This window comes from Colius striatus, chromosome 1 (assembly GCF_028858725.1).
Source record: "Colius striatus isolate bColStr4 chromosome 1, bColStr4.1.hap1, whole genome shotgun sequence".
Taxonomy (NCBI): Eukaryota; Metazoa; Chordata; class Aves; order Coliiformes; family Coliidae; genus Colius; species Colius striatus.
In genome coordinates this window covers 88,065,508-88,209,686 of record NC_084759.1, presented here as the reverse complement: position 1 = coordinate 88,209,686, position 144,179 = coordinate 88,065,508, and the positions used below count along the sequence as shown (strand labels likewise).

The window sequence follows — 144,179 nt, the reverse complement described above, 5'->3', positions numbered from 1 at the left end:
TGGTCTATTTGGTTTCTAAGCTGGATGCACAAACTGCCCTGGCTGTAGCCTCCAGGGATGTTGTCACCAAACAAATGCTGCCATTAAAGTGTTGGCAGGAGGTCCATCAGGAAATGTAGAGAGAAAAACGGGGTTAGTTTTGTTGGGTTGTTGTTTGGTGGGGGTTTTTTTGGGGGGGATGGGGGGGGGTAGGAAAAGCAACTAGTAACTAAATCTGGAAGTACAGCTGGGTGCTCTTAAATTAGAAATCTTTAGGAGGTCTCCCACACATCACTGTGGGATTGCAAGTTTGCTACAGAGTTTTTGAGCTGTGCGTTGCTGCAGATATGCTTCCCCTCCTCCAGCTTTTCTATCCTTTTCTTGCTAAGCTTCTCTAAGGCTGTAAGCCTCTATCAGTTAACTCCCCAGCATCTCTCTGGGCAGTGTCTCACCACGGCTCTTTTGCCTCTCTGTTCAGCTCTCTTAGTTCCTCCATACGGCTGCAATTCCACATCTCAGCTGCTTAAGAGGAAAGAAAATGAGTTCAGTGGATTTCTCCCTTTCTCCATCATCTGCCTCTGTTACTTATATAAGAAAATAAGCTGTTGTAGATGAAAAACTAAAACAATATGTTTTTTCTCAGACATTTTCTTTCATTTTCTATCACTGTTCTCTGCAGGTAGGTTTTTTGTTGTTTTGCCATACAGACGGTAGCTTTCCCACACACAGCGTTGTTTGGCTCTGAATCTGGTGGGCTGCCAATTTTTCCCCTGTTCTCAGCTGAAAACAATTTTTCAGAAAACACGGTCATACTCCAAGTTTAGAGGGACTAGCTCACAGTATTTGCTCACTCCCTTGCACAGACTAGTCCACAAAGGCTGTGTTCTGCAAAGACACCTTAACTCCTGCAGCTTAAGCACATGTAATTTACATGCATGTAAGCAATCCGAGTACCTCACCGGAGAGGTGGGCAGCTTTTCCAGGATCAGCAATTAGCTGCATATATCTTTAGGGGTAATGAAGAAAGGCAAGTAGTTCCTTTCTTACCTGCCAATGAGCAAAGCAAATTTCTTGCAAAACAGGAATCCCCAGAATGTCTACAGCACTTACCATGCAGACATTGAGGCTGCTGCACACGGGGAATTAGTATTACCATGTTTAGTGGGAGGAAAAGAAAGACTAGCCATCAATTACTATTACTCAATACCTTCCCCGTTAAGACTAAAATTAATCTTGGTTTGAAACTAACATAAGGCAGAGCTCCTGTCGTCTTCATTGTTCCAGAATAGGAGAGATCCTCAAAAATCGGGAGCTTTGGGGGCCTCTAGAGGTCACCAGAACCTAAGTAATAAGCATTGCTAAACCCATCAGTGAAGTGTAAATCGCTTTGTTTTGATTGGGACTTTTCACCTCTGCAGCTCCGGGTTTCCCCTCTCCCCAGGAATCCAGACTGGCTTTAGATGGTGAACTACTGAAAATGCTTACAAATTAAGCAAGCAGAGTCACCCAATTGGCATCTTTTCCTCTGCAAGAAGTTCCAATCTTACCTGCCTGCATGCTTCTGTGAAACACCCTGCCCCGGCACAGCTGGAGACTCTTGTGCCCCAGGGGTAAAGTCTTTGACACAGCTTTGTGAGGCCAGAGAACGCCGTGAGTATTGGCAAAGTGAGATGGATGCCAGGTCTTTCTCGTGTGCTGATGCATGAAAGCAATAACTCAAAAAGGAGCACAAGCTGAGCATACAGATTAGGTAACTGGCAGAGATTTTTCTTTGTACATATTTGCCTTGAAAATTATGACCTTCAAACACAGGAAATGCTGTAAAGTCTCCTTCCAGGTCACTCAGGGCTAGATCTACGGGGAAGGTTCAGAGAAAAGCTACCATTTAATTACAATCAAGTGCTTGTGGTGAGGCCAGAGACCTCATCTGCTTTGTGCAAGAGCCAAAGGGAAGGGAAAGCTTGCGTAATTTTCCAGGAGAGTTCTCCAGGGTTTATGGATGAGACAGGCTGGGGACGAGGAATCTGGGTATAGCTGAGGGGGAATATTTGATAAGGAGCTAATGATGGAAAACATCCTGTTTTTCACAATGTCTGTTCCTCTTTTTTGAACTAAAAACGGTTAGAACTAGTATCGCGACTCAGCAAGATTGGCCGAGGGGTCACAAGTTGTAACGTGAGGAAGACTTGCAGCCTTCCTCCGAGAGCCCACCGCCCACACTATGTAGACCCCCGCCCAGCTCCGATTCCACCTTGTGCGCAAGCGCCAAGGAGACAAGGACTAATTAACATACTAGGCGAGGGGAGGCGGGAAGATGATAATATACTTGTTGAATATTCATAAGTGGGATGTATAAACATGAGCATGGATCCACGGGGGGTATGCACGATGGGCGGAGGGATCCCCCGCGCATCCGGCGCCGCAATAAAGAATATCCTGCTACTAAAGAAAACGACACTACTCATCCCTTGAATCAATTTGGCGCCCCAGATGGGATTCCTCTCTGCCAGGCTGTAGGACCCGCTGGGAATAGGGCTCCCTAGGGTACCCCCGGGATTTCCCGGAGGGACTCCTTGACTCAACGGATCACTGCGGAGGCAGACAAGGACCCCGTCGTTGTAAGTAGCAATATTCTTTATTATTGGGTTTCTTTTTCTTTTGGTAAGGCCGGCCGTTTGTATTGGTAACTACCGCTAAGGCGAGTTGTGAAATGTAGATCCTCACAAGGTAGTGTATGCATGTGGAGCTAGGAACACAACGTGCCTTCGTTTCTGGTAGCGACAACCTTCGGTTGCCAGTTGGAGCCCGGGACATCAGGGCTTCTTGTATACGTTATATTTATTTTGGAATTCGGATTTTGGATGTGGAACTTGACTTCCATAGTTGTTATTGCGACATTGGTGTTTGTTACAATTTTAACGGTGGGTTTTTGTTGCAAAAAGGCACCTGTGGGGTGTATTGTCTAATTACAAGGGCAAGTAAAAAGTCAAAAAGTGATAATGGGGGGGCGACAAAGTGGTGTGATTTTGAGGAAAAGTCCTTTGGGGTGTATTTTGAGTCACTGGAAAGACATTGGGGGTCCGGTGGGTGGAGAGGTTAAGAAGGAAACCTTAATTAAGTATTGTAATCAGTGGTGGCCCCTCTGTGGATTGGATGATGGGGAAAAATGGCCTTTTAATGGCTCTCTTGCAACTAATGTTGTTTTTAAGAAGGGAAGGAAAATGGGATGAAGTACTATATGCTGATATGTTCTTTACTTTGAGAAAACATCCAGAGTGGCAAAAGAAATGTGGAATTAATTTAGCCCCCCCAGGACTCCTTGGTGTTAGCACTAGAGGGGGATGTAAAAAAGACTGAAAGAGGAAAGTTGAAGAGATGTTGTTTGGTGTGTAGTATCGGACAGAAATGTATACAATTAAATGAACCAGAGGAGAGAATGGAGAACTGTGCATCACCCACCTTGCCCGTAAGGGAAAGGGCAGGTGAGGAATCGGAAGCCACAAAAGCAGAGGGTATTATGGGGTCACAGGAACTTACCCTGATAACGGCCCGCACATGGAGCAAGGCGGGACCTGTGATTCAAGCCCCTTTATGGGAAGCCATGGGGGCGAATGGTCCTGCCAGAATTAAAGTACCTTTCACAACTAATGAACTTGATTCCTGGATAAAGTACCTTTCACAACTAATGAGCTTGATTCCTGGAAGGAGGCTGTACAGGGGTACTGGGATGACCCAGAGGCAGTAGCTAGGAGATTTGAATTAATTGTTAAGAATTTGGATCTGGACTGGAAAGATATAGAAATAATGCTAGATGAAGGGGGCTTTGTCTTTGATATCAGATGGTAAAATCCAGACTGTCAGTGTAGATCGGGAGCCAAGTTATTCGAAAGAAGACTTGAAATTAATTCAGGACATGAATGGTAAAATAGGGACAAATAAGTGGGCCTATTTAACCGACAGTCGCATAATAATGCCAATTAACCTGATATGGGCCGCAGTCATGGCCAGGCACAGAAAGACCCACTGGGGTGCTGATGCATTATGCCAGAACCTGAGTCAAAAACTGGTTGGGCGAAATTTATACACTAGAGTGAAACAAGTAACAAAACAGTGTGAGGTATGTCAATGTAATAATCCTAGTGTTGCCAATAGAATAAAATTAGGGAATATTGGTAGGGGCAATTATCCTGGGCAACAGTGGCAAATTGATTTTTCTGAACTCCCAAGAAAAGGGGGGTTCCGATATCTGTTGGTGATGACTGATACATTTTCAAGTTGGCCAGAGGCTGCTCCATGCCAGACCAATAACGCAAAAGAGGTGACTAAGGAATTATTAAATGAGGTTATACCTCAGTTTGAGGTCCCAAGTACCATTTCTTCTGACAGGGGAACACACTTCTGTGCTAAGGTAGTACAACAAGTGAGTAAGGCGTTAGGGGTAGACTGGCAATTGCATACACCATATAGACTCCAGGCAAGCGGACAAGTGGAGAAGATGAACCATTTGATTAAGCAGCAATTAGTAAAGTTGGGACAGGAAGCAAATCTGGCATGGCCACAAGCTCTCCCCTTAGCTTTGCTAAGAATATGAACCAAACCAAGAACAAAGGAAAATTTAAGTCTCTTCGAGATACTGTACGGAAGACCGTACCAGTTACAATTTGTTGGGGAAGATTTGGGACAAGTGGGTGAGGGCTATTTATGGGATTATGTAAGGGCTCTTCAACAACAACTGAATCTAGTAAATAAACAAGTGCTAGGGACCAGAGCCAGAGGACTAGATCAGCCAGTCCATCCTTCCCAGCCTGGTGACTATGTGTATATAAAGACTTTTTCAGGGAAACCTTTGGACGAGAAGTGGGAAGGACCCTACCAGGTGTTGCTGACAACTTTCACTGCTGTTAAGATCAGAGAGCAAGCTCCTTGGATCCACTACTCAGGAGTAAAACAAGCTCCGGCGATACGATGGGAATCTGCTTCTATGGGTCCCCTGAAGTTGCATCTCTGACGATGGAAATGAATTGTGAACTAATCCCTGTAGTCTAACTTTTGTAAATAGAGGTTGAAATTTGTTTTGTCTGTAACACTGAACACAGAAAAATATTATCATGAATGCTAACAGGGGAATTATGCTCCTAATAGCTTGTATGCTCCTAGTACAGAATGCTATTTCTTTTGACATTGAGACACACCGCATAACGAACACCCCTAACATATGGGTAACTTGGGCTAACCGATCAGAAGTGGAGGATTTTTGTTTAAGTCTAGCTTCTGTAACTGATCCCTTTCAAACCTGCTTAATTGGAGTACCCTTGAATTTAAGTTCAGTGACGTTTGAATCAAAAGGCCCATTTGAAGGGTACGTTGCATTTACAAATCATCACAGGCCATTGCATATTTGCAGTAGGAATAGTGAAAGGAAGCCCTTTGGAAGCTGTAAATTGAAAAATATATGTATGGCCTTGAGCAAAAACTCAACTCGACCCCCAACGGAATTAGACTTGTTATTATCACTACCACCTGGAGATCTGGATGAAGGCGAAGTGAATCGGAAATATAAGGACACGGGTGTAGTGACTTTTGTGGGTAATCCTAACCCACACACACCACTGAAACCGCCAGACCGACCACCATGGGAACAATATACAAATATTTCCGGTCAGTATGGCTTATGGAACATTACTGTAGAATCTGAGGGGGTAGAAAAGGTAATGGAACAGGGGACCCCAAGGGAGCTTCCACCTGGAATATTTTTGATATGTGGAGAACGGGCTTTTTCCACGTTACCCTGGAAACCAATAGGGGGACCTTGCTATTTAGGGAAGCTCTTGCCCCTGGTGTCATGGCTGCTTGGAATTCAGCCAACGTAAGGAAACTGGCCTGTTGGGCCATGAAGGAATTTAATGTCACCTCTAATATTATATCTGACCTGGCAGCTGATGTAAGTGGGGTTAGACACGCAGTTTTACAGAATAGGGCTGCAATTGATTTTTTTTATTGCTGGCTCATGGTCACGGATGTCAGGACTTCGAAGGGATGTGTTGCTTCAGTCTCTCTGACCACAGTAAGTCAATACATTCACAACTTGAGGTGTTGAGGGAGAACTTTAAGAAACTATAAATTGATTCAGATCCCGTGAGTGATTGGTTACAATCGTTAGGTGTGTCTCAATGGCTGGTAAGATGGCTTAAACCATTTATAGTAATAATTATTGTTGTATTGTTAGGAATTTTGTTAGTGCCTTGCTTTTGTATTTGTATTCAAAGTATGGTGAGTAGTATGATAGAATCTTTGTTTGCTAGGTGAGAAAGAAACACCATCCATGCTTATTCTCTTGTAGGACCTAGGAATGGATGGGGAGAAAGAAGGGCTTTGTTTAACAGAGGAAGAGAAAACATTGTGATGGGTTGTGATCAATAATGTTATTCTAAGCTGATTTAATTTATCTGACTCTTGACAAATGCAAAAGAATTTGCATGGATAAAGAAAAGGGGGGAATGATAAGGAGCTAATGATGGAAAATTCCACTTTGTCTTCTTGTAAATAGCTGTAAATTATTGCTTGCTCAGGACTTCCTGCTCAAGGTGGATACTTAAACATCCTGTTTTTCACAATATCTGTTCCTCTTAGTTTAACTAAAAGCGGTTAGAACTAGTATGGTGGGCTTGGAAGAATGCCAGGGCTGCCCGCTCAGCAAGATTGGCCGAGGGGTGAAAAGTTGTAACGTGAGGAAGACTTGCAGCCTTCCTCCGAGAGACCGCTGCCCACACTATGTAGACCCCCACCCAGCTCCGATTCCACCTTCTGTGCAGGCGCCAAGGAGATAAGGACTAATTAACATACTAGGTGAGGGGAGTTGGGAAGATGATAATCTACTTGTTGAATATTCACAATTGGGATGTATAAAAATGAGCATGTAGCCACGTGGGGTATGCACGATGAGCGGAAGGATCCCCCGTGCATCCCGTGCCGCAATAAAGAATATCCTGCTACTAAAGAAAACTATACTACTCATTCCTTGAATTGTATTTATTTCAATACAGCAAACAGAAGCAGGTCATTTCAGGAGAAATTCCTCTGAAGAGAGCAAAGGTATTTATGTTGGGAGCAGCCACTTGTATGGAGGCCTGTGGTGTCTCAGCAGAGGCATTTTTGTCTCCTGTGAAAAGCCAGATGAGCGGCCTGCATCTTGCCAGGATGCTGAGAGTGTTGGCGGAGAGTGCTGCTGTGCCTTCACAAATATGCAGCACCTCACAAAGGGTTCCTTTGCTTTTAGACAGAGGATGCTGCAGGCCCAGGACATTTCCTCACGTTTCAGGGAGTTTTTCTGGATGCACGTGGGAGGTGAGGCTTCGCCTCTCCAAGAGTCTGTGTGGTAGCTCCTTTCCTCCATGGCCTTTCCTCTGCCCTTGGTGGTAGCAGGTGACTTGCACCTCTTGTGCCCTGCTCAGGGAACAGCAGCTCGTGGTGAGAGGATTGCCTTGAGCGTGCTTGCCAGGGATTAGCAGGTATGTTATTTTTGCAAACTGGAACTGTGACACTGCAGCCTGGCTGGAGTCCACGGGTCAGCTCCTGATCCCATGCAAAGCCTCAGGGAGGTCAGCAAGGTGATAAACAGCAGCATGTGCCCACCAGAAGGAGGTCAACATCATTTTTGTTATAGCACATCACCCCCAGAGAGGAAACATGTAAATGATATAGCTCTTCTTTATTTGCTTCCCCTTGAAAAGACACAGAGATAAGATTTAGGGACTTCCCTTCTTCTCAGTTCCATTCTAAAGGTGGGGTCCTAAAGAAACCTTGCTGCTGCTTCTCCCTCTCCAAACAGCAATCTCATCAAAATTTCTCAGTGGCTGCCATCTGTTGCAAGCAGAACACCACCCTTTTTGCTATTTACAGTGTAATTAACCTTTACCAAATTAGCCTATGACTGTCATGAAAGGATTAATGAAGGCAACACACCTTTGATTTGTTCCCACCGTGTAGTGTGCTGTGCTTGCACCAGCATACCCACGCCTCCATCAAAAACCACCCAGAATCACAGGGGTAGTTTTGTATCCTTTCTGCATTATCCCAGCCAATCTGCCAGCCACTGCAAGATGCTTGAGGAATGGCTCAGACAGAAACAGTCCCGTGGAAGTAGTTACAGTGATATAAGACCCGGCCTTCCACAGCAGCGCCGGGGCAGGAGTTACTCACTGCTGAATGTTACTGCCCCGGTAGCAAGGACATGGGGCCATGCCTCAGCCACCTTGGCCGAGTGTTGCAGTTTAAGCAGCCAAAGAAGGAAGCTGCTGCCAAAATACCAACGTGCAGCAGCTGTGCTTTGGAAACAGACCCTATTTTGCCTAGCAGCGTCAGACTTCTGTCCAGATTCCTGTGAGTGTGTCTCAGAGGTATAACGCCTGCATGCCGCGGCTGGGGCTTCCCTGGAGCCTTCAGCCTCGGCCCTCATACAGAGGAGTTGATCCCTGCAGATGTGCAGGATGTGCATGGGTTATCTGAACATCCCCATGCTGGCTGCTGGCTTGAAAACCCTCAGGCACATGAGCCAGTTCCCCTAGCTCTGGGACAGCCTGAGTTCTAGTGGGAAAAGAAGACTTGGCCAAGTAGATCCATCACACCCACCCTGCCTCTGCTGCTCTTCCCATGCAGCTGTAGCTCCTGGCAGAGAGGCGGGGCAGTAACATCTTAAGCCAAAGCAGCTGCAGTCGTCAGAGAGAATGTCCTGAAGGCCAAAATCCCAGGACTTAAAGCTGCACCAGAGAACAGCCCTGCACTGCACAGCAGTGCTGTCGGCAGGCAATGCCAAGGACTGCCTGTCTCGGTGGGTGATGCTTTTGTTGTACTATCCATAGCCCTGTGTCTCATGCTGTGTTTTCCAGCGTGGGCTTGTCCTGCTCTACCTCTGCCACTGCCACATCCTCATGCATTGAAACCCTCTGCTTGTGTGCTCTGGGGAAACCAATCTCAGCCCAGGGAATGTGGACTTGCAAGGAGGGAAACAGCCTCATTTCAAGCCATGGCACAGCCTCCACCTCCTAAAACTTCAACACAATAGTGATCACAGGCAGTGCCCAATGCTCCTATTTCTTCAGCAGCAAGATTCAAGAGGCAGGATCCACAGCAACACTATTTTGACAAACCCTGAACAGCATTTTTAATTGCAATCAACTGTAAATGTCTTCAGAGGATCACAGAATCTTAAAGGTTGGAAGGGACCTTGAAAGACCATCTAGTCCATTTCTTTGCATCCATGAAATTTTGAGGGCACAGCAAAACAGCATACTGAACCTTATTGTGAGTCTGATGCACGCTTGGCTTGGTCAGGTAACGCAATGCTGTTATTCCTTGATAACTTTCATTCTTTGAACCATTCAGCATCACTTGAAGGGAAAGACTGAAACAGCATCTGTTGTAAAGGTGAACTCAGAACATATTGTTATGGTACGGACATTTCTAACAATATTTGGAGCATCCAACAAGCTGATAGGGAGAAGCAAGATTATTATTCTGGTTTCAGACTTAGTACCTCCGTGTTGCAGCAGTAGCTTAGCAGTGAGGGGGCTGGCTGAGCCCACAGTATAACTGAAAGGTTGAAGCTTCACGGGTGATGACAGCAGTATGCAAGATTGCACCATGAATTAAATAGAAATAAAATTAATACAAAGTATAGTTGATAGAGGATAATAACATGAATGAGCGCATTAAATCATTACACAGCTACTTATCTTCTTATGTAATTGATTACTAAGTCTGTACTAAGAACATGAAAGAGGAGTGACTGATGTAATTTGCTGGTCACATGGGCGTTATTTGGAAATGTAGATGGTTCCTTAAAGCTCTGATTCTTGTCAGATTTAGTAGCAAAAACTAACAATGCTCCCACCCCCACAACTGAAGCCAGCAGGGACTCAAAGTCCCTCACACTCAGTGTAAATCAAAGTTAAGTGGCAGTTTGTCATGATACATCAAGCTGAACGTGCCACAGGAAGCTCAGGCTGAGAAGCTGACACACTGGCTGTTTGATGGAGGGACAGTAACCTCAGTCAGATGGGCAGAGGGTACAACTACGCTCCCTTCTTTACCCGTGGTGGCTGAATCTGATGAGGCTTGTGGCTCAGAGCCCTTAGTGTTAGGATATTTTTTACTGTAAAAGTTTTTGCCTGAGGGGTGTGATTTCTATTTTTTCTGGGCAGGCTGAAGTGGGAAAGTCTATCTACTAAGAAGCGGTGGATGCTTAGCTGCTTCTCCCTTCAAGGCAAGGAGAACAACTGCATATATGAGCCTACACCGAGGAACTTATTCCTAATTTCCAATGAGTCAGTCTGAAGTCAAACAGTCCATCTCTAGTGAACTGGGTCATCAAAGGGCCTCTCATGCTGAAAACCTAGGAGGCTGTTAAAGAAGTTAAGGCAATTATCATTTCCCCTTCCAAGGCGTAGCACAAATGGATTTGGAACGTTAAGACGATTAGCTCTGCTTTGCAGCATCTCTCAATCGTGGCCTAATTAATGCAGATAAAAATCTGGCAAAGGCAGCTTAAAGCAGCTGCAGGGTTTTTATCGTCAGACGCTTCTTAGTCTGAAATCTGTGGCTGTTAAACTGCACAATACAGAAATATTATTAAGAAATCCCAAAAGTCATCAGTGGAGGAGGCTCTTCCCGCAAACAGCGACTTCGATGTGGCTAGTTAGGGCAGGCTGTGGCGTGAGGGGCTCACGTCAGGGATGCCTCGTGGCTGGGGGAACCTGGTTGTGTTTGTGAGGTCTCTCCAGGCGACGGGATATCAGCTCAGCGGCCTTTTAAACAGCATTTACTTCAAAAGGACGCCAAACCCCAAGGAAGTGAACCAGCCACCCCTGAGCGCCATCCTCCCCGCTCCCCCCGCCCCTGGCTCGGCTGCCCCGCCGTGACGTCACTGGCGGGGCGGGGCCGCTTCCCCGCCGCACCCGCGACGGCGCGTTCGCGTGGCAGCGGCGCGGCGCGCCGTGACGTCACGGCGGTGCGACGGCCGCCTGCCCTGCTCTGCCCTCCCCTCCCCGCGCCGGAAGGGCCTTGGCGCTGCAGTGACGTCGGCGCTTCCTTCTTTCCCAGCGACAGCGCAGCGGAGGTAGGAGCGCGGGCGGCGCGGCCCTCATCCATCTGCCACCATCCACCCCTCACCCGCGGTGTCGGCGCCGCCGCTGCCCGCCATGGCTCTGTCCCAGCTCTGCCCCCCGCCTTCCCCCTGCCTCCTTCCTGCTCGGCGGTGGCCGGGCCGGAGTGTGCGGGCCGCGGCCTGCGGGCACCGGGCCGGGCGTTAATGGGCGCGGGGGTTCTAGAGGAGGGGAAGGGGTTAACGTTGGGTGCCCGCTCGCTGCCCTCTGCCTGCAGGACGCCATGGGTCGCGTCATCCGGGGCCAGAGAAAGGGTGCGGGCTCCGTCTTCCGCGCCCACGTGAAACACAGGAAAGGCCCGGCCAAGCTCCGCGCCGTCGACTTCGCCGAGAGACATGGCTACATCAAGGGCATCGTCAAGGTAAGGGCGGGCTCGGCGTGGCGGGTATGGGGCTCCCGCGGGTCTGCGGCCTGGCTCGGGCCCCGCGGGGGAGGGGGATGCGCTGCTGAAGGGCTCTCGACGGCCTCATCAAGGCCTGCACCTCGCTAGTGTAAGGGATGGGAAGCCCTGTCAGCTGTGCTGAAAGGCATTTAGCTGTTCCTTGTTCAGGCATCACATGATCATAAGTCACTCGTGTTCCTTGAAACATTTAAAACTACTTGGAGTTTATGACAGCTTTTGAATTAATAAGCTGGCAGCATATAAACAGTAGTACAAGCTTCTGTCAGAGCTTGATTAGTGTAGGAATGTGAGCCTGCTTTTGTATTGTCTAAGATCTCCCTATACCTCATGAAACATGGGCGGGGAGAGTTTTCCAGCATAGTCATTTGCATCTTAAAAGTAGCATCCATGATCTTAGTCCTAAGCAATAGAGGCAATGCAGGGCTTTGATATGGGGTATAGTATAGCTTTTCAGGGGTGCTATGAGTATTTTTTTGGAGTGTCAGTGGCTTGGACTACAGGCAAGTTGCATTAGGTACACAGCTGCCATGACCTGTCTCTTCAGCCTTTTAGAGCAAGGTCATCCTCAGTCTGTGGTGGAAGTGCTTTCTTCACACCCTCTGTAACTGATTTTGATGATAAAACGTAGGCAGGTAGCTTTGACTTATGTAATAATGGGGGAGGGGGGTGTGAAAAGAGCAGAAGTGATGTTAGTACAGGACATCAACAACATCTGTTTCTCTAGGTAATAAACACATCTTAAAGAGCTTCAGTTACTTGAGTGTACTCTAAAGGGAGGGGTGAAGTACACTCTCAGTGTACTTCAGGAACAGAAGTGACATTATTTTTTGTAAGAGAAAAAGAAATGGTCTCTGGTCCCTCATTTAGAGGCTCACAGAATTTCAGTGTACTTAATGTCAGAAGGTTAGAAACTCTTACATTCTTAAGAAAACACTTGGAGAAACTGCTGCTTTTCCCCCAGCTTTGCTGCTGCTCAAAGGTGACTGATGAGCTAGTGAAAGGGAACCTCTTAGTATGAAGGGATTCTGGTGTCTGCAGAGTATCGGGAATAAAGCCATTCAGATGTGGCTAGTTCCAAGCAGTACGCTTCACCACAGTCATTATTCTGTGATACGGGTTGTTTTCTTACAAACGTGAACCTTCAGCATCAGGAGAAATCCCAGACTGCTCTGAGAAGGGGGGAGCCTAGTTAGAACTGCCATGGTAGTCATCACCTCCAGTTTTTCTAGCTGTTTGGTTCCTGCAGAGCCCATGCCAAATGCTGTAACCCGCTCTAAAGCACATTTCCTTTCCCCCAGGACATCATCCACGATCCCGGCCGAGGCGCTCCCCTGGCCAAGATCGCCTTCCGTGACCCCTACAGGTTTAAGAAGAGGACCGAGTTGTTCATTGCTGCCGAGGGGATTCACACCGGCCAGTTCGTTTACTGTGGCAAGAAGGGTGAGTGAAGATGGGGAGAAGGTGGTGTTGCCTGGGCGGGTTCAGAGGGGCTAAAGCTGATGTCATCTGGATAGGTGAAGTTTGGGATGTTGAAGCGTGGTTGTGAGTCATCACAGAGCAGTAGCTTCCAGGAGCTTGAAGCAAACCTGGATTTCCTTCCCAGAGATGCTGATCTCCCCATGCAGCCTGTTTTGATTAACAAGCCTAACAGCAGTTCTTGTGAGGTACATTGTTTTGTTTAGGGTCCCATTTTGAGTCAGAAATAGTGTGACCAGCAGGACCAGGGAAAAGTGATTGTCTGGGGAGGCCTTACCTTGAATACTGTGTTCCGTTTTGGGCCCCTCACTACAAGACGGTCATTGTGTCCAGAGATGTTGCATGTTCCAGCAGCATGTCCCAGATGGAGTGTATTCCAGCGACAAAGCTGATGGAGGATCTGGAGAACAAGTCTTAGGCAGAGCAGCTGAGGATGTTCAGCCTAGAGGAGGCTGAGAGGAGACATGATCACTCTACCGCTACTTGAAAGGGAGTTGTAGTGAGGTGGGGGTCAATCTCTTTTCCCCAGTAGTGAGATAGGACACGAGGAAATGGGCTCAAGTTGCAGCAGGGGAGGTTTAGATTGGAGATTAGGAAAAACTTTTTACCGAGAGGGTTGTTAAGCATTAGAACAGGCTGCCCAGGGAAATGGTGGAGTCACCATTCCTGGGGATATTTAAAAGACACATAGACCCTGCTCTGGCAGGGGGGTTGGACTAGATGAATTTTCAAGGTCCTTTCCAACCCTTAAGATTCTGTGATTCTGTGTTAAGTTGCTGATGGACATGGTTTAGTTTAGTGATGGGATTGGCAGCGTGAGGTGAGTGGTTGGACTCGGTGAACATAAAGGTCTTTTCCAACTGTGATGATTCTATGACGTTACCTGCCTTTCTATTACATGGGAAGTGAAACGTGTGTTTCAAGTTGAACAAAAAAGATGCCCCAGCCACTCACTAGTGAGGCATTTAAGCAGTGCCCTCCTGTGCATTAGGCCTGTGTCAAATAGTCCTAAATCAGACAATAAAGTTGTTGGTGCTCGGATTGCTTTTTGCAGCTCAGCTGAACATTGGCAATGTCCTGCCTGTTGGCACCATGCCAGAAGGCACCATCGTCTGCTGCCTGGAGGAGAAGCCTGGTGACCGTGGGAAGCTGGCCCGTGCCTCTGGGAACTATGCCACCGTTATCTCCCATAACCCTGAAACAAAGAAAACCAGAGTGAAGTTGCCCTCTGGCTCCAAGAAAGTGATTTCTTCTGCAAACAGAGCTGTTGTTGGTAAGGAGTGACAGCTGTGAACTTGTCACTAAGTGTGTGTAGTGCTAAGCAAGCTTTCAAGCAGGGCCCATGTTTCCAGTCGCATCATTTGCAGGCTGGACCCAGGATTGCTGTGCACAGGCCATGCACAAGTCCCCAACCTGTGTGTCATGCCTGCTTTGCTTTTTGTTAATGGTGCCTTAAATCTGAAAATAGTTTGACCCAGTGAGAGGACAAAAGTAGATGCTCGTTGTCCTCGAGCTGTAATGGGATTTCACAGCCTGTAAAATCTGCCTTCTTTGGGGCAGAACTCCTGCAGAAAGCGGCAGTGGTTGCTCCCCACCTTGACTACAGCAACCCAGTCTCTAGGGGTAGTGCTGGGGGCAGGTGGGCCCTGTGAGTGTCCTTGGGTGGGTGAAGTATTCTGGAGGGTCTGACAAGGAAACAGCAACTTCAGCAGGTTTGTTGTACACTTGGCTGACAGGTGGGGTGTGGCTGCTCTGCTCAGTTAGCAAGTGACGCCTCTGAATAGAAGACACCAAAGGGAGTAATCTATGCTATGTGAAACTGATTGGATAAATCATGAGATAACTAGTTACTAAACCTCAAAGTCCTGGCAGGTCCCCATTGCTCTTCCCATTTATACTTGGCTTTAGCTGAAAAACTGCTGTTAGAGCTGCTGTTCTTACGTGAGAAATTTTAGCAATAAAACTGGTGTTAAAGTCAACCCTGTATGTATGGATTGAAAAAATGGGAGTTAAAGCACATTTCCTTCCCCTTGCAGACCACTGAATGTGTGTCTTGGAGCTTCAGTCTAATCTCACTGTGACACATTGGCTGGAAAAAATGATTTGAATACCCAGCTGGGATTGTTTGAGATTGGCCTTTAGAAGCTTGTTGTTCAAACTGGAGTGCTATTAGGAACTCGTCTTGGATTTAAACACTGCTCCTGGCTGCTCTGTTTGCACATTCTCATTCCTGCACTTTTCTTTCAGGGATTGTTGCTGGTGGTGGTCGCATTGACAAGCCCATCCTGAAGGCCGGCCGTGCCTACCACAAATACAAGGCAAAGAGAAACTGCTGGCCACGTGTCCGTGGTGTGGCCATGAACGTGAGTCTACTCACCACTGGGGTCTTCCCTTTTTTGTGGTTTGGAAAGGGTTTGTTTGCTGTGGGGAGGAGGCTGGCATGTATTTGGAAAGCCAGCTTCACAGATGACGCTGTAATTGCACACTCCCTTAGGGCGGTTGGCAGCACTCAGTAGTTACTGCACTGTGAAAAATGAAGCAGGTTAAAAGTTCCCTTAATTTATTGCTCTTAAATATTTGTTGTTAATTGTGCTGCCTTGTTTTCCCTCTCCCCAGCCTGTAGAACATCCCTTCGGTGGTGGTAACCATCAGCACATCGGCAAGCCTTCAACCATCAGGAGAGACGCTCCAGCTGGGCGCAAAGTTGGGCTCATCGCTGCGCGGCGCACAGGCAGGCTGCGGGGGACAAAGACTGTGCAGGAGAAGGAGAACTGAAGACCCAGCCTGGAGTTTACAGAATAAATTTTTAAAACACAGCTTGTGTGAAGTTTGAGTTACCTGTTGCTCAAGTGTGGCTGAAAGAGGGATAATATTCCACAGGGAAAGCTGTGAGGGGAGAGAAGTCTCTTCTTGCCTTGAAGAGACAATGCTTTCTGCCAGCTCGTGCCCCAGCCTGGAGTAACGCTGTGTAGATGCCCCTGTGCCCAGGGGTGATGGCACTGGCCTAGTGACTGGGTTGCTTAGTCCCAACAAAGCATGGCAGGCTGATTGAGTAGTTTCTTGGTCATCTGGTTCAGCCAACATAGTTAAAGAGTGCTTGGTTTTCTTAAGTTCACACATTCCAACATCACTGCTTTCCATTTTTAGCTGTTGTGTTTCTCTGGAGGAAAAGCTTGTAGAACTCCTTACAGAGGCCAGGTGCTAGTGCTGACCAGTTTGGGCTCCTTGAACCACCAAGCTTCAGCCAAATCAAAGATAGCTCTCTCTGAGCAGCAACTTGGAAGTATTACCCAGCCTCCCACCTTTAAACAGCAATGTTTGGAAAAGGCAAACGGCTTCCAAATTCTCTCCAAGTTCTGCAGCAGTGTGGGGTCCAGTTTTCCATGGCTGAGTATTCCGGGGTAGTGTAATGGCAGGGGTAAGGGCACTAATGCCTCACACCACAGAGCTGTATTCACCTCTAAGGATGGCAAGTCTTGTGAAAAGCCTGCTTTCTGGAGGGTGGGCAATGAGGGAAAATGGGGCTGCAATGGGCCAGCACAGCATCCAGTCTTGGGCAGCTGCCTCATTTCAGCCGGTATCAGCCCTGCAGGAACAGAAGGGGTCATGTCCAGGATCCCAGTGCTGAGCTGATCTGATAATTTGCAGGCTTCCTTTAGTCATATTATTCAGTTTGTTGTGAGTAGCTCCTCCATGGGTTACATGTTCCCAGGTGTACTAGAGCAACAATCTGTTTGGAAAATGTGACAAGGTAGAGGGAATGCTAAAATACTTTTGCTCCTCAGAGCAAATGATGACACTTTCCCTTAAGGTCCCCAGAGTAGTTCACATACAGCAATCAAAACAGTTGCTGATCCTGAGATGCCTGTGCCAGGCAGCCCTCCACCTGTGAGTATGACCTTATCTTGATAGTCCAGTGGGAGGGAAGGAGATGAAGGAAGTTATTCTCTATATCCACCTACAAAAATAATTACAACTGGCTATACGTGTCCAGAGAGGAAAAGGTGACCATAAACCCCATGCACCATCAAGAAAGAGACAAGAGTAGATACTTGGGAAAATCTAAAAAGCAATTTGACAAGATTTCTTTTCTTTTTATATCCTCCTAATGAACCCTCACAAATTTTGATGCTATTGTCTCATCCTTCTGCTGCAAGGTCAGTAGCTCCTGCATATGGATGCCTATTCTGACATGGATCCAAATTAAACAACGCTCTTTCTCCCAAACAATATCCAGAAGAAGAAAAACAGTTACAAGTATTTAATGTTGGCAACAGCCAAGTCAAGAAAGGTGTCACAAATACATCAGGTGTCACAAATACATACCTCACAAGAGTTGTTCTCAGTCCGTTGGTGCAAAAAGCTTCTGGAACAATTTGCTGGCAATGCACCTAAAGGCCTGGCAGAAACCACGGCTTCCAGCCACCCTGGGATGTGTTGACTCCATATATTTTCAAGGCAAGGGAGAGGTTCTTCCTGACAATGCTTCTCACCTTTGTTGCTGATGCCAGGCTCTGGCAGAGGCCCGCAGACTGTCAGGTGTTCACAGCCAACAGCTGGAGTATATGTAGGTACGGAATAATGGCACAGATAAATATGTACCCTGCTGCAGCCACAAACACCCCTAATGCAAATACACAGGAGGCAATGCTAAAGGCCTCTTTGAACTCACACAGTAGCATGAGGACTTTGAAGAATTTAGTCCATTCTCCAAACTTAGGAACAACTGCTCTTGTTGCAAGGAACTAGTATTAAATATAAATAAAGTTGCCTGTTAGGAAGTTTGCTACAAACTGAAGGCTTATCTTTAATGTTTGCATGCCACAGGCCTGAACCTACCTGACTCATTCTGACTGCTCCTTTGGAAAGACAACCTGGAAACCCAAGCTAGGCTTGTGAAAAACTCAGAAGAGTATGTTCCAAACGTTGCCCCACAAGTGTGCCCAGCGGGGAAGGTCACACCAGTCAGCTCTCCACAGATGAATGCTTTAAGCACAGGAAGAGGTAAATAAAGTGCAGTATCCCTGGAGCAACGCACATTTCAGGGCAGTAGGACAGGACTACTCAGGCAAACTGAACTGGAGGAGCAGATGAAGCCAGAGGAGGAATTTAATGCCAGACGATGCTTGAAAAGAGTGCGAGGAGCCTATGTGTGTGTTGTACATGCAAAACAGAAGATCTGATTTCAAGTATCAGACTGCAGGAACCCCCTGTGCTGGTGGAACTGCACCATGAACATGTTGAAGGTGGGACAAAGGCCATGGACACCTCCGGCGGTCCTCGACCTCAGTGGCGTTGAGTCAAGACCCTTGGTGCACTATGGAGAGGTGTGAAAGGAGCATATTCTTAGTGCAACGGTGGGTACCTACAGCCAGGCTGACAGCTAGCTGACAGGACAAAATACACAAGAGCAGCAGCAGAATGTAATTCTTTTGGAGGAGAAATTAGTGTCTTTAAGTCCAGCAACACTTAGCTTAAATTAAAAAAACCCCACAGTGATATTAGCAAGCAACCACAGCACTAGACATTCTCCAGGGGCTAAATGCTCCCCTACAGCCCTGGCACCATGGGTGCTCAAAATTTATGAAAAGAAATGGGATGGAAGGGGGAATTAAATAAACTGAATGACTAAAAACTCAGATACTCTAAAGAAATCAACCTAACATGAAAATTTTCAATGAACTGTGTTTTCCAAACTGAAGGTCTAACTTAAGAAAGGCTATAAAACAGTGGAACTCCAGCAGGTTACACGATCTGGGAAACTCAGAAAACTAACAATGTGACAAGGAATGAACAAAAAACAATACCTGTGAAAATAACCCACTGAGTTACTAACAAGCTTCCTTCAAGCCTGGGAGGATCTGTGAAAGCACTGAATGGGAAATGGAAATGGGACCAAAGTTGATGTCAGTCAGTGGCCTCTGCATGGGCAGTATGGAGCGTCAGCCACCCGTGGCAGGCAGGAGTTTCAGCTGAACAGAGCAGCAGCTCCTTCTGAATTTATGCTGTAGAAATCAGAAATCAAACAAGACAGGGACATTGCAAAGAACCAGAGCACCTTCCTTTACCATCCTGTCCAGAAAGATACTCGCTGTAGGCTTACTGCTTTCAAACGAAAACGTGGTGCAAACATAGTGGTATCAAGTGAGACAGACAGCATCCAGACAATTGATAAAGAGCATTTTGTCACTGGGACCTGGTGCATTTAACCACCACCTATGGCTAGTCCCGGGCTTCATGAGTGAGAGATTCACCACACAGTGAAGTAAACTGACTGGAAATAGCCCCTCTTCTTTCCAGCCTCAGTTGGCATCACCTCCATCACACAGTACATGCATCTCTGCTGCACTCTGGCCTTATGCAGTTTGGGTACCACTAAAGCCATAAAATGCCAACAGAGGAAATAAAGCTCAAGCACCCTCCTTTCCCTGTAAGAGGTACCAGTTCTGCACCCAGCAGCCAGCAGGGTGGCCCTAATGGATTTAAAACATAATCACAGTTGGCAACCTCTTGCTCAAACCAGCTACTCTTATCAGCACGACAGACTACACAGTTGATTTGCTTCCATAGTTTATATCCAGGACGCTTGTTTGTGAATGAATGTCTCAATTCCCAGCCCTAATACTGCACAGAGAACATGAGCTACTAGACACGTAGTCAACCTTCAAAAACTACAGCCATACATGTTATTAAAATCATAATAATTTTTTAAAAGTCTCTCATACAGATCAGCATGGTGACAAAGACATCAAAAACATGGAAATGAAGCCCATTCTGTTTTAAAGAAAGACGTTAAACGTTCTTGCAGGGATTTGGGTATTTATTTCCGGTATAAGGCTTTATTTGGGGAAAAAAATGGTTAAAAGAGATACGTACCAGTGAAGCACTGAATAGTCTTCCTTTGGAACAGCTCCAAATTTCCACCTACTGAAAGACCAAACAGCATTTTCCTTATACTTTCTTAAGAGTGTTTTGAGAAACACCAAGTCCTACATAAGCATCGATGTGTAGCACAAAGTCTTCCATCGTTAACATACCACCCTCATTAACATCATTATTATCCCTTATCTGCCGTTCCACCGATGCCTCAGCAGCCTCGTGGCTGTTTCACAGCCAGCACGTGGTTCTAACATAGGCTGAGCCGCACACAGCAGAAAGAAGTGATCATCCAGAGATGGGCAAGACTCACCTCTCCAGAGCTTTCCACACCACGGTCTCCCAATCCTACCAGGACACCACAAACTAACTGCCTACCATTCGTACATCAGAGGGGAGGACCCACAGTCTGCTACCCACCAGTGCAGGGAGAGGCAAAATACAAAGGGAGATGCAAGGAAATTGTGACAGGTAGTAAAAGATCAGAGCAAGTGCATCCAGAGAGTTTTTGCAAAAAGAATAGAGGGAAACAAGCGTTGGCAACCAAATCATACTGCTGACATCATGTGCTAAAGCTACCAGGTGAGTATGAAAACAAGAGAAATGCTTTTGGATATATTTTCAGCTAATGCAAAAACCACAGGTGCCCAAATTCTAAGAGGTTTCAGGGCGCTGGGTGATCAGTAAATCGTTGCATATTTCACAGTCCCCACAGAAGTTAAACTAAGAATTGGCCTTTTTGTCCTGTGGCATCAACAACTCTCAGAGAGAAATGTGAGGACAGACTATATTCACGGAAGTCACTTTACATTTGACATCTTGATCAAAAGCTTTCTTCTCCCACTTCATGGCACCTCCTAACTGGTAACAATCTCCTGGGATGCATCCAAAATTTATCTCGAATTCTTATATTCACCAACTTGTCACTGCCCAGAGAACTGACACACACACCCATTCACATGGGTTACATCAACGGGACGGGGCTACCTTCAAACTCGGGCGGCACTGGCTCCCATGGATGTTTTGTTTACCTTGGGTTGTTCATTGAATGTCAACACTACAAATTCCCAGTAACTCACCAGAGTTTTGCATTTTCGTCTACAGGTATCTAAAGGCAGTGCTGAGAGCAACCACAGTAAACCAGAGCCTTCCATTAGCTCTGTTACTCCTAATTCAAATTCCTTGTACTTAATGGCCCCTGCTCCAGCAGAGCAAAGCAACTGGGTAACAGGAGCGCTGAGGAAAGACAGGTAAGGGCAGCTCTCCAGCAGCCTGCCTCAGCTTCTGGAATGTGAAAGGAGACCTCTCCCCAGAACCAACCACTCAGTAGTGAGGACAGGCACGTGCAAGTCACAGAATCACAGAATAGCTGAGGTTGGAAGGGACCTCTAAAGAGATCCCCTCATCCAGTCCAACCCCCCTGCTCAAGCAGGTTGACCTAGATCAGGTCGCACAGGAACACATTCAGTTGGATTTTGAAAACCTCTGGAGAAGGAGACTCCTCATTCTCCCTGGGCAGCCTGTGCCAGGGCTCCCTCTCTCTTAAAGTAGTTTTTCCCTTAAGTGGAACTTTTTGTGTCTCAGCTTTGGCCCTCAGCAGGCACAAAGCTGGAGTGACCCCCAGCAATGATCCCCTCGTGTTTTTTCCAGTGACGACAGTGCAATCAAGTTGGACCATAGATGCTGCAATAGATTCAAAGGCAACAGTAAACCTGGCCACTTTCCCAAGTTGAGGACACCCCAGCTTCATTTCCCTGTCTTCACCACAGTGAGTCTCTTCCGTAGGCAACTCTGTTGTATTTTAATGAATTCAACACAAGAGTCCTCCACTAGCCCATTCTTCAGTTAAGTCCACATTTTATTTACGGTTTGCTGTTGGTACTTCAGTCAGATTTATATATACATAATCTAAAACCTACATCAAAATTATGTTGACTGCTCTGAAGACCGAGAGAAGTGACACGATTGAAGTTTTCTTCCACAGCTATATGGTAAGTCTACATTCCCACCGCAGCTTTTTTTGGTTCAGGTCGCAGAAGTGTTCAGAAAGCCAATGCCAGGTTTCTCAGACTCGGAGTGGGAGGGTTACACAGTTCTCTTTCAGCATTTCAGTGTCAGACACAACCACAGTAGCAATCACAAACATTTCCTTCTAGATAAAACACCTTGGTTGGCCTGCAGATTACTGGCTTGTCACATTCCAGCAGCTCTCCCTTTCTGCACCCTCACCGTGAACGACATCACTAGTAACCCACACATCTCCCTGCACTTAGAATACTTGGACAGTGTCAGTTGCAAGAAGATTTTATGCTACTTCACATGGATAAGGAGGTAGCACGAGAGACTGAGCAGAAGCATCTGTGAGTCCCCGCGGTGCCACCTGAAAAACGCCAGCTCCTTCACTGTGACACCAACACAGGTACCTGCCGGTGGAGGCCTGTTGCAAATAGTTTTACACGTGCCCATGGGGAGGCAGGGACGGCCTTGTGCCTGCCCACGTATTTCTGCACCCATATTAGCCTGACCCAGAAGAAACTGCCCTGCTGCTAAAGCCACTTCTTGGAATCTGGGCCTGCAGCGGCCTGGAAATTAATATCAAGAGGTAGAAAATATTAACAGCACAGCTTACAAAGCTGCTCACTCAGCCCACTCCTTCTCTTCCTTTGCTCAGGGGATTCAGCTTGGTGCACATCTCAAGAGAATTAAAAAAAAGAAAAAGGCTTTATACGCTACTTTGTTAACTCCTTGCTAGAAACCCCTTTTTTGGTGCTGGGGGAAGGCTGTGGCTCAGAAGAGCTCGGGGGGTGGGGGGGGGGAAGGGCTCACACTCAGCTCCTCCACACATAGTGGTGCGTGTGAGCCCTGGCAAAGCACACACCACATTTCCATTTCCTCTCTCCCTTCAGGGAAGTATTTCTGCTAGAACTTATAATTGAGTATAATCGAGTCTTCAAAACCTTGCTCTGTGTATCAAAGCTTTTGAATTTTACTTTCTAAGGACTCTAAAGCACCTACCAGATATTTAGACACAACCAAGTATATTAAGAAGCATCCAGGTTTTCCACTAGTCTTCTTTTCCAAAATAGATTCCAGAGAGACCTACTATTTTTATTCACCTGTAGAAACCAACTGTTCAAGACAGAAAACAAAGCAAAAAACTCCAACTCAACCCAAACCCAGCACACTGCAAGCTATTTGAATTCAAGACTGTCATCGGCAGCGTGGAGCTTTCATAATCCACGTAGATTCTGAGAAGATTTTAAAGAAGACAAAGCCCACCTAGTCCAGGATGTGGCTTTTGCTACTGCACTGTAAGAGACTCTGGTTCAGAGAGCCAAGCTGCCTGGCAAATGTGGTTCTTTTGCAGTAGTTACAGCAAACAGCAGGTGTAGGTTGAAAAGGAGGTACAAACCATCATGGCAAATGAAGGGATTTGATTCCAAGAAAATAGAGAAATATCAAATAGAAAATGGTCCTGGCAATCCAGGGTGAGAAACTTGGTATAAGGAATTACAAGAAATGATGGGCAGGAGTTGAGGAGTGATGGGCAAGAACTAAGCAGCTTTTCAATAAATAAAGCTACAAAGAAAGAGGCCAGTATCTTTAAAAGCTGCATCCATGGAGGTATCATTACAGAAGAGGAATGTAACTTCTTGCTTAACGGCTCAGGTGAAACCACCTTTGGACAGGATTTATCCAGTCACAGTCATTGTATGAAAACAGAAAGAGCATGTTGGGACAATGAAGATGGAAATGTGCAGCAGGGAACCAGCTTGTACGAGAAAAACAAACATTAAAGATTTTTCTCTGGTAAAGGCTACAGGGGACAGAACTGCAAATGCATTGGGAAGCTGCAAACTCTGCAGCTGACGCTGCTTAGGGCAACATCCAGCAAGTCACTACAACAACAGTTGCAAATCAAAAGTCAAAATTAACATTTTAAATAGTATGTAAGTAGAAAAGGAGGGAACGATCTTATTTTCTTGCGCTGGATGTTTTTCTAGGGTTTAGATTTGGGATGAATTCATAGAACCTGTTTTCCTTTTTTCTCCTCATAATTCAAGGTTAGCTCATTGTTAAAAAACATTTGCATGTTATTTTATCACTGAAGAATGACACTGTCGCTTCAGAATTGTGCTGATTGTAATTAAGGCTACATTAACATTCCTTCCAAAGAAAAAGCCTGTAGGTCAGTTTTATTATCAAAAAGTGGCTTTAAGGAATTCTAAAGCTTAAAAAATACAGAATCAGTTATCTAAAATTTGATGAAAAGTTAGCCCTTATTTAGGAGAGTAGTCTCCTTCAGAAACTGTTTCTCCCGTGCTTGTTTTGATTCCACTGTCTGCAAATCGACATCAGTAAATCCAGTATGATAGCTGTCTTGTGCCACCCGCTGACTTATCTGCCTTGATCCCTGCAGCACATCACCAACTCCAGGTCCTACAGTGCTGGAGTCACCAGGACTTGTATACGAGTGCCATTGAATTCCATGGATCTACCACAGCTTGCACTGGGAAAAAAAAAATATGACAAGCATCTCTGAATTTAGGTGCTGGAATCTATGTCAACACACTCTGTGAACAGCCCACAGTAGCAGATGCTGCAGGGGCAAGACTGAATGCTTGCTCTAGTAAAAAAAGGAGAAAAGAATGGCTATTTGACATCTTGAAACAGTTTAAGGGAAAATTTTTATACCTTCAAAATAAAAGGACATTTATAGTACCAACCCTAAGAAGTGTAAAAAGTGCTGGTGCTCAGCTTGGGTTAAAGCCCCTCTAGAGCTGTCTGATCTGTGAGGCAAGGCTCAGCATAAATGAATGTATTACCACCATAAACCCTAAAGACCAACAGAAGGCAGGTGTAAAGGATGCCCTGAGACAGTATGGGGGGGCACCCATCGGGTGTCTTCCCTGTGCTGCTGCCACGGCTGCACAGCCATCTGTACCACGCTCCTGAAGGCTGAAAACCAGAAAGAAAATACACTGAGCTTTACGGAGGCATTTGCTGTCATCTTCCTCACGAGACCACTTACAAGATGGACAGAAATCGTGCAGAAGGATGTATCTGGCTTTCTTTCACCTTCCTGTTTATTTTAGCACCACTGTGCAGTATGTACAAGATGGCTCCTCAGAAAGCCTCTCATTGCTTTAGATAAAACACAGGTTTACACTTTATTCCCAAGACCTCACGACTGTGAGAAAAGCGACATCATGAACATGAGGGGGTGCACAGGAGTTAAGAAGACAGAGCGCCAAAACTCCTGATCACACTGTGCTGGAGCAGGGCTACAAAATGGGAAACTCCATCTGTCTTCAGAAATGTGTGGTCAGCATCAGCATCTCACCCTCCCACAAATTAAGGTGTCTTTCACCACAGGGGAGAATTTGGCTTCCATGTGGATTTTGCCAGTAGGGATTAACAGAGGGTTTAACTAAGGGGTTTAAACACTTAACCGGTTACTCTGCACATTTCTTAACACGCTACTTCTTTCTGTAATTTACACAGCCAGTCTTTAACTTTCATTTGAAGCTAAATTCATTGCACTGAAAGCATCACTGCAATGTCTACACAACACAACAAAATCGTTGACAAAACTTGGCCTTGACACAGGGTATCAGCCTATTCCTTTCTGGCAAGTGACTCAGAGGTAGACAAAATTTATTGAAACCAAAACTGAAGTGAACTGCTACAGCTGCTGATTTTTGCCCATTTTAGCTTTGGCAGAATGGCTGGTGTCATTCTCTCCTGGAACTTAGGAAATATTTATAAAGTTTTGAAACTGTAAGTGCTTTCTCATGATACATATGCTAAAACACACAAACTAGGCAGAACAAAGTGTCTGAGAAGGCATAACTGCAAGTAACACCACCATTTTTTCACGTCATCTGAAGTTTCACCCTGAAAAAAAAAACCCACTGTGGAATTTAATTTCTTTCTGTCTCAATTTCAGCGAGATACAATGGCTTTAAAAAAAGCTGGTAGTTAGCAGGGAAATTAATCCAAAAAAACATCCCAAGCCAAGCAGAGTCCCTTTCTGCTTGTGCATCCCCACAAAAATCAGGTTCTGTGTGGCAAATGAGCTTTGACTGAACCCTGTGCAACTTTATGACTGAAACTTTGTACATTTATTGATATACAAATAGTAATAAATTACTTTTATATATGGCTGTACTGTCGTTTTTTTTTTTTAAACACTTGCTACTGTTAGTGTTAAAAGCTCATTTTAATCACCAAACCACCACAATCCAAATGTACATGAGGGAGAAATTCTGAGGACCGAAGTGATGGGTTTGCCTCAGGCCAAACAACCCATTAACCACCCTATAACATCACCTGTGAATTTTCAGTTTCTGTGCATTTGAAGTTACCTTGTCAGGAAGATGAGCAATTACTCTATTTACTGGCTCATTTTACGGAAGACCAGAGATTCCCTAGCCACTGTTTTGAACAGAAAATGGGATTGAATTAGTGATGGAGGAACTAAATCTTTAGGCACTTTGAGGACTATTTTGAAGTGTGCCACTGCCTGAAAATGACCACTGCCAAAACGCCGTGACAGTAACATGCACATGAAACTTTCTGCTTGCACAGCAGCTATTAAGTACAATTCAAAACTATTTTGCCCAGAGTGAAGATGAAAACATTGCACCTTTTACCGTAGCTATCCACTGAGGAGCAGCAGCTGCAAACAAACAACACAGGCTTCCCTTCCTCAAAGACACACAATATTCTCAACGTGATGCCTGGGAAACAACTGTCAGAGCAGTCATTCTCAACCCAGGGACAGGGGTGTGTGTGACTCAACAGAATCACAGCCTTTAAGTGTGACAGGTTAGACACGTCCCTACAATCACTTAACTATTAAAAACACACACATTTGGCAAGGCTGAACTAGCGCATTGTATATTTCACATAGTAAAAAAATAGGTACTGCCTCTGAGAAGATTGCTCATTTAACAACTACTGGTCCAAATAAATATGAACTATTTAAACTTGAGTGCTCAGGGCAGAATATTCAGTTAAAACCTCCAACAAGCATTCCCAAAGATAAATGAGGGCACTTCATCCAAATTTATTAAGTCCAAGTAAAGTGGTGCTACTAAAAATCCATGAAAAAATCTGAACTGACTTGAGCACGAGGGAAAAACGTGGAAGCATAAAAGTGACCATCACTCTACAGAACGTTCAAAAATCTTCTGTGCCCCTTTCTTATTATACTAAATGAGTAAGAATGCGCTTGTGACCGAATTTTCCTTCGTTCATTTCAAAACTACAGACCTTTAATTTGATAAGCAGCTTTGTTTCTATCAACTAATTTGTAAAAAACACCATCAAGCTTGTGCTCATTAAATATATATATGTATATATAAAAACATACAAAAAGTACAAGATAAATCACATTAAGAAACTTTTACAGTGTAATTGTCCTGATTATTTTATTCTTAAGGGCCAAATTAGGGGTTTTTTTTGTGCACAGAATCTCAATGTGACTGTTGTTCCAGAATTCAGCATAGTGCCACTGCACAGAATTCGCCTCTCTGTGCAGTCCATTTAAAAAAACAAAACAAAACAAAAAAACCACCCAAAAAACAACACACACCACAGGACAAAACATTCTTCTTAAATCAAATTCTATTTGTGAATTCAGCAAAATAATTTCTATAAAATAAAACAGCAAAATATTTAAATAGTATAGGGTGGGCTGTATCTGTTTTTGCAGGGGTATTTGGTTTTTAGACAGGTTCCAAAAAAAATTACACACATTCAAGTTACCAATTTTCATTTAAATACAGTATTTACTGATGCGTTTCTCGAAGTCTTTAAACAAATGTTTATTCTGGAATAGAGATACCTCAGAATTGTATTTGACTAACCAGTAGTTTCTTTTATAATTAAACCCTGCTTCTAATGTTAAGATCTCCTGTATAATGGATGAAGAGCTATGACGATTCTCGCTTTCAAGTAGAACTGTGAACGAGCATAAAACCAGCAAGTTAACTTGGTGCAGTGGCACTCACAAGTACTGTGTGATTTTGTTGACTTCCACTTCACTGGGATGCAGTAGAAGGAAAGTGTTAGAAGTTTATCTAATAAGCTCTACCAAAGAAACAAAACAAGCACACCAAATACAGTCTATTATGCTCCAGGCATCCTGGCATAGCAAATTTTTGCATATTTGTTTTTAATCTTTTAAATTTCTATTACTGAAAACTAAGTGTTCTTTATCCCACCCAGAGACAGAACTGTCAAACATCAGATGTGAGGAACATACGTGAAACTGAAAACCACTTGTTTGTCACATTTTCCCTCCCCATTTTATAGTCTAGGTGTAAGAAGAAAAGGTACTGAGCAAGACAGTTGTCACATTGGGACAACTGCTGTCGTCACATGTCAGGGTTTTTGTTGTTGTTGTTGTTGCTTTCCCCCTCATTGGCTACACTAACCTGGTGTGAAGCCATGCTAAATGTTACAGCATAACTATAGCTTCAAAGTGATTAACCTAATACCAGAATGAAAAAGGCAATGAGAAAAAGATCTAGAAACAATGTTACATCACCAATTTTCCACATCAACCAAATAATTAAAAGGTTATCAGCCATTACGTTGCTCATAGTAAAATCGACTCCAGTGGCAAAGAATTAACATGAAACTATTTTCGTGGTTGACATGGATAGGCTTTTTCGTAAAGGAGTTGATCCGGCTGCCCCGAGGCAGGCGACACTGGTTGCAGAGCGCAGCAGATATATCAAGAAATTATTTTTTTTGTTTTTTTTTGTAGATCTGTGAGTCTCATCAAGACAAAAAAAAATGTTTCTTGCTCAAGAATTAACAGTCAAACATTAATATACTATATACACCTTTGCCATTTACACATTAGCATCAGGCCATTTATTACAAAACACTATACACTTTCCACTGCAGGCGGGTTATATATTGACAGCAATTTTCTGCAGATAAGACAGTGAATAGACTCTCCACTCCATGTTGATTAGGAATAGTTTTTTCTAGTTTTAAATATTAGCCAGACACAGAGAAAGGTTGGACTGTAAGGCCTGGGTGCACAGTCTTGATGGAGCAAGTTAATCGATTATGTGCATTTCACTAATCTTTTGTCTGAGGCGGGGAAACTTCTTCACTGCCTTCATAGTTTTCTTGTGCTCGTTGGCCAGTTCGCTGAGGGTTGTTCATATGATGTGCTGCCGGGCCTGTATATGGCTGTCCATGCACGTGGTTATTCTGTAACAAAGCATAAACATTTCAAAGGGACATTAAACTCCTGGGCGGCTTCACAATGAGTTACTTGCTTTTCCCCTTCCACGTTCACACTACTGAAAAATATCCTTCAAGCGTGTTGAGCTTCTGGTGTGCTTGAGCACACCGAGAGCTCTATGGACACACATCACAGGTTCTTCATTCCTCTGAATCGCATCTTTCACTTACCTTGTTCATTTGCACAGAAGACACACAAACTTTCAACTTGTAAAGGTAAAAGGATTAGTTAAAACAGCCATCTCAGCTTTTGAGTAACAAACAGTTACATGCAAAGCAAAAGCAGCAAGAAAGAAGACAGAGAGATGAAAAATGGCTGCCTATCTGTTGCAGACATGAAACTGCACACGTGTTTTAGCACCAGATTCAACCAGTTGGAATTTTTTTCCTAGGACAATGGAAAAATCATACATGTATTTATGCAGCATACTTTCTTTTTTAAGAGGGAAAACGTTACTCTTACAGAACTGAATGAAATCTGGACCAGTACTTTTCTACAGATGCTCTACCTCAATTTAAAAAGTCATACACATATCTGATAAATGAAAACATCTTATCTATCTACCGTTTTGCAGAGTTTAACCAACTGTAGAGAAACCAAGAATATGAGAGTTGTGTGTGTTAGTGAGAAATGCCATCTCTTGCAAGAAAGTGAACACATCACATGGGTAACGGTGAGGTTATGGTAGGTGTCTGAACTCCGGAGCTCAGAAAGGAGGGGAAAATCTGCATGACTTACCAACTGCTCTGCTGAGAACATCAAGTAAGGAAAGCAAGACGGAGGGAAAATGGGTTTGGGCAGGAAAGGAAATTAAATTAGCAGATTTGGAATATATAAAACAAATCGGAACAAAAAAATGGCAACTAAGCGGGGGATCTACTAAATAGTTTTAATTCAGTAGGAAACGCTGGTTATGATTTCTTTCAGATCTGGCTTTCCACTGAAAGATGTTAACAAAGCAGCCATTTAACACAAAATGATTTAGATTCTGTACATATTTGTAAGACTTATAGATCAGTGTTCATCGCACAAGTTGTTTGTACCACAGTCATCTGCATTTTTCTGAAAGTCTTCCAATTATCCAAACAGAAATGCAGAGGCCCTGAGGCTTGATTTTGTATTTAAATACAAGAAAGCAACTCACAAAATATTGTTGATGGCAACAAATACAACAGAACCAAATTCAGCATGCACTAGACTGTGATGACATCTGTCTCCCTGCTCCTTCCATGGATAATTAACTCCTGGTCTGGTAACATTAAAATTCTCACCCGAAACTCTGATGGTTGAAACTGTTACTGGAGAAATGGAGGTGTATCTTTAACTTTGTTCCTCCAAGTGTGATATCTGACAACAACATGCTTCTGACTAAACGCTTAGAATTTAAGCTATCATAAATGCTAAAACCAGCTAACGTAGAAGTCTGAATAAATGGTTTGGCTCTGAGCTTTTACCTGCTGATACTGGGAACCAGGTGAATGGGGATACAGTGGGGCATCTTCAGGTGGAGAAGACTCGTGTTCATCTGGGGCATCAGGATCATCTGGTTCCTGAAGTTTGAAAAAATGTTTTCATTTATCTGGGTAAAACATATTACGATCGTTCTATCCAGAACCAATCCTACGTGTAAACGATTGTTTCAGACACAATCAGAGAAAAATTCTACTCCACTGTGTCACTGAGAGCTTGTATTGTACTACATAGAAGTTCCCACTATCGACGTATTATTGGAGAAACAGACCCACCCACAATCTACTTTAAACAGTCAAAGGTACCGCAATGTGTAACTGAAGCCAACCAAACCAGAAATGTTGATTTATAAAATACTTACAAAATGTGTTAACGCTGTAATGACTGAAGAGTGTTGCTAAGGTTAATTACTTACAGAAGCACTTCAGTTTACCAGATTTCAAATTAATTCTTTACCTCCTCTGGACAGAGTTCACAAGCTTTTGCAAGAGTCATCCTAGCACTGTGTGATCTCTCTAGGAAGTAGCCATTTGATGTTTCATTGCTCTGTATTGGTGGAGACCAATTGTTGTAGGTGTACTGGGGATTGCCAGTGTATGGTCTACGCTCAAGCTCATCTCCAAGCCATTCTACTGCCCAGGTCCATTTTCTCTTCAGATCTCCGTTGCTCTGCAGATGGAAAATTGACAATTCCGAATTATTTTCTCTATTCTCAAAACAGATCTGCTTTTCCCTTCCTACACATCAGCGATCAGACAACAGACCACCAAGACATATGCTGCTGTTGACAAAAAATTCTCTCAAATGCCCTTTTTTGCAAAAAGAAAACTTCAAAATTGAAATCAAGTCTGCAGATGTGAAGCTGCATCACAGAACCATGAATGCAAATGTAACTGAACTGCTCCCAAACCCATTTATTGATATTCTGATATAGGAAGGCTCAAGTGAGTTGTATTTGGAAGTTCTAATTTCGTCGAGGTGATGGAAATTGAGTAACAGTGGCGGTTGTTGCTGTGTGTGGTGGTTTGTTATTTGGGCTTTTGGTTTGTGATTTTTCATTTTTTTAACACAGGACTAGAAAAAAGCATCAAGAAACAGAACAAAAAAGGCATCACCTGAAGGATCTGGTAGGCTACAGGACAGTTGCTGAAGAGAGCTACCATGCACTTTATACACTGGTAAGCTCTTTTCTGATAATGATTCTTTGAGCGCTGAATGGTGTCAAATAGTCCATCCCTGTCGTCTGGGATTCCCTTAAGTGCATTGTGGATCCTAAAAAAAACCAAAACATCAAACACCAAAACCTCAAGTGTTACAGAGTTTTTCAATTAACTTATAATGTAATTATAAAGGAATAGCTTGTATTCTGACCTCTGGTTTTAGTAAAGAGGTTTGTTTTTTTTTTTAAATCAGAAAACTAACTTGACCCATCACATACGTAGCTTGAAGTGTAGCATGTGGTAATATTTACATTTTTAATGAGATACATGTAAGTAGGTTTAATTTTAATCCCAGCAGTCAACTTAACTGGATAATTATGACTTAAATTTTTAAAACTCAATTTCACTTACAAAATAGATCTGTTAATGCACGAGGCGCTTACAGAATTGGGAAGAGTTAAATCCTCAGTAGAACGGTTACTTGTATTATAGTTATGCTTCTCAAAGGTACACACTCAAAGGTTAGATGCAAGTCCTCTTAAGAGGAATGAATGGTATATTTTTGCCTGGGGATAAAGGACTTGGACACTCTCCAGAACTACGTCCATTTTCTGTGCCTTCTGCTCTCAAACAAAGGGGAATTAATTGCCACACTGAAACTGTGCAAGAATCAACATACTTTAGATTTGAAAAAAAAGTCAGGAGGGCACAGAACCTACACTGACATCCTCAAGAACTATGCTCATTGTAGGAAAAGCAATTGCTCTCTTTCCTTGTAGCTGTGGCAACAATCAGCAAACAGACTCCAGACAACCAGCAACTTAGGCTCCATCTGTAAAATGATGATGCTCCTTACTTCAGCTGATTTATCTTAATGGTACTTGTAACACTATTATCTCAAACCTGGTGCTTGAACTTGTCAAGACATTATAAGAGGGGGTCTCATGCCAAAACAGAGCAGCTGCCACCTTGCAGTATAAGGATACAAGGAGCACTAAAGGATGTACCTTGTCTAAGATCAGATGACGTTAGTTTTCTAAGAGTGAGAAGATACTATCATTTACTATGGAAAGTTATGCTATTAGGGGTTTTCTTTGAAAGAAAAGACAAAGGTGATTACAATTCTGTGATTACTGCAGCAAAACCAGGATCAGAGCAGAGTCCAGAACCTCAAGCTACTGCCAGACGTGGCAACAAGCAATTAGAGGATCACTGCAGCTTGCCACTTGATACCCTTTTGCTGAAGACCAACACAGTTCTAACAGACACTGCTGTGACTGCAATCTTGAATACAAAGTGATCCAAGTATAGTGTAAGCCATACTGTTAACATCCAACCTCCTTCACAACCTGTTATTTCAAATGCAGCACTACCTCAAATAACAACTTTCATGGTTTCTCACCTGTGTTTCCACCCTAATATATATTATTTTACTTCACGTCTACGAAAGTATGTCCAGTCTCCAGCTGAAAGACCATGGATTTAAAAGACATCTTATGGAAGTGTTTGTTTACCGTGATGAAAATATTAACAAACTGCTTTATATGTGCATTACATCTACATATATATGCAAATTTGAAAAGCCTACGTATAAAGGGCATTCTCATCCCTTGCCTAAACTTGAATTCCTAAAGAAAACGAAGAATCCTCTCTAAGTTGGTCTTCGTATCTTCGACTGTGGTAAGTCAGACTATCACCTCGTCGCAGAGCATCTTCTGAAGTAAGGCTAGGCAAGTGCAGTCTGCTTCTACAGGTTAAGTACATGAGTTCAGTCCAATATCCTTATTGCACATGGCAGGTGGATCCTTACTCAAAGTATTTTGAATGTCATATAACAACTGCCAACAACTTCATAGATCTGGTACTACTCCTATTAACTTATTATGTAACAGTGATATTTAGAAAGACATGGGTGGAATGTTGATGACATAAATTTTCTGATACCTCACCTACAACTTCCACAGAAAACTTCTGAAAAATTTACTACTCCGTCAAACTGTCAGTATTTGCAGTAATTATATTTTTTAACTCTTGATTTTCAAAAGCCTTACTCTGTAAACACACAGAAGTTAAGTTTGAACTGGATGAATATTTATATATTGAAAATTGTCTTGAAATCTGATCACATATCTATGTATGAAATATACTTTTCTCCCAAGTTCACACTTCATGTATGTCTTGGTATCACTACTACTACTGATGTGCTTCTTATTAAGACCAGGCTATCATTGGATCCTCTTGAATGAGATGTTTCTAAGTCACCTAAGCACCTCATAGTAAACATCAATGAGTTTAGCCTAAATAGCACATTATCTTGTATGGGAAAAGCCTTGTTACAGGACTAACAAATTCCTCAATAGTAAAGAAGGTCAAAGTGAAAAGCTGTAGATTTACCTAAAAAAATTAGATAAGATTTCTTCCACTAAAGTGGAAGAAAAATGTTTTATTTCTGTATTTTCATTTAATATATATTTACAACAAACCTCTTGAAAGGAGTAGCAACAGAACCATTGGGAAAACAAGTTGTACAGAACATAATAATCTTGAATTATAAAGAGACAGGTAAATACTAACCTGTGAGTTTGCCAAGAGTCCTCAATTAATAGGATTTGCAGAAGCAGATCCAAGTAAGGTCGAAGTTCGTATGTATAGGAATATGCAACCTTAAAGTAAAATTGCAGAGAAAGAACTCCGTGAAGCATGGTGCAATACAAGAACACAATCCATTTGAAGTGAAGTCTACCGTAAAGGATATTTCAAGAGACATATTTAAAGACAATGTTGACTGTGTAACGGGTTTTTTTGGGTTGTGTTTTTGTTGGGTCAGTTTGTTGTTGCTTTGGTGGATTTCGTAAACAAAAATACAGTAGGTTTTGTAAAGGACAAATGTTTCCTCTAGAGTTTCTAACACAATTAATCTGTGGCCTCAAACATTTAATGCTGAAGAAGCTACCTTAAAAATCGCTTTAGAAAAGCAAAATTACAAAATGGTATTTTTCATGGATATTGCTACTTTCAGACAGTATTTTCAAAGGTTATCTTAAAACATAAAACACGTGGCTAGCAGAATATCAGTAAAGTGATTTTTATTACACTTCTTTCAAGCACCAAAGAAAGGGACATAGAAAAATGTGATGTTTAAATGGTAAAAGAAGTGAATAATAAAGATGAGGTAACAGAAGCAAAAAGTTTACTTGGAGTGGAAAAGTGTGACTAACCTTACAGAGACTACAAAGTAAAAACAAGAAAGACAGTTATAAAGATGCTTTCCTGAGTCTGAGACCAAGTATGTTCTGCAGGCTTGTAAAAACGAACCTTATGAACATACAACAAACACAAGTGAGATCTTAGGACGTGATTCTAAATTTCCCTGCAATATAAGAAGTTCTTTTATGGATAATAACAGGAAAGCTTCAGGAAATGCTCCTGCAATACATAAAAAGCACTCCAGTTTTCTTACTTTCCATCCTTAATGTGATATTCCCAACTCATGTCAATTGCTTTCCTGAACTCATAAAAGGACTTTTCACAGGACTCCAACATGACACATAGATCCAAGAGTGTAAATACTGACATCTTAAGGAAAGTTGATTTATCTAGCATCTATGCAATATTTAATACAACATTTCTATATATAAACATGGAATCTTGTATCATACAATATTCCCATCTTTCTTATATTCCCATCTTTCTCTCAGCTTTTTATTTTTACCTGCCAAAGAAGTTCACTGAGGACAGTGGAAGAGAACTGAGGGTTCTCCCAACAGCAGAAACGAAGCAACTTGATGGTCTCTTCAGAGTTGCTGCAATCTTCAATAATTTTCTTCACATAACTAGTTCTCACAAACAAAATGTCTGCTACGTTCTGCTGAAGTGCCATTATAGGTTGAGATAAATTAGGATCACCGTAAGGGTTGGAAAGTGGAGGATTACCTAGAACAAACAGTTATTACAGATGAAAAACTACTGAAATACTTTGGTGTAGACACTAGTTTAACTGGAAAAACAACAGATGGAAAAAACTCCAAATTCTTCTGTAGGAGGTGAAAGAACTCAAGCTTTCTGATTGTGATGTCCGACACTTGTTGCCTGAATGAGTTACTTCTCCCTCTCGGATAAGATTACACAGTGATAAAAAAGCAAAACAGCTGGAGACATGCTCATATGCAACCAGAGAAATTATTCAGTGAAATCCTCTTATCTTATTAATTTATATGCTTCACTGCTTGTGTAATACAGCTCAAATCTATCACATTTTAAGACACAAGATCTATTTACTTCACTCAGCAATGTGAAAGGGTTCAGTGGAACATCTATGTCAGAACAGTCCCATCTGACTCTCCAGACTATAGAGAGAAGTAATATACTCTTGAAAAAATAAAATTAATGCGTCTTATTTAGTAAGCTTCATTTTGTGGAAGGAAAGACTGTTGATTCACTCCTGATGTTTCTAAATTTAGCAGCATTTTGAGTTTTTGTTGGAAGATGTCCAGACGTCCAAGGGAGACTTTTCTAATGTAATATGCTGAAGCAAAAATAACTTGACTCTGCAAATACTAATCATAATTAGTAGTCAAAGTAATTTTCATACAAAGTAATTTTTTTTTAGTACAACACTATGAATACAGTGAATTTACAATTATTTTTCATAGCTTGAATGTCTTTTCAGTGTAAGCCTCAAATAACGCACTGGAAACTAAACCAAATCAAAACTGCCAAATGGTTCTGAAGCTTATTATAGCACAGAAAACTTTTCAGTTCATTAATCTTACTGTAGCATATTCTAGTCTGTTGACTTTATAGCCTGACATATCAAACTAATGAGTATGCCACTAAATAGCTTCTCTACAAATTCCTAATTAGGTTCTCTAAAATATGCTTAATAGAACATGTACATATACAGGCTATAAAGTCCACATAGCTCAACATTCTATCACCATTCCTCAAAAATAACTGCACCCTATTCAACTACTGGAGATATTAATGACTTATACTTCGGTTGAGCAATTTCTAACCGATTCTTTATCTCTTAGAAATTAAATAGTTGGCTTCTGTTCATTGCCTCATCTGCAAACAAGCACCACATAATTTTCCAGCGTTATCCACAACAATGCAAGATCTCTTTATTGATAAGCAGCAATTGCTATTTCAGAGCCTGCTCTAGTGTTTTCCTGGGCAGATTATTTTTGTACTGCTAACACAAAAGTAATCTACTATTTTATTGCCTACTCTGAATCTTTATACTGTTCTAAAATACTTAATATTTTGTAATCAACAAACTACCACTTTTCTATTCAGTTGTTTTACTGTATCTTTAAGGAATAAGCCAAGAAGCATAAAATAGAGAATAGACTTCTGGTATTGTGCTTTTTAGTACAGCAAATCAGTTTGCTTACAAAGAGATTTCTGTCTTTAAAGAAAGGGAGTTGCTAAAAAAAAAAAAAGGCAAACATTTTTCCAGTCAACCCATTTTACACAAAATAGCTGAATATGCACAAGAGACATTTACTGAGATACTCAGTTAATCAAAGGAGAATTTAAAACTCACTATACCATTGATAGAGGACTGCATCCGCGATGACACGTTGCAACAGCGGATCAGCTGTGACACTACAGTGTATAGCTTCCCCAGTTCAGCATACTGGTATTTAATTGGTGGACCTGGACCTTCATCCAGAGCCACAAGCATGAACGTTGCTGGAACATTTAGTTTCAGAAGTTGTGTCTTCTCTGCTACACCTTTATGGGGACAGGGAGGAAGACAATACTTTTAATCAAATGAAGAAAGATAGAGAAGAAGATAATGTTTAGCTGAAAAGTCACACTGAAGTAGAGCTGTAAATTACTACAATTTCTTAAAAGTGCTCATTAGCATTTAAGCAACTAGCATCTGTGTTAACAGCAAAATCTCAGACAAGTCTTTTGGATAATTAATTAACCTTTCCATTGTGAGGCCCAGGATAGGATCAACACCTCCCACAGTTTATTTTGTTGTTTTTCCCATCATCTTATGATGGAAATCTACCGTATCAGTTACAAATTTAAGACATTTCCTATTGTGCCATCCAATGCTGAAAGCGTGAGAGACAAAATCAATTTAAGAAAAAAACAAAAAACAAAATGAGAAAACCTCCCCAAATCAATGAAAAAATCCAAATAATTAGCCTTATTGCAAGAATACTTTGCACATACTACACAAGTACTTACCAATAAATTCTTCAAACCTTATGTTCTGTTTCTTAATTTGGTTAAAAGTCATGATATTTCATACATTTGCAAATGTTTTTCTAATTCTGAAACTGGACCTTATCTACCATCTTTCTGATCAGGAACAGTCCAGTTAACACCTTATTAGAGCTGTTTTGTAGTACCTGTTAGTTTTGGAGCTACAACCTTTCTAGGACTGATCTCTCCCTTGCTTTGATGTGAATAATATATTATTTGATTTCTCAAAATGTCAGACAATTTAATCCTTTTATAACAGAACTTAGGGTGCTGCAGGAATGATTTATTGTAGCTTTTGCTGAATGGACACTCTACATCTATGCAGAAGCCTCAGAACTTAACAGTTGTAAGACAAGCACAGCTGTTTAATATTTCCATGTTTATATTTGCTGGGTAGATTGTGATAACCATCAGATCCGTAAGTAAAACTCAGTTAAGATGTCGTGTCTGGTTTCTGAGTGGTTTCCTAGTCATAGGCTTCAAGTGCACTGGCTATGAAAAGCTAGTAAAGAAGGGAACATAAGTTACAGAAGAAGAATTGCATCTCTCTTTTCTGTAATGATATTAAGTCTAATCTGGGGGTCAGGACAGAACCCTGCCTGACAGAGAATGCTTTGGTAGACAAAGCATTTGAAAGCAACATACTTTATAGCTGAAATCAAATTAACACAATTGCCTAGATTAATTTTACAGATAGGAAATTAAATTCCTTTAAAATTGTCTACCCACATGAAAGGGCTCCCAGAGCTCTCTGTATGTTAATGCTATATGGAAATACTGAAATAACTCCCTTGCTTAACCATTAAGTCACAAAGTAACCTAACAAAACTTCACATTTATAACCTGCCTGCATGATATAATAACCAGAAATGGCTGAGTTGCTCAGTATTATGGGCACTTTGTACAATTCCCAAGCAAACTGGATCTCCTAGCTTCATACTGCTTTACATAAAAGGATGAAAATGTCTTGTATTAGAGTAAGAAGGGGAGTATGATGAGCTACCACTACAGAAGACTATCATATCTTTAGAACTTTCCACAGAGAAAGATGCTTTATCCCTTAGGCAATCACATGTAAAACAAAAATGGGCCCCCAACAGAGGACCCTAATAACTAGGGAAGCTAAGAACACAGCTCTGTGATGATTCATCAGATATGAACTACCCTTATCAACCTGAGAGTGAAAAAGCAATCCCTTGCTCATTTGACTTGCATTTTATTACTCTTAATTGCTCTTCTCATGTGTAAATATATAAGGCAGCAATAGATTAACCCATCTGAGAAACCAATTATTTTCAGCATGCTGGTAATGCTAAAGGAAAGCATGGGTATGGCTGTTCACTTGAATGTGAATAGGACTCATCCCAGTTTAACTGCAAAAATACTTTTTGTTTCAAATAGTTACCTCAGATACTATTAATATTATTCATTTCTTAGTATATAGGCTAGTGAGTTTCTATGTGAAGAATCTACACAATCCACAATTTAATACAAGTTTTTGAATACTTCTAAGTCTATACTTATTTCTATTTTCATAATTTTGGATACAATTAAGGTTATGAAGAAAAATGAGTGATGCTGGAAGTCCCACTGTCACTATTTTCTAACACCACAAAACTGAAAACCATCTCATCTCATCTCAGTTACTTTATAGCGTGTGTATAACAGGTCTGAAGTGTAGCACCTGGAAATACAGGTAGAATTATTACTCTTGCATTTGAATATGATAAAAATAAATACTAATTTGCCATCATACTCAACCTCTAATTTAATCTTTCATCAGAAAATTTAGGACTGTAGTCCTTATGAAAAGAATCACTGTCTCAAGTCTAGAAGAACTGCACTTTAGCCTTCCAAAACTACTGGCTTTTCTTGCTTGTTTATTTTGGAGGAACTACAGTATCTGATAAATTTATACTGGAATTTCCTGATTCTTGCATTCTTTTACCTCCTATGATGCCTATGGTGAAAGAAAGCATTCTGGCAAGTAATGATCTCTAAGAATACACACAGATTGAGCTATTGAGTCCTGAGCAAAGCATGATGTTTTTCACCATTTTTTCCACCCCAACACCCTCTCAGAAGGACACTGTCTTATTGCTCCAAGCTTCCTGAGTTAATCTTCTAAGGATGGGAGGAAGACTAAAGCCTCAGACACTAAACTGGAGGAACACTGATACTCTTAAAAACATTTATATGACACTTAATGTTAACAATCTACCTGAGACTGAAAAATTGCCTTCTCTTGCTGTTACCTAAGTGCATCATTAATAAAAAACAGTTCATGACAGTGTCATCAGTAAAAGTACATGTAATTTGCTTACCTAGATTGGCATACATCACAAACAGGTTGAAATACTGCTGCAAATGGCGCCCATGTTCAGATACTTCCCTTCTTAGAAGATTTAGTACCGCTCTCAGTAAGTGATCACTTAAACTTAAGTTATCATACGCCTATAAAAACAATAAAAGTTTTAATATTAGTTATGGAATCTATCAAATCTTTATTTAATTTATTCTTTCTACTGTGGCAGAAATCAGAATTGCTTAAAAGGTATGGGATTCATACAAGCTCCAAAACACCAGCAGATGGTTAGTCTTCTGTATCTCACACAAAGTCAGACAGACATACAGGGGTACACTCCCATCACTAAATACCATGTTGATCCAGGAAATTATGCAAATATTAGCCTTCAATCGTGCTTTTTTCTCCCATAGTACCTAGGTCTAAATACTCAGAAAAGCACAGGTAGTCTATGAAGTGCGAAGTGGAACTAAGACATCTGAATCACCTCCACAGGTGTACTCAAAGTACAAGGAGCTTTAGCTTACAAATTCTTTTGCTGGATACAGTAGTGAAAATATTCTGAGCAGATAAGCGGAACAATACAAAGTGTCTTAATGTAGGAATTAAAAAAGATGACAAAGCAAAGGCTCAAAAAGGCTGATTTTATATATTTTAATACAGTCCAAATAAAAAGTTATGAAAAGTATTACACTAAGATTTTGGCACTTTGTCAGTTCTAGGTGTGTAAAATCAGGCAATTGTCCACTCCTACGCAGTTACAATATTTGACAATTTAAACGTTGCAGAATACAGAAGAAAACTCAAGCAAGTCCTATGTGGTTTTGTGGGGTTTTTTTGCAGAGATTTGCACATGGAGGGAAACAGAATGCCTCTGCATGCAGCTCTCATGCAAACTGGTTGAGTTACATCATGTTATGTAGCGCAAAATGGACTGTACAACTTTCCTGTCAACACCAATGCACCTACTCCAGAATTTACTTTACATTAAATAAAGAATAAAGTAGTAAGACAAAGCTGCAGAAATTTTTCATCAGAAAATTAAATACCTGACTGGAAGGTCCAGGAGAGGCAAAAGGTGAAGGACATGGTCCGTCTTGCAATGAAAAATGTGCAATAAATACTATAAGTTTTGCAAATGCACCCCTCACTTCTGCACTAGGACACTCCAGAAGATACTCAGAGAAGCGGTTTGAAACATTAAAAAGGACGTTGTGTGCAAACCAAAAGCGTACATTCTTGCTGTGACGAAGAAGGATGCATAATGCATCATACCTGAAATAGAAGATGACGTAACTGAGAGTTTATGATCAGATGTAGACATTAATGAGTTTTGGCAAACATTATTTTGCAGAATTAAAAAAAAAACCCCACAAAACAAACCCAAACATGTTAAAGGTGATTCCCAAACATTTTTGCTCACAAATGCTTACAATCAGACCAATTGCAGTTCCTATAATGATACTGTTACTAGCAATCATAAATTGAAAAGGTATTTCTACTAAAAAACTAACATTCAATTGTCACATTTTACTTCTATCACCCATAAGAACTAAGACAATATTACATCCCGTAATTCCCAAAATACTACTGAAAGCAAGTCTTAAATTGGCAGCCATCAATCTCTCTTTATTGCAAATGGGGGAGAGGGTGAGCAGCAGAGCTGCATTTTGTAAGCTATATAGAAGACTAGTAACTAAATATGTCACCCATGAGGAATTCATATTCCCCTTTAAAAATCTAAAAGCCCCCAACCACCCAAAGATTAAAATATCTCTTCCAGAGAGGGTCTTGTGTGACTCTGTCCTCTTTCCTGAAGCAATATTTGAACTCTTCTTGATCTCTTCAAATAACAGGAATAACTTTAGCTGCTCTAAAAGTCGCTATTGGAGGAAAATCTGAGGTATGTATTTCCCATGTATTATGCAACTACTTACTAGTTGTTCGTGAAACTACCAGTCATCATGAATGCTAGATTTTCCTTTCTAGTTCTATCAGCAATAACACATTCCTCTCCCCGACAAAGAATAACCTAGCTTAAAGACTAAAATGGTGTGGTGCTATGACTAAGATTGTACTGTTTGTCATATTTCAGATTTGAATTATAGGCCCTGCAGCAATGGACATAAAGCGCGCTGCTAACAAGCCTGAAAGACCATTTACGTTTCAGAAACAGAATACAAACAGATGCTTAAAAACCTGAAGACAGCTTTGTTTAAAGCCATGAACAAACCATTATATGTGAGAATACATAACCCATTAGTTTTGTGCTAGTGATAGATTCTACTCTTTTAAAAGGTAGATTTCAGTTCTGTTTAAAGAAGAATTCTGAAGCTGTTCAGAGCAGCTGCTTGTTTGAAGGCTCAGTTTCTTTCCAGTATTTTGTGTTAAAGTTTTACCTCCTTTTCATGTGCACCTCAACCATGTATTTGAGAGAGAGGGGGAAATGGGGCAGATCACTAAGACCTTATATTGTCATATGTATGTAACTGGGATTTTTTGACAGATGTCATTCCAAAAGTTTAATTGTTATTAAAAGACAAGATACCAGTCACTAGCAGGCCCACGGACTATTTTCTTTGTATGAAATCCTGTGGTGAAGAGAAATCTAGCAGCAAGCTGAATACTAATCATAGTTATTTCTTCTGCTTCAGGCAACAGATGATCTTGTCCTAAAGAAAAATCAAAACACTCACATGTAGACAAAGCAAAAGCAATTCACATTTAACATTTTAACTGGTTCCAGACTAAGACTTTGTTGGACATTGCGGTTCAATTTTAACAAGGAATTTGATCAAAACAGCCTCTAGTTTCTATAATGTCTAATCTGAAAATGCGGGCTTTAAGACTGCATTAAGACCTCTCTACTCTGCACTGGTGAGGCCTCATCTGTAGTCCTGTGACCAGTTCTGGGCTCCTCAGCTCAAGAGGGACAGGGAGTGCTGGAGAGAGTCCAGCGCAGGGCCACCAAGATGATCAGGGGACTGGAACATCTTTCATATGAGGAAAGGCTGCGGGAACTGGGGTTGTTTAGTCTGGAGGAGATTGAGGGGAGATCTTATTAACATTTATAAATATCTAAAGGGTTGGTGTCAGGAGGTTGGGACATCCCTTTTTTCTATAGTAGATAGTAACAGGACAAGGGGTAATGGGATGAAGCTGGAACACAAAAAGTTCCACTTAAACATAAGAAAAAACTATTTCACTGTGAGGGTGAGGGAGCCCTGGCACAAGCCGCCCAGAGGGGTTGTGGAGTCTTCCTTGGAGGTCTTCAAGACCCACCTAGACATGTTCCTATGTGACCTTATCTAGGTAACTCTGCTTCTGCAGGCGGGTCGGACTAGATGATCTCTAAAGGTCCCTTCCAATCCCTATCACTCTATGATTCTAAGACAGGTACCTGGAGGCCAACATACATCTGAACAGCCCACAAACTTAAGTATTTTAACATGACTCAGTACATACGCTGAGTAATAGCTGATAAGTTATAGGAGTATTTTTTTGCTAAATATTCTGGCGTGTTGTCAGTGACGAACAACTCAACAACAGATGTTTAAACTCCAGAAGTCCAGAAACACAGAATCTTCAAAACAGAAGGCACAAGATTTTCACTGGCTAGACAAATCCATGAAAACACAAATAACAACTCTTATTGAAAGAAATGAATCCACAATTATTGCACAAAGATACTAACCTGGAGGAGGATTTAAGTAGACACTGTTACAAGTAAGCAACTTCTTTATGAACTGGAAATATTCTAAGCTGTACTGCATACGATTATGCATGAACTGCACGTTCTGCTTCCGTACACTTCGTTCGATGGCTGATGGCATTTTAATCTGATGGGGTTTAGTGGTGATAGCAAGTTCTGAAATATATTTTATTAGTTCATTGTCTTTGTCTATTGTGTCCATGCGTTCATAAAAAAGAATGTAAGCGTTCCACCACCTCTTCTGGCGTCTGTAGGACATGCGCTTCATCATGTGATCAAACACTTCTCCCATGTATTCTCCTCCAAAACACTGATTTTTCATTTCTTCATCATCGTCCATTTTACACTCTGTCACATCTCCGTCATCAAATTTATACCATCGATTCTTCTCACCATCTCCACCATTCCTCTGGATAATGTAAGAGTAATAATGTCCACCGCTGGCCTGGCCACTGTGTACAAGTACACCAACAAGCCTGTATTTTGTGCTCCCAGAGTGTTCATTTTCAGACTGTTCATTTTGTATTATCTGATTTTCAGGATTTACATCATCTCCTTCCAATTTAGCTACACCTGCCACTGTGTAAGGCTCCATGTCCAGTTCTCGTGGAAATTCAAAATAATCATTGAACTTGATTGCACATTCCCTTTCCCAGTCATAATCAAATCGTTTCAACTGGATTGCAAGAACTGGAGGCAACTTCTTAATCAACAAGCGTTTCACTGTATCAACCTAAAAAAGGACATCAACAGTTATCAGCTCTTAAGCTTCCACTCATATACTCTTACAACAATTGCATTCAGTAACTAATGGGTAACTTTTTTTCCCTGCACATGAACTAAGACTGAATTTAGTAAGGCTACAACATTAGAGTTGTACACAAATCTAATATATAATAATCATTACCTTTTTGTTGCATTTTTCACAATGATATGCATTTGCACCTTCCAATAAATCTCCTTTGACATACTGTTCCAAAGAATCAAGAAGGTTTTGGTGATTTCTTATATCTACATTTAGAGTTGTGAAGGATTCCTCACATTCGTACCTAAAAATTAACAGAAGTATGTAAGAGAAAGGTAGAAACATTTTTACTTACATTTTACAGGTGCTACACAAGCTTTGCAGCTTACTGCAAAGTTCTATTCAGCATTTCATGTCAACTTATGGTGAAAGGAGTTAAGTAGTAGAAGAAAAAACTGAACTCTTCTTTATTGCACTCTTCCTATAATTATATTACAGTATCTGCCCACTGTGGTTTTTTGACCCGCATTAACTGCAATTATTTTATGAAGATCATAGAAATTACTCAAGTTCAACAAAAAGATTGTGGAAGTTGAATCTTTTAGCATGTTTTCATTTTAAAGCAGCTAAAGCAGCACGACGGATTCCTGGCCAATTTCAGCTAATAGAGAAACACAGAGAGAAAAGCAGAGTACTTTTTCCACTGCCAACATTTAGTCAGGAATTAGACCAATAAACATAAATATTGTATCATATCTAAATACAAAAGTTAAAAACAAATTCCAATTAAAAAACTCCCATACCTTTTTACTTTTCTATCCAATAAAATCAGAATAGTTGATTTCACAAAATCACTTTCCATATTTACGACTGGCTTTGACTTACTGTGTTATGACATAATGGTCAAACAGATTCCTAGCAATGAACCAGCAATGCTTGAGAGATAATCAGTTAAGATATCTTGGAAACAACTTCCTTACTTAGTTTGAAGAGAAATAAGTGATTAATAAATTTAAAAAGTTACATCTATATTAACATAATCCTGTAGAGCTTGTTTCTCTGATATGCAACCAAGCATACAAAGCTTTTATAACATGTAATAATATTTAGAAATCCATCAACCAAAACAGTAATATTAATTCCTCTATCAAATAACTTACATAGTTAGAAAGGTCGTTTCTCTCTCATACTCCAATCCAGTAGCTTAGTTTATCATCAGTTTTTTCCTCCCTAAACTACAATCAGGGTAACATTTTTTTTTACTATGAAGTGCAATTATGTAAATCCAGCAGAGTTCCAAAAAGATAGGTAATACTTCAGGATAGGAAGTATTAATCAGGAATATCAGGAATGAATGGTAACTCATGTTGCTTCACATCTGTATCTTCCATTAAATTACCCATTGCACATAAAATAAAGCCTGCGCTTCCATTTTATCTTGTCATATTTCAAATTACTTCTGGCCATACATTTTACCCCACGAAATTTAAGATCTTCCACTTGTAAGTTCTTCTAATTCACACATGAGCTCAAGTGAAGTTGAAAGATTACCACAATAAAACTGATTTGTATCCGTGTTCTGTCCTGTGTTTTAATTGCTAATTGAAGGATAATCGAACACATTGACTTTCGCAATATAGAGAATTTGCAATGGTAATATGCAAAGAGATCTGAATCATTTACAAATCATACACAATCTGAAAAATGAAGTGAACAGCACGAAGACAAATTGTTGGTGATAGAAAATTTAAAACAACAATAAAAAAAGCCAACTGTTGAAAAAGAATAAGTCTATCACTAGGTCACCTTGAATCTTGCACACAACTTTCCTCATCCACCCCAAAAATGATACAGAAGAGAAAAAATCTGGAGAAGTACAACCGTAAAATGTCTAATTCTTTTTCTTCACTAAGTATTCATCACTGACCACCATCATCAAGAGAGTGGGCTACAGACTTTCAGACTATCAGTCTGATTTGGTATGAGTGGTTTTTTTACATATCTACCTATATGAAGCTCAATTTCAGTATTTCCATTTTAAGTTAATTAAAGAGCTTAAGAAATACCTCCCGAATTGCCAAACCATTACAGCTTACACAGTGAACATGAACAGAGTTTCACTCACAGGAATTAAAGACTGATACTTGGGTAAGCTCTATGTACACACTAGAGAAGATAGTAACAGCTGTTTGTCATGTTCTGTAATTTTATACACTGCATTTGGTCCCTAAGTTGTTTTCACTTTTCATATGAAAACATGTATCTCCTCCTCTGACCAACAGATAAAGTTTCAAATACAATCTGCTAAGAAGCAGCAACTTAATCAAATACTTCAGGACACTTGAAGACAAATTAATGTTAAGGCTGAAGGAAAAACAAGGTAGGAAATTCTATTAGCTTTAAAAAAAACCTAAACCCCACAAAAAATCCACTCAAGACACTTTACTGATTTTTGTAAGGATACAAACAAACATTGTTTTCTTTAAGAAAGAGGAATTTTTAACACTTACCGATGTGGGCATCCTTGACAAATCTTCTGATCAGCAAACGATCCTCCTAAAACTTTACTTAACATTGCTGGATGGCCCAAAGCTTTTAAAGCTTCATCTAAACTGTCCACCAAGGAATTAAAAAATTCTAAAGCATCATGTTGCTCACGCAGATTTACAGGTTCACCCCAAAGTCTGAAAATAAAACCACATTCTTGTCAATATTTTTTGTTTTGTTTTCTAGTATTTTTTCTTGAAAAAATATTATCCAATATATTAATCCTTCTCTCTTACTGCGAAAAACGATTTACTGGTTTGTGATGTCCTGTTACTCTGTCCCTGAAATCTACCAGAAAGTAAAAACAAGCTTTTGTGTGTAACTTCATACCTAATTCAAAGTCTCAAAATCAAGGTCAAGAACTGCCAGAATTCAAAATAACCATCATGCTGTAAACTTTGTTTTATGAAATGGTGTAAAGGTAGGATAATAGAGACAATGCTGTACAAGTTCTGTTAATATAAACTTAACGTCACTGTCACCTCTAGTTTTGCTGCACTTCAGTGGTCCAGTGAACAGACATCAATATTAAATTTTCTGTTTACCTAAATTGTTTCCAAAACCCTCTTGGAACGTAGTACTGTAGCCTGGAAGCTGCTAAATGACCAAAAATTACTTGGAGATGCCTCAGAACTCCAATATTGTACTCTTTTCTGTCTTCTGTTTTACTCAGTGCTGGTTTGTCTTCATACTGATGTGGATAACCAAATACATCATCTCGTGGGTCAACATTGCTCTGAAAAGCAAAGGAATATGAGTGCAATTAACTTTGATACACAGTTATCTCTTAGCTAGCTGTATCCCTTGTTTTATTTGCAAACTAAGGTGTTTCACGTTCTCATCTGAAGTAACAAATAATGTCTTTATATCCATCAACAGAGTTCTAGTGGTAGAAGTGATTTAGAGTGCTTTCAAGTACAAATACACAAAAAGGAAGTTTTCCAACCCTGCTACTTGGATCTCTTGAACTACTTCTCTGGCAACGAGCCCGTTTAATTTAAGAAATATGCTATAGTCCCCATTGTTAGCAGTGGAAAGCAAAGCGACTAGTAACATTTCTCATAGCCTTTCCTTAAAAAAAAAAGAATTGTAATTTAAAAGACAAGCAAGGTAAACATAATCAAATTTACCTCATTGTCCTGCTTTTCATCCCCAGACATGTCATCGTCTACATCACTGCCTGTGCCTTCAATTGCCAGAATCCCGTTCCTGATGGCTGGAATCATGTACAGCTGCTGAATGACAGAGTTCATGTAACAAGTGGCACCAGCATTTTTCAGTCCTACAAATCCCTTTGGCGGTCGAGGCCCAACAGGTGGCAGATATTCCCATTCTGTAAGCGCTTCACAAGCTAATGAAAAGAGCAGAATGTGAATAGAAAACTGTTTTGTTATAAAAGAATTAGATCATCAATGCAGTACAAGGAGCAGTTGCGTAAAAGCAGTATTAAGTCTGCATTGCACTGCTGTTTAATAAAACAAATGTTCCACCAGAAAACGTAACTGCTAAAATTAACACAACTTTTATGAACAATAATACTGTTTGTAATCTTAACAGTACATCACGTTCTTCTATTGCATAACTAAAAAGGTGTCCAGACAAAAATTCGGACTATTTATATATCAAACAAAAGGACTTCTCTCAATATCAGCAAGTTTCTTAGCTGAAGAATTCAGCTGAACGAATCTAGAATATATAAGCAATTTATAAGCTTTTCACAAATTTATAATCCTATTAAAATATCAATATTTCACTTGTGTCTCACTTTTCCTCACCAGGATGGGAGACAGCATTATCTAAAACTGTCTACGTGATGTGATAGGTTGTTCAGAGTACATTTACGATCACAGTCTTTCTGCACTAACATGTTCTGTGCTTTTAACACAGTCAATTCCAATGTCAAGGAAAAGTAAGAGAGCACATATATCTACAAGCAAGCTTTACTTGGTATATGAAACACACAGCATGCACAGTTCATACATGTGTTCTCTCTTCCATCTGACATACCATGTATATCTGGTGTTCTGTTGTGCTTATCAAATACTTGAGTGGAAGAAGATGCCATAAAATCATTCTAATTGTGAGGTGATAAGAAATACACTACTTCCCAATAGAAGAGAGTGAAGAAAAAGCATCAGGCAGGGAGAAAAACCATAAAGCTGACCTTTTCATTTGATCATGTGAGATGGAACCAAACAGGAAGAGACTGAAAAACCACAAATGACTCATTGATACCACCAACTGGGCAAGTAGCACTGCCATGGTGAAAGGCAGCAGATGAGTCCAACTATGCGATATTATTTCTAGTTGCTTATAGTTTTGCTAAACCCTGCAAGTTTCAACATTCTGTTAAATCACAGAATGGTTTGGGCTAGAAAGGACCTTTAAAGATCATCCAGTCAAAATCCCTGTCATGGGCAGGGACACTTTGCTCAGGCTACTCAAAGTCTCATCCTACCTGACCTTAACACTTAAAACAATGAGGCATCCACAATCTCTCTGGGCAATTTATTCCAGTGCCTCACTACCCTTTGCATAAGCAATTTCTTTCTCATGTCCCATCTAAATCTACTCTCTTTCAGTTTAAAATTATTGACCCTTTTCATGTCACTTCAGACTCTGGTAAAAAAAAAAAAACAAACCTCTCTCCATCTCTCTTATTGGCTTCTTTTACGCATTGAAAGGCTACAATAAGGTCTCATCAGAAATCTCTTCTCCAGGCTGAACAACCCCAACTCTCCCAGTCTTTCTTGCCTTACAAGCTTTAGTTTGCCTGGTTTGGGTTTTTCTTTGTTGTTGTGGTCTTTTTTTGTCTGTGGTTGGGGTTTTTTTGGGGGAAGGTGGTATTTGGATTATTGTTTTCTCTGTTAATATTACAACCAAAATGGTTTAGCTATCCCATTTAGGGTTGCAGAAAATATGTTCCTGTTTCTTTTTAAGAAGGTCTGTCGAGTCTGACATGCTTTTTATCAGTAACAAAATCTATTTTAAGTATGAGCCTTTGCCATCGTTCTGAAAATTAGCCCAAATTTCATTTGATTGTTGGCTTTTGAAATCCTAACATTTGCAAGTTTTTGTACATACAGCTACGATCTTTCTCCAGCGAGAAGGAGAAAGTTCTTCAAGTGCAGAGTTGTGCTGAGACAAGGCCAAAATCGAGAGAACAAACATCTGAGAAAGGACTATGACAAGCAAAGAATGAGTATAGAACTAAAAGGGGAAAAAAGGAGAGTGGACCTGTGTCTGTGTGCAGACAATGATGACAAATTAGGTGAACAACCAAGAGACTGGCACTAAAACTAAGCCAAAGATACCTGATGAGGTTCTGGGATTGGCTAAGCAGAGCCTGAAACGATGAGACAAAAGTAGAAGATACAGACAGAATGAGGATCTCGGGAGCTGGTATAGACAAAAGGGAATAGCCACAGATCAAGGTAGGAAGGGTCAGACTTCAAGTGACAGGGGCTGGAACTTGGATGTAACCACATAATGCAAGTCACTGTATTTACTGCATAAAGAACAAATAAAGGCTACACTGACAAGCTTTTCTACTTTTTGACAGCCTGATTTTGCAATACTAAAAGCAGTCACAAAGAAACCACAAACTAAAAACACTGAGCATCTACTTCAGTTCACAATATAACCAAAATCTATACACAATATATATATTAGAAAGTAGAAAATAGAGAATTAAAAATATTACATACTAGTGATGGCTGTACCTATGTAATACATTTCAGTCAAGGTGTCTACTATCTGTTTGAGATTTCGCACACATCCAACTGCTAGTGCAACTAGTAGCTCAAAGCCAGCATTAATAGTAGCTGGTGAACTACAGACTGGTATGGCCTGCTCAGCAGGCAATTCTCCATTTCTCATGTATTGTAGATAAACATTGGATGCTGGAAAGATGAAATCATCTATCAACTCCTAAGGAAAAAAAAAAGAAAAGATGAAAGAAATTCATCTGTTACCATAGAAATGCACACTGTTTTATAACAGAGTAAGAGTTATTACATAAATAACTGAGAACTAGAACAGCACTTAACCCCCCCCTCAAGAATTAAAACAGACCAATATCATAATGAGCTTTTAAATTTAGAGCAGAATAACTCCATTTTAAATTGGTTCCCTGCAAACCCAGTCCCCTTCCAAGTTAAAAATAAACCTTGATTATTCTTGATTGGTAAAAATTTTCTTTTGCCAAACCAGTATTATCTACAAAGCTCTTTATCAATTAGTGCTGAAAAAACCCAGCATTCCTCCTGTATAATGTCAGAGTTATAAAGAAAACATGTCTGATGAAAGAGATGCTTAAGATGTCATGTGTTTGTTAAAACCTGCCATAAACATTAATAGCACTAACTAAGAACATGTGGAGAAAAGACAATACAAGGGTAATGAAAGAAAGCAGTCAAGTACAGGACTACCCTGTATCTAGCTCAGCATCTTTGTGTGGTCTTTGCCAAGCTTTGGAATAAGAGCTCACCAGGCCACAGCAACTCCATACGCAGTGGTCCCGAAGAAGCAGCACATTAAATACTCTTATGAATGAAACATGCATTTAAAAAAAAAAAACTATTTTGAAAGAAAACGTTTCACTCCAATTAGAAGCCCTTGTCTAACAGTACATTGACGCCTTTAATGATTACAGATCACAAGATGCAAAGCTTCTTTTCACCTATTTATAGCTAAAAAACCCCAAATCAAACCCAAACCAAAACACCCCAAATTCCGTATGTCAAAAAACCTGAACTTACTTTAATGAGATTAGCACCTCCTTTTTCACAACCAATATGGTATTTCTTCTCTGGTGTCTGGAATGCTAACAACTCTTTTGTTACTCCAAGGTGACCCTCCAAGATAGTTTCTTCGACACCTGTTTCCCCTGTTCTTTTTACTTCATCCTGCCATTTAAGAGAATGTTAAGATACTCTAAATAATATGCATTTACCAAACTTGACGGTGTATTTTACAACAAAGCAGCAAAAAAACTGATTATCCAAATAAATTGATTCTAAACTTACCCTAATCCTCTTCAGCCAGTCAATTTCATTATTGAGAAGAACTTCAGCATTGGGTACATTAATATTACTGTTGTAAGCATAGTTAAGAAGATGTCTTAAGAGTGTGAAGTAGTCTCCAGAATGCTTAGCTCGCTCTCTTGCAGTACTCTATGTAAAACAAAACCAAACAATACATAATTCATACATGCTTCTACTTACAGTACAACGCTAACGTGTTTTCCCTAACACTAGCAGTAAATATAGAAGAAGTGTAAGGTAATTCTTAGCTTTTTAAAGATTTACAATTGTATTTAGTTATTAATTAATGACTTCTGGATTATTTTAGTAGCAATTTCTATACCTATATAGGAAACAAACAGTGAAGTGATCGTATGTTGAAGAGAACTATAAGCATGCAGAACTGCAAAGCCCTGACAGGCCCAGTAAAAGAAGGAAGTAACTGTAGGTATCTAACCTGCTAATGATTTTTACTTGAAGGTTTAGCATTCACTGAAGGTGCATATATTAAAGCTTATCGTTCATATTCTTAGAAAACACACAAAAAATCCCTTTCTCCTTCATCTAACTCAAATAGAAGTTAACTGTGCTTCTTGCCTACAAGTCACAAGGAATCTATATTTTAGTGACTGATATTAATAGCAATTTGCCTTTTCTTGCAGCTATTTTGTCTTACTACTGTTTACAGAAATTCACATTTCTGTAAAACTCTAAAAACTTACCCCTAGAACAGTAAACAGCAGGGTAATGAAGAAAAGGAGAGGTCTCTGTCCCATGCAACACCTGGTAGCCATTAAAAAGAATTGCTCCTGTGCCATCTGACGAACAGTTCTGAAAAGCATTTAACAGAAAAATTTAATTCAAACTCCTTATTCAAAAATCCCAATTAAAAAAACCCCAATTAAACTGGTGCCATTTCTGCACATCATCTAAGAAACAGGAGTATGTTAATTATTGACTATCCATAATATTGTTTCTCCTCACAGTAAAATTTTAGACACATGAATTGCTATTACAAATCCTGTCCCATAAATCAAATATTTAAAGGTAAAAAGAACCTTATCAGCAGCTAACCACTAAACCGGCACAACTGCCAGCAAATATTGCATGCCACAACAACCAGTTCGCAGTCCTAAGTTTTTTTCTAATCAAGCACCAGTAGTGCCAGTAAGACAAAAAGAAAGCTACTGTAGTAAAACCGCTCTTATGTAACATTACAGCAATTTGCTGAGCATCTATGAAGTAATCAAAATTTATCACTACTCAGAAACGAGAAAAGATGACTTCCTGAAAATTCAAGTGGCTAAAATTAAAGGAAGTTTTATATCTAAGAACATAAGCTAACTACTGCAATAATGTGGGAATGGATAAGCTTAAGAAAAAAAAAAAGGCAAACTCCGTCCTTTCAAGTTGCAAGACTGATTCTCTGAGTATATATCTTGTAGAACCTGTTTGAACTAAATCTGTCTAGGTGGGGAGAGAATACAAATTAATGTTGTGCTTTATGAAATTATCTCAACATATAAAAGGAACTGAATTTTGTAGTGTCTCTCTGGTGTGAGCATTAATTGTTTTCTGCCCATGAAGTCACTGTGGAAAACACATGAAAGAATCCTATTTCCTTTTGAGCTCTTTCACGTGTGGTTAACTGTGCAAAGACATGCAAGAATGACCATGATGTCAGGGTGAAGATGCACTTAGCTGAGCACTCTGTCTCTGGTATATACCTAGGAAAGTGCACAAGAAGTGGGAAACGTAGTGGCACTTCTCCAGAAAGTGTTCTCAGCTTCTAATAATTTGTGGCTCAGGAAGACTACCAAAGCAGTATTTCACAGCCCTCACTAAACAAATTCACGAAACAACCTCTCAAACTATTTCCAAACTGAAGACTTATATATACTGCTTAAAAGTTAAGCTCAAAAAGTTCTTGTACAAAGAATGGCTGTTCTCTATTCTCCCTTCACCACTTAAGGTCTCTGTGGTATTCTCCTCCCATCATTTATCTCTTCTCTATACAAAGTGCCCCAAGCTATTCAGCTGTGCCTCAGATGGAAGCAATTTCAGAGCTTTGATCTCCCATGTCACCCTTCTCTGATCTTTGCAAGTTCTACTACAATGCTTTGAGTTGCAGAAGACTGGGGAGTGGAGGGGATCTGTTTTGTTCTTAATAACAATCGACATTTTACAAGATCTGACTGCTGAGCTGACGTTTTCATAAAACTTCTCACAGAAATTTCATTAAGATGAAACCCTTCAACTGTGTGGGACCCATCACATTGATACTCCTCAGGTTCACGCACTTAAAGGCAAAACGAAATAGATAAAGGTGGTATTCTCCTATAGTGAGAAACATGAACAAGGAAACATATACTTTACACTTATGTCTGCATGGAGTATTTGAACAGAAGTATTTTATTTTTGTGAGGCTATAACAATCTAAGAACTCTTGAGGAATCATAAAAGGGATATATCTGCCTGATCACAGGCATTTAGTGCCTTGTTAGACACCCTGACCCCACAACAGAGTTGATAGATAAGCCAGGAGTTGTATGAGGAACACTCACACCCAGTCAAACAGCCAGAATGCCTCCATTAGGGCAAGCAGCCTGTATCTTATTGGGATCTCCAAGATCACAGAACTACAGAATCTTAAGGGTTGGAAGGGACCTTGAAAGATCACCTAGTCCAAACCCCTGCCAGAGCAGGACCTTCTAGAGTAGGTCACACAGAAACTCGTCCAGGTGGGTTTGGAATGTCCCCCAGAGAAGGAGACTCCACAACCAACCCATCTGGGCAGCCTGTGCCAGTGCTCCCTCACCCTCACAGTGAAGAAGTTTCTCCTTATGTTTCTTTGTAACCTCTTATGTTCCACCTTGTACCCATTACCCCTTGTCCTATTACTGGACATCACTGAGAAGAGCCTGTCTCCATCCTCCTGACACCTGCCCTTTATGTATTTGTAAATATTAACAAGATCACCCCTCAGTCTCCTCCAAGCTGAAGAGCCCCAGCTCCCTCAGCCTTTCATCATGAGGGAGATGCTCCATTCCCTTCATCATCTTCGTGACCCTGCACTGAACTCTCTCCAGCAGCTAATTGTCCTGGAACTGAGGGTCTCAGAACTGGACACAATATTCCAGATGTGGTCTCATGAGTGCAGAGTAGAAGGGGAGAAGAACTTCTCTCAACCTACAGTCCTTCTAATACACCCCAGGTCATTGGCCTTCTTTGCCATGAGGGCACATTGGTGGTTCATGCTTATCCTGCTGTCCACCATGACCCCCAGGTCCCTTTCCCCCTGTACTACTCTCTAAGAGTTCATTCCCCAATCTGTATGGGTATATGGGGTTATTCTTTCCCAGATGCAAGACTCTACACTTGCTCTTACTGAGTATCAGTAGGTTTCTCTCCACCCAACTCTCCAGCCTGGCTTTACATGGCAGTAAGAATTTTATGTTTACTTGGACCACCAAACACTTGACAACCACCAGGAGAATACTTCTGGGTTCCAGGATCATTTAGGACTACCTACTGTTGACTAAGTCAGTCTTGTATTCAGGGGTTACCACTATAAAATTAATTAACTTAGAGAGCAAGAACTGTTCTAGTATTTAGGATAAAACATTTTGCATACTGTTACTCAAACTATAGGTAGCATGGTTACGTCCCATATGATCTTAATCTCTGAAAGAAACAAACAAAACCCACCAATCCATCAGATCTTTTCCGAAAATATCACATTTGAGACATCTGAACTTCATCATCTTGTCTTTTATGGTGAACCAACAACACTTTCTCATATGCATATTTTTGTTCACATTGTTCTCTGACTGAGGATAGGAGATTAGCGAACAATAGTTGAAAATGGAAGGACATTCAGAACTCTGTCTGGTATTTGCTAAAACTTCTCTGCACTGTAAACACTAATTAGTTTCCACGTGAATTCAGAAGAGGAACTTCTTTTTTTAGCTTACTTCAACTTCACCATCTTCATTTTCAAAGCAGTCTTCCATTTCTACTCATGTTTAGTGCTATTCTATCACATAATAATAAACAGTTGCATTCTAAGGGAGGTTACCATATATATGAGAAGTTTTACAAGCATGTGAGAGAAAAGAGCTCAATTGTTAGTTTCTTGTATTGGCAATACCTAGTGGAAAAATAAAGCAGAGATAACCGAAGTAGACTGCTGCTCTGTCTACTTGGAGAAGAGAAGCCCTTCAAAATGTTATCCCCTTGGACAAAAAAAATTAAACTAACTCCAATGTTAATGCTGCTCTTATTTTTAAAGGGCAAAAAGCTAATGTACCTAGGGATGCAAGCCACTGCTGTTCAGACTTGGGCTGACATGCCAACAGAACATGTGGCAAGAGATGCACCAGCCTGGGGATGTATCTAGCTTCTTCCATTATTTCACAAAGAAAAGTCAACTATTCAACAGGCATAGCAATGTCAGTTCAAGATCAAAACTCAGTCAACAAAGCTCTGATCAGCAAGAAGAGTAACCAGTGGAAGAGACTGGCAAAAGTGCGTCAGATATTCCCATTTGTAAATCAAGACTCTAGATTTTTCCAAAAAGACACTCTACTTCCATCACAAACTGTGTTAGTCAAGAACCTGCACAATGAAATTCAGAGACTAAATTGCTTAAGATCTATAGATTATAAGTTCACAATTTGAACCAATAGTTCTCTTCAAGGAAATAGGACTAAACCAGAAAAATCCTCTCAAAGAGCATCTATAGTTTTCAAATGTTACTGAAATACAAACACATGCTGGTTAACACTGGAGAAAGGTAATTTGAATTTCAAATATAATGAAATAAGGTCAGGTAACTACAGTGAAATTCATTACAAAAATTGTCACCCACTACTTATACAATTAAGATCATGTAAATAGCCACAAATCTGATAAACCTGCAGATCCACATTAAAAAAATCAAAGGATGGGGCAGCACTGACACTTGCCCATGCTGTACTGGTACTCCAACTTTGAAATGTGTCCAGTATATACTTACCGTCAAAATAGTAACTTGCTATCAACCATTAACAGTTTTAAAAATAAAATCTAGTGATTTCTTACTCATCAGCCTTGAAAATTGCCAAAAATAGTGAGAGACAGCTTGTTTCATTTAATGTGTAAAATTACGAGATACATTTGTCATCATGTTTTCTTAAACTTCTCTAACTTAAGTGATAACAACAAGCTTCAGTGAAGCTGAAAATTCAACATCCTATACCACTGGTTGTAAACTAACAAAGCCTATGACATTCTGGTAATAGCACTCTACAGTTTCACCAACATGTGCAAATAGATGATTGTGAAGAGATGCTCTCTGATGACACTACTGACCCTTTTGTTACGGTGAATATTCCTGAATGTAAGACTTTTTAACCTGTTTTAACTAGAAAAGTAAACCAATAAAAACAGTGCTGAAATTCTGACCCCATACATCTGAGCATGCCACAATTTGACTCCATTTACAATGTACTGAAAGGATTAGACAACTTCACTAATTTCTAATCTGTGTCATTTCTCAAAGAAAAGTTAAAAAAAACCAAACATGTAAGGACAGCAGAGATCTCACAAAACTAGAATTAATTATTTAGTAACAGTTCAGAACAACAGTAACCAAATTTAATAACAACATACAAAGCTTTTCCACCTGGATGGCTTCTAAAACTACACACCCCAGTATTTCACATAAACATTTCTGAAGGGGTAACAGTACAAGATATGCATCATACAGCATGATGCTGTATTGTGCAGATGCTAAGGAGATCAATAGCTTAAAAAGAACAAGAAATCCCTGAACTCTATAGCAGGGCAGCAGGGCAACTGAACCACAAAATTCTTGGCAGTTCCTGATGGTTTTCTGTCCATCTGTCCCCCAACAATGCACAAGGCTTTCTCTGGTGTGACAGCTCTACGTAAAATGCGCAAGTCATGTGAAGAGTCATATATGTACCACTCCAACCTAAGAAAACCAGATTAAATATTACCTTCCCCTCCTCTCCTAAAATTGCTACTACTATATCTTTACTTACCAGAAAAAACACCAGGAAACCTCTGTACCTAAGTTACTTAAATACTCTAAGGTAGTGAATAGTCACATAATTTCTGAAAAACATAAAGTATCTATCATTTTATTCTAAATATGTTTTCTAAAGCCATGGGTAGCACATTATCAGGCATCCACCTGGCTTGACAATATCCTCTTTACGAGTACAAAGAAGATGGGACTGATATGGCTACCACTTTAGGATAGGTATCCAAATCACAGATTTATACTGCTAAAAAATAAATTAAGACAAACTGAAGAAAAAAAAAAAAACCCAAAACACTGAGAAACTCACTGTTGTGCATTTAGGCTTTATATTATTTTACAGTTAAAAAATAATGTATGTGAAAAATACCACCCCATCACCAAAACTTACTTGCTGTGACAGTGCAATAGCAAATCAATGATAAATGTCTGCCATGCCTTTTCTTTACTGAGTGCATCCAGTGCCGTTGGAATCAAAGCAAAACACAGGGTCATCACCTCCAATGCTTCACAGCAAACTTGTTCATCCTCTGCATCTGGTTCATTTCCTGCATTGGTCTGGGAAATAAACAAGAGAGCCCAAGTGGGTAAAAACATTCCAAGAAAACCAACTGATTCCAAGCTATATACTCTAAATATAAATGCAAACATTATGATATATAAATGAAAACATCAATTTGTACACTAAGTTATTATCAGTGCCACATATTTTCTGCACTCCACTTAGACATGATTCAAAGTACTACGCAGGACGACCTTAACTTTTAGTACTGTGTTCCTCAAAGGAGTATTCCAAGCACGAACTTAGGAGCCAGAAGTTAAATCGGAAGCTTGTAGGCAAAAGTGACATGAGTTTACACTGTTGGGGTTTTTTTTTTCCTGGCATTTGGGTTCTGTTTGTTTGCTCGTTTTTATTTTAAAATAAGATGTTTTTCTGGAGTTGAAAGACTTGGAAACAGTTACGATTCAAACAAAGAAAGGCTGTATTGCAGTGTAATTCTTTAAGAAGTCCAGTTTTACAAATGTTTGATACTCACAACTTATTAGACCAAATGCTTCTTAACACTGCTAGAATTTATTCAGCACTTCATTATTTTTCAGAAACAATAAACAGCCAAACCAAATTTCAAGCATAGTTGCTGTGGTGATTTTTGAAATAGGAAAGGACAATTTTTCTAATTAGCACATACATCACCCTTTCAATTAACCACTTGAATCAAGTGAGTTAATTTTGGTACATTTTCCCAAATGAGAAGAACAGCAAGCTCTCTCCTCCATCTAAGCCAAAATTAATTAGCCTGAAGAAGTCCTGAAGAAACTGAATGTGAACAGGTTTCAGTCTTCATCAGTAATCATGGCTGCAGGTCAGCAACATTAGAGGCATAAAATAAGTATTTGTTTTATAGATGGAAAGGTATTAAGATTAAGTAGGCAAAAAGACAGGATGACAATGCAGAAGAGATAACTAATTGCAAACAGCCACAAAACGTACGTAGGCAAAACAAACAGAAGCAATATGTCTCAGTCTCGCAACAGACACTATTTTATTATTGCAGAACAGCTAAAAATCAGAGGCAGTTACTACCACTGCAGTAGGAGAATGTGGTAATTCTGACACATCTCAAGATATGAAAGTAAAAGCAGAACACTTTCAACAAGTTCAGGACGGCACCTATTCTGCAATGAAGCCCTATTTAGACAAGAAAGTTATTTCTGCACGGATGCAGGGATCTATTAGAAAGGCTACGTGTATTTTATACTCAATGAAGTACTTTCCTACACTTGGAAAGCAAGACAGGTCTGTATAAGCAGCATATTTGTAGTTATTTCAGATGGATACAGACCTCTTTTGAGGTAGTAAGGAAATGGTAGTTTGTCACACACAGTCGTCTTCTACCACTGAGAAGACTCCCATAGCAGATTTTTTTTGTGGTAGAAGAGACTCTATAAAAGTTATGCTCTCAGAATGACCTATCCTGACTTTAAAGGTTAATTGCATTTGCCAGTTAAGTTCAGAAGCTTCTTAAAGTGCTCACAGCATTCTTTCAGGAGTCTTTCTTGATTGAACTACGCTGAACTGTCTCTAAACAACATTCTTCTTAGTTGCCTTTGATGTTTTAGCAATCTTGACATTATTCTTCATTCCTCAAAACTTAAGTCTGCTTTTGTTTTTAAACTAACATTTAATGATCAATCTCTACCCCATAGACTTTGCAAAATGCTCCTAAGACCTGCGTTAAAAGTCTAAGGTTTAGTGGTCAACTTAAAAACCTGAAGGCATGTGTCTTAAAACACTTTTTTCCCCTAAGCCAGTGTTTGCCAGTCACTGGTACATTTAACCTTTAGAAAACATCATAGGAGTTACTTCCTTTCATCTATAACCAAAAGCAATTCTCTTAAATTGAGAATCTGTCTCTTCTTGTCTCATATTCCTCTATTTTCACACCACCTTCCTCTCAATGTTAAGAAAGTGTACTTTCTTCCGTCATATTACTTCTGCAATTTCTTCCCTTTAATTTCTATTTCTATTTCTCTTTTACCTAGAATAAATGAAATGCAGATGTTATTACAAATGTCTGCATAAGTGTCAATATGAAAAAAAAAGGAAAAAAACCCTTTGAAGAACAATTGACAATGTACAGCTTGAATTTCACCTATTGTAATGTTTCCATTGTTTACAGAACTGGTTCATTTTTTTAACAGACACCACATTCAAGCTACAATTCGCTAAGTACTGAGAAAAGGAACCTAGAATAGAAAATTAAACTGTGGTATGACAACTGAATTTATGAGACTCTGATACACATCATCGCCAAGACACCTACCCTAAAAGGTCATCGTACTCTAAGTCTTACCTGGTTGACACTCTTCCCTTTTGTAAAGAAAGGAACAGTCATCTAGAAAATAAAATACTTGAGAATTCTTACCTTTTCATAGATTTTACTTATTTCTTCATTTGAGCTGAAAACCAGCTGAACTGACCCACAGCCTGATGCCCAAACAATTTTTTGTACTGCCCTAATAACACAGATATCAGGGATGTATTTTGAAGCCTGAAAAAAAAGAGAAATAAACCAAAGCAACATTAAAATGCAGCTGCAAATGATGATTCTAAATTATCACAAATGTAATTTTTAGGTTATCTATGAAGTAACAAATAATTTTTCCTTTAATAGAAAACAAAAATCTTGAAAAGCTCTTTATTTATGTAATACTTCATTTCTTCATAGAAAGTAGCATGTGTGTTAGATACATTACAAAAATCTTAAATTGCAATGCTACAAGTACCAGGAATTACAATAAAGTGAGTATTTTTTATAAATAACCAGCAACTCCTTGAGTAAGATTTAGCAGAAACTACCAATTTCCATGCTAAAACAATCTTGATTTGGGGGAAAAAAAAAAATCACCAAGCATGCATCTGGAAGGCAGCTAGCCCCTCAAGTAATGTAACAAGTAGGAGTTATTTTAGGGTTTGTCCTTGCCATGATATTTTGTGCAAGCTGACAGTTATCTAAACTAACGCTTAGTAAGTATGTGATTACTATATACCTGGATTGTTCTACATTCAAGTTGTACAGCATTTAAAATTAGTGAGAACACAGGTTATGTATCTTATGGTCTGAGTTAACATCTAATAGTTTCTCCTGATATATATACACACACACACACACACACACATATATATATATATACACGTTACAAAAACTTGCTACAACTACCATTATTATAGTTTGCATGAACTTTAAAAACAACTCTGGACTTATCTGGAGTAACATTTTCAAAGCAGAACTGTCAAAAATTTAGGCAATCTTTAAAAGCAGATTATAGACATCTCAAAAATTTCAAATTTCATTTTTCTGACTAAATAAATTAAAAAACTCTAAGAAGATTAACTAGCTAGCTGTCTCAAGAAACCTGAACAATGTACATTCCTGCTACTGACATGGACACTAATAGTAGATACAAGAAAAATAATAGGTATTTCACCTTTGTCACAAGCAAATCGTCCTTCCACTAAAAGCACCACAAGAAAAAAAAGTCACACAGAAAAAGAATTATTTAAAAAAATATCAAATATCTCTGTAGATTTATAATCTTACACATAATCTGAAGTTTTATAATCATAAATATAGGGTTTTTTAAAAAAGTGAAAGGTTTCTTTCCGTGGTGTAGTTTTTTTGTCTGGCTATAAAGAATCATGTCAGATTTTTCTTCTCCAAGAATGGAGGGTCCGTTGAGAAGACTGACCATCAAAGCATTGAAAGAAAAAAAACCCATCTTTGAAAAGTAAACTACAACATGTACGTAATTAAGATCTACAGCAGTTCTCAGTTTCAGAAAATTACAGACAAAAGCAGCAATACTGTTTAAGGAAATCAGATTTTGTTTGCTTGGATGTGCCCGATGAAAGAAAAGTTATTTATTTATTAGAAGTCCGCCAAAATGAAAAAGGCACAATTAAAAACCTTTCTTCATACCTCACCTCAAAAAACGATTTGTGGAAGTAATTTAAGTAAATCAGAGTTAAATGGCTGATTTTAGACATATGTCCATCTATGGATGCAATACCACCACTAATTCAAAGCAGATGGTTCAGCCTTGCAGTCAACTAAATTGTACTTTCTTCAGACACTGCTCTTTGTGCAGAAGTAGTGTACTTTTCAACATCAAGATGGTAATACAAGACTAGTTTTATTTACATAGCTCAGAAATGTTTTGGGGATAGATTTGCAGAGATTCTATACAGTCCAGAAAAACAATAAGCACTGCTTTCACACTAGAAACTGAGGGATCCCGATTCACCATGGAAGAGGAAGTTGAAGTAGTTCCAAACTTAGCTTCTGCTGAATTCAGCAAATTCAAGTGGCCTTTAGTCATGCCATACAGTACCATACACATAAGACTATTACATTTGCAAAGCACATTTTTAACCCTACTGAGCTCCACAATCAAATTTTTCACTTAAAGGTCAAAAAAGAAGAAAGTATCACAAAACCTCTTTGAAAATATGCATTAATTTCTTTAAATCTATTACTCCAAATGTCTGAAGTTCTAAGTGTAACAATATCCATGATCTATTCAAGAGCTTGTACAGACCTGCCTAGTTCACTTAAGCCTCTTCATGCTATGAAAAACTGTATTTCATAATTGCACATGGAGCAAAGAATCAAATACTTCTAGTTACTTAACAGATGATGAACCTGATCTAGGTGGACCTGCTTCTGCAGGGGTGTTGGACTAGATATCTCTAAAGGTCCCTTCCAACCCTACCATTCTATGATTCTATGATTTTAGAAGGAAAATCCATGTCTTACAAAGCAGTATTTTATTTTCAAATAAAATAATGACACCACCAGGGAAAAAAAGAAGATGATACAGAAAGGAATTCACTAACCTCATCAGATATTTGCTGTGCAAGACGGATTGCTACATTTCTTAGCATGCATTCAGAAGTTGGATTAGGAATGTTTTGTAGGGCATTTTGTAGCACCACTGCCTGATCATGCGTAGCCTGGTTTATCTGGAAGAAAGTATTTCTTATATTTTTATACGGAAAAAAAGAGAGTGTGATTAAGTTACCTGGTAAAGTTTAGTAAAAGTAGATAGGAAGGAAGACTTGGAAGGAAAACTACTTACCAAAAGTGCAAACACCAAGAAAAATCAACCCATTCATTTTTAAATAGATACCATCACATCTGAAGACTTTAAGCTACAGTGTAGGATCAGAGAGTACAAGTAGTTCAGACAAGAGGCACTTGACTGACATTGCTTAGGTTTGGGGGTTTGTTTATTGATCAGATTATTTTGAGTTAATAGAATGTTTAGAATCACAACGCCTCCTTCCCTTTATGTTGATGCAGGAAAGAAAGAGTTTGCTAAAACAATGGGTCTCCCTCTGGATTAGCTAATAATGTCCAGACAGAACACGGCTGCAGTATTCATCAGAGTGAAGCACGTTTAAACATTCGGATTAAAGCACTACTGAAGAATTCTGTTCTGAATTATCCCTTCTATTTTTTTAATCATACGTTCACAACAGGAACAACAGCAATATAAGATTTTATCTTTTCTCTATTGGTTTGAGCATAGAGTTCCTCCTCCTTGCTCTGACAGAACTTCATAGTTTTGAACTAAATCTGAAATTACTGTTTACTTCCCATAGACAAACTTGCTTGAAAAGACCATGATGCTGTGGTTACAAGATAAAATTTCTTGTATAAGACTTTCTTCACTTTCTAGTACCACTTCATTCAAAAATTGGGTTAAAGCACTGCTCGAAAGACACACTGTGAAATTGTTCTGCAATACCTGGCGCTGGTTGTATCCCTTTGGTCTGTTACCTGCACTAAGACAATCGATTTGGGGAGCAAAACTACAGAACTCCCATTGAAGACTAATAGTGCTACCAGAACAGTCAATCAGCTGCCGGAAGTGGGCTGTAAATGATCAAACACAATATACATGGAGGCAAATCATGATCTATGTACCAGAATATTATGCTTTGCAACATGATTGATTCAATTTTATATGAAAGCAAGGAAGAAAATAAAAATTTAACAAGTCCTAATGACAGCAGCAGACTGGGAACTGGAAGACCACAGGCACACAACCTTGGTTACCACATTTTCTTAAGCACTGACGGAGTGCCAAGAGAGAAAGTTATGCTGTGGTACATAAGCTTTAGATAAGACAGATGAAAGGTATTTAGAAATCACACCTTCAAACCAAGGTGTAAGCATACTGGTGCTGCAGCAATCAATTTTATCAAAACAAAGTCCTTCAAAAAGATGACTATGATAGCAAGAATAACTTTTTTTTCCAAGAAATCCATTAATAATGAAGTCAGATGTTTGTAACACCAAACAATGAATGTTAGCAGTCATGGACAAATGTTACCACCTGCTAAGCAGTTAGTATAAATAGCTTTCAAAAAGCACTTCAAGACTCAACTGATCTTATCTGTGTTCCAAACTGCCTTTTGAATACTTGTTGTAAGAAAGTAGGGCAGTAAAATTTACTCATTTTAAATAGACGAAGGATAGGATGGCAAACATATTTGCTTTAAGATGTTTCTATAACATTCTAACATGAGATGTGAAAGAGATCTTCGTCTCTTTGTAATCATGAAGGGTTTTTATTTCCTTGAAAAAAGAATGAATTATCTAGGTGAACCTGCTTCTGCAGGGGGGTTGGACTAGATGATCTCTAAAAGTCCCTTCCAACCTCTAAACAGAATAGGTATTTATTTTTCAGACTTAAGGAGAATGTACTTTGCTGCTTCACAGATGGATGGTAGTAAATATTCTTGAAGCACTCTGAAGTGAGGCCTTAAATGTATCCTTGAGTATAGGTTGATAGCTCAAGCAGATATTTGGGACAAAACATCAAAAAAAAAAAAAAAGCCAGAAAAAAATCCATAAAACCCTTCAAACAAAATAAAAAAGTAGGTGGAATACCTGGAAGAAAATGAAGGATAGCAACAAATTTTAATTTTTGTTGTCTATTCTGTATGTCTACTGTAAGAGGGCAGAAATAAAATCTTAACCCACAACACAATTGTCCAGATGTAGAAAGACTCTCTAGTCTTATTAAATACACATAACATCTACTACTACAGACATGAGAGATCACAGTTCAGAATACCTGTGCTATACACCTTTCCTTTCCAGCTCTGTGAAATCTTAGGGTAGTATATCTTTCAACTATCACCACTTAACTTTCCAATGTACACAGCTGTTCTCTGTAAGAATTTTCTACAACAGACAGAATTAAGAATCCAGCAAGCCAAGGACTTCTTTTTGTATAGAAAAAGGGCTGGCACAACTCGGTCTCATATCTATTCTTTTACGCTCTAATCATCAATAGGAGACAGAAGAAACTCTGAGGCAGATCCTTCAACAGCCTCAAGAGCTCAAAAGATTCACAGTTCACATTTATGGGGTAGATATATTTGAAAATTGAAAGCTAACTGTACTGAGAATCATGAAAACCATTAAAAATCATATATAGAGCAAGTGAAACTCACAACTAACTTTTGTACAGTCAGAAGGAAGCAGGATTTTAGTATGTTGATCTCTTTAACAGAATCAACATTATCAGAAAGTATCTTGAGTTCTTGACATGCAACTCACTAAATGGGATTGTCAATGTAGAGAAGACAGATATTGCAGCAGACAATATAAAAACCAGAATACGTTGTTATTTAGCAGCAAGGAAGATTTACATTACCGGTGAAATTGTACTTGTGCCTTCCACAACTGGCTGACAAGCTTCTGCCACAGCTCGAACATGGCCATATCCAATTGCTGTTAGCAATAATTTAGCTATTTTTAGAGCGTTAAGGTAGGCACCTCTTCGAGTTTCCATATCTGCATTTGGCAGAAAGTTATTTCTGGTCAGCATGCTCAATACAAGAGGCAAACCACCACTTTTTAAGAAATTGTATTGGAAGTCACTGGCATCTTCTCCCAGAGGTGCACTGGCAGGCATCAACAAGGCATAGACTACCTGTAGAACAAAATACAAAATTAACTAACAGAAATGCACTAGCTTGAATACAGATGATTTAAAGTGAGACTATGTTGGAATCTACTTAAGTAATGCTTTAACAGCATTGGCCATTAATGAGTTTATTCCAGGAAATTTTTAAGTATTTCCAAATTATTTCAAACCAAAATTAGATCTCAGGCTTCTGTAAGGTTACAGAAAGGATTGCTAATGGGAGAGACAAAGATTTTTTTCAAGAACAAACAAAGAATCACAAACCTCTGTGAGATACAGCACTTGTGAGGCAGAAGGACCAAAGAAGAGAGAATCAAGGGATGGACTAAGGCTACTTTCCCCAAGTTTTGCATGATCTAAACAAATAGCTCTCAGTTTCTCAACCATAGTGTTATCTGCAATAGAAACACAAATTATAAACATTTTGTAACAGAAGTACTTGAGAACAAGCCAGTAGTACTTACAATTATAAATCTGAAAAGTTTTAAGTGTACCCAAGAAGTTGCAAAAACCGTAACAGCCAAGATCAACTACGTGTGTTTGGTTACAATAATTTCAATCAGTACAAAAGTGATCCTACTATTAATGCAGCACTACAAAACCACTTCAAAATATGCTTCTCCCTGTTTTCACTGCATTTCACTGTCATCTTTATATAACAGGTGAGAAAATATTATACAGGCCATTGCAAGAGCAACTAGGATAAAATTAAGTTTTACCTGGTGGCATGAGCTTCATAAGAACACGTGCTCCATCTCTAAGAGGTGGCATATTTAGGCTACTGCCCAAGTCCGCAACTTGCCAAAGAAAAGAGATGTATCGAGGATGCAGTGACATGATCTTAAAATAAGTGAATGGAAAAAAACACATAAAAATCATTAGAGACAAATTAGAGGTTAAAAATGCTTTTAAACTGTTCATTTCAGAATATACTTACCACTCCAGGTAAACAGCTTTCAACCTCTGGATTTGGACCATCACTGTAGTGATTGCCATGGTTGCCCGGAGAACCAGTTGAAGAGTCAGAAGAACTATCAGGACTTGAGGGCATATTAGAATTTATCTGTGTCAGCTTAGCCGTAATTAGCTGAAAAACATAATCATAATTTTAATACTATGCAAAAATGAAGATTCTTTACTAAATAAGCACCTGATACAATGTCAATGGCATAACAAAAGGAAGAAGAATGAAATTATTTCACAAGAATAAGTGACCCCATGCATGGTATTTTTCATGCATTTAAAAAAGGGAAGGGACACTTGAATTCACATAAATAATCAAGTTGCGACACTTACCGTTTTATCTTTGAGATTCAATTGCCCAATTAATTTTCTGTCATCTGCAGGGTCCACCAGCTCACCACCAATGAACAGCTCTACTTTTGTGTGTGCACTATTGGCTTTAATACGATTGAGAATACAACGCCGTACTTGACCAATTGTGTCGTTTGTGTGAGACCAAATATCCAAATCTTCCACTTGTCGGCCTTGGTTTGGAAAACGAACTACTAGTGTGATATGTTTACCACGAAAAGCTCTGAAAAGAAATGAACCAGATAAAATTTTTTGCACTCATGAAATAAATTAGTTTGCAAATAGTTAAAGGCTTTTGACACTGTCTCCCATAACATCCTCATCAGAAAGCTCAAGCAGTATCGCTTGGATGAGTGGACAGTGAGGTGGATCGAGAGCTGGCTGAATGACAGAGCCCAGAGGATGGTGATCAATGGCACAGAATCAAGTTGGAGGCCTGTGGCCAGTGGAGTTCCACAGGGATCAGTTCTGGGGCTAGTCTTGCTCAAAATCTTCATCAACGACCTGGATGAGGGGACAGAGGGTATCCTCAGCTAGTTTGCTGATGACATCAAACTGGGAGGACTGGCTGATTCCCCAGAAGGCTGTGCTGCCATTCAGCGGGATCTCAACCTTCTTGAGAGTTGGGCAGAGAGGAACCTCATGAGGTTCAACAAGGACAAGTGCAGAGTCCTGCACCTGGGGAGGAACAACCCCATGCACCAGTACAGGCTGGGGGTTGACCTGCTGGATAGGAGCTCTGCAGAGAGTGACCTGGGAATCCTGGTTGATAACAAACTAAACATAAGCCAGCAATGTGCCCTTGTGGCCAAGAAGGCCAATGGCATCCTGGGATGCATCAAGAAGAGTGTGGCCAGCAGGTCGATGGAGGTTCTTCTCCCCCTCTACTCTGCCCTGGTGAGGCCTCATCTGTAGTCCTGTGTCCAGTTCTGGGCTCCTCAGCTCAAGAGGGTCAGGGAACTGCTGGAGAGAGTCCAGCACAGGGCCACCAAGGTGATCAGGGGATTGGAGCATCTTCCTTATGAGGAAATGCTGTGGGAACTAGGTCTGTTTAGTCTGGAGAAGAGGAGATTTAGGGGAGATCTTATTAATATTCATAAATATCTAAAGGGTGAGTGTCAGGAGGTTGGGACATCCCTTTTTTCTATAGTAGATAGTAACAGGACAAGGGGTAACGGGATGAAGCTGGAACACAAAAAGTTCCACTTAAATGTAAGAAAAAACTATTTCACTGTTCAGGTGAGGGAGCCCTGGCACAGGCTGCCCAGAGGGGCTGTGGAGTCTTCTTCCTTGGAGGTCTTCAAGACCCACCTGGACATGTTCCTATGTGACCTGATCTAGGTGAACTTGCTTCTGCAGGGGGGTGTGGACTAGATGATCTCTAAAGTTCCCTTCCAACCCCTACCGTTCTATGATTCTTATATGAAATATTTATACACGGTGATATACTCCAGCATGAGACTTTGAAAGCCTCAGCGATTGTGCAAACATAACATACAGTGGATGCTTTCAAGAAGCCCAGCTCTGCACAAATGCATTAAACATATGGTCAACTTGACAGTCAACTTTATGCATAAACATATGGTCAACTTTACAGCTTAAGAACACCGACAGAATTTTAAGAAGGCTCTTACTAAGTTTTAGATGTTTTCTCTGGCTTTTAATTTTCTGATCAAAATGTGAAAATTATGCTTAATCACACTGGCAACTATGTTTTGCTCTTTTAGGCAGAATAACTTAGCTTTGAATACCTCAAAAATCATAAAAAGCCATCAGGTCACCAAGTCTTAATGTCTTCTGTCAAAAGCTGTTAGAAGTTTTGTATTCAAATTAATTCTGATTTTGAAAATCAGAATGCTTTAAAATAATTTGAAGAAGTAAAAAAGGAAGATATATTTTCACAATATCAGTTATCACTGTTTGCACAACAGCAGGGAACTCTTTAGGAAAGATGTGCCCATCATTAGGAAAGAAGTTCAACAAACTAATCCTATGTAACAAAAGAAGGCAAAAATTCCTCACAAAAGCTCTGAGCTAACAAGACCTGTGAAAAAAGTCTAGTTTAATAATCAGCCCATGTTAAAAAGATGTACCCGCAATCAACAATACAATTTAGAACTAATCAATCAATATATGTAATAAAAATGTGGTACGAGCACTGCAAATTACTGACACATCACTAAACACCAGCAATCTGTTCAATTGTCTTAAGAAAAAGGGCATTTAAAATAACGGGACAACAAACCTCCACCATGACTAAAAATATGTTAGCTGCATCATAAAACCATAGCAATCTTAGTGCATTTCTAACGTATTTTTGAGATTTTCTTCCCACAGAAACCAGATACTAACATTTGAATGTTGAAACAGTTTTCAACTTTCCTTTCTCAGGAAATAAAATACTTTGTGAAAATATCTACATAACATTTGATTTAAGTGTTTTGGTTTTATTTGTACCAACCACAGAATTAAAGAAGGAGTAGCTAAGACTTAAGAAATTAAAAGCATAATAATGCATTTTCACACATACCTTGACATAGGTAGAATAGTTCTCTCTTCGTGGTAATCACTGTCACATTCATTTATATACTCTCTTAAAACAGTCAACACTCTCACCATTCGTATTGCTTCTTGTCTTGCACAATTGATACTGTCTTTATCTCCATCCAACACACATAAGGTATCATAGGAGGCTTTTAGACGATCAAAACAGGACTGAATGAAGTCTTCATGAATCACTACCTAATTATATAAAAAATGGGTGCAATTACAAGAAATATTAAAACACATATTTTTATCAGGTTAAGCCATGGGTAGAAGTAAAAAAATAAAAAGCCAACCAAAAGCCAACACAGAATTGGTTAAGTTACTCTATAAAGCTGTTTTATTACACTTTAGAATAAAATCCCATTGATTAATAGCGCTAACTCATTGTGTGCTTTAAAAATTTTGCACATCAGTAGCTGTAACTGTACAGTACACCCTTGCACTTAAAACAGAAAAAGCGAAAATTTCCATAGAGAACACTAAATTAGACTTTCTCTTATTCATTTCATTATACTATCTTAAGGAACCTCTAGCTTACAATTTAGTAAATGTTCACTTACTTTACACTAAGAGCAATCACAGAACATCTGCAGACTAACAGATTAGCTATACTCTCTCCTTTAAAATCACGTAACCCCACTGCAGACACACTCTTTTCTTGTGCAAGCTTAGAAATGGACTTTGAGCTAGATTCACTGTAACGGCAGCTGCAGCAAATCTCTTCCTTCTGCCTGGTATCTAACATTCCCTTGCTCCTGACCTAGATTGACATATAGCATCACTGTAAAAAGTTTTCGGTGTCTCCTGATAATACAGTAGATAGACATTAACAGTCATGGCTATGGCACTAAAGCACAGTCCAGTAGTCAATTTTTTTAAAGGCAGCTGAAGAGCAGAGGAATTCCCAGCACACTAGAACAAAATACTTGTGTGTGTCAGGCAAATCCAAGACTCCTGGAAGTGTCTGATACAACCATGTGCAGATGGACAGATCTATGCAAGCTTACTAAGTCCATACCTACAGCAAGAAAGAAGCATACAGCCCATTTGCCACTACAGCGAGATATAGCTTCAATGGCTGTACCTAGACTAGTTGTGCTTTATCTAGTAGACTATAAAAGTGGTTTTGAAGACAAGTATGAAAATTGGAATTTTAAGAAATACAACTGGTAAGCTACCAATTGGAAATTGTCTGGAGGGCAATATTCTACCTCAAGTTTCTGAAATCCTAACAGTTCATTTCCTTTGACCTTTCAGAAACTCATTATCTTGTCTCTGTCAGTTGAAACACAGCTCCCAGCAAATACTAACACAGGTTGGTATCTGAGTTCAGTTGCTAGAGTTCAGTTTGACCATTACATAGAAACTCTGTGACCCTTTATAAGGGATAAGACATTAAAAAAGATTAGATTACCTTGTGAAAACATTCAACAGATTCATCCAGTGAATGCACTAGTACAAATAAGTACCACAATTGGAAGTTCAACAAAAGGCTTACCTAAGTATATGATATGAACTATTTTCCAAGTAGAAAAAATAAATATAATATATCAATCTGATATGGAAAAACTGTCAGGGTTCAGTCTGCAAATATCACAAAAAACTCTTAATTCTGCATGTACAAGAATGTGATAACTGGACTTGGGAGTACACTCTCCAAAATATGAAAAAAACCTTTCAAATACAAAACTATCACCAAATTGAATTTGATCTCTATTTTTCTATCATATTGTATTCCAGTTTTCTTGTTTCTTGTTAATTTTTTTACCTGATTAACTTGTAACCTGGGGCCAAGATTTGTATAGATCTCTTTAAGAAGATCTATTGCTCTGTTTGCGATGTCGTCATTTCCCTGAATCACAACCTAGTATAATTAAAAAAAAAAAAGAACACCTTTAAACATTCTAGTACAAAATTTAAACCCAAAACAACTACACAAATATCAACACCATAGTACAGGCTAATTATTTTATGAAGCAAAAGTGACTACAATACTTAGTTACAAAATACAACTGATACAACTTATATAATTACCTTTAGTGTAAGTAAAAATTACCTAGTTTAAAGGAGTTCAGAGTTAAAATAGGCTGCTTCTTTATAAACAGAATAAAAGTAATATTTATATATTTATCTTCACATTACATTTCCATCTTCACTAGTTTCAGAGAACAAACCAACTACTTTTTTTCTCATGCTTTATCAACCTACATCACCAAAGACTTAAAACCAGTATTTAAGTGGTTACAAGCAGGTGGAAGGGGGACAGGCAAATGAGTTCTGTTTCTAACCTGGAAATCTAAATTTTAATTACTAGCCACTTTCTCTGAAAGCAGCCTTTACAGACAATCCTTGTAGGGTACTGAGCTGAAAATTCATGAGTTCTGTTGTGTTGCCTAGTGTCAGGGCAGATCCAGTTAGGTCGATTCACAACTAAAATGTGACCATTATGTGGGCACTTTGTACACAAACACTGCATGAAAACTTGTTTATGTAGAAACTGTAATCTGCTTTGGTTTTAATTGCTATCACCATGATTAATATGCGTAACTCTTCAACAAGCCACAAACAAAATTACTTAAGACTGTTGCCATAAATAAGAGTATGTTTTTAAAAACATAGACATGATAATCATGCCACAGCACGCTACTGTGGGTTCTAATGGAGTTCATGAAACTAAAAATACTCTGAAAAAAGTAATTATAAAATTAGATATCGATATGTTTCACCAATAGATGTGGCAAGCTTCAGAAAGTCACAATTCTCCTAGTGAAAAAACTGTAACCCATGTTTAGACAAAAGGTTGTGGATATAAGAGAAAGAATCAGACCACTGATCACTTCATCTAATTTAGAACCACTTCAGTCTACCCTACTGGAATGAATGACATAAACTAGCTATGAAGTGCACAAAACAAGTTTAATGAGCATGTGAGAGAGAAAGAAACCTACAGATAATTCACCTGGATCAATCTTTTCTTCTTCAACAGTTTAGGTAAATTTTTAATCTCATGTGCATACACAAAAATACTTGGTATTTCAAATAACCTTCCATTAAACATCAGTCTGCAAAGTTACCAACTTCTTACTTGCTGGGAAGATAGTGGAGTCAATGTCCATGCATTTAGTTTGAAAAAATAGCTTTTTGTAATTTCAGTCTATAACTACTGAACTACACACATTCCTAAAAACATAAAAAGAGACTGAAAAAGACTTAGTTAACCCTTGAGATATTTCCTCCAATTAACTCACCCTCCAAAGGTAGTCTAATCCTATTAATTCCAGATCATCCATCATATAGGCTCGTCTTTTTGCTACTAGTTTTCCTTCTCGACAGTTCACAGCTTTGAAGAAACGTTCAAAACATTTCATTCCATTTTCTGTTAATAGGGAAGGATCCAGCTGAAGCACATTATTTTCAAAGAAGTCCTTATTAATGTCAGGGTCTAAGTCTGGTTCATCCCCCATTAGTTTGGAATACCATTTAAAACAGGCTTCGCGATCACAAAGATAAACCGCATTTTCAGCTAAACACTTCCATATTTGCTTCGCCTGAGGGGCACAGAGCCACAGCTGACCATCCTTCAATAAAAATCTTGAGCAAAACAAAGAGACAATTAACAGCACTGTCTAGTAAGACATCTAGAGTTACAGTTCAGTAAAAAGGTGAATATGCATATTATACATAAATACATCATAAGTATCACCCTGAAAACTTTATGTACATCAAAAACTTTATTTACATCATCAGTCCACACATAATTAGCCCCATGATTTCTTAGGAACATTGAATGAATCAAGATTTTTATACCCAAAACAAAAAAGGAATACTACTCAGAAAGAAACCTAACCTATTTTCCACAAAAATAAATAGCATTGTTTATATATTACATACAAACAAATGCACATCTCCTAATGTAAACTATTTAGATTAAAAGTCAGGTCACAACATGAAAGATTAAATTACTTCTGCAATCATTTACCATGTTTTAGCACTCACTTGAGCAAAATCACAAAATAAGGTATCAATTATCTGGAATACAGCCAGAAGTAGCAGTTCATGAACTGGAAATTTTTCCCTTAAGTAAGTTTATAATTCATGTTAAATTATGATTAAAGAATTATCAAGTACTTCAACTCTGAAGAGTTAACATAAGAACAGTTCAGGAAAAATAAATAATGAAGTTCCTTAGAATAATTTTTCTGATTCTTTTCTGTGTAAAATTTTGATGTAAAATCTTTTCTATGTAAAAGAAATCATGGACTAAGTTATGGTACTGCTTAACAAGAAATTACTTCCTACATATTATTTCATGGCCATGGGAGTTGATAAATTCCTCTATATTAACAACTAGTGACCTTAAATTTAAATAATTTACAATTTTTAACATGCAGGAGTTATAAATTAAGTCTGCTGTCCAGATGCTACTGTAAATTTCATTAAATAGTTGTTCCACACTTCAGTTCAATTAATAAAAATCTTTGATGAAGTGTTAAAAAGTAAAAAAAATCTCCCTTAGAAAGCAAGCAAAAAATCATCTTCCGAACTTGATGATTTATGATTTTTACTTGCCTAAAAAAAAGTTATAACCAAGTAAGAAAAAGCTGAGACAGAGTCTGAAAAGCAGCAACATACTGCAGCTCTTTGATGAGCAAAAGTCCTTTGTTTTCTTATTTTACTAGAACAGCAGCCTGTCCAAAGTCATCCAAATAATTTTTTTTTTATTCCAATCTCTTTCTAAGGCTCAGTTGCTGACAATCTAACATCAGTGTCTGACAAATGTATATGTCAGTTTATGATCATGGATTTAAACCTGGTATGGAATAACAATGCACGACATGTGGACATGGAGCTACATGGAGTATTTAAAAATTTCAGCTAAGTCATCCTAGTATGTATGTAACTGTATCCATGCACACATTGTATTTAAGTCAGTAGGGTTCTGCACAAAAACAGAAAAACTCCACACAAATCTTAGTGCAGAATCAGAGCTTTGACTTGCAAAGATCCTAATAAACTTTACTTGCATATTTCAATAGTAGCATAGAAGCCCTCTGGGGAAAAAGACCCCAATAAATCAAACAAAAAGATTTGGGGTATTTTTGCATCTGAAGTTTTAAAGAAGTTAACACAGCAACTTATTGCTAGATGAGAGACAAAGATACTGCTTTTTTTTTTTTTTTCCTAACAAGTATTCTTCCAAAGGTTAAATAAATGATCAAGCTAAAACTAACCGTAAGAAGTTAAGTCGCTCCTGTACTTCCTGCACATGACTGTATCTGCTTCCTGGTCTTACAGTTTGAGGGTCATATTCGCCATGCTCTGCAAATAGAAGAAGTTTTATTAGACAATGCATTCAGAAAAGACATGCTGGTGAACAAATACAGGATGTGTTTGAAGACTTGTTAGTCTCAATATAATTAAAACCACTCAAAACCCAGTAATTTTTCAGTAAGGTGTCCGAAAATAATTTTCATCAGCCTGCTACCAGTTAACATTTCAAACTAAAATGAGTATAAGCAAAGACTACTGAGGTCTATAATCAAACCAAGAAACAACTACACAGATACATGTGTTCATTATTCAGTGCAATGATGTTACAGAATTATTAAGAACTAGCATTCCATTTATTTGAATTATTTTCTCCACATTTCAAGTAGTCAGTATGAAGTCAGTTAAAATAAAAAGTAAACAAAGTATATAATTCAGATCATCCAGTGCTTTGTTCTAAGGATGTTTTAGTTTTGTTACAGAGCATCTTTCCTGAAATTTCAGTTTTCCATTTTTATGGTTTTTACTCTCCAGAGGAAATCATTCCAGTTTAACACCTTTAGAAGTAGCCACATACAGAACATAGAGTAGGAAAGTATACAAGAATTTTATTTCCAAGTACAAAAACCAAACCATGTGTAATACTGACAAGCTTGAAACAGAAAAGATTGAGTAATTTGGAAGTATGGGAATAAATAAAACTTTTACATGCATTTTACCAAATCTCAACGTAATATTTTGTTTAAAAAACAGGTATTTGTTTCATAGGACCTTGGTTTTGGAGTGGTTTTATTTGGTGTTTGGTAGTTTGTTTTTTTTTAATTAAAGAGATTCAAACGAGATCTGTATTTGCAATACCTAGATCTATATCAGTAATGTTTCATCCTGACACATGTTCATTATGACAGCTCCATTATACATTAATTAATGCTATGTTTATTTGCAAAGGTATACAGATTGCATTTAACTAAGATGATTCATGACAACATCCAGATTCCTCATAAATTTCTCTTCAGGACTGAGAATCACTTTCTCCTCTTATATTAAGGAGGGGGAAAAAAGAAACAACCTGAATCAAACAAGTTTTAACAGTTTAAGTGCATCATCAGTGTTTCAAAATTAAGACAAAAGCAATCGTCAGCTTTATTCATACAAGTGCAAATGCTACATTACCTTAAAAAATCAAATAAAAAACAGGAGACTAGTAGTTAACTGATGTCTACAAAACTAGAGGCGTTACGTTCACCAGAAATCTTTCAAAAATTTAAATTAAAATCCTGATCAAGTGAGCATCATTGGGCACTCATAAAAATTTGAAATGCAGAAAAAAAAAACTGAAGAAAAAATGTAGAAGTAGCAGAACAAAAAATAAGTATTAGAAGTATTAAGTCTGAAAAATATATTTTGAATCTAGCTGAATAAACAATCACTGTAGATAAATATATTGCAAAGAAATTAAAATTAATGAGTTCAAGTGTTGGTTGCTTTTTCTGGCTGCTTTTGTATTGTTGGGAAGGAGATGTTGCTGATTGTCTGTTTAACTATGGGATTATCTGGGTTTTTTTTTCCGTCTGAATAGAGATTAACTCACAGGCACAAATGTCAATAGAAGCAATGACACAAAAATTCAAGTACAAAGGCCAGTCCATTGCCCAAACGCAGTATGCACATACTTCGGAACTCAGAACAGCTATACTACAAAAAAATTTGGCCTCCCTAAATAATCCTGATCTCAGTTTTCCCAACACATTGTCTACACTGTGGATCCCACTTTTGAACCCTTCAAAAGAAGATAAAAATACACCAAACTGAAAATTAATTAATTAAAAAATCCAACCACAAATTGCACAGTAGTTGTGGCGGTAACTGTCAAATAAGATCAGTTTTTTCTATGGCATGTTTGATCTGTGCTGTTCAGAGGTTTGACTTTAATGTTCCCCCTCTGTCTCATTCATCTTCTCCAGGTATGTTTAATTCTCCAGTTATACAGTTCACTCTTTCTGTCCTCACATTCATAACCATTCTTTCTTCTCCTTTCATTTATTCCCTTCCCTGCCCCAATGGCATTATTTCTCCTTCTCCAAGAAAGCATTGAAGGCAAACTTCACAGTGCTCTCTCTATGTTCTGCTCTATTTAGGATACAAAATTGAAACTTAAAGAGAAGTTGCATAAGAACCATGTATTACAGGCTTATTACTGTATCTGGAACATTAGGAGATATTTTCTGGCTGCCCTGAAGCATGTAATAAAGGATTTAATTTAAAAATAAAATAAAATAAAAATTCACACTATCATGCATCCTCATTGTACTCTGATGCAAACGAGTAAAAGCGCTACAACAGCTTCATCTCAAGTAAGTACAATTTAATTGCTCTGCAATTAGATTTGGCTTAAACTCTTTACACATTTTTAATTGCTATTGTGTTCAAGATGCTTATATTACTTCTTCACTAAGCCATTATAGTCAGGGAGAGTCAAGGCAATGGCACGTGTTTTTTGGCACGAGAATCATGCAAGACATCAGCTTAACGTGTCTGTCAAAGTCATCAACAATTTGATAGGAAAACAATATTGTCAAAAATGAACTTTTGGCTTCAGAGTTCAAAAATAAGTTATCTGTAGGCTATTCTTGAACAAAGACAATGTTGCATTAGACTATAATTGCTGATGATGCTTCCTTCCTACTCCTGAGGCCAAAATCCAGACTTCAGAGATGGCTGAAGTCCAAGAGAAAGAGAGAACCATACAATCTAATCTGTCCGTACATTTAAGGTGCAAAGTTCATAATAAATTAAATTGCATTTTTGTATCACTTTAGCAAAGTTAAAGAATACTCTTAACAGCTTATACAAGTTACATGAAATAATACTACTTCTATTCCACCTTCCTGGGGAAGACGAAGCATAAGACAGTATGGCTTGAGAAAAGAATAAAGCATTTATTTTAGTTAGTGCAATGCTATCATTAATTACGGAACTTAAATTAGGGTAACCTCCCCTCCGCCAAGTATTCCTGAATAGAGAAATATAGCTGCAGCATGCATATTGAGCTTAAATCTGAATGTCACTCCCACTGATCTATACCTGGCTGAAGCGATGATTTTCCTACAGCACCATTACTCAAATAAGTCTTCAAGAATATTTGTTTTGGTATCTTTTATCCACTACCTCAAAATTAAACTAATTCCAAAATTAAATATGTTTGGAGAACTTACACAAGCACTGGAAGACACACACACACTTTGCAGTGTGCAAATACCCCCATCCTCTCTAAAAAAATTACACTGAATTCTTACATAACATACTGTGTAGTTTTTGACACGTAACTGAAAGGCTGGTAAGATGTTATGAAAAGGCTGGTGGGATGTTATGAAGTCAAGGTAGAACGGTCCCTAGTTCTAGTCAGTAAAATACATATCTTCCTCTCACTTCTCTTGTATACAAAACTACTTCTCTATATATAAGTACTGTGGTCCAGCGTTTCTTGGTCCACAATTCTCCTTCTGTTCCCTACCTCTACCTTAGTAGCTAAAAAGCTAATCCAGAATAAGAGTGTAAAATCATCAGTGAAGGGCTGAGTTAATATATAAATACAAACATGATGTGCTGCCTAATTGTTGCTGATAATAATTGCAGCGAGAAAGCAACTACATAGAAATGGGAGTTGCATGGTAAGAAGAAATGGTGTCCCTGTGGTTTGAAGTCCTTTTCTGACAAATTCTAAACACTGTCTTGAAATGGAGGTGATTAAAAAAACTTCTCACACAAATCTTTCAACAAAAAGGATCACCCTAGCCTAAACAGGGCAAGATGACATTTATGAATCCATAGATAAACAAGAGTCTGCCACTTTCTCTTATTGTGCTATAAAACACATATTTTCAATTATGAAACAACATGTCTACATTTTAAGGTTTTTTTTGCCCAACCAGATACCACAAAGGATATCACTCCCACAGATGCTCAAAAATTAAGCAAATAATAGCTATTTCATTATGAAATTTGCTTGTAACTCTATTTTCAACTATTCTTTGTATAGTCTATTTTAGGTAATTTTTATTTTAAAACTTACCTTTAGCATATTGCCTCATGCTTTCCATATAAGCAGAGAGATTTTCTGCAACCAATGTAACTAGGGCATGATTGTGCTGAAGTTGATTGATTAAGTCATGTCGGTAGAACACATGGGGACTTCGTTGAGTTTGACTGAAATTAAAATACAAGTGTTAAAAAGTGGAGAAGTCTTGCACCTAACACTTTAGAGATCAATTTAAGAAACTCATCTTTGATTTAAGTTCTTAATCTTCCTAGATTTCTAGGACAAAGTATAGTAAGTCCCTAACAATATTTTTCTGTTTTTCTTCTGACATATCAACAGTTCTTAACACTTTATTAAAGGTAGTTTAAATTTATGGGGAATATACAGTTAAATTCTGTATGAAAAACATCAGTCATCTCAGCAGCTAAGCATGCTAGGGGCAGAATATCTGCAGCAAAGACAAAAATAGAAATACCTGCCCACAAACTGCCTAGCAGATACTCTCAACTATAGTATAACTACAATACACACAACCACACAAAATTATTCTGCAATTATCTAATATTATTTTCTAAATTTCATATGAAAACACTAAGTAAAACTAGGCTAATTTTCAAAATGAAAGCTTATGGACTTAAAACTAGAGTGAAAGAACACTAGATAATTGTCACAACAAATTCTTTCAATACTCAAAAAAAAACCCTCCAAACTTTGCATTGTTTTTTTCTAATAATGTCTATCTGAAAAAAATATTGGTATAAACATAAAAAAGTATTGTTACACAGAGCATATAGTCTAAGGAAAACCATAAAAGTTTAAGAAAATAAATACCCCAAATAAGTCACTGAATGATAACTTAAGTCTATTATCACCATCTGATCAAAAATGCTACTTTAAAACAATACTACATACAGATGACAACAAGAGATAACCTGCAAGAGAAAATACAGAGCTTGAGTCCAAAACCGACATGCCATGAACTATCAAATTCCAGAACTAGGACTAATCACCTCTGCTGAACAGTCTCAAAATGCTTCAACTGCACTTCCAGAGCACTGATCTTGGCTGCAAAAAAAACTGCAAACTTGTGGTGCTTTTAAATGGTAAAGAGAGAAAAAATCTGGGGTGAAGAGGAAAGCATTCCTCGTTTTGCCACTCAGTTGATCCTATAGTCTGCTCTGAAGAAATATAAATGTGATTTCAGAACTGTTCTCCTTTCCTTAAACACTTAAGAAAGTGGACTTCTGAATTAGCTGAACAGATTATAGGCAGGAATTCTCATCCTTCCTAGGAAACAAGGTATCCATATATGATTCGCAGCACTGTAGTATTGCCCCACCTTTTGATAATAGTGGGGGGGGCAAGAAATCCAGGTTCCAGTCATCAGCTGATAATAATCTTACAGCTGATAACCACATTTTACTGTAGATATAACAACAGATAAATGGATTCACTGGGCCAAAGATCATTGTCACTCTGGGTTTAAAAGACAGAAGTCGCCAATACTCTATCAATAATTTTGCTCTAGAATCACAGAATGGTAGGGGTTGGAAGGGACTTGTAGAGATCATTCAGTCCAATCCCCTTGCCAAAACAGGTCCACCTAGACCAGGTCACACAGGAACACAGGTCACGCATCCAAGCCTACTAAGAACAAAAGTCTTCAGAAGATTAAATGTCATAATATACAGAGCTTTCCAAGACAGGTTGAAAGAGGCACTTGAAACATAAACTGTGTTTAAAAAAAAAAAAAAAAAAAAAGACCCAGACATCTGTCAGTGAGAAAACAAAATAGATGGAAATATGAAGAATACATGCAAATGAAGAAAATATGAAGAAAATCTTGCTATGTCCAGAAAGAACATTCTCTGTCTTTGAGAAGTTTTCCAATTATACTTCATCTCTGCCAATCCTCCTTGCTCAGCATAAATCAGCAGTAAAAATGCAAAAGTTTTTATATATCTATTTTAGTGGGCACACAAGATGTTATGTCCATATAGATGCATTTACAAAGGATAACAGTAAATAAGAACACTGGCTATGTGGGAAACACATATGATGAAACAACTAAAGGAAGAAGCAGAAGCAAGATGGGGTATTTTGCAGAGTCAGGCTCTTGCAGTGTGTATTTATATGATCACAATATCATGCATTTATATCACTTACTAAAAGTACAGAAAAAAAAAGCTTCACCACTGGCAGAATACTAAAAAAAATCTTCTGCACTAGACTTTTTTTACTTTTCTCCTTTCTCAATCACATGCACAAACAGTAAATTTGGACACATGGATTCATCTTGGTTAGCAATTACTTCTAAAAGTGGATTAATTTTAGTAAATAGAGTTATGAGTGACAAGTTGTGAGCTGTAATGTAGGATTTGTGAGCAACATTTAATCACAGAATGGTAAGGTTCGAAGGGACCTTTAGAGATCACCTAGTCCAACCCCCCTGCAGAAGCAGGTTCACCTAGATCAGGTTTGATCATCTTCTAGGATGGAGTCAAAGGCAAGACAGTTGTCTTCAGGCACACAAAGAAAGGCAATAATGATGAGACTTTGTAGCATGCTTTCTAGAATTAAAGCAAACTCCACATGCAACTATAGGATTATTCCTTTAGTATCTTATATTAGATGACATCATTGGGATATACTCCTTTAGTAATAACTGAGAAGCATGATACATTTAAGTTAGCAAGCGAAACTCATCTTTTCATTGCATTTCTACTAAACTGATAGCAAAAGCCAATGTATAAGAAGAAAAATCTCAGCAGTTTGAAATCATGCCAAAGTATTTCAGATATATTAAAAAAGACATTTTATAGTTAGAATGCACAATTATTTGCTAGAAAAATATCGACAAAGTGAAAAAGGTAAAATTCCTGAGAACTCAATTTAAATCTTTATCTGCACATATAATTAGCTCAACGTAATACTGCATGTGTAACTCAGCTTTTGAAGTTAAAGGGGTTTTCTAATAGACAAACTAATGTTATGTATCATTAAAACCAAACATTAAAAGGTACAAATAGCAGTGACCACGCCAAGCAAATTCTACTATTTAGGCTAAAAACTGACTTGAAGCTAGCACCACTGATGCCTTAAAGCACTAAAAAAAATCCTTAAACATTTACAGGAGATCCTCTCAGTGCTGGGCAATAACTCAGAAGACCAATCTTTAACTGCCTGAGTAGATACAGGTCAAACTTAAATGCTACGTTAGCCAACACAGATAAAATTGAGTAATAAAATTGTCTATTCCTTAACATTAATAAGTATTCTTGCACCTATAAGAATCCTTGCATCCAAGTAACAAATATTTTCTTATGCTGTTGCAATTCTGGTTAAGCTAAACTTCTTGAATGTCATGGTTTAGCAAGGAACAGCTTTTGCTTGGTAACAGGGGGAGGGGGCTGCAGTGCAGACCTAGTAAAACATTCTTGGACTTTCCCCCAGCTCTTGGGTTCAGACCCACCTCCAGCCTGGCTGGGCTAATCTAGCACCTCTGCCATCACTATTTAAGGACAGGAATTTGAAATGCTTGGGAAGAGATACAGGAGTGGTACAAGATGGAGGCGACCATGTGGACCCCACAGTCAGAGGAGGAAGGAAGGAGGAGCACTGGACCAGAGATCCCTCTGCAACCTGTGATGAGAATGCAGGCTGGACCCCTGCAACCCATGGAGGGCAATGGCAGGACTGAGCGCCACCAGCAGCTCTGGGTGAGTGTGCCCGGATGGGTAAGAGACTGTGTGGCAAGGTAGCCAAGGCGCAGACCGTGCTGGAGAGCCTGCGGTCCGCAGAGCAGCCCCACACAAGAGGAAGAGAGGAGCTGCAGCCTTTGGGATGAACATACATCAGAGTGGCCCATGCAGAGCTGCTGGGCGTTGTGAGGTACCCTAAAGGGCAGGGAGGATCGGTGAGGAGCTCACCTGCCCTGAGGAGAGACAAATGGCAGAAGCTATCAGGAATAGACTGACTGAAACCCCCATTCCCTGCCCCCCTGAGCCGTTCAGCAGGGGAAAAGAAAAAGACACTGGGATCAGGGCTCTGAGCCTCGGAAGAGGGGAGGGGTGGGGAGAAGGTGCCTTAAAGGGCTGGTTGTGCCCTTCATCATTGTACCACTCTGTTGTTTTCTGTTTGCTATGTTTTGGGGTTTTATGGTTATATATTGGTTGGTGGTGGACTAAATGATTTTCTGTTTTCTAACCCAAGTCGAATAGCCTGGTCTGTTTTGTCTGGGACCATAAGCAGCAACTAATCCCTCTCTGCCCTTTAGGAATTCCCAAGTCTGTGGTACTTGAGTCTAATCGCGGTCTTTTGTCCCTGGATAGGCTTAAACCACACACTGAAACACACAGCATTTCATTGTGGTCAGGGAATTAAATTTTGTCAAAGTGACTGTATAACCAATTTGTCACTTTTCTCATCTCCATGAATATTTAGGAACAATTAAATCCTCCTCCTCCTCAAAAGAATCTCTATAGTGCCAATGACATAATATAATTTAAACTTACTTTTGCCAAGAAGCAGCAGCTTTATTTGCTCTTGACCAAATTTTTAATTGCCAGTGACAATCAAACAAACCACCCCAAAGCAGTAGTATATAGATGGTAGAATTAATGCTAAACACAAAGGTCTGAAATTTTTTTGAGGCAGTTGTCACAAACACGTGCTTTGATCTATTTTCAATCCAAATTCAAGAACACTGTTAATAGATTAAAGTTGTAAGTCAGACAAGGTAAACTCATAGTAACAGGTATTGGATGTACCCATGTTATTAGAAAACTCAGAGATCCGGAAAGTCACTGTTTGCTTCAAAATGATGTTTTCACTCACTAGGTTTCCCAGTCATCTGAGTCGTAACATAACCCAACCAAATAAACCTCTCCACAATATCTTCACAGAATCATAGAATGGTTGGAGTTGGAACCAATAGAGATCATCCAGTCCAATTCCCTGCTAAACCAGGTTCACACCCTGATCAGGCCACACAGGAACCTGTCCAGGTGGGTTTTCAAAACCTCCAGATGAGACTCCACACTCTCCCTGAGCAGCCTGTGCCAGGGCTCCCTCAGCCTCACAGCAAGAGTTTTCCTTACGTTCAAGTGGAACTTCCTGCATTCTAGTTTGTGTCTGTTACCCCTTATCCTGTCACTAGGCATTACAGAAAATACTGTTGCCCCATCCTCTCAACATCCACCTTTTAGATGTTTACAAAAGTTGGTAAGGTCCCTCCTCCGTCTTCTACAGGCTAAATAGCCCCAGAACTCTCAGCCTTTCCTCATAAGATGTTTCAGCCCCCTGATCACCTTGGTAGCCCTGTGCTGGACTCTCTCCAGTAGTTCCCTGTCCCTCTTGAGCTGGGGAGCCCAGAACTGGACACAGGACTCCAGATAAGGCCTCATCAGGGCAGAAGAGAGGGAGAGGAGAACCTCCATCGACCTGCTGGACACATTTCTTAACGCATCGCAGAATGCCATTGGCCTTCTTGGCCATAAGGGCCCATTGCTGGCTCATGATTAGTTTGTTATCAACCAGGATTCCCAGGTCACTCTCTGCAGAACTGCTCTCCAGCAGGTCAATCCCCAGCCTGTACTGGTGCATGGGGTTGTTCCTCCCCAGGTGCAGGACTCTGCACTTGTCCTTGTTGAATCTCATGAGGTTCCTCTCTGCCCAACTCTCAAGCCGGTTGAGATCCTGCTGAATGGCAGCACAGCCTTCTGGGGAATCAGCCAGTCCTCCCAGTTTGGTGTCATCAGTCAACTTGCTGAGGGTACACTCTGTCTCCTCATCCAGGTCGTTGATGAAGATGTTGAACAAGACTGGCCCCAAAACCGATCCCTGTGGAACTCCACTGGCCACAGGCCTCCAACTTGATTCTGTGCCACTGATCACCACCCTCTGGGCTCTGTCATTCAGCCAGCTCTCGATCCACCTCACTGTCCACTCATCCAAGCGATACTGCTTGAGCTTTCTGATGAGGATGTTATGGGAGACAGTGTCAAAAGCCTTGCTGAAGCCAAGGTAGATGACATCCGCTGCTCTCCCCTCATCTAGCCAGCCAGTTATGCCCTTGTAGAAGACTATCAGGTTGGTCAAACAGGATTTCCCCTTGGTGAATCCATGTTGACTACCCCTGATAAACATCTTTTCCTTCATGGGTTTCGAAGATGACATCCAGGATGAGTTGTTCCATCACCTTTAAGGGATGGAGAACAGGATGACCAGCCTGTAATTTCTCAGGTTCTCCTTTTTGAAGACTGGAGTGACACTGGCCTTCCTCCAGTCCTCAGGCACCTCACCTGTGCTCCATGATCATTCAAAAATGATGGACAGTGGCTTAGCAATAACATCAGCCAGCTCCCTCAGCACTCGTGGGTGCATCTCATCAGGGTCCATGGATTTATGGGTGTCCAGATTGCCCAAGAGATCCCTAAAATTTAATCCTTCTCTATCAAGGGAAAGGCCTGCTTTCTCCAGAAATTCTCTCTGTCCTTCAGTTACTGGGATTGCAGAGGGCTGGCCCTAGCAGTAAAGACTGATGCCAAGGGCACATTCAGTAGTTCTGCCTTCTCTGCATCCTCTGTCACCTCCTCATTCAGCAGCAGCTCATATTCTCCATAGCATTCCTTTGCCTGCAAATGTACTTGAGGAAGCCCTTCTTGTTTTTCTTTACATCCCTTGCCAGATTTCATTCCAAGAGGGCTTTAGCTTTCCTTGTAATATCCCTGCATACTCTGACAACGTTCCTATACTGTTCTCAAGCAATCAGTCCCTTTTTGCACATTCCACATTCCCTTTTCCGTTTGGGTCACTCCAGTAGCTCCTTGTTCATCCACACAGGTCTCTCCTCTACCTGATTTACTTGTGTGGAATACATCAATCTTTGGCTTGAAGGAGTGGTGCATGAATATTAACCAGCTTTCTTGGACACCTCTAACATTAGAGTCCTAACCCAGGAGATTCTTCCAAGCAGGTCTTTGAAGAGGTCAAAGTTAGCTCTCCTGAAGCCCAGAGTTGCTGTCATGCTGCTTTCATGGAGGATCCTGAACTTCACCATCTTATGGTTACTGCAGACAAGGCTACCCCCAACCTTCACATCCTTGGCCAGACTTTCTCTGTTAGGGCAAGGTCCAGTAGCACACCTCTCCGTGCTGGCTCCTCAACCATCTGTGTCAGTGTCATGGTTCTGTTCTGTTTCTTGTAGGCAGTAGAATAAACTTTGCTTATTTTCCTCTCTTAAGTCGAGTAGTGGAGTCTGTTTTGCCCGGAAAGGTAATTGGCAGTGAGCCCTCTCTGCCCTTGTCTTAATCCACAACATTCTTTGTTATCTTTCTTTCCTCCCATCTCACTGGGGCCTTCGCTGTCCTAAGGAGGGTAGTGGCACATGGGGGGTAGGGATCAAGAGACTGTTGTGGTGCTTCATTGCTGGCTGGGCAAAACCATGACAAGTCAAGAAGCTGTCATCACTGCATTGCAGGAACCTCTTGGACTGTGTGTACTTGGCTATGTGGCTTTGCCAGCAAACATTGCACAGAATCACAGAATCTCAAGGGCTGGAAGGGACCTCAAAAGATCATCTAATTCAAACCCCCTGTCACAGAAGCACCATCTAGACTAGAGTGGTTGAAGTGCCCACAAGAACCAGGGCTGGTGATAGTGAAGCCGCTTCCAGCTGTCTGTAGAAGGGCCTCATTGACTTTCTGATCAGGTGGCCTGTAGTAAACTCCCACAACAGTATCATTCACATTACCCCGACCATTTATCTTCACCCATGAACTTTCAACTTGCTCTTCATTCCCGCCTAGGCAGAGCTCAATGCATTTCAGTTCTCCCTCAAATGAAGTGCAACTCCATCACCTCGCCTCACTGGGCTGTCTTTTTCAAGTAGGAGAAACCTATCCATGACAATACTCCAGTCATACGAGCTGTCCCACCATCATGATAGGTGGGACACTCATCCTGAACCTAGATGTCTGAATTTTTAGAGGCTATTTATATACATTTAAACAAACTCAAGAACATCTTGAAATACAGGTTGTGATCATATGTAAGTTTTTCTTGCCTCTTGTAATAAGCAAAATAAAACAAGTTTGCCTCTTCCAACCCATTCAATTTTTGACAAAATTTCATTTGCATTCCATTCTTACCTCAAGTTTTGTGGTGCCTCACCAAACAAACTGCAAATTTCTCTAATTTGTTTCAGTGCAGGAATGACCCATTTGTCATTCGTGCGAAGCTCTTCTATAAAACGATCTATCCACTGGATCTTTTGTGTATCTCGATCCTTAAAGAACAAGTGTTTATAATCAAAATCAAATACATTTCGGAAATCATAAATCCTTTACTTTACTTGTTTCCAAGATAAAACAGCACACATCACGCCACACAAGCACTAGAGCAATTGAGTTCTGATGCACACAAGCGTAAGAAAATTATCTGAGCAGCACTACATGTTGACAGAAGCTATCAGGTGTTACAAACTGTCTACCTTTGAGCACTCTACCATTTAGCATATATTTAAGAAACCTGCAACCAGATAGGATCATCAGTCTTTAAATAATTTTCTCTTTCCCTTTTTTCATTTATTTCTACTCATTTCCTTCTACTACTCAGTATTCAGAGTAAACTGACATAAAATATTAAGAAACAATAAGAAACAGTTTCTTAACAGCTAGGAAACAAAACCTGTCAGTGGCTGTCAAGACAGATAATGGATTAATATCAGTACTTTGTCAGACAGATGGAGAAGTTTGGGCAGGGAAGAGAATATGTCATAGTTTTCACTGTTCTTTGCCAGGTCCTTTCTAATGTTACACACAGCATGTAATGACTTACTGAAAAAACAGAACAAGCACTCATCCAAACAAATTAGTATAACTGAGTCCAGAAAAAAAAGAGAAATACACACGGGGGGCATCTCTTCCTTTCTCCTTATTTAGTTTGGTAGAGTTATTTTCCAGTTCCTCCAATGTGCTCATTACAGTTATGTCACCAATTGCAACAAGATAGGTAAACTAATGTATTTCACTCTCTCCAACTAAAGCACAAACTGTGTTATTTAAAATATGTCCTGTAACATTTTAAAAGTACCTGGATGTTGGTAAAATAATATGAAATTACTTAATGCCTTGAATTCTTCATAGGAGATGGAAAGAAACTAACAGGGACTGATTTCACAATAGAGCATCCCAGATTACTCACCTGTGAACAGCTGTAATCTAATATTTTAATATGAGCACTAAGAGCCTGGTCCATGATATCAACTGGCACATCATCACTATGAGCCAAATTCCACAAAAGATTCAGCACTTTGTGTGCCATCACACCATCCTTGTCATCCTCTGCAAGACGACGAATTAACTCAAGTAGTTTCTCACGCTGTTTCTTGCTTGCGTTTGTCCAACTTGCCTACGAAAATATTTGATAAGAAAATCAGTCTTTTAGAAAAAAAATCCACATAATCTGCACCATTAAAAAACACAATAATGAAGTGATGCAACTATATATAGAACTTTCATGCTAATTTATTTCATTAAAAATAATTACCACATTAGATCAATACCTAAGTCAGGCACAACTGAGCTAACTCTTCTTGTGTCTACTCAAGTGTATTCAACTTCAGAGTTTAAAAAAGGATCTTTATTTAGAAATAACAGATAGGCTTGTAAAAGTCAACATTACACTGACAAGTTCACCAACAATAGAGTGGACCCCGCTGTTTCCTGCAAATGCTTTCTCAGAACTCCTATGCTTATGCATAAAAGACTTCTTAAAGAACTTATTTTAATAGCACTTATGTCTCTGATCTGACTGAATAAAATATCCTGTGCACTGTTAATCTTCTGAGTAAGTTTCAAATATAACATTACTTCATATTCATTTCTCAAGGCCAGATACAACTTGCGACACTTTACATACAAAATTTCTGAGCATTTAGTTCAGTATCTGGATAACAGAATATTAGAGCCATATTTACCAAACCAGAAGGACCCCCATTAACTGAAGCATAAATCGCATGTAAAGCCAAAATGTAACACATTTTATCTACAAACAGAAAGTCTACAGTCTACAAAGCTAGCTAGCAAGTTCTAGTATAGCAGATCATCTCCTAAAAGTGAAACAGTAAAACCAAGTCAGATAGCACCACTACTATAAGCTACAGATGTCAATGTCAGCATTTATTAAAAGCCATTGAGTAACAAACTTTCAGAAACAAGATGTTATGTGATTTCAATAAAACCATTGTATGTTTATAAACATTCAGCTTCCTGAGACTGTTTCATTCTGTACCTTTGTCATCTAGAGAAAAACTATCACATGTTAAAGAGGAAGTTAGGGGAGTGGGGAAGTCCTTGATCTTCTCTAATTAAAGATCAAAAGTAGCAATGCCTGGTAAACATGATTAAACCTACTCTAACCCTAAAAGAAGAACATTATTTACCGAATCACCAAAACTTAATAATTTGGAACAAATGCAAAAAAGTATTTAAGATAAATAATTAATTTTATTTGAAAAATTCAATATTCCTAGCATTACTGTACATCACTACAGACTCCGACAAACATCCATTACCCAAAATCATTTAAACCAGGAAACAAAACTGTCCAATTGAACTAGCATAGCTAGCCTTTGCTTTAGACAGGAAGTAAATAAAAAAATCTCACAAAGAATGCTGATTAAAGAATAGCACAATCAGGCATTTCTAATGTTGAATATCACAGACTGTTGCTGCTCATTAAAAAGTCTTAATACAAGGAAACTGCCTATATCTAAAATAAGCAGAAAGTAGACACTGAAAGAGTCACTAATCTGTACTCAACATTCCAATCCTTTTCCTGAATACAGTCAAAACATGCCCAGTTACCTTAAAACAATCAAAGAGGTGATCAAGCTGTTCAGGAGAGAAATCCCAAGCTAATTTTGCAAGGAGATCATGTACATTTTTTACAATGGCTTCATGTTTTCCTGCCTGTCAAGAAGACAAAAAGAAATCCATAAACATTTGTAGCAATTTGTATTAAGTCAAGTAGCAAGACATCCTACCTCATTCTTAGAAGACAACTCTTCAAGGTGGCCAGGAAGAGAAGTTGATGCTGTGGGAGCAGCGTTGCAAACTGAATACTTAACTTCATTGACAAGTCACAATATTTAGATTTCCCTTGTACATCTCAGCACTTGAGTGTGCACATAGGTATTTATTTGGAATATTGCAGTGTCACAATAGTTTTCTTTCTAACAAAATTGTGCTGAGACAGCAGACAAAGTATAAAAAGGTATTCTGACTTAAAAATCAGTATTTTAACTGAATGTAGTTTTGGTTTTTTTGGGGTTAAGAAAGGGCTCAAAAACAACTCTGAATGAATTTCATTGAGGTGTTTCAAGCTGTGAAACAATTTTTAGTATTTTCACATAGTTTTTCAGGCTTAAGTACTTCCTTTGTGCTAGTGGATTCATACACAACTAATGCTTTGTATTACAAACAATGTGCTGGCACACAATATTTTTAAGCCCAGCAGTGTATAAATTTATGAAGTCTAACAATCAAACAACTAAAAGCAAGATGCTGAGTTATATTCTAGACACAGTTTTAAATGGAACTTCGACACTGAGGAAGACAGTAAGTCAAGAAACAGTTAAGCTCAATTTTAACTCTGGGCAAGAAGAAAAATTTCCCTCCTATATGCCAGGCTGAAAAATGCATCTCATACTTTAAATCTCTGTGCAATTCGACAAAATTGGACTATGTGACTCAACAGCTGACTTACTGTAGAAAAAAATCCTGTAAGTGTAGAATAAAAAAAAAAGTGAAACAAATACCTAGAACACAGTCTCTGATGTAATTAATCCTGTATTAAAAATGCAAGTAGGATAGGTTTTGAAAATAATTTCCTTTAAAAAGTTTGTATTGGTAATTCACTTAAAAACAATAAAAAAGACCAATAGTTTTGTTACATGTTGTGCTGTAAATGCTTTATAGTGTGCCACATATTTTACATATTTCTCTTAAAGAAAGTGAATTTAGTGAGAAGTGAAAACATTAATTTTCATGTTATGGGTCAGATTACGAGAGAAGGAATTACCAAACCATTTATTCCACTTGATTTTGCAAATATGTAATTTCTTTTTTTCCCTCTTACCCGACCACTTCCAGCATAGAATGAAAAATTAGGAGTGTACAGGGCAGAAAGAAGATTTACAATATTAACACATAAAAGGGCAAGTATGCTTGCAGGGCAGCAGGGCTGCTCAAGAATAATAAGAGATGTAACAATCTTGTCTTGGAAGGTTTTTGACAGACATGGGGAAGTCCTTAAGAACAGAAAAGGCTGGGGAACCAGTACAAGACAGTATGAGCAGATTGGAACCTGATATGTGAACTGTCAGCTTGCTAGGTGGAAACAGGGAAGAACCTGTAAAGTTCTAATTAAATACTCCGGAATGTAAGTAATCAGACTCCAACTCTAACCTCTCAAATTTTATTTCTTGTCCACTTGGACCTTTCTCTGCAACTCCACCGGTTGGAACTTAAGGCTTGCCTTTAGAGACTTCCAGTATTATTCCTTGAATCAAATACACTTCTATATTGTGACCGCTGGCTTTATAAAACCAGAAAATACTTAAATAAAACTTAAAACTTATGTTGTCTTCTAAAGGCAAAAGTAGAATGATTACATTGCTTTTCATAAACTACTTGTTTATGTCCTGGTTGTATACTCAGGTTCTCAGAGCACTTCCATAATGTTTGTATATTTTAGTGCGTGCTCACCCTCTAAACCCAGGCAGCAATGTAACAGCTCTAGCCTGAAAGCAAAACCACACCACTGCTGCACTGAGCCAGAGCTAAAATAGCCTGTCTGTTATATAAAGCTACATAGTAAATCAAGTCCTCACTACTGAATTTCATGCTCCAGCTGCTCTCAGAAGCAGTCATTTAATAACAACTTCTAAAATATAGGAGCAGTAAAGCAAATAAAAAGTCTGTATCGGGAGATTTTTGTATTCTTACCTTTTAGTCTGTTTTAATTCCAAGGCCAAAGCCACAGTGAAACCACCTCCCTGAATACGACCTACTGAACTCAAATATCATAAAAAAAAATACAGGGCAAAACTGCATCAAGTGCACTGTGACGACTACCTAACTGAGAGTATGAGAACTGAGTAGAGTAAGTTGGGTGCTTCCAGGCATGAGAAATTGATTCCTGAATTATTTTGGTTTTGCAACTGTTAAGAGTGAACTATCCCTATAGTTTAAGGGTCACACCTCTTGTTCATACTTTTGAACAAGAAGTAAGAAGTTTGGCTTAAACTAGCTTATCCACATGTCCCCTACTAACAGCAAACTAACTTCTCCAAGTTTATTTCTTCCCATAGACTTCTTACAAAGACAGTCTGGAAGGGACTACAGACTGCAAGCTGAAAACTAACAGTATGATCACAGACCATAATTCAAGTAATCTGTATACTGTGTTGTTACATTATGTGATTTTTCTCAATGTGATTTGGGGATATAAGGAAAACAAACACTTTCTCGATTTTCTGCCTATGCAGTTACTGTCATGCTGGAATTGAACTCTCAGTTGAGTTAGTTGAAACCAGAGAGCTAGTGAATTCCCCACTAGGTCACCTGTAGTCCAAGGTGCTTTAAAAACGTAACCTGCAAACAGAATGCCTGGAAACAGGGACACCTCCTTAAGTCCACTTAAGTCAAATTTTTGCAGTTTCGGAAAAGCACGATCATGCACAAACTAGGGATATAATACTACTCAATTCTTCTATTAGTCCTTGTCATGATATAGCCCCACACATTTGATTGCTCTTGCTCACTCTTCACCCCACAGTGGGATGGGAAGAGAATCAGAAATAAAAAGGTGAAAAAAATGATAGGTTGAAACAGAGTTTAACAGGTAAATTTTCTGCTTTATCTATATAGCCTCATATAAGCTACTACTAAGAAATTTAACACTGTCCCTGCCAAAACCAGTAGAGTCACCTATCTTGGAAATCAGCTTTACTCTTCCCACATTTGAAAGACTGGACTAATGGCTTACTTTTAGAATTAAGCTAGACTTTCAATACAAATTACCTATAAACTAGGATATATGTACTTGTACTTATTTTTATCTTAGAAGTGACCGTTTATTTTCTCTCTACTCAATAAATAATAATGATCTCATCTCTTCACCTGCCCTTTATTTGTGCTTAAGACTCATGCAGCACACAGTTAGGAAGCTCAGCTTCACTGACCGTTTAAGTAAACAAGCCAATACTAAAAACACCATAATTTTTCCAAAATAATAATTGTCACACAAAAGGGAAGAATGTGCTGTTAAACAACTTTGGAACAGTCACTATTATAAGCCTTACTAATAGCACTCTGTCCAGAAAAAAATACAACTGAGGTGAACTCAAACATTAGCAATGCATATTCTTAATGCATTTTTAAATATTATGTTGCATCACGTTCTCCCTTAATCTAGACTTCGCTCAACATGGATAGTTCCTGAATACTTACAAAGGATAATCTTTGCACAGTGTTCTGAACTGTTCCTTTAGACTTTACATACATATGTAGTTGACCACTTTTTCTAAAGACATTTGATAAAACTTTGAGATCCAAGTCCCCAAAGGAGAACACCATTTGATTTCAAATTTTTCTTTAGTTTTGTCTAACATCAAGCATAAGCAGAAGTTGTCTTCATCTTCTCAGTACATGATACACAAGATTCTTTCTGCACAGTAGCAGACAAGCAGTTGAGTTCCTTACCTGTGCAGCCCAAATGTTGTCAAGATCCTGCAAAGTGAGGGCTTTCTCTTTGATGACAAAACGAAGAATTTTCTCTAACTTCTCTACATATTGAGGTTGATGAAGACTATCTCTCAACACAATAGATAAAATATTATTCTGCTGGATCCATTCCTGAATATAAAAAGAAAGTGGTGCATCTCAAATTATTGAGGGGCTGACACTGATATTTAATCTAAAAAGAAAAATTCCAAATTGTAACAGATTAATGATTTCATATATAATATTCTAATTGGGAAAAGATGCAGTGCAAGAGGAAAGTATTTATCTTTAACTTTAGTTTTCTCTTAAAAAGAACAAAACAAAACAGCATTTTAAATAATCCAATATTCTAGTCACTGTGATATCTTAATGAGAAATATTTTATCAGACATATTAAAATCGTGAACTCAAAGCACAAAAATTGTCGAACATAAACGCCAGCGGGAAGAACAGTTAACTCTTCTACTCAAGGAACAAAATTTTTGTCTTTCAATTCACAATCATTAAATATCAAACCCTGGTGTGCCTAGAGCATATCATATAAAAAGGGCATAAGAAGGACCGAAATATAAAAAGGCTAGGTTATTAAATAACTGCCACTTATAGGACATTTAAAAATGTTTCGTATTGAATTAGAGGCAAATAGTCAAGATATATGAAAGTAGAGATAATTTTTTTCCAGCAGTGTTGTCAACAGATTAAGGTTATATATTTTTTATTCTGACTGAAGCAAAGCAGCATTTGCTTTGAGCACTGATAAAAATCCCAAATGTACACAGCATTATGCCTTTCAACAGTGTCACTGATTACAGACTTAGTCAAGCTAGTCTTGTGAAATACTTGGACAAGAACTGTTTTGAAATGAAAACTTCTAGATTGGAGATGCCAAACTATAGTATGTAAAAAAAGACTTATTTCCTTCTATTGCTTTAGAAGTCAAACTGCAGTCAGTTTTTCTTAGCAGTCCTTTCGTAGATTATAAGCCTCACAACAGGTAAGCAGTCACCAAGACAGGGCAGAAGAGTACAAGTCACTTAATCCAATTAAATTTCACAAAGAAGAAAATTGTCTTGAACTTTATAAATATTCATTTTACTAGTTCCTTTCACGTGCATTCCAGCACAAAGCTGTAGTCAAAGCATGTAAATATTAAATAAAAATGCCTTATCTAGAACTTCTTGTACCAAAGATTCCAGCCTCTAAAATGTGAGAAGCGGACTCATCTCTTAGAACTCTAATCACAAAAAAATTTCTGGAACCACAAAAAAATGGACTAGATCTTTATTTAAATTAACATTAATTTTTTAGGTACAGTGGCGGTAAAGGTTCAAATGAATCACATCTGTTTTATCTAGGTTTGAATGTGTTTTTTTTAAACACTATATAAAAAACATACTATTCAAGGATCCCTTTTAAAAGTATGTTTTTAGTAGCACGAAAAATAATTCCCAACAGTAGCTCTGAAACAAACCCAACAATTTTCACAGAAAGGTTACTATTAAAATGACCTATTGCCATTATATGATACTTGCTGTAATACTAGATACTAAAATTAGCAGTGTCTGCAGGATTTATAATAATTATTTCTACAACTGAAGTGATAAGGAGGAAAAAAAACTATTCAATGAATTTCAGTGGAGAACTTACTGCCATTCTTTCAGCTGTAAGCCATTCTTCCTCTTCAGGATTACCATGTCGATGAGCATAATATGACACACTAGAGATTACTTTGTTAACTTCATTTAGTGCATTCATTTTACCATTGAAAGAAGAAATTTGTAACAACCTGTAACAGAAAATAAGTGTAAGAAGTGTAGAAAAAAAGTCAGAAGTAGCATATCCTATTAGGAGTAGCATCTTACCTAAGTATCATTTTTAACCTAAATATTTCTAAGTTTTTTACAGTTTCTTCTTGTCCTGGAACCCTTGAAGCTAAGTTCTTTAGGGATTTGATTATCATTGACAGAGCATCATTTTTGGCTTCATTCTTTGCTTCTTTTTTCAGTTCATCATCTGTTAAATTTTCTAGAAACTGTGGAACCATTTCTATAATTGGAAGGAAATATTTCTTCACTGTATGTAATGTTAGAAATTCGTAACATTGTCCAAATGGCCTAAAAAGAAAGAAAAAGGGGATCAAAGTGACATAATCGGTTGTTGTGTAATATTAAGGAGTGATTCATTCAAAAAACTCAAGTCTATTTACAAACACATTTCATGTTGAATGTAAATACAAGTAGTTAAGAGATTGAGTGCGGCTAAGTGCTTCAAGAAAAGACTATTGCACTAACATACTACTTCACTTCATAAATATATAATTATTATTTTAAACAGAACTTACTTGATGAGAGCTGCAATTATCTGAACATTCAATGCTGATCCACTCATGAAACGATCATGCAAGATCTGAAATCCATTTAATGTGCCAAACTTGTTGATAAGATCTACTAGCCAACCCTGCAATACAGCAAACAGTTATTCTCTGACTTTTACAAGTTACCGTCAAGAAATACCGTCAAGCACCTATTAGTAATAAAACTTGCTTTGAAAAAGTCCTTACATAATAAACCGTTAGACAGTCATATAATTGACAGCGAACTTGCCTATATAGTTTAAATATGATGTTTTATGGAAATGCTTAGAAACAGGCAACATGATGTTTCCTGTGATGTCAAAACATAGATGCTATATATCAGTTATTAAAATAATTTTATCAAATATATAGAAATATAAATGATTATACAGAAAGCAAGACAATTCTGGTATTTTTTTCTGTTCGTGGACGTGATAATGCTGCATATAAAAGCAGCAAAATGCAATTAAACAGAGTTTAACAATGTAAGGGAATCCACGGACAACAAGTTATTTATCTTTGATTCTGAAATATCAATAGGTAGCAGAATTAGTAAAAAGGAAAAAAAAGAAGCAACAAAAATGTAATTCATTCAGCTCCTGACGTTGTGCCAATACCATTTGAAGCACAATTCTGAAAAATTCAGACTGAACCACCAGAACAGATTACTAATCTGCACTGCCAGTTAAAAAATAAACAACAAACCACACAGAAATACCCTCAAAACCAACAAAGACATCATTCAAAAAATCCCCACCAAACCATAACAAAAAGCAATCCCAAAACCACAGTGACAACAGCATCCATTCCATGTCCAATAAAAAACATTTCTCCCATCATTGGTAGAGAAAAGGGAAAGAAAATTCCTACATTATCACATAATCTCCTCCTCAAAATATGTCACCTACAAAGTCATGTTGAATGAGAAGGTAAATCCATAAACTGGTAAATATAAGCAAGCCAATTAAAACAGTAGGAATAGCATTCTAACAGAGTTATGCCAGTTTACCATAGAAATACGTGACAGTTTGTGGACCAAAACTGAAAGAGTTAGAAGGGGAAATTTAAACAACTGGGATTTAATGTATGAGTTAAAAGGAGTAGAACATCTTAGTGACAGAGAATTAAGGGATTTTTTCCCCCCTCTAAAAACACTTCTCTGTGGCTAGTCTGTAATTAGATAACCCTGCATAAAATTTAAAACACCAGTCTGAAAATGCTGTCATACCTTTGGCGATCGTGGGTCAGGAGGGCGGGCATAAAGTTCATCTTCAGCGAGCTGGACTCCTGCAGGAACTGTTTCTGAGGGACGAGTACCATTGTATAGATGGAATTTGCAGTGAGGATTTAAGGCCATGGCAAGAAGTTCAAGAAGGGGAAACCAATCTTGGGACAGCTTGGCCACACAGAGTTCCACTAGTCGATGAGTGTTGTTAATAATACATCTCTATTAACAAGAAAACAACAACCAAGAATATGGCAGGTGACTGTACGATGAACATGAATTCTAACTTTGAACCATTTGTCCCTAGCATGCAAACTTGCATTAATTTTATAATGTCATATTTTAATTTGTACTTCCTCCAGTAAAGGCTTTAAACAAACTTTCAACTGCTTTCACCTAAAAATTAGATTTAGGAAAAAGACAAATATTTTCTGGATGAGACATTTATGAATCACCACTGAACTAATAACTTTTCTTCCTTTCACCTAATTTTCTTGCAGATTTTAATTTGCTTACAAAGATCTCTACAGTTTCTCCTTTGGCATATGACTAGTTGTTCAGAAGGTAGCTTTTACATTCAAGCAGCTGTTACAAACATTCAGAAGTTAGCAGGTTGATAAAAGCTTTTACTAAAAAAGTAAATTATCCAATGAAAATTTATGAGCATGCACATAAAAATAAGATCTCTAGGTACCTTGCCAAAGACAGCCTGCCTAATGAGAGGTGCACTACCGAACATACAAAATTCCATTCTTCCCATATCACCTCTAACGTTGTATTTCTTTCCAAAAACACCAGAAGCAGTAAGATGAAACAATGACAGACTCCTCCCACACACCCTGAGTCATGTATACAAGAGTTCTCCCAGCTTTCCGTTGAGATGAGTTTCAAAAATGAGACTCAGTCTCTGTGGTCTCCTCATAATCATAAAGGTAGTTTCCATTTTAATTTCAATTACTATGTTTTTCAGAAACACAACTTTAAAAAACTCACATGAATTTCAAACTTCCAGCCGCTCACTGCCTCATCTGTAAGGATTTTTGTGAAAGATATTGTTAACCCATCTCGAAAAAATCGCTGGCATGCTTCACTTTTGACATCAAGGCCTATTTAAAAATAGAAAGAAAAAAATAGATACAGAGTTTCATTAGTTGCCACATGAAGTTTTAGATATTGAAAGCAGTTATGTGGACTTCAAGGATTTGGTGTCGAAGTTGCATAATTATTTTAAACAGAGAAGCCTTGGATGAAGACAAACTTACTTAAGCTTGAATGCAAAAAAGCCTGACATTAAACATTCTGGTAAAGTCGCCTCAAAAATTGCATTCCTTTAGATAATTTAAAAATTATTTTAGAAACTTGTAGTACGAAGTTTTTTCCATACTAGTAACACTTAAAGGTATAGTAGCAAAGATAACAGTAAGTACATCTCTTCCATTCTTCTGGTATACGTGCAGTTATGTTCTCTCTTATTTTGTTGCTACCAGTAAAACTCAGCAGAGAAAGGGTAAGACCTGATGACACAATTAACCTGCTTAAACAAAAATATATCCTTCTGTCTCTAACCCTCACTTGAAGTACAGTTTCTTGTAATTCTGCTGCCAGGAGCCAACACACCTAGACCCCAACACTGCCACAAACCTTTGCAGCCACCATACGTCAAGGTCAAAATTAAAGAACAGTGCTCCATATTTTTCATTATTTTAAAACTTTGGATTTAATTATAACTCAATATTGCAAGAAGTGCGTACTTCCCCTTCAAAAGTTCAAGTTAAAAAATCTAAATAGGGCTAGTAGTCAGTAGAAAAATATACAGAAACATATATCACACACTGGAAACAATGAAAACCATTGTGCATGTTATAAAAAAAACCCCTGTGACCTGCCTGCACAGTTTATTTATAAAACATGTTTAATTTTCAGTTAGGGCATCTTATCATTCAACAAGTCTACAGCATTCAGATTCATAAAAATTACTGCCACCACTCTGTACCCCTCTATACCCTGCAACCTCCTGAATAAGATATCCTGACAGTAACTTCCTCTGTTTTGGGAACGACTGACTTGGGTTATCAAATTAAAGTTTCTCATTGCCTGAAACAACTGCACTACACAGGTTCCTTTCCACAGTGGTCACAGAACATCTGCCCTGCATACACACCACAAACACTTTCCAAAGTCCTGTAACAGGGCTTGTTACTGCTCTTACAGTGAGTGCAGCTCTCAAGCAACTTCTGTAAAGCTCAAATTTTTGGAGAGCACCCGTCACCTCCTTTAACAACTGCTCCAGCATTCCCTCTCTTCCTCACTACCAGAGTTACATGATATACATTATGTGGTCAAGTATAGAAAACTCCACATCGCCCTCCTGAGTAGCTTGCAATCTGAATATCCCTACACTATATAGTAAGTGGTAGGACCAGTAACAGAAAGCTGTGAGTCACAGCAAGCACAACATAGCAAAACAGGACAGATGGACATTGCCTAAAACTTAGGCATTTGCAGTAAAGGACTTGGGTTAAATTAATTCCTCAAGGAGGTAAAGATGACAATTTCACCCTACACAAAAGAGAGGACAGGGAAGGCATCGAATGTAGTCAACCTGACCTAGGCAAAATGTTTCCTTCTGAACCTAAATGTAACACTAAACTTAATTTTTGAATACTAATTTAAAGCAGGCACTCAAGTGTAATGCTCCTTAGAGTACCAACATAACCGCACCGAAACTTTTAAGTACTTCTTGGACCACCTACCCCCACAACGGTTGGCCAGCTTCAGTCTAGAGGATTTCAAACCAAGTTTTGGAATACCAAAACAGAGTATGTTTCAAAATACATTGTCTTTTCTTTACTTCACTGAACTTGAAAAGAGAGGGAAGATGTCAAACTTTAAAAGATACTTGTGGGACTCCTGGACATACAGTCACCTTCCAACTTCTCCCACAACAGATGACACTTAAGAAGGAACTAGGGCTAGGTGTCTACAAGGAATAGAGTATTATCAGAAGCAGGGTACAGGAGTCTTGGAAGAAAGTAGACTGGGCAATGAAGCAAGAACAATCCAAAGACAATGAGAAGAGAAACAACAATTACACTAGACACCTGGCATCTACTGCTTGAATCAGATTCAGTATCACTAACTTCTAGATAAGACTGTAAATAGCTGTTTTTCTCCCCATTGTCCACACTCTGAGAGCAGAGAAGGATAAAGAATACAAAAAGATAAGTGCATGCAGCCATAAGTTAAATAGTTAAAAGAAAACTTGGAGAAATGATATTACACAGAGAGAAAAAAAAGTGAACATGAAAGGCAAAGGTGATATGCAACAAAGCATATGGGAGCTGCAATTAAAGGACTGGAGGAATAACAGAAGGCCACTTGATTTTTGTACTTGTTCTTATGAACAGTCAATTTTCCAGAAAAATCATCAAGTGTATTAACCCTTCCACAAAATCAGAAACTCTGGGTCCACAAAACATGTCAGTCCAGATAAAACTGCATATGAACAAACTCTGATGCATCTCAGAGGCATTCAACAGTTAGATAGAAAGCACTAAGACTCCAAGCAAAATCACCCACCTCCTGTTCTCCAGGACTTTGGAGTTTGTAGCTGCAACTCTAGAGCGCAGGTGGCTCCATAAACTGATGTAGCACTGTGCCATCAAAAGCCCATATCAGACCTGGAGCCTCAGAAAGTGCAACAGAGAAACCTTCCACCAGCTTGTCAAAGTCTGACTCAGACACTGGAAAACTGTCAGTAACCTGAAGCTAATGAGCTCAGGGCAAACATATAGTTTGCCCATGGGCACAGTGACTACATGCGGCATTTAGATTTTGGCAGACTTTCAGTAACTCTTAGTCATCAGGAGTATGAGAGTCCTTCTACACAAAGATACTGCACTGACCCTACGGTAGTTCATTTCACTGAATTTTTTTTAGCCCAAATACCTGGCTAAGAAACTTTGGAACATGATGACACAAATCTGCTGTCCTTGCTTTAGATAGGTGACTGAAAAAAAACCTAATTGTTTCAAGACAATGCAGAAGACACAGAAGCTTCAGTAAGGAACTCAAGAGTGATCCCACAGAAACACAGATGGAATGTCCAGAGAAACATAATCTTTAGAGAGGATGCTGAAACAACTCCCATTACTGGGCTGCCAAAGCTTTTGCATGTATATGTAGTCCTGCATATACTTTTTTTTTTTCCGAGGCTCTTACGCTTCTCAACTTTTTTCCACTCTGAAAGTCTAATTGATCAGAAACAAAGATGTGCGATCAAAGTTGAAGGTTTAAGTTGCGCAGTGACATTTCATTTCAGTTTAAACAAGCTTTAAGTAATAAAGAAATATTAATTTCAAAAGGTAAATAAATAACTATTATTTAAATAAGTTTAAATAATCCTAAAAGTTGCCTTGTATCTTGCTTGTGTGTGTCACATTGGAAAGTTTTATCAGCATGTTAAAAAGTAAATGTAAACATTAAGAGGAATGAAATCCACAACAACAGCACAGCAGTGCAGAGTTGTTAAGGGGATTTTTAAAGGAAGATTTTAGAATCTTCTACCCTGTAAAAAACAAAAACCCCTTTTTTAACTTTTAAAATTGTAACATCCAACTTACTATGATATTTCCTTCTGGAGTAATTCTCATTGCTCAAAACACTTTCTAAATATTCCAGAATATTGTGAAGATACGTTACTCTTGCTACTAAAAACTACTTTTCAAATAGGTTTTCTTCTATTAGCAAGTAACTCCAGACTACTATTTAATAGTTTCACAGCTTGCTTAAAGAATACTACCTTGATGCCTAGACATAAAAAGCTGATCTTCTAGAAATAAATGCATCTTCTAGGAATAATGCTAGTCCCAGTGTAGACTGGATTCATACTACTCAAATTCACTCCTTGCACTTTAAGGTGGTAATGACAACATTTCATTCTTACAAGTTTTCTTACATGTCCCTTCCAATTTCAGTTCCTGAAAAGCCTTAAAAGAGGATGCAAATATCACTCATTTTATAGTCAAGGTCACAAAGATGGCAGTTACCCCACAGTTACTGGCAATGTTAGGAATAAAAGATTCTTAAGAATTTCAATGACTAGAAAATGGTGCTTGATAAAAAAATTTAGCATACTCTTTTAACATTTTGTTGCTTCATAATTTAAATGAGTTACAGAGTGCGATAGAACATTTATGTAATTCAACAGCTGGTTGTTTTTTGATTTCTCCTTTCAGCTCTTCCCTTGTGGAGCAGAACTCCTTAGATTATGAAAAATGCCCATAGAAGGTAGCACGGTGTCCAGTTTTAGATCTTACTGATATAACTGAATGCATTTTTTATCTGTTAAGAAATGCACACAACAGAACTATTTATATTTCTCCTCTATACATACACAGCTCTGAAATAGTGTCAGTTACACCAAGTGAGCACCCTATCATATTCCTTGAACACTGGAAGTTAAAGAACCACCGTCTTAGCCATCATGTAAGTTTAAATAGTGAGGGGAAAAAAAAAAAATTGAGGATGTAACTGTAAACATAACACAGTTAAACAATTCATTCTAACAGCTTTCCTTGTCTTCTCCTTAGTCAATAGTCCTCGCATACGTACACACTTAGGAATTCATCTACAGGGCAAGAGGAAGAAGAATTAGATAGTAACGCAATAGTTCTTTTCAGAATTGGACATCAACAACTTTATAAAAACTCAAAGTGCATAAAGCATATGAAGAGATTTCCACTGTTTTTCACGATTTCAAGAGGAAAAAGAGAAGACTTTTTGTTTGGGAACTTTCAATTAAGTCTAATACTTTGGAGAAATACGTTGGTGTTAGGAGTAGCCAAAACTCTCATTCTGCTCTTATTACTTCATCGCATTGACAGTTTTTTGGTTTTGTTGTTTGGTTGTTGGGGTTGTTTTTTTTTCTAAATATGACTTCAGAGCTGGCAGTACACAGATCTCTTCTCTTACAAATCACAAACAGAAAACTTGTTTTTACTGTACTGTTCCAACAGCCTGGACACATAGATGGCTGCATTTTCTTTATTTAAGTTGGCATTTCTTTTGCTCCTTGAACAAACGCGATGATTGAAAACTGTACACTTACCTTAGTATTCCTATCAGAGCTAGCTAGCTACACATAAATAATGCAATTCTAAGTGCAACTACGGCTGATAAATTAGTGTTGGCAACAATAATTTCATTATCCCATTTTGGATCACAAGGGTACATCGTAACTTTTATTTCTCCAGAGAGTGCTCCAAAGCAAAAAAGATTTATAGAAAACAATCAAGATAACCCAAAATATCATGTCCACAATCAGTTTTTTATTCTTAAAACTACCTCTAAAAATAACCTTTATTAACAGAGAAATTAAGTTGTCCTAGTCCAGCTGTGCAGAACTAAGGAAAAGGCATTTTGTATATCACTACACTGAAATACAACTAGCTGGTAAGTGTAGATATCCTAGAAAAGTATTTAGATATGAGTTTTGGTATTACTCAAATGCTGGGGCAAGAAACACTGACAAGAATAGGAGACCAAAGGAATTTCCCAGGAGAACAGAACTTCGCAGAACACAACAAACTTGTCAATCGGACTAATACAATTTAGCAAATACATACACAGTCCTCATATGGAACCTTCCTACTTTCTAGGAAGTCAGATATAGCAAGCAATATGGGAGAATTTTAAGTCTAAGTCAAGCTGTTTAAAATTCTAACTTTTTTCTAATATTCTCAAGAGAACAGAAGTTTATGGCAAGACATTTGGAAAGCTAGGTTAATAACTTGTTTTCAAAAACTAGAATTCTTTGAGTTTTAGTATGTATTATAAAGACCAAAGCCACTAGGTCTGATATCAAAGAGAATACAGAAAACAGGCAGGACAGGAGTGACAAGAATTTTACTGTTGTGAGCTTATTCAACCTCCCTGCTCATACTAAGGCATCCAATTTCTAACTACTTTGATGGCCTTCTAAAATTTCTGATCTACAAAGGTTCTGCGTACTATGTTGACACAATCTTCAGGATCAAGGTTGTAACAGAAATAATTTAAAAATTTTAAGTTTCCATCAGGGATTCAAAAGACCATGAAGAGACTTTACACAATGGCCCAAGTAATCATTAATCATCTTTTCAACTCACCTTTTTTACTTAGGTCAATAGCAGCTTCTAGAAGAACTTCTAATTCCCCTTTCGGCAATACAGGAACAACCCATCGAGGCCTAAATTCAAAAACAAAACAAATTCTCCTGTATTTCAATTGCAGGTCTTATAAATCAAGAACCCTTGCCCCTTTGTAATGCTTTTAATACAGGGGAAGTATACATCTTTAAAGGCCCTGACTCCATTAAAAACACAAACAAAAAACCCCAACTCTCTGATTTGAGCCTCTTTCTCTTTACAACTCTAACCCAATAAAAATTTATTTCAAGAAATGTACTGAAACAAAGACGCAAAAATCCTCATTCCACTATCAAGATATTTATGCAAGTAAGCTACACTCTGAAAAAAAGCATGAAAATACCTGTTGATCATGTCATCCAACTTTGCCAGGTCTGTGTGTGGAAACGCAGGCTCCTCATCTTCAAGCTGGGGTGGAGCATCTACTTGGCTCTGCTCATCAGGCGGGGTAGCTGGGGAGTTCTCATTGGAAGAATCAGGGGAAGAAGTCTACAATTGATACAGAAAAAACTTCAAATACTGTCTGCACTTACTGTGCCACTTATTTTGGCATTTTTCTTTCACATTGTTTCAAATAATTTATTTAATTAAGTACTTGTCATCATAAAACATAAAATCATTTTATTTCAAATTTATTAACAAAAACCAGAGCATAGAACATGTTGTATGCTTAGTAACTCAACAGTTTAAATTTAACTGTTTTCCCAGTGAGAAAAGGGGGATTTTTCGTAACACAGTTCTGCTTTCAGTAAGTCATCCACCTAGACATTGAAAATAAAGACTAGTACAGATGATCCATTTTTAAAGTCTTCTGTAGAATACACAACTATTTTAGGTAAAAAGATCAACTTCAGCAACAGCACAGAAGAAAACGATCATGAAAAACATTTTCTAAAAGAGTTTGCTATGAGTAACACACTACTTACAGCTGGCTACTAACCAATCTACTAGAACATGATCAATTAATCCCATTTAATGGGACATGCTAAATACGACACATTTTGTAAATGTATGCTTACTTGTATACAGAAATAGTATGAACTGACAGTAATAAAGATTCAAATCAACAGCAAGATTTAGAGGTATAAGGGAGGACAAAAACCTCAAAAATATTTTTTCGCATCTTGTACCACATCTGGTTGCAATGTAGTTGTTAATCTTCACAGCACCCTGTATCATGCTGCGTTTTGGATCTGTGACCAAAACAGTACTGATAACACATCAACGTGTGGCCTGTTACAGAACAGTGCTTGCACAGATTCAAAGCCTTGTGTTTCGAACTTTTCCCCTCAGCAGTAAGTAGGCATGGGATGGGCAAGAGACAGGACAGTTAACCTGGACTGGACAAAGAGACACTCTGTACCGTAAAGTGTCACATTCATCAATAAAATGGGGCAGGAGGTTTCTTCCAAGGTAACAATTGCATGAGGAGTACCTGGGCATCCATCAGCTAGTGGTGAGTGACTGCATTTCCATTGCTTGTTTCCTCCACTAATCTTTCAGTTACTAATCTGCCTTTAAGGCAACCCGTATCATTTCTCACTTTTCCCTTCCAATTCTCTCCCCCATCCCAGTGAGACAAGAGTAGACGCTCACCTGGCAGTCAGGGTCAGCACACCACACATGTTCCAAAGAACAATTAATCCTTGGGAAATAACAATCAGTAAACCTTACGGTATTAAACAAATATCATCTCGGTACCAATTATGACAAAGTGTGCCTTTTCTTTTCAATGGGTTTAGCTGCATCATTTAAAAGTGTCCTTTCCAGTACTTTTTTCCCCCAAAGAATCAAACACCATATCACAATGTGATAAAAATTTTTGCTTGTCTTTTGAAAGCAGGATAAGGTGTTAAAACAGAAACATGACAAGTTGTTCAGGAAGTCCAGTACAATGAACAGAGACCTAAATGAAGTTGGTCTTAAAGAGTGAGCTGTTTTGCCCAAAAGTGCTTTTGCAGAACCGAGCATAAACTGAACTCGGAGAGCAGTTTAATCAGTCTGTAGCAGGTAAGTCTACAACACAGTTTGGAGCAAGCTTCTGATATTATTCCAAGAATGCTTCTTATCCAAAATATACAAGCTTAAAAGAACTATAGCACTGCCTGAAAAGGGAGCATCTTCTGCATCGCAGTACTCCCTAACTATCTACTTTGAAATAGCTCTATCTTCATCCCTCAAAATTTTTTTTTACAGTTCCAGACACACATATGAAAACTAGACATCTCTAGGAATATGTAAACTCAAATAATTCAGAAACACTATTTCTAAAGATCAAACCCCATTATTTTAAGACAACTTGATTTGTTAAGCACATACCTGATTCTGCTGGAGGGGAGGCTGGGACTGTCCATCAGGAGCCTGGCCCTGGCTGTCATTCCCTCCTACCGGAGAGCCACGAGTCGTGGCTGTCATACTCGACACAGGGCAGATCTTTGCAATTTTGTCTGCTTATGTAGTTGTGGTGAGAGAAGAAATTATAGTCCACTTAGTAAAGTTGAAGTACCCGCATATGCTTGCCTTAAAAAGCTCCAACTCAAGAACATGCCATCTTGCAGAGACCATTGCATAACCTAAAAAAAAAAAAAAGAGAAAAAGATACATGTTATATGCTATGTTGATATATGTAGATAAAAGTAATCTGTACCTGGAATAGAACACTACAAAACCCAATAGCCTGCTATAAGGAATCTTTTATTTTAGACTTGAGTGCAACTTACATCCGGTAACAGTTGAAATAATTTACACCATTTTAATGCTGCAAGTGAAAATTACACTGATGATTACTTCTATACCACTGAAAAACTGACACACATCCAAAATACAGCTGTTTACTCTGACTCTGGCATGCCTGAATTGCTACAGTAGATTACCAATTTGAATTCAGCATGCTGAAGAAAGTATATGTAGAAATGGATTGGTTAAGAGCATAAACAGACACATTTGTCATCTTTTGCAATACTCTCTCCTGAAACTAACTGCAGATGTCTGAGAGTGAGTTAAGAGATTGATTCTCTATCAGTGAAGACTAACAGAATCCCTGCAGTTGAACTTCTATTAGCACATCAATATTTATCCAGGGCATTTGACTTTTATTCCCTTCCTCCAGCACATGTCTATGGAAGTCTAGGTCCACTGTCCTTTCAGACCAATTACAAAACCCATCACATTCTCATCAACTATTTTAGTGGATTATATGAAGAAAATTCTGACATCAGAATTATGTGTTGGTCTTGTAATCATGACATACCAACAGTTCAGTAATCACTATATATTTCAACTTCACTGTGTTAAATGTAACTTAATGTATTTTATTTATTCATGTTAACAGCAATTCCATTCTATGCCACAGGGCACTGAAGAACCACAGAAGATGAAATGTAATGTAGTCTTCCAGAGGAACTTGGACATCCAAGCACCACATAACTCAACAAGAGTTCTCAAAGTTTGAAAGCCAAGTACAGTGGTATAAAGAATTGAATGATCTTTCAGCAAGACTCATTTGGCAATACTAAGTTCCTGATTCAATAAGCAAAAGCTTTAAGTTAGTTACATTTCTGCTGTAACACTAGGCATATTTCTAAGTGGTTTATTATGACGCCTCATCTCAGATTAATTTTCAATTGTTATCTTTTTCCAAGACACTTTAAAATCCTCTCCTAAATTGGACATATGTGCAAGTTGTTACAAAGATAATAAAAACTTTGACTGAATACACTACTTGTCCCCTGTCCAGTCTCCAATATCAACAACACCAACAAATTTAGAGATCTCTAATATTGTCACTAAAAATAACATTCACTTTGGAACAAATCTGTATTCTTTCAATACAGTCAATTGTAATCTAGCATCACTCTTCAACAAATCAACTATATGGTTCAGTAAGCCTGCTAAATCTAAAAGAAAGGCATAACCAATTCAAGTTTTCTTTGGGAAGAAACTGATTTTTTAAATGCAATTTTAAACACTAACTTATTTTAACTGCTGCTGTTTAAAATGGTGTCTTAAGTATTTGTTTTGTGTTGATGTTTAGAAAGATCAATAGGCAGAAAGTATTTGCAAGATGAAGTTTCCTGCTATATGTACACACACACACACTGCAGTGTACTGCAATTCAATGCAGTTTCCCAGTACTATCTGATTAGAGCCTCTAGGTACTTGCATAAACCAAAGAAATAAAAACTTCTGCCAACTTACATTGTACTTTTCAACAGCCCTAAGCCAACTGCCACCACAATAAACCTTCTTTAATCACCACCATTCTTCCTTAACAGGTCTGGTTCAGAAAAAGGCCATACAAAAACCTGTGCTGGCATAGGGAGCGAGGCAGGAAAGCAGGGAAAGGATGAAGCAGTTCCTTTCAGCAGCAATGCTGACCTAGGTTGGCTTAAACTGCAGAAAGAAGTGACCACTGGCAGCTGTGGTTCCAAAATAACTTACATCAAGTGGAAGCTGCTTCAATCTCACTTCTTTCTTATTCTAATGTTTTTGGCTAAACTATCATGAAGTGAATCAATTCAGAGTTCTAAAGGAAACAACAACAAAACTCCACTGAAACTTACCAAGGTTGATTATTTTTCAGTTTCTTTAATAACCTAGTGTCCTGCTAAGTCAGATGGTACTCATCCCAACGCAAGCCAGGGAGCCAGGACAAAACTGCAGCTCTCCTGTTAAACTGACTGAGACTAGCGTTGATTTGCCATCAGATTTCACCTCTCTGCTTAGTTGAAGGGTCAGGGCAAAGCATTCTTGTAAACTACTTTCTGCTCAAGGCAAGTGATGACTTAACCAGGTCATACAAGTAAAGTACTACAGAAATAACCAACTTACTCAAAATCTTCTAAGTTCACAGAGTAAAATAAAATGTGTGTAATGAAAATATAATTTTGTAGACAGTAGTAAATATCAATTGTTTACATAAAGGACCAATGCATGTTTTTCTTCCTGTTATTTAGTGATGGTTTGCTTAAAATTCTAATAATGATACTCTCTGTGTATTACTTAAATTATGTTCCCAGGAAAGTGTATTACAGTGCCTTCAGCGAAGTTCACTTGGCTTGGCCATGTATATATGACAAGGCCAGATTCTTAAGTGAGTTTTCCCACCCCATTTTACATCTCCAAGGACATTACACAAAAGTAATTTGAAATTATATTTCACATAACAAAAAACCACTCCATCTCCAATAAACAGTCCAATTGCCTCTTATGGTATCTGTGTATTGTCACTTGCAAGGATAATCTTCTTCAGGTATTCTCCTTCTAATTACAGAATATGCAAACATGTTTCCATAAACACAAATCATCATCCATTTAAGCACCTTAAACAGTATTACAATGGAATCCTGTTTACAGTCACTGATTTAACCATTTATGTCTTAGAGGAAACATCAAACTGCATGCACACAAAGAACACAGTATTGCTTTAATCTTCCTAGAACTGATTAACTGTGAAATTTTAAAAACTACCACTTCTTTAATTCAGACTGTGGAATTTCATTTTTTTTTTAGAGTTAAAACTCACCAAGTCACAACTTGGTTCAGCTCAATAATATCTTTTCCACATATTTATAATTAATTGAATTATTTATAAACAAAGTGATGTAGGGATACCTTGGCTTTTAGTATACAGTCAGTCCAATAGAAACAGATGAATTCTAATGGAGACCTCATATTGATTCACATGTCTAATTTCTACTATATTTGATTTTGAATTCAGTACACTAAGTCATGTTAAAAAAAAATATTACTTTTACCCAAAGCTTTGAATGGATTTTTTGATACAGCGTCAAGATGGGAAACAGATGCCTATTAAATGACAAACTAACTCTCCACTGTTAATTAAGTGATGTATGAGGCTACAAAGACTGAATCAAATTAATCCCACTGACATTTGCTTGATTGTCAATTGAGGAAATTCTGATTTGCCATGTTTTTGCTATCTTCTTATGTCACCCTGATCTACCACTACATTGTAAGTGAAAGCCAGCTTTTGCTTCATCTGACTCCTTGTAACTTCAGTAACACCAGGAAAAGACACATATAAGGGTTTTTTACTCCACATGCTCCCTACTTAGAAGACATCACCCAACTGAGCACTAGCAGACTGCACAGAGAATGCCAGAAAGGGCTCAGGGAGAGGCCTGTGCTTCCAGGTGTTCAGTGCAGCTGCCCATCTCAGCCTCACCACAGCTCCCACAGCCAGCAACCTCCCATCTGCCTGGTAGAATAGGTTAATGTTGTTTGGGGAATAAAAGAAATCAAGCACCTGTTCTAAAGTCAGGGGAGGGGAAAAAAAAACCACCACAAAACCACAATAAAATGAAAACATGTGTTCTTGGGTAAGTGTTAAATAAGTTACAAATATCTACGTATTTGTTACAGGACAACACGTAACAAGCAAATCCAAAGGATGGCATTTTTGCACCTAATGATCAGGAAATACACACCATTTTCAAGAACAGCTGACTTCTATAACAGCTTTCATCCAAGTTTCTCAAAGTCACCTCCTCAAAAGTAACTGAAATACTCCTCTACATACAGCTTTTCTCCTAAATTAGCTACTGATAACAGAGTCTGCGAAAACAAGTAAATGCCAGGTGACAAGACAGTAGCAGACATCAAAACACAATTTATTATTCATGTGCATTCCTTAACCCTTATCTATGGACATAGATCTATTTTTCCTTTATTTAAAGTTTCCTGGTTATATACAAGAGAGGATACATGCCACAAAATCTCCTTTGCAGTGTGGTAGCAAAGTATGCCAGGATACTAGTCTACTCAAGGCATAACAATGGAGCTTTCTAAAAATCTTACCACGAAAAAAAACCCCAATACATTTCTCCAGCATTATTTATAGAATTATGTACCTATTTTAAGAGACTCTCACAGAAGATGTGCTTTTTCATCAAAAGCACTGTACTGAAAAAAAAAGCTTAACTGTACCACTACAACTTTGAGGTTGAAAGGTTTCAACAGATTTGCTTCATACAGGACTCTGGGAACTGCCTTCTTAAAATCCTAATAAATACTGACTCATCAAAAGGGTTATGATGTGATTCCAGTCTAAAAAGTCTAGACTTAGAAATCAATCTTCTGTCCTATTCCTTCATTTCAATCAAAATGCTGTCTCATCTAGAAACACCTCCCCCAAAACTGTAACACTGACCTAATTCAGTAGTCACAATCTACACACACCCCCACACATTTATAATTTTTCTTTCTTAACTGTGCCTCATATCATTACGGAAGGAGGAAATTACATAATCAGAATAGAAAACTTTTGGTCCCAGCAATTTGCTCATTAACATTTTCATGTACTAAATGGAAAGGCATCCAATGGAAAATGAAAAACTTGTCATTAAGCCACCACTCAGTAGAGAAAGAAATGTCTAACTTTTAATGTTTAAAAATACCTGGTAAGTAGCAATCGAGAAAAAAGGTTATTTCACACAATTGTTACTATAAAGACAACTAATTTAGATTTCTTCTCCTAGTAAAGAAGTTAGTGTACATAAGACTTAGTCAACTGCCATCAAGCTTCAAGACATTATTTCAGAACAACAGCTTTCCCACTAATATAGTGAAAGACAGATTTTGGGTAGCTATCATTGTTATGAACTAAAACTATTCTCATTGAAAAATAGGTCACTCTGAATTACCTTTTTTATTGATCTCTCCATATCATGCATCTGAAATTAAGACACTCGGCAGCGTAAGTTTCTGGAACACTGGGAACATCCATGCAAACATATAGTTCCATTTGCCTTTAATATCATATGGCAAAATAAAGAAAGATGTCCCAAACCATTTTTTAATTCTTTCAGGATTTTATTTTTTTTTCTTAAACTTCAAAGCTTAGTGGTTTAGCTACACCTAATCTCAAAACACCTACTTAATGGTATGGGACTTCACTGCATACAAGACAGTCCTACGCCTATCATTCGCATGAATTTAAGCAAGCAGTGAAAAGCACAGAAAGTGAACTTCCAAAAGGAAACATCAACTACTTATTGTTAGGTCAAGGGCAAAGCAGATGAACCACAACTCTCAAATCCATAAATATGGTCCCAAAGGAGTCATCTAAATGAATTCAAATCTTCAAGTACCAGCTATGCAACACTCCACACCGCAGAGACTATAGAGGAACAGAAATGTAGAGGAATGCTGCAGAAAATGTTACTTTTAAGCAATTATGTTTCCTCCTCCTTAAGCAACAGGTAAGAATATTATATATATTATGGACTTATAGGTGTGATGGCCTGATCCTACCATCTTCTGCTCAGGAATTTATGCAGAGGGCTGGCTGAAAATTTAAAGTTCTGCAGACATTCAAAGATTGAATCCTTAATGTAAAGGAGATTTGAGAGAAACAAAGTTCAGCAATCTCAAAGAAATGACAGCGCTGTATTTATACCTTGTGTTAAAAAAACTAAAATACTCATAGGAGACATAATTCAAGAACAAGCTTTAGTATTTCTCACATGTTTATTAAACAAACAAACAACAAAACTAACAACTAGACAAGGAAAGCTTAAGGATACTAAGAGGTTTTATTAGTAGATCTGTTACACCAAAATCATGTGAATTATTTCATCTTTAAAAAAAAAATCAAACATAAAACTGGACAATAACTCTGGTTTCCTGTGTAACCAGATTTGAGGTATACTGATGAAGGGCAGAATCTGACTACATTTAAGTGCTTCAGCTGTAACAGCCTAAGTTTATGGTTTTCTGATCCCTTTTCAGGTGATAAGAAGTCTCTCCTCAAGCTTTGCTGTATAAAGTTGACCTCCTTCCATCAAACATTTTTCAGTCACAACATAAAATTGTCATTGAAATGCCAAGCTTGGAGTCCAAGAAATTCTAACCAAAGCAAACTGTATTCAAGCAAAGGCAGAGAACGTAGTATCCAGTCTTGCACATCAAGGAAACAAAACTGACATATTCAGAAGGTATTAGCTTTGTGTTTCCAGGAGGAATAACTTCCCACAAGACTTAAAAAAAAAACCCAAGCAAATCCTTTACACCACTGAAAGGACTGTCTTACTTCAGGGCAATAATCAATGATGGTCAAGTCCTGAAAGAGAATTGGACTGCACTAAAAGTTGTCATTCTCTAAAAGACATTCACTTGTCAATAGTTCTTGGGGCATTTAACGATTAGTGTACCACTGGTTACTTAAAGTACATGATGTTTTTTCCCAGATAATGTAACAAGAGGTCAGGTCTTCAGATCATACTCTTAATTCTGGCTACAAAACAGACAAGTCAATTCCACTTCCTGTTCCAAAGAAGTGTTTTGCTCATATAACAGTAAAAAGAGAAGAATGCCAATGACATAGCACCGAGGAAGCAAGTAGTCAATGCCTTACTTACAAAAGCAGTAAATATTAAGACAATTAACTGTGTTCCCTTCAGTAAGCTGTGGCCTGGCTGACACGGACAGAGCACAAAGCAAGACTGGGCCTCTAATCAAGTATGGCCACTCTTTCACTCCCAGGATCCTTCAGTGAGAGTTACACTGAATTAACTGATAAGAAACTCAATCCTCAAAGATATTCAACATACCTTAATGACAGGAGAAGGGACATAAAATTTACAGTCCCTGTAATTCTATTATTTAAACTCTTGTTTTAAACACTTCCAAATTGTTAAGAAGCTACATTCAAGGTGATGGTGAGCAGCTTAATAAAGCAGTGTCTTATGCTGGGAGACAAGAGTTTTGGCCACAATAAAACAAGTCAGGTTTTCCAAGAACATAATGAAGTCAAGTGAATAAAAAAAAGTATTGGTAAATGCATGCACTATAACCTAAGAAGGCTAGGTTATAGTCACTTCTGTCGTAACATCTATTTTAAAAATTGCCTAAATGTTTTGAACTATGACTTTCATTTACTATGCAGTCCTTTCCTTGAATTCAAAATGAACACGCAAAGAAGTGGGCAAGACTTCTTTCATCTTGTATTAAAGCAACAAGCAACAACAGGAAACAACCTCAAAACTAAAAATAAATAAATAAATCAGACTTAAGAGTTTTTAGTATATTCATTTTTTTCAACAGTCAGATGCAATCTCACACTGCTGAGCAACACAATGTTGTACTTTTGTCGAATTAAACTACAGTTTTCTTCATGCAGGAGACTGTCTTTCTTCAAAAACATGTGCTCCTGGCAATACAGTCCATTAGGACTGAGTTGATCTTCTGGGTCCAACTGCAACCTCAATCCTTCACAAGCAGCAGTATAACATTGTAAGCAAGGAAAGATCATGGTTTAACACCATCGTTTAAATAATTTTCTAGATTAAAAGGAATATGCACACTTGCAGTTGTTACTTTATCATAGGAAAACAGATGTCCAAAGTTTGAACCAAAGACTGATTAAATGTTCTTGGTTCCATTTTTCTGGTTATTAAAATGGTAGTTTGACCATGGCAATATCAAATACTTCAAGATGTTCACCTAATTCTATAACTAAAAGATACAATAGTTACACCTCTCCAAGTTATAAAGCAACATTCCCCATCCAGACCTCTAAGAACTCTGTTTGTTCTTTCAAGCACTAATCCAAATGCTACTTAATTGTAAAATGTTATGCTGTCAGCCTTTAAAAAATATTTAATGTTACTTCATATTCAACAAGGGATAATTAAGTTTTAATGTTACTTCATATTCAACTTGACTGCTCTGCCTCTTTTCTACAAAGAGCATTATTATTGGATGCTCAAGAGTCAATGCTAAAAAAATAAGATAAAATAAAATAAAAAAAAATCTAAATACATTATCAGTATTACAGGTAGCAAAAAATACAGGCTTAATTTCACTTAATTAATGAAGGCTTTTTTCACCAAGACATTAATTTTTACAGCGAAGCACTAGGGAATAGGAGAAATCAAAAAATTCTGAGCATTGAGGTATCTGTCTTCCAGTTTCTGAAGCACAGTATAAAAGCCACATTAAAAGCTTTAGGCACGTACAGAATGGGACGCACTAGAAAGTCTGAAAGAGAATAGACCAGACATTCAAGTTTACACAGTAGTACTCAACTCCATGTTTTCTCTGCATGAGGATGCCCACAATGCAGTCTGTAATTCTTGCCAATTAGTATTCTTCTTAAGAGTAGTCAGACGCAAACTGTATTTCTGTTGAAATAGCATTGAAAGTTTAATACTTAGCAGAGGTTCAGAAAAAAATTGGACAGCGATAGCAACAGTTTCAGTTTCCTAGTGGAACAAGTCTTTAAAGTCACTTCAAGAGAACATATAGGTTCACATACTAACTCAGGAGAAAAAAATAACACCTGATTTTTCTTGCACCTAAACCAAAATTCAGTTACGGATAAACATACTGCATTACACTAACAAAAGAGAATAATGTCTCTCAAAGGAATTCTTTTAGTCTTCTAAATTTATTCTAATTGATTATCCTTGATTTTCAGCTGTATTTCCCAGTACACACAGATGGTTAACAGTCAGAATTAATACATTTTAAACATTCCAGCAACCACCATATAAAGCAGTAAGCGAATGTTAAACATCTCAGTCTCTTCTGCCATGATATTACTATTTCTGCTCTGAATCTAAACACAAAAGATTCATCAATGTCGTAAGAAAACCCCTCAGTTTCCAATATTTATAGTGTAATGTATTAAAATAACTTATACTAAGTACTCTAAAACCATAAAACTCAGATAAGCTGCACTCCAAAGTTTTACGATGTGTGATCAAAAATCCAGACAAATCTACAGGCATTACTGCTACGATCTTGAAAAACAAGACATAATCCAAAAGAGCACAGAAAGGAAGGGGGGGAAGCAGTAAGGGAAATGGAAAGAAATTAAAACAACCATCTCTAGACACAATCTCCATTTAGTGAAACTCACAGTTACCAATGCAATGGCCTACAGTCTAGTAAATAAGATCAATTTAATGCTTTTCTTTATAATAAATATGGAAGATGCTAGACACCACCTGAATTTCTGTACTGCATTTTTACATGCTTCTCTGATCAAATTTACAGTAAACAACACAGGTTTAAAAAAAATCTCCACTGATTGAAACCAGAATTATTAACACAATTTTAACAAACAAGGAAAATATTTCTATACAAACGCTTCACATACATACTTGTCTGTATCATCAACAATATCAAAAGATATAAAAATTACTAATAAATTTTGTACATGGTACACAATGTAATAAACAAAAAGAATATGTCAGAGTAATCTGGATCACCTGATGATGTGATTGGCAAAATAAAATATGCATTAACATAGCCAACTGTCAGGTCATTTGCCTTGAATAAAAAAGACATATCAAAAACTTCATAGATGTAAAGCTTGGTATAAGAGAAACATGACTGGATGCATAGTTATTGTAGAAAGGCAATTGCATCTTAACACCACAATCGCATGCTTGTAGCAAGAACAAGTATCAGGACTGTTGTCTTTTTAATAGAAGCATATAGTTTTGGTCACAGAACTGGTAAGAAAACTTGGGAATTATAGCCAGTTACACCTAGGGAAAACAAAACAAAAACCCAACATTGATACCCTCCAAACCAATTTGCTGCCCCTGTGAGGTGCAACTGCAACATCCTGAATCAAGTATCTAGACCCATTACAGGACAGGCACAGAACAGACCACCAGAGACCAATCACTTCCAAGGCAGTCTAGTTGTCCTAGGTTCCAACTGCTATTGATCTTACTCCCTTTCAATAAGAAAATAAAGATGGCCTTTTCAGATTGCTATTTCTACATTTTTCAACTTCAGAGTCTATTAAAGAAGAAAAAGAACTGAAAAGTCAGCAGGCAAATAATATGTGAACCATAACTGCCACTGTCTCTTCAAAAAAGCAGTAATTGCCAATCAAACACGTAACAAAATCAAAAGTAGTCAAGACCTGCCTTTTCCCTACAGCTTTTAAAAAGAGGTACACCATTTTCTACACACAGTATAACATTTTCAATTGTGAAGCCTAAAGTTACAACTATATTGAAGTATTATTTCATGCTAAGAGCTTTTAACCTGTAGACTTAAACAACAGAACTGAAACATCTAAAATGTGAGTTTTGCAAATCTTTGGCTAGTCATGCAAGAAAACATTTCTTAGCTGTCTGAAATAGCGCACAGAGCTAAGACGACCAGCTGATACCACTACCAAACTATATATAGCTACACTTTCAATTAAAAATAATGTTCATACACAGAAACCCTCTTTAAACGTAATTCTTAAAGCATAAATGATAAAGGGTAATATATTCGCTAACACTATTCTTCACATCAAGTAAGGAAGACAAGGGGTAATGGCTTCAAACTGAAAGAGGATAGGTTTAGCCTAGATATTGAGAAATAGTTCTTCACTATAAGGGTGGTATGTCACTGCAACAGGTTGCCTGGAAAGGTTGCAGATGCTCCATCTCTGGAAGTATTTAAGTCCAGACTGGACAGGGCTTTGAGTAATCCAGTATAGCAGAAGATGTCCCTGCTTTTGGCAAGGGTGCTGGAGCTATATAATCTTTAAGGTCCCATCCAACTCAAATCTATAATTCTATATAAAAGACAGACAAAATACAGAACGAAATAGGGAGGAAGGTCTGGATTCAACAGGTTTGAAACAAAATCAGTAATAATAGAGTGTAAAAAAATTACTACCAGCCATGCACAGGAAAGAATATCTGTAAGTCTTCAGCCTTGAAAAACAAAGCATAAAAAAATCCACCAACTTCAGCAAAAAGCTCTTGAAAGGAGTTCAATTATGCCAGAGAAATAACAGTAAACACCAATTTTACCGAAGTCTAGTTTTCTTGAAAGCAAGAGCCTGGCAAGAAAGTAAATTCAAAAAATCATGTTATGCAAATCAAACCTGATTTTGTTAACATGTAATCTTTTCCCGCAGCTCTGCTAACATGAGAAAATGGGGTACTTCAATTATGTTTTGTCTGTTGAACAGTATCCATTTTTCAAGTACTAAAGCAAATTAAAACAAGGACAAAAATTTTATTTGCAAAAAGCTGACAGTCTCACATTCATTTCATCTTTGTGAGATGAATGCCATCAATATTGTGGTTTGCAGTAGCATTTGTGTTTGAACATTTCATAGCAAAGAATGGATCTTTTCTCATTTAGTTCAGATTTGCCACAAGAAGTCTACAATATTCACATTAACAAAAATAAACAAATACTGATGCATCTACGCAGATTTTTCCTCCATACTGCGAACTCCAGTTTCTTAACCACTTCAGAAGTTCCTTCAATTACATCTCTAGGAATGGATATTCCTTTCTTCTTTCACAATCAAATCCTTGTACTTTTAACTTCGTAAAAGCTTTGGGATTTGTATCTCATGTTGTGAGACTAGCAGTGAAATCATTGCTACATATCAGAACTTTAGCTCTCTGACTTACAGAGGAAGTTTCTATTGCTATTTCAGGCTGCATATAGAGTCTATAATTTCTTGTCTAAATTGGGTCCAAAGGTTAATTAGAGAAGAACATGGGTTCTATAAATTCACAAAAGCATTCACAAAATCTCTCACTTCTTTTTGGGAATTGGGTTCAGATTCGTAATAATTATTTAGAATCTTTATCCTCTAGCTCTCCCGACTTTTAAAACTTCCTTCAAAGTTGTGTCTTCTTTTGCTGCAGAGCTCACAAAGAAATCTCAGATTTTTTTTTAGCACAATTTTGCAGGCAGGATTAATGAAGATAAAACTATGAAAGTATTTGTCTCTCTTTCAATGAGCAGAATACAAGATTTAAGAATAGAAATATTTTTCATCTGGAAGGTACCTACAATGATCACCTAGTGCAACTGCCTAAAGATGACAAATAACAGTAAACGCAGGAAAAAACCTCTAAAACGGAATGAAAATTAAAAAGCTGCATTTGATCTGCTATACTCAACAAATCCAATTTGCCTTGGAGAATGAACAAAAACCAAAGTAACACTTCCATGTTCCATCCTTAGAAGATCTTGCTGAAATGCACAAATGCCCAAGTCATCATTCATGCTCAGTGGCACCTCCAGCTTGGTTTCCCTCTGTGGAACACGAATACGTTATGACTTCTGTTATTTCTGATGAGGTTTGTCCATTCTACCAGGCTACTGCTAGGTCAACGGCTTTTGCAACCTTTGTTGTTTCTCAAGTATTTGAAGGGAAGCATAACAGCATCTTCCAAGTTCATGCCACTCGTGGCTTTAAAATATGAAATTATTTACAGTACAATGCACTTTTATGGATATTACAATAGGGTTATTTCTACATTTTATTTGCATGCTATTCTTTAAGTCATGCTTATACACAGCAACTGAGATTATCACCATAGCATGCAGTACTCAATGTTGTTACCACTATTATACTATAAAGCTTCTGTTAGGAAAGTGAAGTTTAAAGTTAGCATGCAAAAAAAACAGGCTAGCTTCTTCTCACTCCATGTTTGCTATGGAGAATTTAAGGGCTTCTCTAAACTAGGATAAAAATATTACAATGGTGAAAATTATTATTTAACTATTATTATGTCTACAGTCCTAATACTCTGTGATATTATCAACACATTATCAACAACTTATTGTTTGGCTAACTGCAAATTATTAAAGTACGGTACAGCATCTACATCAAGTTGGAAGTATTTTGCATTTTTTAATTATGACAAAATTAACTTTTGTGAAATACTGAGATATTCTGAAATGCTTTAAATTCAAAGAAGCTATCTCCCATTGCTCTACTAGCTTTAATTTTTTTTGAACTCTGCTTTTCATGTAATGTTCAATCAAAAAGCACATACTAAGCACAGGAACACAAACCCTACCATTATCATTGCCATCAATCTTAATTTAAAATGGCTCAAATACAGAAGAAGGTGATAGTTGCATAGAAATTCATGCTTCAATACGCTTATTCGTAACTGCTTAACAAACTTAGTCAAACTTCCAACTAGTTTTCAATGTTTCACATATCTAACTCAGCCTGGAGATTCTTGTAGTGTTCCTTGCTGGCTAACTGCAGGTAAACATTTTGTCATTTCCTGTTGCTTTACAAGCACTTCAGTCAGAAGATACTTGCTCTGAAAAACTGAGCTTGCACAAGCTCACTAGGCGGTGTCAGAAGCTGACAGTTATTTTTTTTAAGACTATCTGCCTTAAACTTGCTCTTTTCCAAGTAAATGCATACAACGCATCTGCCTAAGCATATTGAATGCTCAGGAAATCACTGGCAAAGACCTATCGTGATGCTCAGAGAACTTTTATAAAAACTCTTAAAAATCCTGGCCTCTCTGCAGAGAAATAACAAGTGGCATCAGGAACAGCAGTTTTATCTTCTCTCTTAATGCTTTTTCTGCCAACACAACAGAGGCTGTCGTTTGATAAAAATGTGAGAAGGTAAACAGCAGAGGACTTTGGATAGGAATAAGTAAGGAAGTCCTTAGAAAGTATGTTAAGAATAAACAGGGCTGAAAACAGGAAAACTATTTCCACTATATCCACTCCCCCACAGAGCCAAAAAGCAACTCCACTCTCCCAGAAATTTTATATTATATATTATATATTTGTATCTATAAAGATATCAAAAAGCATGTAATAACCTTGTTGACTGAGAAATGCAGGAGATAATGACCAAACACGCTAAAGACTGAGGAAAGGTTTAAAAACTCTGTTGCTGCTCTGTCTGAAAACTGAAGTCATTCAGAAAACCCAAGCCACCTATAGGTCTTTCATGAAAAAGACCTATCCAGAACACACACTACTAAGTAACCTCCCTGCACTAAAAATGGTTAACTGACGAATCCCATAAACCCCCTTGCTAAAAAGCATCTCTATTCAATACACAAAATAGACTACAAAGACACCAGCTTTCAGCTGAATCCAGGAACAGACCACAAGAGACAAGAGTAATGTCCTAACTGTTCTTTTCAGTGTTCTCTTTAGCCTTAACTAGCAATATATGACAGTAACACAATTCTCAGAAGTTAGCTTTGCCACTACAGTGTTTACATGGATCTTTTCTGCTTCCATTCTCAGTGAGAAACAGCAACCTTACTCCACAGTAAAAGTATTACACGCTGGTAAATTTTAGAACAGAAGTTTCATTGCATTTCTGCATGTGGACAGATGTCAGCTGAAGGCACAGCTCCATAGATTATGTGAAACCATGTAAGTCTCCACTGTTGGAAGAAGAGGAGTGATCTTGCTTGCTTTTACCTAACCATCTCACCACTAATATTAGCCCTTGCATCACCACATAGCCAGCCAGATAAAGAAGGCAGTCTGGCTGAAAGGTAACTGGGGGAAAGGAATGAAAATCATTTTAGTTTTCAGCTGCATCACATGCCATATGAATACCAACAATGCCATGAGAAACAGGACAGGATTATCTCCTTTAGCATCAGTGCAAACGTACCGTGAAATACACCTTGAAAGAGGAGAAAAAGGAAACAGAATAGGAATAGTTATAGTTAGTACATACTTAGCTATGACAGGAACCAAGGTTCACATATGTTTAGAGTCTTGATAACACAGGTGTCATGAAGACCAAAATTATTCTCAAGTACAATGGACATCATAGGAAAATGCATAATGAGAAAGCTGTTTAGCATATGATAAATGCCAAGAATGTCAATTCATGAATGCAGAAGTTCAGTCATGAAAGAAATAAAGTAGCCAGATAAAATAAGGCTAAGTACGAGAAGTTTAAGAAGGTGAAGGCAAAAAAGCTGTCTTTGCCCTGGAAATTATGATAAAGCCAATGGAATACTTATCTGATCACAATGACTCAGGAAAATCACTTTTGCAGTAACACTTTGAATAATCTAACCACAAGTATATAAATCAGTGACAAAGATACAGCAGGTAATGCAGATGATGTAAAATGCAAAAGCTGGCAAACAATTTTACTCTGCTGACATAAAAAAACCCCTTAGAGTTATAAAACTGTAACCAAGGCTGTACAATTCAAATAGTCTAGAAATTCAGGTCCAAAAAAAATGGAATTAGAGAAGACAGAGTGTGAGTAACAGGGTACAACAGCTACATCCACTGTGACTGTCAACTTCTCACTACTTTTTAGCAAAAGAAATTTTCACGTAGCAAAATTTTGTGTCTGTGTGACAGATACAGACAGAACATGCTCTACATATTTGTCAAAGGCTGAATTTGCCATTTTTCTCCTACATAATTTGGCATTTTCAGAGTAGTCTGGTTTTCACTGTACTTTCATTTCCATCAAACTAAGACCTCTGGGTAAACAGTAACTGAGACACCAGCAAGAAATATTGTCCATACCTTATTTGTCGCAGAAGTTAAAACCATGTTTTACAAGAAACAAATCAGAACTGCAGAACTCTTTGGGTCTTGTTCATATACATTGCTGCAGAAATCATAGATTTTTCACTTTACCCTCCTCTCATTTTTCTGGGAATGAGATAAAGGCAAAACCGAGGAAGAGCAAGGAAGCACAGCAGCAACTTAAGTCAACATAAACTGTCTGTAACACCTGAACATTTAACGAAAATCCAATGAAGTTATGACAGGAGATACTTTTGAAGATTATAGCCTCTGCTCCTCATTTCTTCAATGACATAAAAGACAGCACAAGCTTTTCAATTTACAGATTGATGTGAGAAATAATATGTTAATGTTTGGGAAATGTATAGGCTGAGAGTGAAAAGCATCTATCAAGTTTATAAACAGAGTAATAATTATACTCAGTATGGGATTTAAACTTATGTAATACATGCATTTAAACAGTGAATTCCAAAGGCAAGATACTTTCCAAAGGTCAAATAATGATCCGATTCCATCATCTCCCAAATTAAATGAGTCTCAGATCCAATGGGAAGAAGAGTTCATAATTAAGTGGGAGGAAAAAATCCACTTGTTTAATGACAAGCTTCATTCTTTTAGTTCCTCATTTTCCACTTTTACGTAAACTTAGAGAAATCTTAAATTACCCATGGCTCAAGTGAAAATATCCCCCTTCAGTGGTAAAATACTTAAACAGATCATGACTCATGCATTTCTTCCAAGGTTCTTTGCATCATTTGTTTTTCATCCCATGCAACTTTTAAGTAACTTCACTGAGCTATCTGAAAGTTCAACTGAAAAACAGACAAAATTAAGCTTTTAGTTCAGCTGAGGAATCCACTCTGGAACACTACCCCCCAAATCCTGATGAAATAATACGTACTATAAATGGGGAAAAAAAACAGTACTCCTATCCTAATTCAATTTATGTTTTAACTTGGGGGGGGAAGAAATCAAACTTTTCACTTGCATTTATCACACATCTGAGCAAAAAATAAGGTACAGCAATCACCAACCTCGTATTTACAAATTCAGCAAAGCAAAGAAAAAAACCCAAGTGGTTATATGCAGCCTGTGACAAGTTTTTGTCTGTAGAGAAGACACTTTCTTCCCAGTAAAAACGTCTCTCCAAAGTGCACACCTAATCTCACCAATTTTGTGAAACTAAAACAGTAGTTACACAAAAAAGTACTAGCTACCCACAAGTATGAGAGAAAGAAGAAAAAAAATTTAAAAAAAAAAGCCCAAAGCAAGTTATCCAAAGATATCCATTAAAACAGAGTGAATTAAACAGAATATATTCAGGAAGGAAAAGAAAAAAAAGTATATGCATAGACATCAACGTTATCAAATCAACAAAATCTCATCACAGTGTTTCTTTAAAGCAAACTAATAACACCAAGCAGGGAAGTAGGTGCAAACTACAAAAATGGAAACAAAAAAAAAAAAATCCCAATTTCTTGAGAGAAAACATCTTAAAAATCCTGAGAAAGAATTTTAAAACAAACATTTCCAGAGTTTGTGAACAAAGTGTTTTTACATCTACTGTACCTACTGAAATGTACCCCAAAAATAGTGTCTTTATAATCTCTATAGATAGAAAAACCAGAGCAGCTGAACTGCTTAATCACCAATGTCATAAGGCCTTTACCCTCCCTCCCACTCCCCCTATTCTGGCACAGAAGTTCTGGGAAAAGAAATTTGTCAAGTACACTAGAGAAGTTGGTTAGGTTAAAGACATATAGAATAATGAATTACAGTGGACAGCTGTCATTTAGAAGTTACACGACACACATATTAAACTCACATTTAAAACAAAGTTTTGCTTTTAGAATAACCAAAAGTAGAACTAAAGAGTTCAGTCCTCACTGTTGTGAACTACTACTATTTAGCATATTTTCAGACCTGTGAAGAACCACAGTGGCTTAGCAACACTGAAAGCGCTTCAAACAGTATTTGAAGTGTACTGTAGTCTAAGCAGATCCTTAAAAGCGTGAAGCAGCCCTCACAGGAGATTTTGATTATCTGCTCCCAACTTACTTGCTGCTAGTCTAGATAATATATACAATTCTACATCCTCTCAATCTTCCCATGTGACACCTGCGCTCAAGTAAACATAAAGTATCTAAAGAGAATATCAGCTACTAAGTACAATTTAAATTTTAGGAAAATATGATCTGCTGAAGTACCAACTAAGGATCAATCAACACAGTGCATCTGAATCTCCAAATATCTTTGGCTACTACCTGCCAACAACAAAACTACACTAACACCACATTGGTCATTCATTACCTTCATCCAGCTTCCTCCAGGCACCATATCCAGAGTTGCTAGTGGTTCTAAATATTCTTTCCATTATCAAGAAAGTGCCACAAAGAAATAGGAAACTTCATGACAGGATACATTACAAAACCCTCCTTCATCTGATCAAAAATCTTAGGATGGTGCAGATAAGCAGAAAATTTGTCATATATCTGTTAATCAGAATCTGATACAGATCAGACAGGGTTTTATTTTTTCCATGGCTAAGACACATTAGCTTACAACAAGGTTTCACTGACACTACACTAACCTTTCTTCATCCATTGCCACTAATGAAAATGAAGTTTTTCATTTAACTTCAAAGTTTTTCATTTTACGTAAAAAAACACCCTAACTTTTGTTTCCCCACTCCTAAAACATGGAAATAAAGGGAAAGGAATTGATGGCTTCTCAGATGACGTAAGGGGAATTCATGCTTCAAGTTACATCTTTACTAGAAACGTTACAAACCACGGCAATCTGTCTAAACTACTACAAGAATAAGAATTTTCAGGCAATTTGGAGGTTATCCTCCTGTCTGATTTCTAGAACTGTTATGAAGAAACTCCAACATAGCACGAGAACTACAAAGCACTCAAGAAATCTGACATTACTATCTCAGCTAGGGGAAAAAAAATTCGGTAGACAATCTTAAACAAATGTCTGACAGCACGTGTGTGCACACGCAGGTGTGCATATACACAGATATGCAATTACAAACCATCAGGAAAAGCACCTGGGATTTTAAGGTCCCACTGTGATTAATAAAACACTGTCTGAAAGACAGGTCAAGTCATACAGAGGGCTGTGGAAAATTGAAGCCTGAAACTCTAGAACAAGTTGCTGGAGTTTTCACCTTTAAGCTTCAGAGAATTTCTGTCACAATTTTAAAAAAATGTAAATATTCACAGCTAAAGAATTCAGGAAAATACATTACAGGGAAACATCAAAAATCACCAATTATGGTTTTACTTCTAAATTAGCAATAAACAAAGTCTAATACAAAATATAGTTTAAGCTTTTAGTTTATAAAAATGTTGATCTTTCACCAACCTATTCAACTAAAAATCAAGCTAAGCAGATCCACCTTTCTTATTAAACTTTCAAATTCATAGACTTCTTCTGTTGAAACTTATGCATCAGCACACTGAAGCATTTCATTGCTAAGACAGCGGAAAAATTAAACACCAAGAGCGGTAAGGTTACTTACTGAGATGCTCATATATTTTGACAACAATGTTTATTCTCCTATTAGATAAGTAAGAGACTTTTCCTCCCCTCATTGTCAATCTTCATTTCTGAAACCTGAAGTTCCACCCATAGCTAACACAGGCCCCTCATCCCTATCCCATACCAGAGTGCTAGGAAAAGCCCTTCTCTCCAACCAAAAAAGCCTGTCTGGTAACAGAGGGATCCTACATGGCACACATTGGTACTGGCTTTTCTTTACTGAACACATTTATAAGTGACTCCCTTTTTCTTCTTTCACCATTTCAGAACATGATAGCTAAGACCATCCCTAACACAAAATAGTACCTTTTCCTTATCCCACAGCTAGTCCCACTGAAGATATAGAAAAGGTTAAGCAGTAATTAAGTGACTTAAGGATTGAGGCCTATAGAATTTGTAATGTACTTTTTTGTATCATTCCATGTTGCCATTCAGCTGTTACTTGTCTTAACAAAGGCTCTTCTGGGGAAAATTTTCTATTATTTGAGTTTTGGGGATGTTACATGGAAGCTTAATGAAAAGTTAGCTCTGAATTCCCTTCATGTACTTTTCATTATTTCGAAGCACTCATTTGAATAACACTTCTGTTTAAAAAAAGAACCACTAGGGAAGTCTTTTACAGTTTACAGCAGAGGAGGACACGAGCAAACACTGAGGAGTTGCTTGTTTGTGTCTTGCCTTCAACATATTCTTGAATGTCAGATGCTTAAAAAGTTTCTTCTGTGAGAGTTCTGCATTCACAGATGTACATCCTTAAGGAATGACACAACATGGAATTCCCCTGAATTTATGGCTAAACACTAACTACCAAACAGTATGATTTGCTAAGATGTCCATTCAAAGATCTATAAGCAAGAAAATCACATTTTCCTGTTGGTGGTTACAGGTATAAGGAAAACTAAATCATAAAACAGGGTTACATACTGAGTCTGTAAGCAGATCAAGTATGCTACAAGTAAGTTTCCCACAATAACATTCCTTATAGCTAATCATTACTTATAAAGCAGTCTTTATTTTAATTTAATGAAAAAAGCTGAAAATGCTAGCATTCAAAACATGACTAGATTTTAAATCTACATCCCATGGATCTCTTTTAGACGTCTACTGACACAAAGCAGTTAATGAAAAGCAAGTAATCATTCTCACACTTAATACTGAGAAAGTTATACATCAGCAGTATTTCCTTTAGAAAGTAAGTCTGTGAACATACATGTATCCAAATGGTTTTTATTCCCAAAATTTTAGTATTGATTTGAAAACACATCAATAGTTGGCAAACAAACGGCTTTGGTATCAAGCAGATTGAATTTAACTCTCAAATAAAATAAGTAACTAATGGCTTCTTATAAAATGAAGCAAATATCAGACAATTCATACAGAAAATGCAGAAGGAACAGTCCGTGCTGTTAAGCTCCCTTAAAATAAAAAAGCCAGCAAAAAGATTTTACATTAAGTCATAACTAGCTACTTTAAGGACTTATTTACTTCCCTCCTCTCCACTGTTGTGAGGAAAGCTATTAACAGGTCTCTCCTGTAATCTTGTCAACACTCAATATTTTAAATAATTTTTACCAAACCAGATTTACAGAAACTGCTCAAAGCACCAGTGGGCTCAAGTGGACACTGAAATGTCTCAGAGACGCAGTACTTGACAGTACGAAGTCACGACAGCTTTCTGCCGCTCTATTCAAGCCTTTAAACAAGATCTAGGTCAAAACATGGTTCTGTCATGAAAGCACAGAGGGAATCACATTCTCAAGTTATGCTACAGCCTTAAGGATGGCAGAGAGAGCCAATACAACATAACTGTTTTAAAAAGATACTCTAAACTCACTACAAAACTATAATTCATTTGAAGTGTGAGAACTTCAAGATGTTCCTACATTAATTAAAGAACAAAACCTAGATTTAATATATGAAAAACGTCACTGCATTTTGCTAACACAGGAATCCAAAATAACTCAAACATCCCAGGTAGAAAAATTCAAGTCTCACTGCATACAAGCACACACTTATAAAAGACCTTATTTCCATCCTTTACTTCTGCTAGGCAAAGACTGTTTCTTTTAACTACCGCTGTGCAATACAAAGGTTTAGCAAACTGCTCTTCCTAAACATTACCAACTGCTTGGCAAGACAGCTAAGCAATTGACATTTGTCACTACTGGATATTGCAGAATAATAACCTTCTAAGAAAAAGGAAACAAAATAGACTGTGAATGTTGTACACTGATAGCAAAGGGCAGGTATAGCTGCTTAATTTTTAGTTCTTTTATGATTAGGCCTAAGTCAGGGAGACAGTATGCATAACAAAGCTCAATTATGTAAAAAATAAATCATGTTGTGTATTTATATACCACAAACATTATGTACGATGGAAGACAAGTCTATAGCAACAGCACACAGCATTGCTAGCTTTGCAAAAGGCAAGGTGCTACAACAAAAGATAGACATTATCAAGCTGTGTTCCCAAAACATACCCTCAAGCATGGCTTTATATTTTGAACTCTTATTTTAAACAAGGGTGATAAGGATAAAAGAACTGGATGCAGCTACACAGAGTTTCAAGGAGAGACACATCCATGTTGCAAGAAAAACTTAAGATATCTGAACAAGAGACACCACATTCACATGTTCAGCTTAATACTAACACTAACATCCAGAAACACATTTTCTGAAGGAGACAAAAGCCTCTACACCTATAGCTTTTCAAGTGAACAGAAAAGCCTGCAAAGCTCCTTGCATCTTCACAATGGTCTCTACAAGTTCAGGATAAGCAAGACTACTGGTTTGATTAAACAGTATTTGTGACTACTTGAAAAAGAATTGATGTACTTGAACAGGTTGGGGGTGGGGATGTTGCAAGGTTTGGCTTGTTTTTAAAGAAATAAATAAATCATGCCCTAGGTGAAAGACAGTAAGAGACACATTTAGTTTACAAATGAGGATAACCTGCTCAGGACGTTTTCAAAATACACCTACAGTTTTTAGATCTCTTAGGATATATAAAAAAAAATATTTCTGTGGAAAAAAAAAAAGTATCCTCAGAGTACTGCCTTATATAAAAGTGAAGGAAGTTCTGAACTTGCTTCTAAACCAGAGAAGGAATGACAGAAATATTTCCCATGGAACTTAATGTATTTTCAATATATACCTGATAGAAATGTAACTTTAAAGCCATTTAAAAGTAATTTGTTCAAACTAATCAATAACTCAATTCCTATCCAATTTTACCCTAAGTTGTATTTGTATTGGCAAGCCCTACATTAATTGTTATTTTAAATTTGTGTTGAAACAAAGGTATTACAGGTTTCTTTGTTTTATTAAAAGTCTATTTAATTTTGTTGAATAGATACTAATCCACTACTTTAACCTCAATTTCAGTCTTATTTATCCTGAGTCTAGCTTGCATGAATTTAAAAATACTAATAAAATGCATAAACTTAAAAGTGTATATTTAGAACAGAGAGTAGTTCCACTGGTCTGGGTACAAGTGCAACACAATGTGGGAAATAAAATGTTTGTGTAAGGGCAACAGTGTTCCACAGACAGACTAAACAGTTTTGCTGCCACTATCCTTATTGACTACCACCTCCAGATGTAGTCTTCCTGTCAATTCAATGGGCAGAAGTATCACAAGGGCAAATTCTGCAAGATATGAAGCAGCAGCCTGGAAAGATTAAGACAGAGGCTACTCAAAAGAAATACTATTAAGAAAACCTACACAAAACTATAGAAGATATTGAAGAGGAAAAGGTCACTATAGTACAATCTTACATTTCTTTTTAACTAGATTCTCCCCTCTACTCCCCCTCCACAACTGCTTTATGTTTTTTTGTTCAAAGCTATCATTAAGCATCACCATTGTCTGCTGTACTGCAGCAGAATAATCAATAGTGTACTTTATATGCTTCCCCAAAATTCTTGATATTAGCTACTGTACTTTTCTGGTTCAAAGAATAAACATTACTTCAACTCAAAGAATCAAAAGCATTGTTTTGAAAAAGAAACCAAAAAATCCACAACCAAGCAAAAAAAAAAAACCCTCCCAACACCCTCACATATTACTTATGTTTTGCTGAAATAAAAATGATACTTAGTCACAAATATTTCTGGTGAGGTCTGTCAATTTCTCAATGTAAAACCTTAAAATATCAAGAATAAAGTTAGCTGCCTATAGATTTCAGTCACTCCTAAATCCTTCTCATTACAGACACCATTTAAATTCCATAATCAAGGTCAATCCTCCAAACACCCATCAATAGTCCCCTCCTAAAAGTAACAACACAAGTATCCATTTTTCAGGCATTTGAGAAGACTGCTAAAAAACATAGGTTACCTAGTCCACCTGTCATTACAAGCACTGCACTAGTATACTTAATGCTGAATATTAACAACTAAATTCAACAACTTTTTAAAAAATACTGGCCCCAGTTCTGCAACTAGGTCAGCAAAAGTGGGCCTTGTGCTAGCTTTAAGTCTGTGACTTCTGAGGGTCTTTGGGCTGCTAAAAAACATCCAGTGATATGAATACAACTGCAGAGCTGACTGAGAATATAAATCAAGTTGCATAGACAACATGAAGACAGCTGAGACAGACACAGTATGTCCACAGTGAGCCTGGAAGTCCTTTGAACATTTAATGAGAAAAATTCTTTTCTGAAAGAGTTTTTTTTTTCTTCCTGTTGTGTGTTACTGCTTATCTTCCAAATTCTTAACTATACTTCTGAGAGATCAACCTGAAAATTAAATATGGCATCTTAAAAACCACCTCGACATTTTTGGATGCTTCTATGAGAACAAAATCACGTAAGAATAAAATAATTTTCAAAGTCTGTTATGACCCCTATACACACCATGTGGGACAGTACACATACACCAAAAAAAAAAAAGCCAACCACCCATCCCACTGGTGAAATCCTGTCTTCCTGAGGACAATAACAGCGAATAACTACCGCCAAGCTGCACGCAACTACCCCTACTGCACACCTTGGACAAGGGGAGAGGGTTATATTGCCTAAATCACAACAGACGAGCCCTTCAGATGTAACTTCGAGGAGAAGCAGCACGGTGAACTAGAAGATGCAAAAAGCCACAAATGCGGGTTTTTGTGCATCGAAATCGGGCTGCTGGAAGCCGAGACTAGAGGAGTGGCCTACGTGTTAATAATGTTTACAGCGGGCGTGAACGAGCTGGTGCTGGTGGTTTTCATTGAGACTATAGGAAAAGCGCCTCGGCAGGGCCTTATTTCCAGGCGTCGCCCGGGCCTACAGAGCTCCAATCACTCCACCTCAGTAATGGCGTTCGGTGCGAAAGGAAGCGAGAACCAGGGGAGGCAAAGCTGGGTGCAGCGCTGCAGGGAGCCACCGGGCCCTCCTCGCCCGGCGACAGGAGCGGTGGACGGCGGGAGCGGCCGCCCGGCGGCTGCCGGAGCCCCCCGAGGGGCGCGGAACACTTCCACCCCTCGGCTGCCGGGAGAGGATGAGGAGCCGTCAGCCATTTTCCCTTGCCCTCCAAAACACCAGCGATGCAGGGCCACACGCCGGGGGCTGCGAGGGAGGCGCTGCCGCCGCCCGCCGCTCGTTATCCCCACCCCCCCACCACCCCCGCTCCCCGCCCCGTGGGGCCCGGCTCGCCCCCTCCTTCCCGCCGCACCCCGCCGTCCCGCACCCCGACCCGGCCAACCCCATCCCCAGGGAGCGTTTCCCTCCGTTCCGCTCCGCACGACGCCCGGCTGCAGCACAAGCCGCTTCCCCTCGTCGCGTCCCAGCCACGGCCCCGGCCTCGGCTCCGGCCCCGCCCGGGTACAGCGCTCCGCCACTCACCCCCGCACGTCTTCCTCTTGTCCCGCGGCTGCTACTGCGACGGCCCAGTGCCCTCCTGGGTGCTGCCGAAGGAACGCGGCCGGGGACTGCCTCATCCCAGGCAGCCAGCAGGGCTGAGCCTCATGCCAGGCCCCGCGATCCCGGGCGTGCAGCCGGTTGACTGAGGGGGCGGCTCCGCTTCCTCGGTTCTCCCCCGCCCCGGGCGGGCGCCGTGTATTGCGACGGGAAGAGGAAGAGCGAAGCTGCCACCGCTGCCTGCGCTTCAGATCCCGGTCCTGGCCGCTCCGCTCTCTCCGGCGCCGGCGGCACCGCCGGGGCGTTTTTCCTGCGTCACCAGCTTCTGCCCGGCGGCCCTGGGCTTCGACTCCGGCTGTGGGGCTTGGCCGGGACCTGCGCGCTCTGCTCCGCCCCGTCCGGGCACAGGGCGCACGCGGGGGAGGGAAAGAGGGAGGAAGGGGGCGCACACGCACCCAGCGCCTCTCGCCGGGGCTCGGCTGGGGCCGTGGCGGGAGGGGGGCAGGCGGCAAGAAGGAAGGTGGCAGCGGAGGGGCTGACCTGGGCGGCTGGAGCGCTCTGCGCTGACGGCTCCGTGCGTGCGGGGGAAGGGAGCGAGCGAGCGAGGCGAGACGCGGCGGCTTCTCGCGCTCCCGGCGGCGGCGCACCTCCGTCTGGCGGGGCCCTGGGCAAGATGGCGGACCCGGCACAGCCTTCCGCGCCACAGGCCCCGACCTAGCGCAGCAACGGCGGCGTCTCCGCTACCCGAGCGGCGTGACGTGCTCCCCGCCCCCGTTCCCCCCGGCTGTCACTCACGCCGCAGCGGCGAGACCCAGACCGCGGCCCCTCCCGCCCCTCTGTGTGTGCGGCGACGGGGCGCGCGCGCGCGTGAGGAAAGCGCGCGCGGGGGTGGAGGGCGGGGAGGGAAGGTAGCAACGAGGGTGCGCGCGGCCACTTCACGACGGTTGAGCTCGACCGGGTTCCATTGTGACCCGCCGGGCGAACCGCGCGGAAGGCCCGGATAATGACGTCAGCGCGGCCGTTGCCTTCTGGGCCCGGCCTTCCTCTCGCCTGTCGCCGCGTCGGGGCCACGGCGGCTTGGGGCGGGGGGAAGACAGCGGGTGCTAGGGCCGCTCCGCCGCCGCGTCCGTTCGGGCCTGGCGGCGGCGGCGGCGCTGAGGTTCCGGCGTCGTGTCGCTGTGCGAGAGGACGGGCGGATAAAGCTGCGAGGAGGGGAGCAGGGGCGCGCGGTGCTGCCGGTTGCGGCGAGCCGATACGGCGTGCCCGCTCACCGCCCGGAGCCAGGAAAAGTGGGCAAGCAGAGAGAGAAGCGCGCTTGCCCAGTGCGTGTGCACCGGTGGCTGCTTTTGCACCGGTCAGCCGAGCCACGGCCAAGCTTTTCGTTGGGCACCGGCCGCCTCTAGGCCTCAGGCTCCCTGTCTGACGACGGGCTTTGAGCTGAGACAGATACAGGCAGTATTTCCTTCCTCACCGAAAGGGAATTTCTCTCAGAACAGACACGTTGTTAGGGATTATCAGCGTTTTTAATTAAATGGGCCTTTATTTTGCTCTCATTTCTTCTTTTGACACACTTTGTAGTTACGTACATGACTAGGAGTAAGGAGTCAGTAGAACCCCCATAGAGGCTTTATGTAGCAACAGGAGAGACTTTAAACCTGGATTTAAAGCTTTGGGGGGAAAAAGGGGAAAGCGTACCTTGTGGAAGGACAGAATTTTGGTCAGCGTGGGAAGCTTTATCTCAGAGAGCACCTGAAATGCCACTTAATGTTTTGGTTTTGTTTGTCTCTATTCCAGGGTCAAAGTCTCTTTCTAAAAACATGGTTCAAGAATTTCAGAGGAGGAAGTGAAAAATACAGTGTCCATCTTAAAACACAGGAGGAATTTAGGTTGCATGGGTTGGAGTTTGCTCAAGAGGCTGGGGCTAACAACCTTAGCTTTTGTGCAAAAGGTTTATGTTTGGAGCACGCAACAACAAAGACTAAAATAATCATTGCTCGTTGCAGGAGCTGTGGGTGGATGTTTTTATGTAAAAAAAGCTAGAGCTCAAAACCAAATGGTGATATTTACTGTAATTTCCTATTTTTACAAAGTTAGACATTTTTTTGCTGATCACTACATTGAGTTATTTGGGAAAGAAATCTGAAGTACATCTCTACATTAACCACTTGGTAGACAAAACAAAGTATGCAGCTGCTTCATCACTGCAAATACAACACTTTCTTTACTGAGAAAATAGTTAAGTGTACATTTTCTTCACCCAACAATAAAAACAAACCATAACTGCGGTGAAAATCTGTGTGAGTTTGTTCATGTTTGGCTTAGAAATGTGTAACTGTTAAAAAGAACAGCCCTTTTATCTCAGTGATTTTCATGACTCTCAGCATGGTATTGTGGCCTCCCTTTTAATTCTTTGTCCTTTTTCAATTACTTTGCACTTTCCCTCCTATTTCCAGTGTATCCAGTTTGTTCTCTGGGGAGCTGTACCTATAATGCATTTAAACTTGCCGCCCCTGATGTTGTGTTCTCCCTCTCCACAGCTCTCCACTGTTTATGCTGACTTACAGGAGCACAACAGCACCTGAAACAATTGTAGATGTCTTCTTAATGCTGTGTTTATTGACGGTCATTTCTTTTTATTGTTAGCTAGACCCCCTTTTTAATGACAGGCTGAATACTGTGTTTCTTCCAACTGCTATGGCTTTTTTGGCAGAGTCAAGCAGTGACACATCAGTGGATTTTTATAATGTGGGCAATTGTCCACCAAGAAATTGACTGTCAGTTTACATAAAAGTCAAATAAAAAAGAAAGATACGAACAATACTGGTGGAAACAATACTGGTACAACTGGTAGAAAGTATTCCCTCTTGTGAAGAAGGTTTCCTTCAGCCCAGAGAGTGAGAACAGGACCTCCGATTAATTCAATTGAAAGCTTAGGTTTGGAACAAACTGAGAACCAATTCCTCTTTAGATTTCCAGGACCTTTTCTGGTATTTTTCTCACTTTAGAGTGCACTTTATGTACAGTTTGCATGAGTGTAATGGGATAAGAGAAATTTTCACTTGTATGGGGAAAAAAGCCTCAGCATTACTTCATGTTCAGGCTCGTACTTTTATATTTGACCACCTTGCTGTTTTAAAAGTATGTTCTGAAGTGCTTTGACAGACAAGCAGTTGCTTGTATCCGTGCTAATCAAAGGTCATGACAGGCTGAAGTAGACAGCTATTTTTATGGCACCAAATAAAAGAAGATATTGGGATGGCAGTGGCATTCTGTGGTTACTGAACAAGCAAACTGCACACCAGACTTCAGACTGTGGAATTCTTCCACTTCCTCCCTGACAAAAATCTCTGCTGGTTCCTTCTCTTTCACCATTGCTGTGGCTCATCATGTATGATGCTGTGCCTTTGGAAAAGCTTGACACTTCTCCCCAAAGCCCCAATACAGCAAATAAATGTTACTGGCTTATCTTTGTGCAGCAACTACGGAAACAAAAGGATATGAGTGAGATAAATTGCTGATTAAAGAGTACATGTGGTACGAAGACAAAGTCAGTAGGTGCTCACAAAACTCATTCGTTGTCATCATCCACAGAGAGAAAGGTGACAGACTAATTTATTCCTCAGTAGTCATTTTGGTTAGTTTTCCTTCTGTACGAAATCCTTGGTTTGATTAGAAATGCTTTTGCAACATGTTTAAAAAACAGCACAAAAATTTGGGGAATGGAAGCATTTCCCTGCAGGCATTTCCTGAGGTCACGGGCTGCAGTCAGCCTATCAAACAAAAAGTGAAACCAGTTGCAAACTAGGTGGTTATGTTGTTCATTGACCAAACCTGAAGAAAAAGGAAACATTGTGGTGAGGGAGTGATTCAGAATTTAGAAAACATCTGTTCATAGATGCATTTGTCCCCACTTCTTACAGTTTGATTGACACCATGCTGCTTCATAGGCAAAAATGAAACATAACATTGCTGGTGCAGAGTAATGCAACTGGGTAGCATAAAAGAGAATAACAGACAAGAGAAAACAGAATGTCACCACCGACCCATAAAAGGTTGGTTTTTTTTCCCTTCGAGTTTGGATCCTTAGACACTGCATTATGTAGTATCTACCAACCCAGAAACCAAAGTAACTAGCATAGCAGATAAGGAAAGGTTCTATTAAAATGAAACTCTGCTCGAAAAACAAATTAGCTACTTTCTCGATGTTAAGATTTGCTGTAAGGCATCACGTCAATAATCAATCTTGCAACATTTTCAGCATTATTGGGCCCAAAATCACTTAAGCACATGGGTAGTGCTTTCAGTTTACATAATTTTTCATTGACTTATTTGAGCCTATATGTAAGGGCTTGTAAGGAAAAGAGTACTTTGAACTTGCCTGAGTCTTTGATTTGTGCAGCAAATATTTTGGATAGTGTTTTGTCAGTAATGATGCGCAGGTGCATGTAATTCTGTACAATATTGAGTCACAGGATATCATCTCGTTCAGAAAAGAACTATTTGTCACAATTGTCATTTCTAATGTAAAGTGTAATTATATTGCAGTGGTCACAGAGCATTACTTAGATGATGAAATGATATTTTCATCCTGCAAATAGTAATGAGTCCCAGATACAACATGAGTGGTGTACAGTGTCTGATATTTTCGAAACCCATGCTCAGTTCATGTGTTGTTGTGTACCATTGGTTAGTATGCCAAAAATGAAGGATGATTCCAGACATGTGCGGAGGTGTTCCCCACAGAAAATGGAATTCATAAGGGTACCCCAGGGACCAGTTTTTCCTTGGAGACTGGGAGCATCAGGGGCTTCCCAGGGTGTCCGGGCAGGCCCTGGCAGCCCAGGCCTGTCCCATTGCTCCAGCCAGGAGCATCCAGGGCCACCGGTGCAGCCCCTGCCTCAAGCATTGAGCATCTCTGCACTTGGCTAGGCTGAAATGAGGCCCTGGGCAGGGGTGTGGGGAAGCCTCAGGGGAGGCTGCCAAGAGGCCCCGTTAGTGCCCTCAAAGCCCTGATACATCTGTATTTTTCAGCCAACGTGGCAGGTGATTAGTGTATCTGATGGAAAAATGCCAAGCAGCTCAGGGAGAACTTTGTCCTCTGTATCCCTTAAGTTGATAAGAAAACCCAATAAAGTTATTCCATTAAGAAATAATTAAGATGCATTTTAGATGTTTAACATATGATAACTATATCTAGACACCTTATATTTATGCTTTTCTATATGGAACAAAGCCAGAATCCAAATGCAGAGCATTTTAAAATGTAGCTATTGTGTAGGTATTCCAAAATTGAGATGTAATCCCTACCTTACATACTATCCCGAGTTTATTAAACTGGGTGGGGTGGGGGAGTGTCACCTTGAGATATCAGATGGTACTTACTATACATATAAATTAAAATTCAAAATTAGAAAAAAAAAAATCTCATAGAAGTAATGTATAAAGAAGTTGTAAAATCTGTTCTGGAGTGATGCTGTATGTCTTTTCGTTACAAATAAAGGTCTAGTGTGGACATTTCATTGTATTTTCTGCTGAGATGGCTACTTTAATTACCATTCTTCACATCAGTGTAAGACTTCCTTGACAGTCATAACTTTCCATCTTTCTACTTTTGATTTCTGGTTGTATGAGATGTTAGCAGTGATGTTGGAGTGAGCGTAATGTCACTCTCAAAGACTCACAGAAGCAGCTAAGTGAAATTTATGCTCCATACTTACAAGTACAAAAGAATGCACACTTAGGTAGAAGTCATAAAAATTTTATAAGAAAAAGATTTTGTAGGAACAATAGGTCCTTACATTGTAGGACTCTTACGTTGGAGAAACAGTGTTGTCTAATTAGGAACAATCTTATCATGGCATGGCATTTTCCTGTTATTAATTCAGCTGTTCAAATATGGGTTGAATGAACAACATAAACAGAAATTCTCTATCTACCAAATGCTTCAAGGATATTGCTGAGACTGATTATGAAAACTCCTATTTTCAGGCCCAAAAGTGTATCTCATCCATCTTTTAGAGAGGGAGCAATTCAGAATAATGTATTTTCTTTCCATCTAGTTGGTTCCTAGCTGAACTGTCCTCAAATAAACCATGTGGTGTCCATGTGAAATGCATCCATCTCATAGGATTTGGACAGAGTTCAACAAATTGATTTGACAACCATATGGTCCTCTTCATCCACATGAACCTTTAAGAAGTCTGTCTCCCAACCTCAGGAGTAGAGTGAGGGAAGAAGGGAACTGTTCTTAAAATTTTTCAATGTTATTCATAAGTATGCTAGATGAGAACATTGTAAAAAATTACAAGACATTCCGTAGATTCACAAGGTACTGCTATTTCCTCAGTTTTTCTGAATGTATCTCTGCACACAGAGTGTTTGTCATTGCACCAGTGTAAACTTGAAGGACACTGCTCACAAAATTATGAGTTAAATACTAGGTGATGGTCATTTTCATTTACATAGGGTTTCTACACACAGGAGTTGCTATGTCCACAGTAGAACTGAAGCAGCTTGTTTTCCTAAGTCTGGGCATTTTATATGCTTCCAACCACAATTTCCCTCCAACCTTGAATTACATCCCTCACATGCTAAATTGTCTGATTGATGTTAAATGTGCTAGAGTAATCACAAGCTTAACTAGCTATTAGCAAGGAGGACGTATAACAACTGAATTGTGTTTGCCTTTTCATCAATGGGCAGTTCTTTGGCATTTCTTCCTCCTGTTGCTAACTGTCTTCCTAAAATTTGTAGGAATTAATATCTTTTTGGAAGCCCTTATCCCACATTCAGTTTTTATGGAAATTGTCTGAAGGGCTTAAGGGAAACTGATAGGCAGAAAGAGAGCTAAACAAGAAGATCATGTGAAACCAATATCATTAAGAAACCATGAAAAGTTTCAAAACATGGAAGTCTGGTAGGAGAAAGGTTATTACTGCAATTTTGGAATGTGAAAAAGACCTCAAACAACAGAGCTATGATCAGAGAGAAGGAAAGAAGAAAATTGTTTAAGAATAGACCAGAAAATTTGAAATAAACATACTAACATGATTTGAACTGAAGTGCAGATCCATTTTAGACCTTGTGTCAATAGTTTGATCAGAGGTTTACAAAATAGCTTGTCAGAAACGCTTAAATCTAAATGTATGTACAGGAAAGAAGATTGTTATATTATAAAGTCATTTTTCTTTTTCTTTCATGGGATTGAAGATTTTTTTCTTCAGTCTAAAGAGGGATTTAGGGGTGCGGCATGCAGAATAGTAAGATTTTGGAACCCTTAGTTATATGTTTGTCACTTATCTCTTTTTTTGGCAGAAATTTTTCTTGGCTATCCGCATTTTATTGCCAGTTACCTGCAAAAATAATCCTCATTGTCAAAAACTTACCTAAAAACCCATTATTTCTCTTTTCATGAAACAATATAGTAACCAAATATCAGTTTGTTTGATTTGTAAAGACTGAGTTTCGATAACTGCAATTGTATTGCTATTCTATTATCTCACTGTGACAGGTCACTTCATAACATAATGCAGATTAACTTTATGCCATGTTCTATTTTATGTAGCCCTGTAGCCTTTTTGATAGATTACATATGTGTTTGAGAAATATGAAGTAACTCATACTAGGCCTTTTGTTGTAGTAATGTTAGTTTAGCTGGGAGGTTAGTAGTAGTAATAATGTTTGAGTGATAGCACTGTCTTTGTAGCCAGAATGGTATACGACAATAAGCAAGGCAGAACTTGTAAGGAGAGGTAATATCTTTTATTAGATCTGAAAACAGGCTTGTATGCATAAAAGCATATCTGTTTTTACTAGACACATCAGCTGAAACAATATATAAGTAGATCCTTTATCATCCAGAGGAAATCTGCTTTTTCTCAGCATGCTAATTATTTTCCATGTACTTTTATCCCATTATTTGATGAAGGTAAATATAATTCAGGATCTAAATATGTGGAAATAACATCAAGGGATAAAAGCTTATGCTTGGGGAAATGGATACCACTGATGGCATTAATCCAAAAGCTTATGCTGTAAACAAAAGTTTATTTCTGTGGTTTGCCTTTTTTGAATATTAAGCAAAACATACTTTAAAAGTTCAATTGACTTGTCACTATTTCCATCTTTTGCACTGCTCTCATTTAAAAATTGAGACCGAATGGACAAATCTAATATCAACAAATTATTTTCCTTTTGAAATTGTAACTACTAGAATTCTATAGTAGTTTTGCTTTTAAACTTATTACCAGTTCTTTCCTAAGTTAAAATGAGAGCCAAATTTCAGATCATAATGTCCCTTTAATTTGCCTTTCCTCCTGTTTGTACTTTTACATGCACATGAAGTAATACATGTTTAGGTATACATATATTTTTTTTAAGTCTTTAACAGAAGATCTTTGAATCTTTAGCAGAAAATACAAAGCAAAACAAGAATTCACAAAAGAATGTATTTTAACTTCCCAGAGTCAAAGTAGTTACTTCTTTATTTTTTTAAATGATGGGAAAACTCTTAAATCATCCATGTTTTGTGCTGGGATTTTTTTCCTTTTCTCTGAAGAAGATTTTTAGTAGAGGAAGTAAAATAGCAGCAGTTCTCGAGGATTTTAAGTTGTGACTATACATCATTATAAAAGACCAATTCTTTATTCTCCTCAGGTGGAGTGTCCAACTGAAGTCCATGGATTAATGCCATTAGTAGTATTCATTTCACCGAGCAATAGTAGACTTTGAAGTTTTCCTTGAACCTTAATTCAAGGAATGTTACAAGTATCAAAAACATATGGCTAAAAGGCTGTGGTGGATTGCAGTTTAGCACAGATCTAGTGTCTACTTAGTGGGCTAAATCCATCCCAAGTGTGTCTCTACTTCAAAGGAGAATGAGGCTCTTAACATGTTAAACAGTAGTCATTTTAGCTAGATACATCTCACTGGGTTGTAACCACCTAGAAATGGGGCATCTTGTCAGATATGGCTGCCTGGTGTGCCTGGACAGTCCATGGGGAAAGTCAGGCGATTCATGAGCATCACTGTCTCCCTCCACCATTGCCTCATGGACCTGCTTTCCTTTCTCCCGTAGCTGTTGACAAAGTGTGAATGTCTATGTAACTTTCAGCCTGCCATCTTTAGTTGATATGAAATTTGGGTTCTCAACAAGAGAGGTGTCTGCCCTGAAGTAAGTTTTGCAGCTATAAGCAAGCTAAACAAAGAGCCCACTAACAAGGAAGAACCTGGAGGAACCCTGCAACTCACGTTTCCCTTAGTCAGCATGCAAGGATATTACAAACTGCGGGGGTCAGAGGAAGAGAAATGTGCTGTTCAGAGCATCTGAAGTACTCAGAGGGCAGATATAATGTGTAATTCATGTAGTGAGGTTGATGACAACTACTTATCTGTTTTACCAGACACAGATGAGGTGCCATGGCAGCTAATGGGAGAGAAAGATAGGGTGAGAAAAGAGATGCGATAATGAGAGTCTGAGCAGAAACAATTATTTACAGAGACTGGTTTCTTTAACTTATCCTAAACAATAGAATACACTGTCCAAATATCACCTATGTTATACCTGAGAACACTCATTCTAATAACAAACAGCTGTTTGATTCAGCCACATTTTTGCCCTTTTTTAGTGTCCATGGACATTTGTATTATTTGAGTTTTGGTCATCTGTATAAGAAATGACTGATTTTCTAAGTGTATCTGTCCTGCTCATGAAGATACTCACGGTTTAACTTCACTCAAGCATTTTTCCCTTCTTCAAAGGCTTATTTCATTGTAACAGGGAGTAGACATTACAAGATTTCCATTGTTTCATGTGTAGATTGAAAATTTTGGCGACTAAATTGTTCTTAGGAGCCACACATAAATTTATTCTCTGAAGAAATGTTTTAAAATTGTAAACTGGGAATGTGGAGCTCATCACACTGCACACATTTTTCAGATGTAGTGTCTTGGAGTTGCCTCAAGGGCACTGAATTTAGATGCTGATGATGCTTGTGCAAGAACCAGTATATGACAGACTAGCCTAGTCTCATACATGTGGAGAATTCATCGAGATTATACTCACACTTTTTTAAAAATTTCTACATATGGCCGATGCTATTTTGTTCTTGCTAAAACCCTTATTTCTGTAACTGATTAAAGAAAAATAAAAGCTAAAAGTTTCACCTTTTATAAAAGCTTAAGCTTAATATTACAATTACCTGTCTAACTGTTTCTCACATAGTAGTACACCAGCACATTTTCCTCCGTTCTGGCATGTATCTCTTCCCACTAAAACCCACTGTAAAGTGAAAAATTACTTGACATTGAATGCATTACTCAGCTTCTATGAATGTAAAGTTTTAAAACCAATTCTCTTGTAAGCTAGAGAAAAAAGTATCTGCCTAAGTAAGAACTACCCATTCACTTAGAAAACTACTGCATATCAACAGGGAAATATAATTTAAAATAAATAAAAACCAAAAGTGTATAATCAGCCTTGCAGCTCGTCATAAAGCATATCAGCTCACTCAAGACTGGAAAATTTCAAAGACAGTAAGAAAATTCATCTCTCAGACTCTCACCACACTAATTAGCTTTGACTTGCTATTCCTTTGAGTATACAAAGAATTTTCTCTGACTTCACATATCTTTAGCATTGCCAAATGAAATAACCTATAAATTCTGTTATTTTGTACAGTAAAAATGGGTGATGTATTTAACAGGAAATTATAGTTAAAAGCTCTATCCCATGTTAATCAAAATATGAGTTTTCAGTGTCAATTTTGTTAAAGTATTAAATAATTTTTAAAAATTATATAATGTGATAGTACAAATACACAGCTGTTCACATAGCAGAAAATGTGAAAGTATACGACCTTAAGTCCTTCCCTATCATACAC

The 144,179-nt window shown here is 38.7% G+C and overlaps 2 protein-coding genes across 3 annotated transcripts; one reads left to right on the top strand and one right to left on the bottom strand.

Moving 5' to 3' along the window:
- The first annotated feature begins 10,984 nt into the window (after positions 1 to 10,984).
- On the top strand, positions 10,985 to 15,833 carry RPL8 (ribosomal protein L8). The gene is made up of 6 exons (XM_062000179.1): positions 10,985 to 11,092; positions 11,356 to 11,499; positions 12,840 to 12,981; positions 14,072 to 14,290; positions 15,265 to 15,380; positions 15,634 to 15,833. The coding sequence occupies exons 2-6, from the start codon at positions 11,362 to 11,364 to the stop codon at positions 15,790 to 15,792; spliced, it is 774 nt and encodes a 257-aa protein (XP_061856163.1). The 5' UTR covers positions 10,985 to 11,092; positions 11,356 to 11,361; the 3' UTR covers positions 15,793 to 15,833.
- Positions 15,834 to 27,507: 11,674 nt separating this feature from the next.
- On the bottom strand, positions 27,508 to 134,088 carry USP9X (ubiquitin specific peptidase 9 X-linked). 2 transcript variants are annotated; one of them, XM_062000162.1, is made up of 45 exons: positions 133,285 to 134,088; positions 107,945 to 108,198; positions 105,969 to 106,114; positions 105,587 to 105,666; positions 99,432 to 99,544; positions 98,442 to 98,660; positions 97,202 to 97,317; positions 96,723 to 96,974; positions 96,508 to 96,646; positions 94,840 to 94,992; positions 90,940 to 91,044; positions 89,276 to 89,482; positions 88,222 to 88,358; positions 80,105 to 80,238; positions 75,996 to 76,083; positions 74,013 to 74,355; positions 72,533 to 72,628; positions 70,748 to 70,959; positions 68,200 to 68,440; positions 67,841 to 67,990; positions 67,623 to 67,743; positions 67,168 to 67,298; positions 66,631 to 66,909; positions 63,797 to 63,922; positions 61,326 to 61,451; positions 58,790 to 58,956; positions 53,075 to 53,183; positions 52,356 to 52,502; positions 52,089 to 52,235; positions 51,036 to 51,258; positions 48,459 to 48,679; positions 47,874 to 48,064; positions 47,292 to 47,465; positions 44,944 to 45,085; positions 44,019 to 44,769; positions 42,873 to 42,996; positions 41,374 to 41,599; positions 40,344 to 40,473; positions 37,348 to 37,533; positions 35,507 to 35,727; positions 34,369 to 34,457; positions 31,750 to 31,906; positions 31,091 to 31,303; positions 30,619 to 30,714; positions 27,508 to 29,130 (listed from the first exon to the last, which is right to left on the bottom strand). In XM_062000162.1, the coding sequence occupies exons 2-45, from the start codon at positions 108,038 to 108,040 to the stop codon at positions 28,996 to 28,998; spliced, it is 7,659 nt and encodes a 2,552-aa protein (XP_061856146.1). In that variant the 5' UTR covers positions 108,041 to 108,198; positions 133,285 to 134,088; the 3' UTR covers positions 27,508 to 28,995. The 2 variants fall into 2 exon arrangements, with proteins under 2 accessions (XP_061856146.1, XP_061856153.1); XM_062000169.1 differs by having other exon boundaries at positions 51,051 to 51,258.
- Between the last annotated feature and the right edge of the window lie 10,091 nt (positions 134,089 to 144,179).

Excerpts from the sequence above, each read along its gene's own strand:
- USP9X (XM_062000162.1), bottom strand. The coding sequence starts at position 108,040 with ATGACAGCCACGACTCGTGGCTCTCCGGTAGGAGGGAATGACAGCCAG. Across the intron at positions 96,647-96,722 it reads AGGTTAAAAATGATACTTAG|GTTGTTACAAATTTCTTCTT; the intron begins GTAAGATGCTAC and ends TTTCTGTTACAG. Across the intron at positions 58,957-61,325 it reads TAAGTAAAATCTATGAAAAG|ACCAATGCAGGAAATGAACC; the intron begins GTAAGAATTCTC and ends TTTATTTCCCAG.
- RPL8 (XM_062000179.1), top strand. The coding sequence starts at position 11,362 with ATGGGTCGCGTCATCCGGGGCCAGAGAAAGGGTGCGGGCTCCGTCTTC. Across the intron at positions 11,500-12,839 it reads ACATCAAGGGCATCGTCAAG|GACATCATCCACGATCCCGG; the intron begins GTAAGGGCGGGC and ends CCTTTCCCCCAG. Across the intron at positions 15,381-15,633 it reads TCCGTGGTGTGGCCATGAAC|CCTGTAGAACATCCCTTCGG; the intron begins GTGAGTCTACTC and ends CCCTCTCCCCAG.